General features: G+C 45.0%; 8 protein-coding genes and 1 long non-coding RNA gene across 10 annotated transcripts; 3 read left to right on the top strand and 6 right to left on the bottom strand.

Annotated features, from left to right (window-relative positions):
* Window positions 1–4,798: 4,798 nt before the first annotated feature.
* LOC114043067 (integrin alpha-10-like) lies at window positions 4,799–26,520 on the bottom strand. 2 transcript variants are annotated; one of them, XM_027861966.1, is made up of 30 exons: window positions 26,469–26,520; window positions 24,947–25,058; window positions 24,483–24,592; window positions 24,214–24,305; window positions 23,845–23,959; window positions 23,448–23,575; window positions 23,207–23,355; window positions 17,354–17,504; window positions 16,993–17,158; window positions 16,580–16,653; window positions 16,176–16,320; window positions 15,598–15,746; window positions 15,269–15,412; window positions 14,933–15,133; window positions 14,304–14,434; window positions 13,911–14,077; window positions 13,668–13,810; window positions 13,399–13,512; window positions 13,002–13,087; window positions 12,129–12,270; window positions 11,741–11,833; window positions 10,850–10,926; window positions 10,615–10,704; window positions 10,037–10,121; window positions 9,753–9,866; window positions 9,109–9,189; window positions 8,855–8,968; window positions 7,368–7,463; window positions 6,978–7,091; window positions 4,799–6,534 (listed from the first exon to the last, which is right to left on the bottom strand). In XM_027861966.1, the coding sequence occupies exons 1-30, from the start codon at window positions 26,518–26,520 to the stop codon at window positions 6,472–6,474; spliced, it is 3,498 nt and encodes a 1,165-aa protein (XP_027717767.1). In that variant the 3' UTR covers window positions 4,799–6,471. The 2 variants fall into 2 exon arrangements, with proteins under 2 accessions (XP_027717767.1, XP_027717766.1); XM_027861965.1 differs by lacking the exons at window positions 23,845–23,959; window positions 24,214–24,305; window positions 24,483–24,592; window positions 24,947–25,058; window positions 26,469–26,520 and having other exon boundaries at window positions 11,741–11,830; window positions 23,448–23,710.
* On the top strand, window positions 17,096–24,932 carry LOC114043069. The gene is made up of 4 exons (XR_003569058.1): window positions 17,096–17,188; window positions 17,356–17,532; window positions 23,263–23,561; window positions 24,849–24,932. It is a non-coding gene; the product is annotated as an uncharacterized LOC114043069 (long non-coding RNA).
* Window positions 26,521–27,256: 736 nt separating the features above from the next.
* LOC114042738 (peroxisomal membrane protein 11B) lies at window positions 27,257–32,760 on the bottom strand. Its single transcript, XM_027861433.1, has 4 exons — window positions 32,683–32,760; window positions 31,724–31,839; window positions 29,952–30,153; window positions 27,257–28,525 (listed from the first exon to the last, which is right to left on the bottom strand). The coding sequence occupies exons 1-4, from the start codon at window positions 32,736–32,738 to the stop codon at window positions 28,120–28,122; spliced, it is 780 nt and encodes a 259-aa protein (XP_027717234.1). The 5' UTR covers window positions 32,739–32,760; the 3' UTR covers window positions 27,257–28,119.
* Window positions 32,761–33,249: 489 nt separating this feature from the next.
* On the top strand, window positions 33,250–38,788 carry LOC114043139 (gonadotropin-releasing hormone II receptor-like). The gene is made up of 3 exons (XM_027862106.1): window positions 33,250–33,996; window positions 37,303–37,513; window positions 38,083–38,788. The coding sequence occupies exons 1-3, from the start codon at window positions 33,487–33,489 to the stop codon at window positions 38,493–38,495; spliced, it is 1,134 nt and encodes a 377-aa protein (XP_027717907.1). The 5' UTR covers window positions 33,250–33,486; the 3' UTR covers window positions 38,496–38,788.
* Window positions 38,789–38,879: 91 nt separating this feature from the next.
* LOC114043138 (RNA-binding protein 8A) lies at window positions 38,880–40,707 on the bottom strand. Its single transcript, XM_027862104.1, has 6 exons — window positions 40,413–40,707; window positions 40,159–40,218; window positions 39,987–40,064; window positions 39,666–39,802; window positions 39,193–39,329; window positions 38,880–39,074 (listed from the first exon to the last, which is right to left on the bottom strand). Exons 1-6 carry the CDS (start codon window positions 40,477–40,479, stop codon window positions 39,029–39,031), a joined length of 525 nt encoding a protein of 174 aa, XP_027717905.1. The 5' UTR covers window positions 40,480–40,707; the 3' UTR covers window positions 38,880–39,028.
* Window positions 40,708–49,789: 9,082 nt separating this feature from the next.
* On the bottom strand, window positions 49,790–66,078 carry LOC114043325 (LIX1-like protein). The gene is made up of 6 exons (XM_027862401.1): window positions 65,671–66,078; window positions 58,483–58,646; window positions 55,454–55,594; window positions 53,197–53,292; window positions 52,527–52,604; window positions 49,790–52,180 (listed from the first exon to the last, which is right to left on the bottom strand). Exons 1-6 carry the CDS (start codon window positions 65,978–65,980, stop codon window positions 51,938–51,940), a joined length of 1,032 nt encoding a protein of 343 aa, XP_027718202.1. The 5' UTR covers window positions 65,981–66,078; the 3' UTR covers window positions 49,790–51,937.
* An 800-nt stretch (window positions 66,079–66,878) lies between these two features.
* LOC114042825 (ankyrin repeat domain-containing protein 34A) lies at window positions 66,879–70,607 on the bottom strand. Its single transcript, XM_027861554.1, has 2 exons — window positions 70,529–70,607; window positions 66,879–70,001 (listed from the first exon to the last, which is right to left on the bottom strand). Exon 2 carries the CDS (start codon window positions 69,871–69,873, stop codon window positions 68,386–68,388), a length of 1,488 nt encoding a protein of 495 aa, XP_027717355.1. The 5' UTR covers window positions 69,874–70,001; window positions 70,529–70,607; the 3' UTR covers window positions 66,879–68,385.
* A 1,727-nt stretch (window positions 70,608–72,334) lies between these two features.
* Window positions 72,335–78,634, top strand: LOC114042790 (DNA-directed RNA polymerase III subunit RPC7-like). Its single transcript, XM_027861508.1, has 8 exons — window positions 72,335–72,640; window positions 74,845–75,018; window positions 75,503–75,632; window positions 76,873–76,941; window positions 77,202–77,258; window positions 77,532–77,605; window positions 77,734–77,841; window positions 78,132–78,634. The coding sequence occupies exons 2-8, from the start codon at window positions 74,887–74,889 to the stop codon at window positions 78,216–78,218; spliced, it is 657 nt and encodes a 218-aa protein (XP_027717309.1). The 5' UTR covers window positions 72,335–72,640; window positions 74,845–74,886; the 3' UTR covers window positions 78,219–78,634.
* Window positions 78,635–96,732: 18,098 nt separating this feature from the next.
* LOC114042852 (thioredoxin-interacting protein) lies at window positions 96,733–101,010 on the bottom strand. The gene is made up of 8 exons (XM_027861598.1): window positions 100,395–101,010; window positions 99,885–99,957; window positions 99,631–99,778; window positions 99,133–99,235; window positions 98,763–99,019; window positions 98,494–98,650; window positions 98,232–98,377; window positions 96,733–98,105 (listed from the first exon to the last, which is right to left on the bottom strand). Exons 1-8 carry the CDS (start codon window positions 100,642–100,644, stop codon window positions 98,070–98,072), a joined length of 1,170 nt encoding a protein of 389 aa, XP_027717399.1. The 5' UTR covers window positions 100,645–101,010; the 3' UTR covers window positions 96,733–98,069.
* Between the last annotated feature and the right edge of the window lie 8,990 nt (window positions 101,011–110,000).

Raw genomic sequence — 110,000 nt, 5'->3', positions numbered from 1 at the left:
ACTTAACTTAGAGACAATGAGTAATTTTCAGGAAAGCTGAATTTCTAAACTTAACTCAGAGACAATAAAATATGTCTTAGGCAGTTATAAAAATGTCAGTGGTAATACAGAATAAAAATACTAGCTATAAAATATGAAGTAGAATCAGTTTGATTTTTTTTCAGGTGCTTGGCTGAGATGCCTTCTCTTCTGTAATGTCAGACAAGACACTCAATCCCAAACTAGCTTTGTTGGGTTCATGTCAGGTTCACAAGGTATGATTAAGTCTCCTTAACCAATTCAAATAGACTTCCTGAGCACTTTCAATCCACTTTATCCAACGGCTTTCAAGACCTCCCAAATGACAAAAGACTTTGAGCCTAGTCTAAAGTCTTTGACGATTGATCTGGGTCTTGTTAATACCTAGTTCATACCTCTGATTCGACTGAGTTAGGTTCTTATAGAAGTATCAAGGTTTAGAGCTTATTAATTATTTCAGTTGGGTGGAGGGTTGATGGTTCATTTATTCAATAGAACTCCCCCCCACACACATGCACACACTGTTATACAAAGCTAATATACTAGAGTTTGGATGCTCTAATCTATTTTTTCTCAGTTTTGAAAATGGAGATATTTGCACTTTTTCCAATCCTGAACTACTTTTCTTCTTCCCCCATGATCTTTCAAAGATCGATTAGTAGCTCAGCCATGACATCTGCCAAGTTCTTCAGTACCATGGGCTGTAATTCCTCTGAGCCTGGTGACTTGAGCTCATTAAAGGCAGCTGACTGTTCTCATTATTTTCTTACTTGCCTTGGGTTCCAGCTACCTATCTGCCATTTTTGTTTCTTCTTTTCTAGTCCAAAGCTCATTCTCTTTGGCAGAGAAAACAAAAACAAAATAGCAAGAGAGTGTGACAATGTAGAAGGAGGTCTGGTTTTGGAATCAAGGACCTGGGTTAGAATTCCACCTCTGCCACTGCCACAGATGTGAACTTGGGCCTCGGTTTCCTCCTCTATAAAACAAAAAGGTTCAATTAAGTAACTTTTAAGGTCAGTTCTGATTTTATGATTTCCAAGAATCAAGCAATTGCCTTCTTTCCTTCCTCTGTTAACACTGTCTCATCCACCCAGAATAGTGTTTCCTTAGGTTTGCTTATTTTCTGAATGCCCAAATATTCAACTAGATCGATGATCTCATTGACGTCACTTGAACAATGCAGACTGAAACTCACTTGTTCCTGATCATCCTGTGGGATTCCTGTCCATGTCCACCCATAAGCACAATATAAGGAGTCAGCTCAAAGTAGCTCCAATTATAGCTTAAAACAAAAAACACAATATTGTAGGGTAAGCATTTCATACCAGTCTCTAGCCTTCTTGACATAATTCTTACATGAACACACCACTTTTTGGTATCTATCTGTCATCACCAACTTTACTTGAGTCTTTTTACACTCCTTAAAAAAAAGTTGGCCAACAAAAGATATCGATAATTTTTTTTAATGCACAACACACCCAAAACAAATTAAGAAAAAAATTATAAGCTGGTTATTGAGGTCCCTGTATGTCTACATTTATCTCTTTAAACAATTCCCCAGTCAAAATGGGTACATGATTTAGACATAAAGGATGATACCATAAGCAAATGAGGAGAGCAAGGAATAGTTTACTTGTCAGATCTATGGAGAAGGGAAGAATTTATGACCAAACAAGAGATAGAAAACATTATGAAATACAAAATGGATAATTTTGATTACTTAAATTAAAATGGCTTTGCACAAACAAAACCAATGCAACCAAGGTTAGAAGGGAAGCAGAAAGCTGGGAAATAATTTTTACAGCCAGTGTCTCTGATAAAGGCCTCATTTCTAAAATACATAGAAAACTGAGTCAAATTTATCAAAATACAAATCATTCTTCAATTGATAAATGGTCAAAGCATATGAACATGCAGTTTTCAAATGAAGAAATTAAAGCTTTCCATAGTCATATAAAAAATGCTCTAAATCACTATTGATTAGAGAAATGCAAATTAAAACAACTGAGGTACCACCTCACACCTGTGAGTTGGCTAATATGACAGAAAATGAAAACTATAAATGTTAGAGGGGATGTGGAAAACTGGGACACTAATGTACTGTTGGTGGAGTTGTGAACTGATCCAACCATTCTGGAGAACAATTTGGAATTATGCCTAGAGGGCTATAAAATTGTGCATTCCCTTTGATCCAGCAATATCACTACTAGGTCTGTATGTCTTATTATATTGAGAGATTTTTAAAAAAAGAGATATTAAAGAGATTTTAAAAGGCGGGGAGGGGAACCTATTTGTACAAAAATATTTATAACAGCTCTTTTTATAGTAGCTAAGAATTGGACATTGAGGGGATACCCATCATTTGAGGAATAGCTAAATAAGTTGTGGTATACTAATGTAATAGAATGCTATTGTGCTGTAAGAAATGACGAGCAGGGGGATTTCAGAAAAACCTGGACTTACATGAACTGATGCTGAATGAAGTGAGCAGAACCAGGAGAGCATTCAGTGACAGCAACATTGTGTGATGATCAACTATGATAGATTTAGCTCTTTTCAGCAATGCAATGATCTGAGACAATTCCAAAAGACTATCCACATCCAGAGAAAAAACTATGGAGTCTGAATGCAGATCGAAGCCTACTATTTTCACTTTTGTTTGTTTTTTGGTTTTTTCTTTCTTGTGGTTTTTCCTGTTTGTTTTGATTCTTCTTTCACAACATGACTAATGTAGAAATTTGTGTAGTATAATTGTATATGTATAACCTATATCAGGTTGCTTTCGATCTTGTGGAAGGGAGTTGTTGTTTCTCCTTCATTCTCGAAGAGGACCATGACATCAGGAAGGTGATGCCATGACTCGTAAATGAATTGGATTTAAGTGAGGGAAGGCTGTGCAAGGTTACCAGCCTCCCTTTCTCCTCCAGAGCCATCTGGATCCAGTGGCAAGATATAGATCAGAACAACTGGAGATGATTCCCAGGGAGGGGGGAGAGGATAGGAGGGAGGGAGAGAAAAAAAAATTGGAACTCAAAATCTTATAAAAAATGAATGTTGAAAATTATCTTTATGTAATTGGAAAATATAAAATACTATTAAGTGGGAAAAAACAATTCCCCATCATCAGAATTTTTTTCTATTTAGGTCTTCACAATGTTATTTTTAAGAGGTACTCCTATTTCTGGGGCTGATTTCCCATATAGACTTCCCATTAGGCCATGAATTACAAGCTCAACAGTGTGCCATAGCACCCGTCTCCCCCCCCCGCCCAAAAAAAGCTAATATGATCCTGGGCTGCTAAATTAATAAATGTAAAGTGTCTAGAGCAAAGGAAGTGATAATGTTTTTACACTCTTTCTTGGTCAAATCATAGTCAGAGTTGCATTCTGGTTGACCTGGTCAGGGTGTTGTATTTACTTTTGGATACCACATTTTGGGAAGGTCATTGACAAAATGGAACACATCCAGAAAAAGAGGCAAAAGACAGTCCCTGCCCTCAAGGAGTTTACAATCTAATGGAGGAGACAACAAGCAAACAAATATATACAAAGAAAGCTTATATACAGGATAAATAGGAAATGATTAACAGAAAAGGCCCTAGAGTCAAGTGGAAGGGGCGAGAATGACTTCTTGTGAAAGATAGGATTTTAGTTAGGACTAAAAGCCAGGAAATGTCCTTTCACAGACACTGCTACAGCTGAGTTTGGCCTTTTTCCTGTTTCTTAAAAGTAACACCCATTCTCTTTGCTGCATTGGCTGTACCCCCATGCCTGGAATACATGCTCTGCCTGCCCATCTCCGCCTCTTATATCCTGTTTCCTTTAAGGCTCAGCTCACAAAGCTGCTCCCCACTAATTATCTTCTATTTATTTTGTATCTGTTCACACAGGGTGTTGCAAAAGTCTTAGTGTAGGTTTAAGCTTACTAAAGCTTAAATAAGAGTTTTAGGACACCCTATAGGTGTAACAAGTCTCTCTAGATAGACTGTAAGCTCTTGAGGGCAGGGACAATCTCACTTTTGCCCTTTTATCCCCAGCTCCTAGCTCAGTGACTGGTACATGTCATGTGCTTGACAAACGTTAGTTGATTATTTGGCACCAAAGGGAAGAACTAGTATTAATGGGCATAAACTGCAAAAGGAAAGAGGACAAAATTCCTAACAATTACAAATTCCTAACCCTAATTCCTTCTCATCTGATCTTAAAGTCTCATTTTTAGAGTCACTTCTTTTGGGTAGAAAGTAGGTGCTTATTAATTAAACCATAATTAGAAAAGGCAGCAAAAGTAATGGTTTGTCTCTGGAAGGCTGCTATAAAAATGCTTATCTATTACATGGGAGAGGAAGAAGTGGAAGGGGTTATTGGGAGAGAGATCTCTTCTAGTCTTCTGCTATTATCATGAATTAATTTATCAGATGAGCTGTGACCTTGGAACAAGTGGAAAGGTTTTACAGAATGTCAGTGGATAGTGGGCAGAGAAATGTGACAAGCCTATCTCACGTCAGCTAGGCAAGGGTAGGATAAGGATACAGGACAGGAAGGTGAACTCTGGATGGTGCAATCTGTCTATGTGGAGAAGGTTACAGGGTGGCCCCTATAGCAAACCTTCTACTTCCCGAATACATTTTTCGAGGGCTTGCCCTGCCTGCCAGAGTCCATTTGCTATAGTTCCAGTCTGGGACCACCACCCAGTCCAAAAATCTCCACATCTTCTAATCCCTCCATACACACTGATTCAACCCACCAATAGCTTGTTCCAGAGAATGTGGACTGAACTGGTATTCTTTTAAACACAACTTTATTTGTTTCAATCAAATGATGCCCAGACACTGAGATGGATTGTTGGCCCAGATCAGTTGGAGAAGCAGAAGTATTAACCAAGATGATGGTCCTCTCCAGTACTACTATGGATGGTCAGAGGAAGCAGGAAGGAGGTGGCAGTGAGGGCAAGAGGTGTAGATAAAGATATTTCAAGATGTCTTAGACACCCAGGAGCCCCACTGCCCTCAAGGAAAGACTTTGGGATAAGTGCTATGGCTACTGACCATCTTATATTTTTCCCTTTAAATCTCTGACTGGTGTGGGAGTGTTCAAATGAGGTGGGACCTGCACTAATAGCTGATTTAGCTGGTCTCTGGAGTCCTGGCTCCGCAGCAAATGGTTACTCATTTATTAAGAGGAAGCCCACCCCCATGGCTGGCTAAGAGGAAACAATCTGAGGGGAATAGAGGGAATGAAAGATAAGCTTAGGAATCCCTCGTGGAGATCAGGAAATGGCCAGCAGACTACTTCTAACAAAGGAGCCCTCTGAGGTGCGGCTGGGGGACTAGGGGGAGGGTAGCCTGGTGCCCTGGAAACATTTCCCAAGGAGAAAACTAGGCTGCACAAACAACACTCCCAGAGCAAGTGAGGGCTTGCTTCCTAGTGACTTCACTCCACCCACTTCTACTTCTCCCTGGGGGGCGGACCCCACTCAGTCCAGTCCAGTGGTGCTCCCTGCCCTCTAGGGCTGAATGGCTGACCAGCACCAAGACCCTATCACCACCCTGGATTTCGGGAGAGGACCCCCCATAAGTGGCCAGGCAGGAATGTGACATTTGTGGTCTGCCTCCCACATTGCATCCTGGCCGGTAGGGAGCTTGGCGATCCCAGAAACAGCCACATGGAGGCTCCTGGCCCCCAGAAACAACGGAGGCAAGCCAGGCTTCACTCAGGGAAAGGGGGAAGTGGGCAAAGCAGGGGGCAGCCCGGCCCCCCCCCAGCACCTGAGGACTGGCGGCTCAAGGCTGGCTCGGGTTTCAGGGGGGTGCCAATCTGCCCATCTAAAGGCTCCTCTGTTCCTCGGCCTCGCACAGAACGTCTCTTGTGGCTTTTTCCCCTCCCTCCTTTCTTCCTGTTGACTCTCCATCGGGCTCTCTGAATCACCAGACTCCACAGGAAAGCAGCAGATGTTGACTTTACTTCGGTGAAGCCCACGTCAGCTCCTCCGCTGGGGTGTCAGGGAGGAAGGCATGAAGGTGAGGGGGTGGGGACGGGGACAACGCTAAGCCCTACCATTTCCAAATGGGCTGGGGATGAGGGGAGAAAAAGAAAAGAGAGAGAAGTCTCTCCCAGTCCGGAGGTCTGCGCACAAGTCTTTTGACTCCAGGGAACCCAGGCCCCTGGGAACGGTGGAGAAGAGGCTGCCAAGCAAAGGCCGAGGAGGGGGCCTCAGGAGCAGGATCACCAGGGAGAGACAGGGCACAGACGGGCTGGGAAGGACTGTGGTGCCAATTTTTCTTGGCTGAGGCCGGGCCTCACTTCTTGACAGAAGTATTCCCTAGGACATAGAAGTCAGACTAGGGTGCGCAGTCTGGAGGGGAGGGCCATGGGGCTCCTCTTGTCCCACCTGGGCTCTCATTCAAGTCTCTAGGGAGCACTGCAGAAGAGGCATTCATGGGGTCTTCTTCCAGCTTCACTGGTCCACTTTCTCATTTCCATCTTCTTCAGGTGCTTTCTTTCGGGCAAAGAATCCAAGCTACAAGGCAGAGGTGATGAGGAGCAGTTATATTTCCCAAAGTCTTCTTTTACTCACAGCCTTGGGGCATGACCACAGGCTACATTCTTATTTGAGGGAATGCTGCAAAATGCACAAGTCTACCCACCAGCTAACCCTCCCTTTCCCTCCGCTCCTACCCTATTCATTAAGCCTTAGACCCCTAGAGAGGCAGCAAGGTACGCAGGAAAGAAGGCTGGACTTAAGAGTATGAGAACTTGAATTGAAATCCTATTTCTGCCACCTGTGTGACCCTGGGCTAATCACTTAACTTTTAGGGGCCTCAGTTTCCTCACCTGTAAGGTGAAGGAGTTGGACTATTTGGCCTCAAAGGGCCCTGGCAGCTCTAAATGCGATTTTGTGATCCCCTACATACCCAGGAACAATCCTCCCACCCCTCCAATCTCCCACAGAACAGGACTCACCTTCCAAAGGCAGAAAACAATGAGGGCCAATAATAAGAGCCCTCCTAGGACACTGCCAATCAGAATCCACAATGAGACAGGAACATGGCGGGCCTGGATGACCTCCAGGAGGCTCTGGGGGAAAAGGACATCCTTCTTTTCTGAATCCCCCAGGTAGTCCTTCCTCCCCACCCACTATTCCTCATGAGCCACCCCAGGCAGACCCAACAGCAGGGGGATAAGAAGCCTCTCCAGAGAGGGATCCCTAAGGGACCAGCAAAAGAATCCCAGAGATCTGGTTCCTATGACTCATTTACTCACTAGATCACCAGGGTAATACACCGCGATGAAAAACCTCAGCCATGCCCTGCACTGTATTCAGAGCGCCAGGCACACAGACCCCTGACTCACCTCACTCCGCTGGGTGGCCTCTGTCAGCTGCAGGACACTGCCCTCCTCAACCTCCAGTTTAAAGGTGCTGACCACAGTCACAGATTTGAACTTGGCCTATGGGGACAGGAGGTGTGAAAAATATTAGAGGGAGGGGGTTATGGTCTGCAGGTGAGGCAGGGATGGTATGTGGCTCCCTGAGCAGCAAGAATTGGCTGAGAGGCCCCAGATCTACTGGATCCGTCAACGTCATAATGAAAGGAAGAAGAGGAGGGAGGAGAAGAGAAATGACATCATGGAGGGAAGGAGGAAGGGGGATGGGACAGCCAGCCTAATTCTCCTAAAACACTGCTTTTCATCATCTCATTCCTTTGCCTACTCAAGACCAATAATGACTTTCTCTGTTTCCTGTTATGAGGATCAAATAAGAAAATGTAAAGCATTTTTAAATCTTAAGGTACTATGTCAATGTCCACCATTATTATCATTAGAACAGTAAGTACTCAAAATGACAGAAGATGGAAATAGTCAACGTTGAAAGAGCTGTAAAAAGGCAGGCCCATTAATATACTGCAAATTGGTCAAACAATTCCAGAAAGCAATTTAAAGCTATGATCCATACGCAGAGGTCAATGATAAAAGTAAAGGTCACAGAGGTACCAACATGTTTATAATGGCACTTTTTGTAGTAGCAAAGAATTGGAAACAAAGTAGAGGCCCGCTGATTTTTAAATGGCTAAGCAAATTGTGATATATGAACACAATGTAATGTTAATTTGCTATGAGAATAAGTGACCATGAAGAGTACAGAGAAGCACAGGAAGACATATAAGTGATGCAAAATGAAGTAAGCAGAACCAGTTAAAAAAATACACACAATGACTACTGCAATGTAAGTGAAAAGGACAACAAAAAAATTGAAACTGAAGGTTGTGAAATGGTAATGACCAAGCTTGACCCCCAAAGAAGAGAGATGAGAAAGCATCTCCCTCCTTCTTTTCGGAGGTAGGGGATATGGTACACAAGGTAAAGTCAGACTCGGTCAATATGTTGGCTAGTTTTATTCAATTGGGTTTTTTCTTTCTTTTTTATTCTTTGTTAAAAGGGTTGGCTCCCTTGATAGGTGGGGAAGGGATATATTGAGAAATGAAGGCATTTAGAAGCAAGAGATGTGGGATAAGAACTGGATAGGGATTGGACTGGTGATCTCATTGGTGTGGGGAACTCCCAGGGAGGAACCTCCTTTTATCAATGCAGGTTGACATCTTCTCTGTAGCTAAGTTGTCTGGGGCACTGAGATGTTAACCGACCAAGGCCCAAAGTCAATAGCCACGTAGGTTAAAGGTGAAGTTCAATGCTTGGCTTCAAGGCCAGCTCTCTACTGACATCACTAAAAATGTAAACTAGAGAAACAGTAGGTACTCAAGATGAGCCAAGGAAATGGTTGCTGGGGAAAAGGAGCATCTCAAGAAGGATGGTGCAGTGGTGAAAGGCTGGCATTGGCTCACCCTTCGGAAGAATTCATCGTGGATGAGCCTCAGGAACTGCACAGAATGCTGGGACCCCCGCGGCAGGCGTCTGAGGTGGCACCGCACCACCTGGCACCAGGTGTTACTGCCATTCTACCAGGAGAAAGAGGTCAGCCCCCAGAAGATGAAGGATTTCCTCCCCCCTCCCTCCAGTCCCAATCCGAGGCTCCCCATCGCCTTCCCAGGATTTCTGTTTCTGGGGTCTCCCCTCCCCACTCGCCAGGGGCTCATACCAGGCGGCTGATGTATCGCAGGTCCTCGGAATGCACAGGAGCTATGGAGGGCTCGGTCAGGTTCTGCACCATACAGCTGGCCTGGGAGAGGCGGGGGTGTGGAAGGGGAGGCCTCACTCAGACCACACACCAATGCCACACTGTCTACCCCCAGATGACCCTTTCATTATCTCCCAATCACAGGATGAAGGGACAAGAGGAATCATCTAATCAAACTCCTTCATTTTACAAATGTGGAAACTGAGGCCCACAGAGGTGAAGGGATTAGTGGAAGGCCATACGGCAGGATATAAACTCCAAAGCCAGAGTCTTTTCCAGTGTTCATGCTGCCTCCTTTGCCTAGAAAGGGCCTGTGCTAAGCCCTAGGTCTGATATGAGCTACCTAAGATACCCTCATGAAAGTCACCCATTTCCTTCAAAATTCACTCCTTATTCTACCACGTTTAAGTGTCAACTTCAGCAGACACATGGGTGAGGGCAGCAGACACATGGGTGAGGGCAGCACCTGAGGTTTGTGACCTGGATAGAGAAAGTCTGGAGAGCAGGAGTGCCCTGGAACTAAGGACCAAGAGCAGGTCATACAGGCAAGAAGGGACCAGGGCTTCAAAGAGGAGGCCATCCAGATGCATACATCCCACACTTACATTGTCAGTGATAATCTGGGACAGGGACAGGAAGTAATTGCCCCCATGGGCCACAGCTGGAAAGAAGGCAGAAATCAAGAGGCCACTGATGGGATAGCAACCAAGGTTCTGTACCTGATGGGGTAAGTGAGAAGGAGTGAGATTGTGGAAAGGAAGAAAAGATGGACCACTCTACCCCTACCCACAACATATTTGTAGATGCCCAGAGAGAGAACCCCCTCTACCAACCCTCCTACCCTGTCCAGGGCTCCACCCCCTTTGCCCTGCACCCTCCTCTCTCTCACCCTGAGAGTGGTTTTGAACTCAGGGCCAGGACCCTCGGGGAGGGCCCCGTATGGGTGAACCTCATATCGGTGCAGAGTGGACTCACTGCAGGGTCACAGACACGGATACCAAATCAGGAAGCACGAGGTGTTGACCATGCCACAGACACAGGGAGCAGATGGTCAGCACAGAGACACTGGATCACGGGAGGAAGGGCCGGGAGGAAGGGACACAGAGATGGGGAGCGACCAAATACTACACAGAGAAACCAGCAGCACATGAAGCACGGATGGACACGTGTGATATGACATGGATACACTGCTAACTTCATAGCTGTGGCTGCAGGCCTCCTCCTCCTCCCACCCCCACCCCAACCATCTCTACTGTTTCTGACTGGAGCCTTACTCCTGAGAGAGCAAAAAGGATGGGAGAGAAGAGGGGACACAGAATGGGTTCAGTTCAGAGTCAAAGTTCTTGGGCGTAGGAGATTTTGGAAAAAGTAGACCATGGTAGAGGGAGTGACACGAAAGTCTGGAGGTCTGGGAGTCAGGGCTGCCTAGCCAGGGGACCAGAGGGTGGGCAGGGTATTGGGCCATACCTGGAGACCAGGAGCTCGGGCTCATACTGAATGTAGGCAGAGGCCTGGGCCATGTTGTCATGCAGGGTTTCATTGGACTCCAAGCTGTTGCTGCAGAGGTAAGGGGAGAGTCACAACATCTAGCTCCTGTCTGGAGACTTCTTCCTGAAGACTCCTCCAGTACTGACCCCCTCTTCCCCCCGCAGTGAAGGCTCCCCCAAGACAGCGCAGAGAAAAGAAGGGCCCAGGGTCTTACCTGGTCGTAGTCAGCCTCACAAGGGCTTGACTCAAGATCGAAGAGCAGCTGAATTCAAACTCCAAGAGGAAAATCACCTGAGTTGGGGGCAAAGTGATCAAAGGCCATGAGGTCCAGGGCCACACTGTCATCCTATTTCCAATTCTCAACTTTCAGAGTGCTAACTTCTGGGCTGTAAAGTCCAGAGTGTGGCCCAAAGATCCCCCGAGAGTCACAGGGGTCCCTCGAGACTAGGAGGCCTTAACTTTTTTCATGTCATCAATCTCTCAGGCAGGGTGGTGAGGCCTGTGGATCCCTTCTCACAATCATCTTTTCAAATGCATAAAATAAAGTGCACAGGATAACAAAGGAGGTTAGAGGTTAATTCAAGATGTATTTTTTTCCCCATACAAGTTCAAGGACCCCCAACCTCTATTCAGGGACCCCCTGTGGGATCTGTTTAAGAACCTGTGCTTTAGGTCCACCCCAGGTGTTCTTCCCTGGGTCCCCGGGGCCTACCTTCACCCCCTGTCCACTCCAAAGGACTTCATACCATGAACTCTCCCACCTTACACTCACCCAGGTCCCAACAAACATCCCCCATGTCCCCTCTTCCCAACAATTTCCTCATCCAAAATGGATAGCCATGCGGCAGCTGGAGGCCCAGAGCTCTATGCTCTGGGCCTGGAATTACATATATGTACACACACACACGTATATGTATATATACATACACACATGTATATACACATGCCATGTATATGTATATACATACATACACACATGTGTATACACATATATGTGTATGTAAAAGCTCTCAGTATGGTACCGAGCACATAGTGGGTGCTACAAATGTGTATCCCCTTCCCTTCCTCCAGAGTCCGTCAGCCTGCTCTCAGCACTCTGACTCACCTTGGCCCCGGTCTGGAAAACAGGGTGCCCTACACTACAGAGCCGGGCATGTGCGGAAGTGGCTGCACACTCCACTTTGACTGTGGTGTCCTTCTGGGGACAGAGAGTCGGTGTGTCAAGGAGACGGGTGTCAGGAAGGCCTCAACTCTAAATCATTCTCTCTTCCTCATATCTTTTATTTCCTCCTCCACCTCCGTAAATCCTCAGAGATCCAGGGGCCCAGAAGGGTGAGGCTGACCAGGCAGAGGCTGTTTCCTCCATTCTCCCCACCTCCACCCCAAGGGGCACCTGAAGGGCAGTGAGACTGGCCAAGTGGAATTTCTAGCTCCCCACTCTTCTCCCCTTCCTTTCAGGGCTCTGCTCCTACTTCTATCTCCACCCAGAGCACCTGAGGAGTGAGGCTGGCCAGGTGGAGGCTTTTGGAGAAACTGAGGCTCAGGTTAGTATTGTAGGCATTCTCCTTTCTGTTCTCAAGAGCTGCTGACACAAGCACCTTCTGCCGCCCACCTCGAACCACAAACGGCTTTTTCCTAAAAGTAGAGTAAGGGAACTAGTCAAGGAGCTGACAGGGGAGCTCCAGGAGTCCCAGAAATCCCACTAGATCATTTAATTCAATCTCACTTTAGAGAAATTGAGGCCCAGAGAAATGTAAAAGGCTTGGAAAGTTCATGAAATGATTTGGTACTGGAGTCATCCCTAGGACCGTCACCTCCTGATTTCTAATCCAGCCATTATCTAAAACCATCATATCCTTGAGAAGAGCAAGGGCTGCTCTGTGTCTTTGAATCTCCAAATCCTAGAGCAGCGTCTGGTGCATAGTACTTATTTGACAAAGAGGCATCCAGGTGGCCGCATGGGTGAGATGCTGCTCCTGGAGTCAGGAAGCCCTACATCCCAAGCACCTGAATGCTGCGTGACCTTGGGCAAGTCCCTTTACCTTGCCCAGTCTCAGTTTCCTCATCTGTAAAAGGAGGATAATAACAGCACCTACCTCCTCAGATATTTGCGAGGATAAAATGTTATATGTCTGTGTACGTACATACACCGACACAAACATATACATACATATATATATATACACACACACATATTTAAAGCACATTGGAAATCTTAAAGTGCCCCATAAATGCTGGCTATTATTATAATTGTTTGTTGATTGATTGACACGCCACCCCTCACCTTCTTTCCCCTGCCCCACTCTACCCTGTCCATCCATTTCCCTTCCATTTGGTCCCAGTGTCCCAGTTTGCTTCTATCACACCTGGAGCCCCGGATGTCCATGTCTACCCGGAGTACCAGGTCTGTATTGCATTCATTATCAGGCCCACAGTCCTTTGAGAAAGGTACCTAGGGAGAGGGAAAAGGGTATACAGAGGTTCAAGGGAGTATAAAAAGGGCTGGAAAACTAGGAGAAGCCAGGAATAGAGGAGCCAGGAGAGAGCAGGGGGGCAGGGATGACCAGGAAGGACTGGACACATTGTCCCAAGGTCAGATGTCACGTCACTCCGACGGCTCCCATCTCCTCTCTCTCTCCCCTGCCCCACGATGGGATGGATGGCATTGGGGCACAGGGGTGTGAACAAAGTCTGAACGGAAGACTGCGGCAGGCAGAGGAGTGTTAGAAGCCAAGGTCAGGGTGGGGATTAGCAGTGACTAACCAGCTTTCGAAGAGAAGTGGGTGAGTCTTCATCTAGCACCGGCCTTGGCTTTGTGGTGTTATCTAGCACAAATGTTACAGCTAGGGCCACTGGCCGGAGGTAGTCAGATGCATCCTGAAGGGAGTAAGACCGAGGGTCATAGCAAAACAGGGTCAAGGAACACATACGTAGTCCTGACTCCTTTCAGACCTCCAACCTTATTCTATCCCATTGGCCTCCTGGGCCTCCTTCCATTGCCTGTCATCTCTGAGCCTCAACCCCTTCCTCACCAGCACATGGAAATGCAGCTGCTGACAGCTGACATTCCCTACGCTGACCCTCAGCCGCCGGGTGGGCAGCCTCTGGCCAAAGCCATCAAATGCCGCACGGGCCCCAGCTGTCCACTCATCCAGGGAGGCAGTGAACCGGACGTCTAGAGAAGAGAGTTGGAAAGAAAAGGGTCGAGGGTTAGAAGAAGGCATTTGGGACACAGAAGGGATTGTGGGTTACTCATATGCCTAAAGGTTGCTTACATAAGTGGCGATTCCAGCGGCCTGGAGTTCGGGAGGTTACTTGGAAGCAGAGGTCGGCGGTCAAGCATGCAGCATCCTGGCCGTGTCGCTGACAATCCCGCCGGACTACACTGACTGCTGGCGGGGTCACAGTTAGTGATGGGGCCAGGTGGACGATGGGGCGGGAGCTGATAAAGTTGAGGGAAAGATCCCAGGGGTATGGGATAAGAAGTGTATGGGAGGAGAACCTACCAAGACTGCCTCCCCAAGATCTCCAAGACATTTGACCTCCAAAAACTGAGATTCTGTGATTCTATGTCCCATTGCTCCTCCTCAATTTGAATATTAAGGGAAGGACATCCAGGAGCCCCCTCTCCCCAAGAGAAACCTGGCACTTGACCTCTGGCCCCACACCTGAGCAGTACAGCTGCCCCCTGGGCCCCCACGGCAACATCCACTAGCTCATCCCCGTCAAGGTCCAGTCGTCCATCCACACTTCGGCCAAAGTAGCTGAGTGGCTGAGGCATGGAGGCAGCTGAGATGCGCTGGGAGGAGACAGGAGACAAGAGACTGGGGCAAGGTCTCTCAGACAATGAATGCCTCACCCCTTGCCTAGCATTCTTCCTTCTGGCTCTCCTCCAATCCTCTCAAGGACCACTACCAGGAATAGGGCAGGGGGGAGGGGGCCACAAAAACATCCCCCGTACTTCTCAAGGCACTGCTCTCCCTGGACCTCACCAACATATCCGTGCCATCTCCACCCAGGTTTGAAGAGGGTGTAGAGCCAGATAATCTCAGGGAAATGATAGAGATTCAGTGCTTTCAGGCATCTGAATGTAGGTTCTGGAAGAGTAGAGTTCTAGGCCTCAATCTGACCTTAGCTAGCTGTGTAACCTTGGTCAAGTCACTATCCTCTCAGTTTCTTCAACTGTAAAATGGCAGGGTTTGACTCAAGAATCCCCAGATTTTCTGAGCAGTACAAGTATGAGTACTACCAAAACACACCCCTCCTCCCGATATAGTGTTCCTCCGGCTCCTCTAACCTGTGCAGGATGGGGTCGGATGCCACCCTTGGTCCCATGATAGAGGTAGAGAGCTCCTCTGTGTCCATCTTCGAGGGGTGCTCCCACAGCCACATCTGCAAAGCCGTCCTGGTTGAGGTCAGGCAGGGCACCCATTGCAAAGCCAAAGCGGGAATCCTGGGGCGGGTCTGGCTGCAGCATTCTCCGGAGGATCAGCAAGGGCTGTAGGAAAGGATGACAGTCTAAATGTCCCAACCCCACAGACCAGCCTCATTGGTGTCTCTTCTCTCCTCCCTCCGACCTTTCCCAGGTATTAATGTCTCTACATTGTCTCCAATGCACGCTAACCCTACTCACTTGGCCCACGATGTAGACATACACTCGTCCTGTCTCCCGGTACTGGGGTCCCAGGTACATAGGGGCAGCCACAAGTAGAACGTCAGTCACCCCATCACCATCTGTGTCCAGGGGGCAGAGTTCACTGCCAAAGTAGGAGCCAATCTGGGACATGGGGAAGGAAAAAGAGTGACCCTGAAAAACTTCCAAGAGTGGGAGGGAATCTGAAACCCAACGGCTGAGGACCTCCCCACAATGGATGGATCTCAACCCTTGTAGACGCCATCACAGAGTTCTCCATTGGATGGCGACTCTCATCACCCCACACATGCCTCCTGCCATGTCCACACCTGTTCCCCCTGGAGGCTCTGGGCAATATTCATAGTCCCATCTTTCCTGAGCTGGAAAGCTATGACCTTTCCACGATGCTTAAACCGAGGGGCTCCAGAGAGAAGCAGCCGTCGTCCGCCCGGGAGGATCAAGGAGGAAACTGAGTAACCTAGAAGTGGGGTGACAGGGGTGAAGAGAAGGGAAGGAAGGCAGGGAGAGATCATGAAGTCAGGGTAGCCGGACATATTGGGGAATCAATAGAGGGGCAGAAAATCTTAATAATTTAGGAAGAGGATTCAAAAGGCAAATGGAGGGATCTTCAAGTGATATATTCCATGAGGTAATCAACCTAACACTCTTTTTAAAAACTCTATTTTATTTTCAGTTCTGAATTCTTTTCCTCTCTCCCTCTTCCTTTCATCTCACATTGAGAAGGAAAGAAAAACAAAACCCATTACAAATATGTATAATCATGCAAAATAAATTCCTACATTAGCCATGTCAGAGAGAGGGACAGAGACAGAGACAGAGAAAGAGACAGAGAAACAGAGAAACATACTTCAATCTGCTCCCTACCTGAGATGCACCTAACACTCACCCAGGTAGGCGGCATGATTCTGTAGAGCAGAAGGGAACTCATCCTCCAGCGCTGACCGGGGGGGAAAGAGGCGGTGGCCTTCCTTTAGCCATAGCACTGAGCCCCCCCAGTCATAGGCTCCCACCATTCCAAACAGGATCCCATCCTGTGGGAATGGGGAAATACTGAGGAGTCATCGGGATTACTGAGGAGGCAAAGGGAAACATAGGGAAAGGGTAGCTGAGGGGGCCTGGGAAATTCACCTAGAACCTTCACCCTTCAAAGAAGGATTCGTCTAGGAGGGATGAGGTCACTGAGGGCGGAGTCAGCAGGAAAGAGATTCACTGTGCAGGTGAGGTTAGTGGGGCTGAGGTCACCTGGACCAGAGGCTGGTGGGGGGATGCAGCAGCAACAGAATATCTGACCTTTAGCTGGTGAGTAGAGAAGCCGATCTGAGACATCTCTAGTCCAAAGGAGCTTTCATTCTCCCCATGGGAACCTGGGGTAAGAAAGAAAATCAGGAGAATAAAATGAGACAGAGGACCCGGGCCAGCATGCTGATGCATCCAATCTCTTAATTCTCTCAATCCCAGTTTCCCTGACCCAAATGTCCATTCCCATTAAGCTCATCTTTTTCCACGCTTTAAAGTTAAGGAAGTCAGCTCGGCATCGGGAACTTCCTAATTAGAGCTGTCCAAAAATGGGATGCTGCTCCTCACCAGGCACCCCCTTCATGGTAGAGGTTTCCACATCGGGGTTGTACAGGGATGCGGGGGAGAGGCTCGGGCTCGAGAGGAGGGGCCGAGCGGGAGGCAGACGCCCAGATTCCACGCCCTACCCTCCAGTCCAAAGATGCGGTCCCCGAGGGCGTCCACAATGTCAGTCAGCGCAGCCTCGTCTGTGACGTTGAAGAAGTATCTGTCGCCCTGATCGCTGGCAATGGCCCTGATTTCCTGAAGGAAGGAGCTAGGGTCGCGCCGCCTTCGGATGTAGTGACCCAGGACCTAGGCGGGATCGCAGATCTAGCTGGAGTGGTAAGGGGCAGCGGGGGCTTTGGGGGCCAGTGCAGGCGACGCAAAGCCAGTGTCTGCAGGCGCGGGAGGCGGTGTTAACGGTCAGTGTCCCCCTTTTTTTGGTAAGGAAGTCCCCCCTCCCTGACATCTCCGCCTTCCCAACCCCGCCTCCCCGCTGCTTCTTACAGCAATGCCATATCGGGTCACGCTGCCAGCTTCACAGGCCTTGAGTGCTGCTGGAAGCTCCTCCCCATCATGTGATTCCCCATCTGTGACAACAACCAGCAACCGGGCAGCCTCTGGCCGGCCCCCCCGGGAGGGACTGAATCCTTCTGTGCTGGGGCAGCAGGGAAGGAAAGAAAGAGGTGAGATACTGGAGTCTTCTGCCTCACACCTTCGACACACATACACACATGCCAACCTAGCGTTAACGGGGAAAAACAGACAGAAATGAAGAAGACAGGGGCCAAAGGAGTAGATGAGTCAGTGCCATTGACTTAACCCCTACTGTATGCGTAACTGTGCAGCAGGTACCATGGAGGGAGCCAAAGAAAGGAAGACACAATCCCTACCTTCAAGGGAGCCACAATCTAACTGAGGACACAGGAGTCATACCTGGGTACGGGTCTTCCTTCTGCCACATACAACTGCTTACCAAGCCCTGGAGACTTTCCCTCACCTACATCTCTCCAATCCACTCTCTACTTCTCATTCCCATTGTCCTATCCTACAACAGGCCTCGTGATCAACCTCTTGATGTCATCTCCTAATAGGCCTTCCCACCTCTGCTCTTTCCCCTCCATATCCATCCTTCATACCTCATCAGATTAATTTTCTTTATGCACAAGACTGGCCAAGTCAATGCACCCAAAGATTTTGGTGGCACCCTAATGGCTACTATAGAAGGCCTATTTTGTGGTTGTTGCTGCTGTGTGTTGAGCTAGATGGCAAAGTGGACAGAGCACCGGCTTGAAGTGAGGAAGACCTGAGTTCAAATCTGACCTCAGAAACTTACTAGCTGTGTGACCCATGGCAAGTCACTTAACCCTGGTTGCCTCAGTTTCATCTGTAGAATGAGTTGGAGAAGGAAATGGTTAACTACTCCAGTATCTTTGCCCCAAATGGGGTCATGAAGAGTCAGACACAACTGAAACAACTAATAACAACAACATGCACAAGACCGGCCATGTGGAACCCTAATGTCTACTGCAGAAGGCCCATTCTAGCCCCCAGTAATTGTCTGCTGGCCCATTGCAAAGATTCGGGATAGTCCAGTACAAGAAGTGATGATCAATTAGTGCAAAAAGTTATCCTGTTTACTCTGTCTACAGGCTGCTTTAGATTCTGGTGACTGGCTGAAGAATTAAATTGGGAATTCTGAGGATGAACAAACTTAAGAGCAGGTTTGGTCTTTGTTTATCCATGGAGTCCCACTTATGTGGAGACAGGAGCCCATGGGCTCAGAGAAAGCTACAAAGAAATGTTTTAGCATCCAGCCAAGGCCATGAGAATGGACTCCTGTCTCTATGAGCACAGGCCCCACATACTTACAAAGGAGCTGGAATGAGTCAAACTGTCTCCCTCTTCCTTCACACCCTCAACCAATTACAATGCTAAAAGATTTCAAAGTAAGATCTAGGAGCAAAGATAACACCTTGCTTCTCCACCAATCACTGCCCTAGAATGCCTGGGAAGTAAGGGAAATTGATGAGATGTTACAGATGCAAGTCAGAGATGAGACATCTATTTTTTATAAAGAAAATGCAAAGCCATCTTCATTGCTGCCCACCCATAAATTGACCTGACACTGTAGGCACTCTCTCTCTCTTTTTTTTAATAGACAATTGGGGTTAAGTGACTTGCCCAGGGTCACACAACTATTAAGTGTCAAGTGTTTGGTCTGAGGCCGGATTTGAACTCAGGTCCTCCTGACTTCAGGGCTGGTGCTCAATCCACTGGGCCACCTCACTGCCCCCAGGCACTCTCTCAGATAGCTAAGTGGGGGCCCATCTCAAGACAAAGACCTGAGAATTTACAGTACTTCCTGTCTTTAGCCTTCCTTGGTTGGCTGTAAAGAATATTTTTGAGTAATTTTATTTAGAGATGGAAGTTTTATGCACAGGTTCTCTTTTTATCCTTTCCTAGGAAGTATGCTGATTTACTAACAAAAATCTTCCATTTACAGTGGGTAGGAGAGGAGCTGAAGGAAGAGAATTTGGAACTCAAAATTTTAAAAAATTAATGTTAAAAGTAAATAAAATTTTAAAAAAACCAGCCATTTAGAGAGACATTTGCTGCTAAATGTAGGAAGCAAAGTGGTTAGAACTTGATCAATTTTCATTTTTGTTTCAATGAAAATCTTATGGACCTAGAAAATATCGATAATTATCCAACCTAGTTAGCTTCCAGCTGCTTTGCCTAGAGTTACCAGCCCTCCATGATGTGGGGTCACCCTATCTGCCCAGCCCAATCATACAGTACTCCCCTCTACATGTTCTCTGTGTCAGTCAAGGTGTGTCCCTAGAACATGCCTGGTACCATCCTATCTCAATGTTTTTGCTCGGGTTCTTTCCTACTTCTGGAATGTCTCCTCTCCCTACTCTGTTTTCCCTGTTCTGGGTTCTCTTCTCTTTCAATACTCTTTCTCATACCACTTAATAAATGCTTGTTAAGACTGACTGGTTGGTGATTTTATCATCTCCGTTGGGTTCAATAACCATCTTAATCAGATGATTCCCAAATGCACATATGGTATCACAGACTGAAAGCTGCAAAGGGTCACAGAGGTTGAGTCCAACTCTCTCCTTTTACAGATGAGAAAACTGAGGCTCAGAGAAGTGAAGCAATTTATCCAGATTAATGGTAGTTAAGGGCTCAAGGTGAGATTCAAACCCTGGTCTTCTTGACTGCAAATCAGAAGCTCTCTCCACTATGCCATATGAAGTCCTCCTCCTAATTTCTCTATTTTCATCTATGGCACCACCATCCTTCCAGTCACCTAGATACAAAACCTCAGATTCATCTTAACTCCTCACTCTCCCTCATCCACACGTCCAACAAATTGACAAATCCAGTCAATTAAACCTCCACAACATTTCTCCAATTCATCCCCGTGTCTTCATTCGAACAGCCTCGGGGGTCTCTGGGATAAAATATAACTCCTCTTTTTTTTTGTCCTTAAAGCCCTTCATAATCTGGCACCAACAGATCATTCCAACCTGAGATAGGCACTAGGTGTTCCTGGTAAATTGGCCTACTTGTTCCCCACACATGGCATCCCATCTTTTGTCTCCATGCCTCCACAGGGGCTGATTCCCATGACTGGAATGCTGTCTCCTCAATGAAACCTTTCCTGATCTCCCAAATTAGTAATGGCCTTTTACTTGAAGACTTCACATAGTATATTGTTGTATACCTCTCTAGTCCACTGGTCATCTATTAGATGGATTTATTTGTCTATGTATTTCATCTCCTTCCCAGATTGTGAGCTTTATCAGAACAGGGACCCACTGATTAAAGCTTTGCATTTCCCCTACCCCTGGAAGAGTGCTTTGCATACAGTAGATACTAAACATATGTTTGTTGAATCAAACGTTAGACAACTTACTAAAGAAACTTACACAATGTATTAAGAAGTAGAAATGCTATAGTATATTAGTACTGAAAGGATAACAAAGGGATGGGCTCAGGAGGTGATCAAGGAAGATTTTCTGGAAGAAATTAGTTTTGAGCCAAATTTTGAAGGAGAGAACCGAGAACACAGATTTTGGGAGAAATAAGGGTGTGGGATGAACATCTGTCTGACCAGTCTCTAGTTTATTAAATCCATCTTTTGTCCCCTTTAAAAACATAAGAACACTGACACATCTCCAGCCCTACAGCTCCTCTCCTGTTTGCCACTGATGACTTTTCAGCCACTTAGCAAACAGTTCAGCATCTCTCACCTCTCCTCCCAAAGTCTCACTTCTGTTGAGAGCATTGCCTTAGATCCTGGCACTCAGGTTTGTGGCCTCTGCTGCATCTCTGACTCTTCCTTCACCAATCCAATGTGAACTGACACATCGTGCCAGTACTTTGCTTTACACCTTCCCAGCTTCTTTCATATTAAGGCACCTCCTCTCAAATCACCCTCACCACATGAGTTCAGCATGTCATTGACACTCACCTGCACTAATTATTATTATTACAGCTTCCAAACTAGCCTACCCAATTCCCCCTTCAAATAACTTCCAGAACACTCATTCTAAGACACATACCTGACCATGCATGTCATCCCCTTGCTCAGAAACCTACTGTTTCAATGATCCCATAAAACTTCTTGGCCTGGCATTCAAGGCCCTCAGCAATCTGGTTCTGACCTACCTTTCCAGACTCATTTCACATTATTCCCCTTCAAGTTCTCTACCTTCCAGTCAAACTGGACTAATAGTTCTTGAACTCAGCATGACATTTCCAAGCTTTGTGCAGTCCCAAGAGCTAGAATGTTGTCTGGAATGTGCCATTCCCTCTTCCTTTTCCTTTTTCAGATTTTTTTGGGGGGCTAGGCAATGGGGTTAAGTGACTTGCCCAGGGTCACACTGCTATTGTTATGTGTCTGAGGCCAGATCTGAACTCAGATCCTCCTGAATCTGGGGCCGGTGCTCTATCCACTGCACCGCCTAGCTGTCCTTTCTCTTTCAGATTCTTTATCTCCCTCCGAGGCTCAGCTTCAGGTGTCATCTTTCCTGTGGAGTCTTCCTTGAAGCCACCAGCTACTAAAGCTAGGCCTTTGTCTGATTTCTCCTTTGTCCGATTCGCTGCCTAGCATATAGCATTCTTTTTACTTTTATCTGTGCACATGAATGGAAGCTCTTTAGAAACAGGGCTATTTCACTGTTGTCTTTGTATCTTTAGTACCTAGGACAGGGCCTGGCACACAGTTGGCTTAACCTGTATTTGTTGAATTGAATGTTCCTTGACAAAGGAAACAGAAATAAAATAAGATTTAGGAAGTTCTGCATTTTTTCTGTCACCCATTAACATCTTCTCATCCTCCCCAAACAATACATCTATCCCCTTCTGGTTGTTCTTGCCTCTAACCCACATATATATATTTTAAAGCCCTTCTTGTTTTTAGCATTTATCATGAGTTTCAGTTGAAATGGGAGGACAAGACCACCAGCCATATTCAACTATTCAAAGGGGCAGTAATATGGAGAATGTGGTGTCAATTTTGGAGAAGGAAGGGGCTTAGAAGTGATCTTGGTGAAGCTCTTGTTTTTTAGAGTCCAGACAACTGAGGTGACTTTCCCAAGGTCATACAAGTAGTAAGTCGCTAAGCCAGAATCTGAAACCAGGTCCTTTGCCTCCACATCCTATGCTCTTTCCTTTTTTTTTTTTTTTTCTTGGTGAGGCTGGGGTTAAGTGACTTGCCCAGGGTCACACAGTTAGTGCCAATGTCCTATGCTCTTTCCACCAGGTGGCCTTAGACTTGTTCTGCTTGGCCTGGGCAGGGAAAATGAAATTAAATGGGCAAAAGTTTGCAGAAGGTGAATTGCATCTCAATACACGGAAGAACTACCGAATACTTAGGAGTTTTTAAAAAATGGGATGGACTGCCTGGTTTGGTACAGAGTCCTCCATCACTGGAAACAGTCAATCAGAGACTGGAAACCACTTGTCAGTGAGATAACAGCAGGATTTACATTTTAGGAAGAATTTGGAGTAAATGATCTCTAAGGTGCCTTTCAAATCTATGACTATTGTGGAGGGATCAAACAGATTAAATTTGTCTAGGAGACAGAAACAGAAAAAACAGACACGAAATGGAAACCTAGAAAGGGGAAGCGTAGGGAAAAACTTATTATGATTCCCAATTTACCTTCAAATTGCTTCCATTTCCTTCCCACCCCCACCCCCCCCAACAAAACTCATGAGCAAAAGTGTGAGGACGTATACAGTCCATCTTATTCTCTCCCCGAATCCTTCCCAACACCCTACTCTTCCTCACAGCCCTAGGACCTCCCATACCCTCCCTCCACAACCCCTCCCCCACCTCACCAAGCCACCATTATTGCCTGCGCTGTATGGGTTTCTCGCCCTTCTCTTCGGCTCAGGTTTCTCGCAGCTCTCACGACCTCTTCCTTGGTCCGGAAATCTCCGAGTGACCATTCGTGTACGGCAGTCTCCCCATACTGAACCAGCCCGACCTGCGAGGGACAGACAGGTCTGATGATGCCTCTCGTGTCTACACTGGTCCTGCCACAGACTGACTCCCCCACATTCAGCCTCCTCTCCTCACCTGTATCTGTTCGGGGTCAATGAACAGCCTCCCCACCAGTCTACGCAGGAAAGTCTGAACCTCAGCCCAGGGGTAGATGCTGTTGGAGCCATCCAGGACAATGACCACATCCATGTAGGTGGGGCAGCCTAGATTTTTGAGGCAGGGGAAGGGTGAGGCTAAAGGACATCAGGGCAAGAGGGCTGGGGCAGTAGAAAGGGCTTGGGAATAATAGGATGTGGGCAAAAATCCTCACTTTTCCTCATCTGTAAAATGCAAGTAATAAAAACACCGACTTCACAGCGTTTTAGTGAGGATCAAATAGTATTTGCAAAGTGCTTAGCACAGTGCTGCACGCATCAGGGGCTTAATAAATGCTTGCTCTCTTCCCTTCCCCCATCCCCTCCCCCTGGCTCACGCTGTGCAGTAGGTGCTAAGCTCCCCCAGGGCCGGAATGAGGCATCCACTTGGGCACAGATCCCGGAGCTGTATACTGAGGTACCACAGACACGAGACCAGAGAGGGGCACAAGCCTGAGGAAGGGGAAACGGGGTAGAAATGTCATTCCTAGATCCCAGGGCAGCATCCCATCCCCCATTCTCAAGGCCCTCCTAGAAGGTACAAATGCCCCTTGCTCCCCATAGTGTCTAACACTGCTAAAACCCCATGCATTTGGTCCTTCCCTAGTCTCCATAATATTAACTTCCTGACCCCCTTCCCCGATGGTTCCCTCACCTTAGACTCCCCTGATCATTAACTCCCATGATCCCTCTCACTCCCACCTCACCATGAACCCCCCATCCACATCAGTTTTCAGCAATGACATCCCAAGGTGCATGTTCACAGCCGGACTCGATGAGTTTCCTAGTGGGTAGTCACCTGGAGGTGATAGTGAAGTTGGGGAACACAGGTTTGTGGGTCACGAGTTCAGAGGGAAGGAGTATTTAGGAAGTCATGGGAAGGGAGGCTTATTAGGGGGTGAAGAGGTTGAGGAATAGGAGGTCAGGAAAACTAGGGTCAGGGTCAGAGGGTAGAAAGGGAGGGGCATCTCCTTACCCAGGTGGCCCTTGGCACATGAGGCATTAGGCCGCTCCTCCACAGGGCAGAGATACACATCCCCCCTCCTGTCCCCAGAAGGTCCATCCCAAGGGGCACCCACCAACATCCTGTGGGACAGAGGTGGTGCATATGAATAGGAGCATGAAGAAAGGGCATAAGCCTAAAGCAAACTGAAGACGGGCCCCAAAGCCAGAACCCCTAGTTCGTGACCACCCCTTTTTAGTCCTCACTTTAAACAGGAACCCTGAGAAGCATCCCATTCCTTCTGCAAATAATTGGATGGAAATGACCCTCTTATTATCATTGGCTCGTGTGGGATAATCCTGGCCTAACCCAAGGTCTACCCTTCTGTTTCCCCACCAGCTCAATCAGCACCAACATAATCCCAGTCTCTTCTCCTTCCTTATTGCTGTGTTCCTTTCACCATCACAACACCCCATGTCCTCCCAGGCTTCCCTCACCATCGACGTCCTCCCCCCACATGCTGCAAGATACTGTATCCAAACTCGGACTCCGGTGGCCCTTGAAATAGTCGAGGATGATTATCGTCCAAGTTGAAGGAAGAGCAGAGACCTGGGAGAAGGAGGGAGCATCAGTCACAAGGTCAAGGGCTGGCAGGGAACCACAGAAGTGTCTGGCTAAGAGAAGAGACCGTGAGACATATACAACTTGGCCCTGTCCTCGTCTGTCTGATGAACATGGGTCTCTGTAACAACGCTTCCATCTGTGTGTCTGGTGGCCCAAGGGTATATCTTCTGCCTTGTGTTTATATCCAGATGTCCTGTTCATCCTGTCTGTGGCCCTTAGCCACAATAACATATGCAGCTGTGGATTCATTCCCGCCCCCGAAATCTCTTTCACAGAATCAATCAAAAGGGTCAGATTACTCCCCCCCCCCCCCACTTCTCCCTCCCCTCACATAACCTGTGAGGCTTAAACAATGGTAGGGGAATGGCAGCTTTCTGTAGCACCAGAAAAGTCCCCAGCCCCCATGGGGTCCAGGTTTTAGTTCTGAGCCTAAAGGGAAGAAGAAAGGACACTGAGGGACATCTGTCTCTCAAGAGTTCTCCATCTGTTTTTACATCTCTCCATCCACCAGCGTCAGTATGTCTTATACATGCACACACAGAGATTCCTATGTCTTAGGGCTCAGCCCCGGAAACCTCAGTAGCAATTACTCGGGTGGGGCAGCCTGCCCACACACAAATTTCTCTCTACCCCCACCACAGGGGTCCCAGATCATCACCACCCTTCTGCCTTCCCAACGCTTGAAGATCCCACCCCCTAACTAAATCCCTGTCCACCCTCTGAATAATTTAGTCCCCTCCCAGGCACCCTACATCATGTCCTAGCTGGTTTCCTCCTCCCTACCCCAACCTCTCTCCAGGTTCAGAGTGGGTATTTTGGGAAACATAGATTATAGGGGAAAGCCAAAATCCCCTTAAACCAAGGCTGAACCGACCTCCGCCTTTTAGGGTTCCCTCCCTACTTCCCAGACCATCGCTCCCCCCTACACCCCAACAGATGCCTATTCAGAACAAAGGAGGGTGTCTTCAATTCATTCTAGACACTAGGAAGTCAATAGATTGTGTGGAAACTGCATGTGGTCCATTGGTCAAGTATTCTTAGCCACTCTGGCCAGGGACCGTCAACTCCCTAAAAGTGCCTGGAGGGCAAGGGGCCACATGGAAGCACTCTGGGTGTATTCACTGCCCTACTTTCCAGGAGTATGGGCACCTATTCCAAATAACTAAGCAAAAGCTTTCACCAGCATCACAGGAAGTCTCTCCTAGGAGAAGGAATAATTGGAGTCCACAGATAACATGGATTCAAAGTCACTCTTTTCAAAGCCCTGTCCCTAGGGCTCTTACCACTAGGGTGTCACCTCCCCCGAAAAGGACATTTTTACCTTTAAGGTCCCAGTCCTAAGCCATCCCACAGACCTCCCTCCCCACCAAGTCCCAAATAGTTAACCTCCCTCACCTGCCAGGAGCAAGAGTGGTAGAGTGAGGTGAGGGGTGAGGGAGAGCTCCATTCCTGGCTGTTCCTCTGTCTCTCTGAGGAGTCCTCTGTGCTCCTGTCCCGTTTTGTTTTCTTTACTTACCCTCCCGTCCCGCCCCCTCCCATTGGCAGCTAAAAATAAAGTCAGACTGGCCAGGAGGAGGGATGCTGGGGAAGTTGGAGGGAGCCCCATGCCAAAGCAAGGGGCTGTCTCACTGAGCTTCTCACCCTCCCCTTCTGCCCCCTGGTGGCCTCACTGAGAAGGCCAGGCAGAGACATCTTTTGAAGTTCCCCATCTATCACCCCTCTCCCATTCTTTGTCATTCAGTTTGTCTCTCTCAGTGGCCGGGGTATTTAGGATTCCCTAGGCTGATTTTATTCATCTGGGATAAGGAAGGTACAAGTACTGACAGAGGCCGAGGTCCCTCCCTGCACCACAAAGCAGGATTCATTCCGTCACAAGTTGGGGTGTAGACCTCAAGCTTCTTCTATTCCTGATTCTGTAGATTAATAAGCTTGGAGTGTTTTAAGAGCAAGGCATGACTCTCACACGTGGCTTGTGGAAGCAGTCTCATCATTTTATAGTTATGCCAGCTGAGACCCCCGATGACAGGGGTCATGGCCTCCCGATGTCCCTTCTTTATCTCTAGTACTGAGCTTGGCACCCTGAGCCCATCAATAGTTGAGGATGATGACCAACACCACAGACAGCCTGCAAGGCTCGAGCAGAGGCCAAAAACGGCCAGACTATCCAAGTGACCAAACCGAAGGCCAATGAGCAAGACTCTTCTTTAATTCGCTGCCCTTCTGAGTCGGCAAGCCAGCGGGGGCTTTGGCCAAAGCTATTTACAGTTTCATTGTACAGTATTTACAACAGGATGCTGAACACAGACAGCATCACGGGGAGGGAGTGGACCTGGGGAGAAGGTACAAAGGGCTGAGAAACAGAAGCCATTACCAGAAATACAGGAGTGAAGACAGGAAGGGCCAATCAAGGGGAAGGTGGGAGATGAGATGAGAGGAGAAAACCCAAATGGCTCTGGAAAGGAAAACATGGCACCCAGGGAAAAGGAGCTGGGAGGAGACATTGCTGAGCCATTCTCCCACATAAGCCCCAAGACTCTCCATCTGCCCAATCATCCTCTGCACTGAACGGGAAACAGCTAAGGCATGATGGATCAAAATCTGGGGTCTCTCTTCTTCCATCAAGGGAAATGTGGCTAATAACTAAATAACTATGATGGAGAATGAGGAGGAATTTAAAGAGTCTCAGAAACAAATGTGAGAGAGACTAGGAAAAAAGTAAAATAACCATACATGTTCGGACTGGGGGTGTGTTTTTCTTTCTCAGTGGGAGGGAGAGAAGGAGGATTTTTGTTGACTGAAAAAAAATAAATTTTAATTTAAAAATAGCAAGAGGAGACTCAAGAGACAAAGAACCATTGCAGTAAGAGAGGAAGAGAATTCTCCCATTGAATCCAAGGGCTGCCCTTTACCCCCTAGTCACTCTTCATCTGTAATTCTTCAAGCTTGAGTTTTAACTAAAAGGAAGTCAGGGGGATGATGGAACAACAGAACCTGCCACCTCTCCCCATTCCCAGCTCAGACTCTCTTCCACCCTAGAATTTTGGTTTCAGGGCTTGAGTCGGAGCCAGGGACAGAGTAGGGTAAGGATAGACAGGATGGATGACACCAGACCACAGAACCCCACAACTCCAGGGCCACAACGCCATAGGCCCAGCTTGTCCAGTGGGATGAAGAGATCACAAGTATTTTTGACCACATCCAGCAGGAGGGGGGGATGGCCTTGGAGGACCCGGGTGAGGAGAAGAACTCGAAGCCGAAGCTGCAGGGCCAGATGGGGCAGACTCCCTCCTGGGGCACTGACCCACGCTGTACCCCCAGCTTCACCGCCTCCCAGGGTCCCTCCTGCTGACCCCTTTGGCCGGCGGCCACAAGCTGAAGACTCCTGTTCCATCAGCAGTCGTATCTCGTAGGCATCACGGCTCAAATTCATGATGAGAGAAAATAAGTAATACCTGGGACAGAGGCACAGGGTAAAAAGGATCAATAAGATGGAGGGAAATCTGAGCTCAGTGCCCCAGGGATCAGTCAGTAATCTTCTCTTTTAATTTGCTAAGAAAATCACATCAGATCACCCCCAAGCACATGCCTTTTCCCCATTCTGGAATGTCTTCCTACTTTTCCATTAATAATTCAACTTTCTCTCTACCTTCAAAACCTTGCTCGAAATTTAGGGAACTTTCCAGGCTAACTTCACCTAACTTGGCTCACTGCTATACTTAGAACTTAGACATTCAGTTTATACTGCATTAACATGCACCTTTTCCCTACAAAAATGAGCCTCACTTATTTCTGGTGTATGTTTAGTCTCCTTACCTATGGGAGATTCTAAGTTACTGTCTAATGTAAGCTCTCTAATGGAAAAGACTCTTTCCCGAAATCCTCAGGGCCTACAAAAGTGCTTGGCACACAGTAGACGCTTAATACTTATGTGACTGAATTTAAATCCTTGAGGCCAAGCACTTCACCTTTTTTGTATCTATTCAACAGCACCTGGTACAGAGCTCTAGGTACAGTGGACACTCAAAAATAAGGAAGTTTACTGGTACTTCCAGAGAACAGCCACGATCATGTCTACACTGGCAAATGACTAGGAGAGAAGGTTGAGATGAGAGGAGGAATAAGGAGAAAGGCAGACATATGGAAACAATAGAGACCAGAGATTGGGGACAGGGACAGTAAGGAATGAAAGGAAAGGCAAAGGAGGGTACCACAACCAGGCTACGGCTGCTCCCAATTTCCGATTTGATCTGGGATTTCATCAGGTTAGAAAGCTTCCAGTGAAGACCAATGCAGATCTGCACCTTCTCTACACCTTCTAGTCTTAGAGAGATGAGCACTGAGTGGTTATCTTTGGGGCCCAAGGTCACACTGCCAATGTGTCAGAGGCAACACTTGTACCCAGGTTTTCCTGACTCAAAGGTCACCTCAAAGTGCCACAAAACCTAATGTCTCATGTTCCATAAATTCTTGGCATCTTTTAATAATAACAATAGATATTTTATATAGTGCCTTAAAGACTGAAAAAGACTTTATACACACTATCATATTTCAACCTCATAAAAAACCCTTTAAAGTGGACAACAGTACTATTGTCCCTGTTTTTATAAACGGGGAAGCTGTGGTCCAAAGCGATCAGATGACTGTAGTCAAGAGCAGTCAGAGCAGGATTTGAATCCAAGTCTTCAGACTGAGAATCCAATGCTCTATCCATTACACATCCCCTCACCCCCATTTAGCACACAATGGCAGATTAGAATCCAGGGGAATCAAGATGTGCTGGTTTGGGGTGGCCAGCTCTCACCAAAGGCTCATTTCCCAAGGTCTTACTTAAAGGGTTCCCAAAGTGGGATGAAGTCCAACGGCAGAGAGGTCTCTAACCTGAATGAACGCTGGGCCCACTTCTCCTGGTCCACAAGGGGTGCCAACCCAGCCTTTCCAGCCCACAAGACATTGTCACAGGCAAAGTACAAGGCTCGATTGAGATGGCTGACAGTGATGCAGAATCGAAGGACGACATCTGACAGATGCACAGCCCGTTTGGCGGACTCGAGGGCATCTGCTGAGTTACCCAGGCGAAGAACTGGATGGGAAAAAGGGCAAGGGGACAGGTGAGACAGGAGAGGCACACGCAGCAAGTACGGAGAGAGATGAACAAGACAGCCACAGGCAGACAAAACAAGGCTGAGGACAGAGCGTGCCAGTGAATAAGCAACAGGACAAAAGCAAGAAGTAAGCTGAGGGTTGAGACAGACAAGTTTCATTTCTTCATCTTTGAAAACTTCAAACTCTATAATCACATTTTCTCCATTTCCCTTCGGTCCACAGTTTTAATCATCCCACCCCTTTCCAATCCCCTACTTGTACTCTGCCTTCCTGCCACCTCAACTGTGAAATAAGAGTGAGGGGTAAAGCTATGGCTGGAAGAGCATTTCATTCTTAATCAAACCAGGAAAAATGGTGATCATAAAAGATAAAATAGGTCATTTCAATTACATAAAACTGAAAAGCTTTTGCATGAATAATACTGCTAGAAGTGGAAGAGAAGCTGTTGACTGGAACAAAAAAATCTTTGCAGCAAAGATCTCTGATAAAAGTAACATACAGAAGATAAACAGGGAATTGATATAAATATATAAGAACAAGAGCTATTACCCAACAGATAAGTGACAAAAGGAAATGAACAGACAGTTATCAAAAGAAATTCAAGTTATCAACAAGAATATAAGTATTCCAAATCTCTAATAAGACAAAGACTAATTAAAAATACAAGGTTACCTCACAATCATCAAACCGGCAAAGATAACAAAAGACAAAAATGGTAAATGTTTCAGGGTTTGTGGAAAGAGAGGCACAAAAATCTTCTGTTGGTGGAGCTCCAATCTGGTCTGAGCATGTTAGAAAACAATTTGGTATTACAGTAGAAAAGTCACTAAATTGTATGTACCCTTTAATCCAGTGATACTATGACTAGGCACACACTCCAAAGAGGTCAAAGACAGTGGGAAAAGACTCCATATATACGAAAATATTTATAACAGCACTTTTTTGTAGCAGCAAAGAAATGGAAAGAAACACAACCCTGCTGATGGGAGAACAGCTGAACAAATTGTGGTATGTGAATGTAATAAAATATTACTGTATCATAAGAAACATCAAATATGAAGAATTTAGGGAAAGTTGGGAAGATCCCCATAAATTGAGACAGTGTGAAGTAAACAGCTTGGTGAACAACTGAAATGATGACCACAATATTGCAGATAAACAACAACTAATAACTTTAAAACTCTAATCAATGCTGTGACCAATCTTGACTGACAGGAGGCATGCCTGCTCCCTTATCCTGAGGGAGATGGAGCCTAGAAGTGTGCAATAAAGCCTGCATGGTCAGACACGGATAATGTGTGGATCTGCTTTGCTTAACTGTACTTACTTACAAGGAAAGATTGAGGAGGTAATGCAACAATCAGTGAGAAACGATAGAGACGTTTAAAAAAATAAAAGAGTATCCATAAAACATTTATTTAAAAAGAGATTTTTGGTACAATACAGGAAGGGAGAGAAAAGGTGGAGGGAGGGACTAAGAAAGGAAGTCAGAGGTAATTACAGAATGCCTTACCCTCATCTATTCAGAGGAGAAAAGAGTCACTTACGCTTTCGTCCAAGGCTCAGATGGCCCTCCAGCTGTCGTATTTGCTTCTGAAGTTCAGGACTTGCCCCATGTTTCTGCAGCGCGTGACCAAGGAGAGAGCAGGCATACTGGGCAGCCCTATGAGAAGGAGGAGAGGGGGTAGGGGCTGGAAGAGGGTGGTGTGGAAGTCAGACTGAAACACCTCCTCCCCCAGCAGACACCTTCCTTAAGACTCGCACACCCCCGATCCAAGGCAGCTTCCTTCCCGCACAAACCCACTCCCCAGGTTCCCCGTTCTGCCCTTCTGAGCAGCGGAGAAGAGCGGGGAGGGGGCAGCGGAACCAGTGAAGGTCATAGGGGAGGGAGGGTGAGGAAGGTGAGAGAGAAGAGAAGCTATGGGCTGGTCGGGGAGAAGGGAAGCATGGATTAAAGCAAAGAAAGAAGAAGGAAATGGACACTGGGAAGAAGAAGGGCTGTGCATCCAGGCGGCCTCGGAGAGATGGAGGGGTGAGCTGGAGCTCCTCGGAGGGCCTGGGGGCTCCCGGCCTTGGGGGCGGGGTCTGGGCACGTCCCGCTCCAAGGCAGAGTTCACAGACTCCACCCAGCGCCGCGGCCCAGCCGGCTCCCTCCCCGCCCCCAACACCGCCTGGGTCACTTGGACATGAGACCCTCGGAGGCCCCGCAGCGAGCAGCGGGGACCGGTGGCGGTCGGGCGGCTCCAAGTCCGTCTCCGCGGGAGCCTGGTCGTCGGGATCTCCACCCCTCCCCGTCCTGCCCCCAACCCATGCCTCAGTTTCCCCATCTGTCCTGCGGGCGGAAACGAGTCATTCCCTCACAACTCGCCCTGCGCATTCCCGCACACTCGCCCAGGGGTCGGTCTCTCCGGGCCTCCGTACCCGGGGCTGACCCTTTCCCACCGCGTAGCCCGACCTGACCGCAAAGGTGTGCGTCCCCGCTCGCGCCCCCCGGCCCCGGCCGCACCTGCACAGGCGCTCCCGGGCCTGGCTCTGGGCGCTGAAGCGGACCCAGGCATCCATGCCTGCGGCACCGAGGTCCACTAACCGGCTCTGCGGCCCAGTTCTGCCCAGTTGGGCCCGTCTCCTTTCCCCTTCCCACGCCCACCGCCGCAGAACCCGACGGCACCGCGCGAGGGACAAACTCGGGCGCCAAGCAAAGCGCGCGGAGGCCCCGCCCCTCGTAGCCGAGGCCGGGCGGGGGCCCGCCGGGGCCCGCCATCTCCGCCGGCGCTTCGGCTTCCTCTAGAGGCTCGGGCGCGCCGGGAGTCTCCGTCATCTCCACCGACTTCCCCGCGCCCCAGAGACCGGAGCGACTTCCAGCGCGGTGCTTGGGGACACTCGGCAGCCGCCGCCTTTAAATGCACTTGCCCGCGGAGGAAGGGGGAGGTGGGACCAGCGAGAGGCGGGGCCTGGGGAGGCGGGGGCGGGGCCGGCGGGAGGTTGGAGTGCTGAGCCGCAGCCGCAGTGACCTCCAGCTGCGGAGCGGGCGCCGGACCGCGGCGCACCCGGGACGCAGCACCGGAGAACTCGGCCAGCCGGGTCTGGGCACGGAGCAGGAGGGCCAGGGAAGCCCCCCGCGGGCTGGACAAGTGCATGGGACCTTGAGTTCCGGTCAACGGGGCGGAGCTGGACACGCAGCAGCCAAAGATGGGGAGGGTTCCTGAGGCTGGCGACCGATGCGGTCGGAGACCACGATGACCGGCACCAGCCCCTGGCCCGGCGGGGGAAGGGATGGGCTGCCCGAGCCGGCCGCTTCCCCCCTGCAGCTATGTCCATGGGCAATGACACAGTCTGGGGCTCTTCAGCCGGAGAGGAAGCTTGGGCGGGAGCGGGGGTCGAGGTGGAGGAGTCAGCGCTTCCCACCTTCTCAACCGCCGCCAAGGTCCGAGTAGGAGTGACCGCTGCCCTGTTCCTGTCGTCGGCTGCAGGGAATCTGGCTGTGCTGTGGTCAGTGACGCGGCCAAGATCCAGTAGACTCCGTCCCTCCCCTGTCCGCCGACTTTTTGGCCACTTGGCCGCTGCAGACTTACTGGTCACTTTCGTAGTCATGCCGCTGGATGCTGCGTGGAATGCCACAGTGCAGTGGCTCGCTGGAGATGTTGCTTGCCGGACACTCATGTTCCTGAAACTGCTGGCCATGTACGCGGCTGCTTTTCTGCCTGTGGTCATTGGACTTGACCGCCAGGCTGCCGTGCTCCATCCTCTTGGACCCCGAGGGGGTGGGCGAAAGCTGCTGGGAACGGCCTGGGGGCTTAGTTTTCTGCTTGCCCTGCCCCAGGTGAGTGACCGAAAGAGTGTAAGCCGGAGGAGTCAAGGTATTACCTACCTACCTACCCTACCCAGGGAACTCAAGGAAAAGATCTCTTTTACCTCTTCTTTGTCCTTCAACGTTTATTTACATACAATTTACGTAAAATTGAAATGCAGAGAGATAGCCCACCCACCCCTGGAAGGGCTATCTGCTCCGTCCCGCTTTCCGTTTTTCTGTAAGGCTTCTCTCTCACTTTCCAGTGGGTCCCCCAAACTTCAGTTTCTCTCTTCTCACTTTTCCTCCAACTCTACCGTAAACGAGGAGAGGCTATTGTAGCAGGAAATAAGAAAGGTTTGAAGTGAAGGAGTGAAGTAAATTGAAATCATAGTATGCAAATTTATGGTGCATGACAGAACTTGAATGCTTCAGGCAGTTCTGACGATCAAATCTTAAATCAATCAACCGGGAAGCTTCAAAAGGTTAGAGGAAAAAAAGCAACGAAAACAAACGTTTTTTTTTTTCTTTTACCAAAACAAACAAAACCCTAGCTACCTCGGTGACAGAGCAGCTGGGATTTTTCATTTTGGAAGGATCTAAGAAAAAAATGCTCATTTACAAGTACTGCACTTTAAGTACAGGTACAAAATGCTTAATGTACTTCTCCTTTGAGCTCACAACAGCACTATGAGTTAGGTAGTGCATGTAATGTTTAAAAATAAATGTTTATTGATTGAATATTCCCATTCTACAAGAGGGGAAACCAAGGCTCAGAAATATTAAGTGATTTCCCCTAGTTCACACAGCCAATGAACTGAAAAGCCTGAACTAGAATCCAAGTTTTCTGACTCTAAGCTAGTGCTGTTTTTACTGCAATAAGGGGATCTAAATCTACAAAATTATTAAAAATCACTAATTTCCACAAGACAGAAACTAGGTGGTACCGAGAGCTACAGCTAGAGAAGATATATGAGAATACTGAAAGCAATCCTAATTATGGTTTTAAGACAAACAAGTATTTTATCCAATGAGTAGTCAACGTTCCAAGTAACTCATCCTTAACTGTAAAGAAACCTATGGCTACAAGGGAAGGAGGAATTACCCTAATGATTTTCTTCTTTTATATAAAGCCAAAATTAGTTACGAACCCTGTATCAATACCAACAAACTAATAATGGTGGTTTGGAGGTAGGAGAAATATTTTGCAAAAGGGGATGTTTTGTCAGTTCCAAGATAACTGAGATGAATGTTAGTTTTTTGCTATCACTTTAATAGATGCAATTTTTTTCTTAATAAAATTTGACAATTTTAAAAATGTGTTGGTGTTTTAGAGTTCAATATATGTATAAGATGTTTAAAGTTATTAAATTGATTAGACTGCCTGCTTACATTTATTAAGTTTCCAGGTGCCAGAGACATTTAGAAGGGGAAGTTTCAGCAAAAGAAATTATGAACGTATTGAAAGATTTCTCCTAACTTGCTGTGACTTTGGATAAGTCACTTTACCTCTGGGCCTGAATTGCCTCCTCTATAAAGTGAAGGGGTTGGGGCACATAGTCTCTAAAGTCCCTTCTTGCTCTAAGGTTGTATTAATCTTTTATTGATCAAAGGAAAGAATAGGAAGACTGAGACTATTGTGGTAAATGTAAGTGCTATGGATTGCTTGGAGCCTTAATCTACTTTTAGAACATGGAGAAGGGTTAGACATCTGGTTATTTGAGTCCATTTAGATTTGCACCAAACACTGACTTTTCCACATACCCACCAGCAGCTACCGAAGGAGCTAATATAGTTTGTAAAACCCGTGGGCTTTCATTTTCAGTTTAGATAGAAGGATTAGATCCCTGGTCATTTATTTTTATCCATTGCCTTCTCCCTTCCCAAAATGGCAAGGTTGTTTCTGAGCATTAGAAGGCAAAATAAGAAAACAGTGAATACCCAGGGGAAAAAAAAAAATTATCCCTTTTATTTACAAGGAGGGTGGTTTAAAAAAAAATATTTTTTGCATTGATTATATCATTTGATCCCTAGAACTGTACTGTAAACAGCCCAGGTATTGCTTGATCACTTACTGGTCTGAGTCAGCGCTTGGTTTTCTTCTCAGCTCTGCCATTGAGACTATGGGCAAGTCAACTGTTATTAACTTGTGCTACTTACTGCACAGAGTTGTTTTGAGGGAAGTGATTTGGTGGTAAAAAGAGCTTACATATATCAATTAGCAATTTACTTAAAACCGTATGAGCTAGATAGTATAGGTCATTATTGTCATTTTATATTCAACAATCTGAGAGGTTCTGACCTGTCCAAAGGTTGATTTGGTCAACAAAGGAAAAAGGAAGGAAATAAGCATTTATATAGGGTCTGCTATGTGCCAGGCACTGTGCCAAGCACTTTACAAATATTATTTCATACTCTCACATCAACCATGCAAGGTAGATGCTATTATCCCTATTTTACATCTGAGGAAACTAAGGCAAAGGTTAAGTGACTTGGCCAGGGTCACGCACCCAATTATATCTGAAGCTGGTTTAGTATTTGATTACATTTGGTTACTAACTTGTAGAAATAGACTGGAACTCCTATCTTCAGATTCCTGGTCCAGTGTCCCCTCCTGACTACTTTACATCTTGCCACTTCCCTATCCCCAGTCAGCTCAGAGCAGATCAAAGTTCCAAGCAACTGGTTAACCCTTCAGCTATTGTCCTCCCATTTCTGTAACATTTCCTCCCCTTTCTGCTGAAACTCTAGAGGCCTCCAAGCATGATTTACCTATTCATTTAGATGCCAGGGTATTTCTGCTTCCATTGCTGGAATGAAAGCCAACAGCCCTGCAGTCTCCAAGCAAAAACAATATGCAAATGACCAACACATTTTTTTTAAAAATGTCAATTTTTATTAATACTTTCAATAGTTACAATACACGTTCTTACTCAAAGAACATTTTGTTAAATAGATTGACTGCTTAAGTAGGTTTCTGAACAGCATCCTTTATACAGTATTTTTTGTTTAAATAGAACTTATCTTGTCCACACACAGGCAAACTAGCACCATGAGTTATTGGCTAGGTGGCTAAAATGAAAAAAAAAACAAAACACCCTCCTCATACGGGTCAAGTTTTGCTAAAACAGAATACAGCTAAATTTGGGGACACACAAGCCTTTAAGTGGATGTTTATACTCAGTTTTGTTTTTTTTTTGTGGTTGGCATCATGGATATACTGTTGCCCTAACCAATACTGCCCTATTAACTTGCCTGTATGGTAGGGGTGAGGGGATGGTAGTGGGAATATTATGACATAAGGTGGAAGTCTTTGTTTTATACTGCACCCCACTCCAGCTGTTCCTGTTTCATACTGTCCGCCGTGCTGGCCCAGTCCCCTTCATTCAGTGTGTCACCAAAGGAAGCTTCAAGGCCCGATGGCAAGAAATCGCTTATAACCTCTTCACCTTCTGTGGGCTCTTCCTGATACCTCTGACAGCCATGGCAATCTGCTATGGTCGAATTGTATTCAGTGTGTCCAGACACCGAACTGGGAAGGGGGAGCATGGTGAGCCTCCAATCCCTAGATCCTGATGCTCATTGCCCAATCCATAGCTTCAGTTCCAATTTCCACCATGAAAATCTTCTAGTCTTTAGCCCATAGTGAGAGCCTAATCACAACAGTACTCCTTAACTCCAGCCCATTGATATGGGGGAAATCAGTAAGAATCCAAACAGTCCTAATGGTATCTGGTCATTCTTTAAAACCCAGGTTCACAGGGTGGTGGTACATGTCACCGACCACCATCTCCCTTGGCCATGGGTAAAGGTTAGAAAGGGTGATAGGGGGAAAGGAGCGGGGCTAGTCAATTTTATATTCTACAGCAGTACCCCATACGCTGGCCTGAAGTCCTTTCCCTAGCATGTCTCTCCTCCCTAAACCCTGTTTGGAAAGGTGATTTGTACCCTCAGTGAGGTGTGTTTGTGCATGTGTACAAGAATAATATAGTATTCATATGTGAGCTTCAAAAAGAACTGCAATCTACATCTATCCATCTCCCTCCTTCCATCAGCTTGCCTCATGCCCACCTAGTGCCTAGTAAGGGAATTGACAATTATTCATCTCTGACTCCCCAGCCCCTGCTGGTCAGTTCGCTCTTCGTCGTTCCTTTGACAATCGCCCCCGTGTGCGGCTTCGGGCCCTTCGACTATCCCTACTTGTCCTGCTGACCTTCGTTATCTGTTGGACACCCTACTACCTGCTGGGTCTGTGGTACTGGTTTTCTCCCAGCATGCTAAGCAATGTCCCCCCTAGTCTCAGCCACATTCTGTTCCTCTTTGGCCTCCTCAATGCTCCCCTGGACCCCTTACTCTACGGGGCCTTCACCCTTGGCTGTAGAAAAGGACACCAGGAACTTGGCTCAGATTCTTCCCGGGGGGCAAGGAGCTCTTGGAGAGTCCCTCAGCAAGTGGTTCAGGCACCTAGGCAGCTGGAAGCCAGCACAGATGATAGTGGAAAGACAGGAAAAATGGAGGAAACATCTCTGTAACTCTTGCTGAGATCCTTTTCTTAAATTCTAGCCCCAGCCTCTAACCACAAAGTAATAAAGAGTAACTATTTTTTTTAGAATCCCTACCTTGTCCCTGTAGCCACTCCTACTCCTTACCACCTACCCCGGTCAAACAGAAAATATGGATGGCACATGAGTCTCCTGGTGGAGAAGATTCTTCTTCCACCCCTAGTAAGGGAAAGAATAAGAACATTCTAGACTTCAGTAATTCAATACTTGGAAGAACATCCTTGATATTTCCCTTAATGTTATAGTACATTTCACTCTCTTAGCTGGAAGAGGAATGGGTTTTCACTACTTAGTCAGAAAAAGCCTGGGTTGCCTCTCTGGCTTTTTACCTGATATGTTTGATTCTCTCATGTGTAGAAAAGAAAACTAAACTGTTTATTCACAATGCAAAAGAAACACTTAAGGAGGCGGGAGATTAAGTCAAAGTCCCATCCCAGCCCCTTTCCTCCAAGGCTGGATGGAGGCACACTGATTCTCTGGAGAATGACATCTGAGCAATGCTGTCAGCGACGTCTCCGGTCCGGACTCCTACTCCGTCTTCGGCCACCTCTGAAAAGAGAAGGAAGAAGGATAGTCTGTCAGGGTGACTAGATGGTGAACCAAGTATTATTCTGTTTGTTTCATCTGTATACATCCAATTCACAACCACTTGCTCTTTCCTCCTCACCTCCTTTTGCCTTTGGGTGGCCCCCGAACAAAACACCAGTCCACACTTATGGGTTGCCCCATCATATCCTGGCCATTGAGTCCCTCCATGGCAGCCTGAGCCTCCTTGTATGTTTCATATTCAACTAGCGTATACCCCTTGGGGAAAGGACAAAAAAAGACATCAGACATTCCCTATCCATACAAAGCATGGTAACAAATCCATCTTGGTTATCAAACCTAAACTTACATTATTAAACAAACATCCAGCCCTGTAAGTTTTTGTTGAATGAATGTGCAGCATGAACTTACCACTTCTACTGTGTTCCTGTTGTCTGTTACAATGTTTGTCTTTGCCATGTATAACTAAATTAACTTTCAGTGTTACTTTAATCCAAATTTGCTCATCATTCCCCATTCTGTAAATACTCAAGCTCTGACTGCCCCCCTCCATCCTGTATTTAGAGAGCTGTAGGGCCCAAACTTCAAATTTACTTTGAGGTATCCCGTTCGCCGGTCCAGGTTGAGGTGAATATTCTTGATTTCCCCGTACTCTGCAAACTTGTCATGTATGTCTTCTTCGGTGGCCTCCTCATGGACCCCAGTCACAAAGAGAATCCAGCCCTCAACAGCTAGGGAGTCAGGGCACAGGAGGGGAAAGCGTCAGAACTTACACCTGTGGCTCCTAGAGACCCCAGGATTCAGCACGCAGGGGGTCTGGGGAAGACGACCAACAAGGAAGACCACCCGGGCTCCCTCCCACTATTTCCCCTCGGGACGAGGACCCCACTCGTCTCCCTGCCTCTGGGCACTCACATCGCTGCGGCCCGGGTTCATCTCCATCCTGCTCCACACTGTCATAATCCTCCCGCATTCGCGCCCGGGACCCTTCCTCTGTAAAGCACATGCAGCAAGTCTCAGAAAATAACGGCGGCCCACCCAGCGGCCCGAGGGCGGCCCCCCTCGCCCTCCTTTCCCCTGGTCTCACCTGAGCCGAAGCCGCGACCCTTGCGTTTCTTGGCCTTCTCCTTCAGTTTGTGAATACTCTCTGGAGGGAAGGGGAGAGCTGGGTCAGGGAGGGCGGCCCGGGGTCCCGCTGGGCCTCCCACCCCTAAGGCCGGCGGCGCGGCGCGGCCCGGCCCGGCCCGGTCTCCCCGGGTCTGCCAGGGGAAGAGGACCCGCCCCCCGCCCCTCCCCTTTCCGAGGTCCGGCCCCTCTGGCCCCAGCACACCCGCTCCGCACCGTCCCCATCCTCGTCCATGGCGAAGTCCTCGCCTCCGGCCTCATGAAGGTCCAGCACGTCTGCCATCTTGCCAGTTCACGGGCTCCTCGGAGCGGTTCTGCAGCAAGGCACGATGGGACAAATGGCGGGGGAAAGAAACGCCCCACGAGGTGTTGTTGACTGCTTGGGTAGCCAATCGGGCGACTCGACTCTAAGACTCTCTCTTCTCTTTGGCGGAGACGCTGCACGCTCGCGCACTCTGGCGGCTTCTGGGCTGGAGGAGTGTGCGAGGAGGAATCTTGAAGGCAGGGCTTCCTGGGAAGGCCCGGAAAGCAGATCACGTGATTGGGGGCGGGGATAGGTCTGGGCCGCGCCTGCGCCTCGCTTGCGTCCTGATCCCTGCGCGTTCCTCCCTCCCCCTCTCACGCCTGGCGGCTGCTTCCGGTCAGCGAAGCACAGCAACCCTCCGCCGCTTCTGGAGCCCGCGGCTTTCTTAGTCTTTCTAGCGATTCTTCGCTCGGTGGGCTTTTCTTTCTTCTCTCCTGAAAGGAAAGACCGAAGAAGGGGCGGGAGAGGGCGCCATCTTCATTTCGGAACCCACTTTCCCTGCCGAGCCGGGCGCCCGGTGGCCGGGCCAGAAACCTCAGGGCTGCGTCTCCTCCAGAAAAGAATTCTTGTAAATAAACAAAACCTGGGTCCAAGGAACTTCGTTGCGCCAGAGATTCCTTAGCCTCGCCTGGTCTAGATTACATGAGAATTGCCTCCGATAGCGTCTTCGGAAAGGGTTAGGTGGTGTTCCTAAACCAGTGGCCTGGAAGGGAGTCCAAGACTTCAGTTTCTTCCGCATTTACGCCGTAGGGATTCCTCCCAAGTCAGTCTCCCAAGCCCCGAACTTCATCCCCTTCGGTATGATCTCACCTCCACAGCTGCTGTGCACTCACACCTTCGCTCTAGTTTGGTTCGCACCTATTCTCTCCTTTCTTTCAGGATCACTCCGCGCAGTCGCATCTCATATCCCCAGCCTCTCTTAATCATCTTTGTCAACAAACTTACTCAAATCTCCTTTATCTGAAAACCCTTTCGTGTAACGACCACATTCAGGTTAAGTCTCTCCTCCCTCTAACTGAGAAAAACACCAATCTACAGGCTGCCTCAACTCTCTCTTCCTGGCTATCAAGACTGGGAGATACTTAGCACCCTCGTTTTGCAGATAAAGAAACTCAAGCTTGACTTTGTGCCATAATTGGCCCCCATCATACTACTGAAATAGCTCTCTCCACGATCACTGATGAGTTCCTTATGGATTTCTGTTCTCGACTTTGACACTGATTCAGCATTTGATACTTAATACTCTTCCTGCCTCTTCTCTTTCTTCATGTTCCTACCTCTTTGACATTCTCTCTTCCTGGGTCCTCATCCTTCACCGTGAATACCGTCGGCGTTCATTCTCTTCTGAATCTAGTATAGGTCGCCTTTTTACATTCTCTCCTTCAGAAATTTCATCTATGCCCACGACTTCAATGATCATATCCATGCAAATGACTCCCAGACTATTTCCAGCCTTTCTGCTATCTCCAGTCTTGTTTTCCCAAGTTCTTAGTTGATGTCTCCATTCGATTGACTCACTGTAGATCAAATTTAGTTATTTCCAAAGTTGAACTTCTCTTCGCTCCCCAAATCTAACTCTTCTCTTATTTCTTTTTAAAAAATATTTTCCCCAATTACATGTAAAGACAATTCTTAACGTTCATTTTTAAAAATTTTGAGTTCCAAATTCTCCCCCCACTCCCCGACTGTAAGCAGTTTGATATAGGTTATACGTGTGCAATCATGTAAAACATTCCCATATTAGTTATGCTGTGAAAGACAAGGACCAAAACAAAAAGCAAAACAAAACAAACAAACCGACACACAAAAAAAGTGAAAAATAGTATACTTGGATCTGCAGACTCCATTAGTTCTTTGTCTGGAGGTAGATGGCATTTTTCATCGTAAGTCCTTTGTAATTGTCTTGGGTTATTGTATTGCTGAATATAACTAAGTCATTTACAATTGACCATTGCTCAATATTGCTGTTACTGTGTACAATGTTCTCCTGTTTTTGTTTTCACTTCACTTATCACTTCATGTAAATATTTCCAGGTTTTTCTGAAATCAGCCTGCTCTTCATTTCTTATATCACAAACGTATTTCATTACAATCAAATACCACAATTTGTTCAGCCATTTTTCAATTGATAGGAATCCCCTGAATTTACAATTCTTTGCCACCACAAAAAAGATCTGCTATAAATATTTTTGCACAACTAGATCCTTCTCCCACCAACATCCCCCCTTTAAAAATTTCTTTGGGATACAGACCTAGTAATGGTATTGATGGATCAACGGGTAGGCACAGATTTATAGCCCTTTGGGCATAGTTCCAAATTGCTCTCTAGAAGGTTAGATTAGTTCACAACTCCACCAACAGTGTGTTAGTGTCCCAGTTTTTCCACATCCCCTCCAACATTGATCATTTTACTTTTCTGTCATATTAATCAATCTGCCAAATGTGAGGTGGTACCACAGTTGTTTTAATTTGCAGTTCACTAAATCAATAATGATTTAAGGCTTTTTTTTGCATATGACTGTATAAACAGCTTTGATTTCTTGGCCTAAAAACTGCTGTTCATATCCTTTGACCATTTATTAATTGGGTAATGACTTCTATTCTTATAAATTTGTATCAGTTCTCCATTTTGAGAAATGAGGCCTTTTTCAGAGACACTTGCTATAAAAATTGTTTCCCAGCTTTCTGCTTTCCTTCTATGTTGGTTGCATTGGTTTTAGGTAAAAACCAATTTAATTTAAAGTTTTTAAATTTAAATTTAATTTTTAAGTTTAATTTAATTATATATTTTAATTTAATTTGAATTAATCAAAATTATCTATTTTACATGTTGTAATGCTTTCTCTTTGTTTATTCATAAATTCTTCCCTTCTCTGTAGATCTGACAGGTAAACTATTCCTTGCTCTCCTAATTTGTTTATGGTATCACCCTTTATTTTGTATCTTGAAACTTTGCTGAAGTTGTTATTTCAACTAGTTTTTTAGCTGATTCTCTAGGATTCTACAAGTATACCATTACATATAATTATATATATATATATATATGCGCTGCAAAGAATGATAGTTTTGTTTCCTCGTTGACTTCCAATTCCTTCCACTTTTTTCTTCTTTTATTGCTATAGCTAACATTTCTAGTGCAATATTGAATAATAGTGGTTACAAATGACATCCTTGCTTCACCCCTAATCTTATTGGGAAATAAAGCTTACTGATGGTTTTAGATGCTACTTATTAGTTTTAAGGAAAGTTCCATTTATTCCTATGCTCTCTAGCACTTTTATTGGGATGTTGCATTTTGTCAAAAGCTTTTTCTGCATCTATTAAGATAACCATATGATTTCTGTTGGTTTTGTTATTGGTATGGTCAATTATGCTGATAGTTTTCCTAATATTGATTCAGCCTCCCATTTTTGGTATAAATCCTGCCTGGTCATGGTGTATGATTCTTGTGATATATTGCTATAATTTCCTTGCTAGTATTTAAAATTTTTGCATCAATATTCATTAGGAAAATTGGTCTATAGTTTTGTGTTTTTGCAATTCCTGGTTTTGGTATCAGCATCATATTTGTGTCATAAAAGGAATTTTGTAGAGCTCCTTCTTTGCTTATGTTTCCAAATAGTTTATATAATATTGGAATTGTTCTTTAAACATTTGGCAGAATTGACTTGTAAACTTATCTGACCCTAGGTATTTTTTCTTAGGAAATTAATTGATAGCTTGTGCAATTTCTTTTTCTCGGATGGAATTACATATTCTATTTCATCTTCTGTTAATCTGAGCAGATTATATTTTTGTAAATACACATTTCCATTAGATTGTCAGATTGGCAAATAATTGGGCAAAATAGCTCCTAAATAATTGCTACCTAGCTCCTTTGCCTTCCCATCTTTGGCACTAGTAATTTGGTTTTTGTTTTTGTTTTTTGTTTTTTTAAATAAAATCAGCTCCTAGTTTTATTTATTAGTTTAATGATTTTCTTTCAATTTTATTCACTTCACCCTTGATTTTCAGGAATTCCATTTTGGTGTTTAATTGAGGATTTTTAATTTGTTCCATTTCTAGTTTAATTGCATGCTCAATTCATTGATTTGCTCTTTATTTTATTGATGTAAGCATCGAGATATAAATTTTCCCCTAGGTACTGCTTTGGCTGCATCCCATAAATTTTAGTATGTTGTCTCATTGTTTTCATTTGTTTTTAATGAAATTGACTATTTCTATGATTTGGTTTTTGACCCACTTATTCTTTAGGATTAAATTATTAGTTTCCAATTAATTTTAAATCTTTCCATGGCCCTTTATTGAATGTAATTTTTATTGTGTTATGATCTGAAAAGGATGCATTTAATATTTTTGCCTTTCTGCATTTGTGAGGTTTTTATGCTCGAATACATGGTCAGCTTTTGTGTAGCTGCCATGTACCACTGAGGAAAAGGTATATTCCTTCCTATCTCTATTTTTCTTCAAAGGGCTATCATATCTAAGTTTTCTAAAATTCTATTCACCTCCTTAATGTTTTTCTTATTTTGTTAGATTTATCTAGTTGTGAGAGGTGAAAGTTGAGTACCCGACCAGTATAGTTTTACTATTCCCCCCTATAACTCATTTAACACCTTTAAAAATTTGGATGCTATATAATTTGGTGCATATATGTTTAAGTACTGATAGTACTTTATTATACCTTTTAGCAAGATATAGTTTCCTTTCTTATTTCTTTTAATTAGATCTATTTTTGCTTTTGCTTTGTCCGAGATCATGATTGCTATTCCTGTTTTATTTTAACTTCAGCTGAAGCATAATAGATTCTGCTCCAGCCCCTTATCTTTACTCTGTGTGTCTCTCTGCTTCATGTGTGTTTCTTGTAAACAATATATTGTAGGATTCTGGTTTTTAATCCACTCTGCTATCTGCTTCTGTTTTACGGGTGAGCTCATCCCATTCACATTCACAGTTATGATTACTATGTATTTCCCTCCATCTTTTTTTCCCATTTGTTCTTCTTTCTCTCTTGATTTTCACCCTGTCCTTCCTCACCAGTGTTTTGCTTCTGACCACCTCCCCCAATCTGCCCTGCCTTTTATCAGTCCCCCCATTCTCTGCTCTCCCTTCTCTCCTACTTCCTATAGGGTAAGATAGATTTCTGTATTTGATTCTGTATGTTATTCCCTCTTTGAGCCAATTCTGATGAAAGTAAAGTTCAAGTGTTACCCACTCTACCCCCACCCCCCAATCTTTCCCTCCATTATTAACAGGTCTTTTGCTTCTCTTCATGTGAGATAATTTACCCCATTCTACCTCTCCCTTCCCTGTTCTCCCAGTACAATCCTCTTTCTCACCTCTTAATTATATTTGTTATTTGGATATCATCCCAAGTCAATGTATATGCACACCCTCTGTCTATGTATACTCCTAACTGCCTTAATAGTGATAAAGTTCTTAAGAGTTATAAGTATCATCTCCCTGTATAGGGATGTTTACAGTTTACAGTTTATAGTTTAACTTTATTGAATCCCTTGTTTTTTCTCTTTCCTGTTTACCTTTTTATGCCTCTCTTGAGTCTTGTATTTGAAAATCATAGTTTCTGTTCAGCTGTGGTCTTTTTATCAGGAATGCTTGAAAAGTCCTCTATTTCATTGAATATTCATTTTTTTCCCCTGAAAAATTATGCTGTTTTGTTGTGTAGGTGATTCTTGGTTGTAAGCCTAATTCCTTTGCCTTCTGGCATATATTCTAAGCCCTATGATCCTTTAATGTAGAAGCTGCTAAAACCTGTGTAATTCTGACTGTGGCTCCATGATATTTGAACTGATTCTTTCTGGCTACCTGCAGTATTTTCTCCTTCACCTGGAATTCTGGAATTTGGCTATAATACTCCTGGGAGTTTTTATTTTGGGACCACTTTCAGGAGGTGATCAGTGGATTCTTTCAGTTTCTGTTTTACCCTCTGATTCTAGGATTATCAGGGCAGTTTTCCTTGATAATTTCTTGAAATATGATATCCATGTTCTTTTTTTGATCATGGCCTTCAGGAAGTCCAATAATTCTTAAATTATCTCTCTTGGATCTGTTTTCCAGGTTAGTTGTTTTTCCAATGAGATATTTCACATTTTCTTCTTTTTTTTTCATTCTTTTGATTTTGTTTGATTCTTGATGTCTCGTGGAATCATTAGCTTCCACTTGCCCAATTCTAATTTTTAAGGAATTATTTTCTTCAGTTAACTTTTGTACCTCCTTTTCCATTTGGCCAATTCTAGTATTTATGAGTTGTTTTCTTCAGTATATCCTTTTCCATTTTTTGTGCTTCCTTTACCAAGCTATTGACTGTTTTTTCGCGACTCTCTTGCATCACTCTCATTTCTTTTTCCAATTTTTATTCTGCCTCTCATTTGATTTTTTTTGGGGGGGCTAGGCAGTGGGGTTAAGTGACTTGCCCAGGGTCACACAGCTAGTAAGTGTTATGTGTCTGAGGCTGGATTTGAACTCAGGTCCTCCTGAGTCCTCTAGGGTCATTTAATTTTTCAAATCCATTTTGAACTATTCCAGGAGTTTTTTGGGGAGCCCAAGACCAATTCGCATTTTCTTTGAGGCCTCACATGTAGGCATTTTGACATTGTTGTCCTCTTCTGAATTTGTGTTTTGATCTTCCTAATCACCATGGTAACATTCTATAGTCGGGTTTTCTGGGGTTTTTTTGGTTGTTGTTGTTGTTTCTTGCTCATTTTTCCAGGCTATTTCATGACTATTAAAATTGGGCTGTGTCCCAAGCTTCTGTGCTAGGGGCCTGGAGTTTGGTCTGGCTTGCTGCACCGGGCCTCAAAGTTGACCTGCACTGGGGCTCAGGGCCAGCTGGCTTGCGTAAACTCCACTGCCTACACTGAACTGTGCTCCCCTTTGACCTAAGTGAGACAGACCTTTTCTGCTGACCTTTTAGGTTGTCTGGAGCTGGAAAATTGCTTTAACCTGTCTTTCTGTTGGTTCTGCTACTCCAGAATTTGTTTTGAGGAGCTATTTTATACTTGTTTGGAGGTGAATTTGGGAGAGTTCGGGTAAATTCCTGTTTTATTCTGCCATCTTGGCTCCGTCCTCTTTTCTCTTGAAGTCACTACCATACTCTCACAGTTACTGAAGCTGGTAACCTTGGAGTCATCTGAATTTTCCCTTTTCATCATCCTACACATCCAATAAAGTTTAAAAGTCTTGTCATGTTAACTCTGCAATAGCTCTTACAAAACCCGCTGCCCTTCAGTTCCTACAACAACTTCTCTCATTTGGGCCCTCATTTTGCCCCCCTTAGACTCCTATAATAGCTCCTATCTGGTCTTTCTTGTTTCCAGCCTATTCAGCTCTCTAGTCTAACCTTCACATAACTACCAGAGTTTCTAGTGCACTGTTATCATGACTCTAATAAAAAATCTTCAATGTCCCTTCATTGCCTACTGGATAAATACAAAACTACTACTCCTGGCATTGGTCTTTCCATAATTTGGCTCTAACACACCTTTCTACTCTTTTTTTTTGTGACGCAATTGTGGCTAAGTGACTTGCCCAGGGTCACACAGCTATATGTCTGAGGCTAGATTTGAACTCAGTTCCTCCTGACTCCATGGCCAGTGCTTTATACACTGCGTCACCTAGCTGCCCCTACACCTTTCTACTCATGTACTATTCTCCTCTAGGGACTCTGTGTACCAAAACAGAGTAGTCTTCATTGACTTTTCACATACTGTCCTCCATACCTGGAATGGTCTTTGTTCATCTAAGACACTGAAGTCCCTTACTTTGCTTTAATGTCCAACTCAAATGTTATTTCCTCTATGAATTCTTTCTTCCACAACGTGATTTAAATCTTGATTAGCACTTTGCCTGAACCTTTATATTTCTCATATTCTCTCCAATCACAGAGGTTCTTGTCTTTAACTTAATTAGATGATAAGCTCCTAGAGAGTCATCTTTGTATCTCCAGTGTCCAGGATGACAGTACTCACTAAATATTTTAAATTAATCAACTCAATTGTAATGCAGAGGTGGAAAGGGGTATGTATGGTCTCCATCTCTGTAATACAAAAGGAATAAAGTGCTAAACTAATCAATATTTACTAGACAATAGTGAACATCTACTACAACACTGACCTTTTCCTTTTGAGAAGCTAGCCTGCCTTTAGATTGCTAAAATCTGATTAGTTGGGACAGAAAAAAGTTGCTTCCACCAGGGATTAGAAGGTGAAAGACAGATAAGTTAGGTGATACCCTACAAATAAGGGTACTTTTTCTTTTTGTTAGTTTTAGAGCCATAGAATTTTAGGGTAAGAAGAAATCTTAGGGGTCATCGAAGTAATACTGATGTTTTACAATGAATAAAATACCAGCTGAGGGTTTAAGGAGCTAAAGTGACTTCTCCAGGATTACATATTTATGAAAACACATTTTTAATCATATCTTCCCTTCCTTCTTGCCTTCCCTTTCTGCTCATTCCCCCCCCCCCCCCCCCCCAAAAAAAAAAAAAACCAAAACCTTCAAAAGCTCTTCATTCCTTACTGAATAAAATTCAGACTCCTTGATTTGGCAATCAGGAGTGTTAATGATTTGACTGCAGTCTCCTTTTTCTAGTCCAGTCTCCCATTATTCCCCTTCAAATGCCTTATGTTACACCAAAATGGACCATTACATTTTTTGTTTGCCAAAGAGACCAATAAAGAGTTGAGGCATTGGGGCAGCTAGATGGCACAGAGGATAGAGCATGGTCCTGGAGTCAGGAGGACCTGAGTTCAGATTTGGTCTCAGACCAGACACTTGACACTTACTAGCTGTGTGGCCCTGGGCAAGTCACTTAACCCCAATTGCCTCTCCAAAAAAAAAAAAAAATCTGAAGCATCACTACATTACTTAAAATTCTGTAAGATAATTGCTTGTGTGAAACAACCCTAAGGATTAAAGATTCACTTGAGATCGTCCCCAAAGGGTGGGAGGCAAATATGGGGCTCCTTCTATTTCACTGATGAAACTTATTGCCACTCTCCAACCCATACCTACAAGAAAAAATAATTGAAAATTTTCATTTCATCCTGTCTACAGGGCAGTAGGTTACTTGGAAGGACCACTTGGTGGAGGGCTATAGGTGTGTTTTTTTTTTTTTTCTCTTATTTGTTCTAAGGGATGTGTATCTGTCTGGAATGGAGAAGGATATAGCTAGCAATATAAGTGATGAAAAAATAGAAGTTATCACTAAACATTTTTATAAGATATGTTAAGCTCCTCTGAAATGATTTCAATAAAGAATCAATCTGGCTGACTACAGAAAATGGATTTTTAATTGTATAAAAGTGTGCATACAAAATACATAGAAAGTAGTAAAAGTTATGACACATAAAACTGAAGATGGGCAGTATAAGCACTGTCTCAACCTCACTGGGATCTAACTAGTCAATGAAACAAAAACCACCAGTTTGTGGCAGATCCAGGGACCAGCTCCCTATTCTTTCCCAGGGAGAGAGGAACAAGGAGAAAAGAGGGACCCAGATAAGGGGACAAGTGATTTAGGGTTTCAAATACCAAATGAAACAACTAGAAGCAATCACACCTCTGCTTTAACCTGGAGTAGGAACTCTTTACATCTGTCTATATTGGGGGGGGTAGGACCTCAAGAGTGAGGGAGAGCCCATTCTAGGTGCTAGTGAAGATGTGACTATCACCTGTACCTCTGAGCCCATATGTAGCGGTTACCTAGACAGCTCCCAAATAAAAAGAGTTGCTTATCCCACCTGCAGGAGGAAGTTGGGTCACACTGCCTAATTTTCCTAGAAGTGAAGATTACGACTGAGCAAAGATTAAATGAGTATCAATCAATGACAGAAAACGGCTGCAAAACAAGATGATTCCCCAAGCCCAATTTAGAAAGTGCATTCAAAGTAATATATATTAGTGTAAAGGAGGCGGTAGAAGCAAATCAGAAATAGATCTTAGAGAAACCTCCAGGCCACAAGGATAATTCTTTAGTGCTGTTTCAGAAAATCTCTCTTATACTTCTTCAAGGGAGAATGAGGTAGGGGAACTCACTCCCTAGTGAAAAGAAACAAAATTAGAATTTTAGAGACAGGCAGCTGGCCCTGGATCTCTTCCCTAAACATTCCAGAAAGGAAATCCAACCAGATCAGTGTCCAGTCCAATTTACTGAACAACTCATTCATGGGCTAACTGAAAGGAGGAGAAAGAAATCTGAGTCCTAGTAAGAGACAATGTGATGTAGGCAACCGCCTTGGACTTCAGACATGGGTTCCATCCAGCCCCAACTCTGAGCCTCGGTTTTCTTCATTCAAAAAAATGGGGATAATACTACTTATACTACCTACCTTAAAGGGTTGTAAGGAAAATGCTTTATAAACTTTAAAGCATTATATAATGTGTGCAACTACTACTACTATAATAACTGGTCAGTAGCTTCTGTCAGTAGGTAAAACAGCAGCTATTTAGGGGAAGAAGAAAAATCCTCCACAGGTAAAAACATATCCTTTCTAAGGAGTAAAGTGATGGGAGGAATAGATATCATAGGTATGTGTTTCATTCAACATACAAGTCGTATTGTCTCCAGGGAGCAAAAAGGCCCTAAGCCAGCACTGGTTGTAAATCAAAAGGGAAGGGGGAGAGAGAGAAAGAGAAACAGAAATTTCAGAACCTACCACCCAGCTCTGTAGTGTGAACTGTATCAGAAAATCGGAGTTGTTGGAATAGTACAGATACATCCTGGTAGCATCTTGGATTGGTGAAGACCCCTAAGTTATACTTAGGATCATTCTTCATCTCCCTTGGCCTTTTTTCTCATCAGCTTCTCAGGGGCAGCTAAGTGTAAGATGTTAGGCATCCACGTCTTGGGCTAGAATATGAGGGGACCTTAGAATAAAGTGGCATGGCAAGCTGTAATAGGAATGACTTGGTCTTGAAGAGGTCCTAGTCAAGGCAATCCAAAGCCTACAGCTTCATATTTCATGTACCCTGTTTTATTCAAAAGGGAAGTAGGAATTGGAGCTGGGATAGGAGGACAGGAAGCTTGGGCTCAAAGCTCTTACTCAAGTTGGCTATGTTTTTCAAAGGCAGACAAAGGTCTCCGTACCAAACAAGCCAACCAGAAGCTCCAGAAACACTTTGTGCTCTTAGAGAACTTTTCAGTAAACTTGAGAATTTGGTAATATGAGAGTCCATAGATGTCCATAGGCAATCCCTAGATGCCTCCATGTAGAGTGGGAATATGTTTCAAATGAAACAATTGCAGAAAAGATCAGGAAGGAAGAAAACGGTTTTCCTAGACAGATAGGAAACCAGACCTAGATTTAGTGTTTTTTAAAGTGTAAAAAATGAGTAAGTCTGTACAGAAAACTTTCCAAGTCTTAGAAAACAGATGTGCAAACAGAGGCTTGGAGAGGTGTGGTAGGGATGGGAGTGTCTAGCAATTAGAAGAGTGCATGGTGCCCAGTTGCCCAGCAGCCAGCATGAGAATGTCCTTCTTCTCCTTATGGAAGCGTAGCTCTTTGCCAGCCAGCCGGGCCTCATCCAGCTCCCTCTCAGTGGATGCCAGCTCTCTGGAAAGTGCTCCTGGTACACCCTGTTCCCGGCTTACCCAGTCCAGTGCCATCTGGTGGCGAATATCATCATCCAGGGCTCTGTGTGAGTAGTGAGCCAACACCTCCTGGCGGAAAAGGGAATGGGAAGGTCATTTGGCCAAGACAGAAGTTCATGACACCTTGATTCAACTAGAACTTACGAATGTTTTTGTCATGGAGTCTTTGCTAGGATTAGAACAGACTTGAAATGTTAAATGGACCACAGAGAGAACTCCCCAAAGGGAGAAGCTGGGGAGAAAAAAGTCCAAGGTCAAGACTGAAGAAGGAGAGGTTAGGGGAGTAAGCAAAAAAGCTAGTATAGGCTTGGACATTCCTAGCCTGGCAAAGATAGACCCGCTCAGCTTCAGATCTACCACAACAATCTTAATAACAGCTCTGCTAGCCTTTTCTTTTCTTGTGATCTCTCCTTACCTGTCGAGAACACTGTCTCTCCCTCATGGCCTTCAGGCTACCATTCCAATGCAATAGTTGGAAAACTGTCATCAGCTCCTGGGGAAAAGAATGGGACGTAGTAGGGAAAAGCACTGGCTGTACTTTTTGAAATCCCTGGGAACACAGAGCCTAAAATCAAGGACACATGTAAGATCGAATAGAGCTACAATGCCCTTTAAGACCTAAACAAATTGTCATTAAGTAAAGACAACTTGTTCAGGTAGAACAATTTTTATGTGTGGAAAGTTTTAAAAGGGAAAAATAAAATCAACTCAAAAGTGTGATTGACGGAGAAGTGCGAGAAGAAGCCAAAATTTTTGCACAGCTCATTGTTCCAAGATGACCCATCCCTAGGATAGAACTGTGATCCCACCCTGTAAGGAGGAGAAAACAGGGCTGCAAAAGGAATTTTCCAGGAGACCATCTATAAGTATTCATGGCATGGGGCGCTGGGGGTGGGATAATAAGGGTACTCTAGCTCTGAGTTACAAGTGCCCCGCTATGAGCTGCGAAGCAGAAAGGAAACCAGAGGAGCAGGGACCCTCTACTAAAGAAAAGGAACAGACTAGTTGGATAAGCAGAACCCTTCAAATCACAGAGCAGAAGTATTCCAGCTGGAGAAAAGGAGGGTATCTGACAAAGATGGTACCTGGAATTCCAGCATAGACTTGCCCTTGTTGGACTCTAGCATGAATCGGAAGGCACCGATCCCTGTGCTAGGGTTGTCTGCCTCCTCTCGGTTGCCCTGATGAAAGAGACATGAAAAGAAGCTTGAGTTTCCAATTTACAGCAGGCCAAGGTACAGTACTTTGCCAAAGGGCTCAAACCTGTGTCTGATCTTGATTGAAGGTAAGGAAGGACTTTTTTTTTTTTTAAAACAAGCATTTATGAAGCGCTACTGTGTGCCAGGCACTGTGCTAAGTGCTTTACAAATGCTCTCATTTGATCCTTGTAACAACCCTGGGAAGTAGGTGATACTATTAGATTAAGGTTAAATGAGTTGCCCAGGGTCAAACAGCTAGTGAGTAGGTTGGATCTGAACTCAAGTCTTCCTGACTCCAGGCCTGATACTTTATCTACTGTGCCACCTAGCTGCCTCTGCCCCATAGGGTAGTTCTCTCTATCCAAGGGGGTAAACACAAATTTAGAGGTGCAGATTTAGGCTACCCCAAAGGCTAACAGCTTCTGAGCAGTGGTCTGTGAGGCGGCTAGCTCTTGATAGGGGAACAGCAATGACCTGAGCTCTGGAAGCTATCTACAGTGGACTGATATCAAGGGCATTTGCCTGGTACATTTTCTGGAGGTTACCCGAATCAAGACTCAATTACAGGAGTCTTAACTTTCAGCCTGATATGCTCTCCTTCTTTGGAGCTGGGGCCAGGTAAAGGGTCAAGGCTATATAAGGAGCAGCTGAGACACACTGTTCTATGAACTAGGAGAAACAATAACCCTGCTAGTGTTCAGTTTCTGGGAACAGCAAGGATGCTAAAATCCTAGAAATGTGGGAGAGTTCGAGCCCTTTCCATGGTCTTTGAAGTGGCAGGGATAAATACCACCATTTTTTCCAATTCCTCTCTACCTCTTCTAAGTAGGTGAAAAAATCTCCAGCACACCTCAGCTTTTCTTTCCCCTCACATCCAGACTAAAAAGCAGCTGGGAAGGGTAAAGGGATGGGTGATGAGTAGCTTGGTCAGGGCTGATGTGGGAGAAGAAGCAACCATTCCCACTGCTTCCCCCTGCCATTAGTCAGCCTACATTGCACCTCAACCTTTACTGTTGCAGTCACCCCAAAGTAATCAAATTACGCGTTTTTTAACCTGCAAGAGATTTTTAAGTTTATCAAGTTCACTGGCTTGACAGATAGGAGGAGAAGCACATAGAGTGACTTATCAAGGTCACACAGCTTCTTGTACTTATGGCAGAACCAGTGCCAAAGAGCAAAGGTAATATTATACCGGCATCTGAGGCAAGACTAAATTTTGGTTTTGCCTCTAGATTAAAAACAAATGGGGACTGTAGCATGAAGAGTGTAGTTGCTAACAAAGATAGTAATCTATCCAATTATTAGTTATTTGTGCTTATTGAAGGGAGTGGTAGGGATGAATAAATCCAAAGTGATTTCATCTTGACCTAAGATTTCCTATATAACTTATTTTCAGTGGGCTTCCTAATTATTTTTTCATTTCCTAAGTACACTGGGATTGAGGGAAAGATGCCACACTAGGTCACAGGGGAAAACATCCAGGAATTAAAAATGTGCCACAATTGATCCTTATCATATATAACAGCCATTACTAGAATCAATTTGGTGTATTTTTCTTCACCTTGATCACAAAACAGGGATGGGGACAAAAAAATGGATGTGCAGCTACTCAATCTTTGGGAGGGGGTGTAGGATGAGAAACAGCAGTATTTATAAAGGAGATATCTCTTGGACCAAAAAAGCTCATCTGAAGGATGGATCTTGTTCCTTTTAAAGGATAAAAATAGATTTTTGTCCCACCCCCATCCCCTAAAAAGGTCAGAGTCAACTCCTTGCTGGAGTTGGCAGCAAATTAAACAGGAAAGGTAGAGAGATGAGAGGGAGCAGGTATGTACAGAAGAGAAGGGAATGTTGCAAACAAAAAAAAAAAGAAGCAAACAGAAGTTAGACATGTTTTTATTTTGGAATTTCATGATTTGATAGTAAACTTCAGGGGTTCCAGATGCCAGACAATCAAAATAAAAGAAAAAAGAGCACACACACACAGAGCAAAAAAACAAAAAACCTAACAAACCAAAAACAGACGTAGATAATGAAAAACAAAAGAAACAGAATGAATGAGCAGGCAGGCAAAGAAAAGAAAGTTTCTGGACTCTCCCACACCCCAGCCTCACTCTCTTTCACTCCAATTCCAAGTGCTTACATTGAAAGATGCCAGGGCCTCCGACACACTCTTCTCAATGAAGTCATCTGTGATTCTTCGGGAGGGATGCTCGTTAAACACAGAGTTCATTAGTGCAATCTTTGCAGCACTCCGACGGGCCTCAGCTTTTGTTGGGCAAAACTAGGCAAGAAGAGAGACGGAGACAGGAAGGGAACTCATGAGTGTGTGTGTGTGTGTTTGAGAAGGGGAAAACAGGGAGAGAGAAAGGAAAAGAAAGCAAATGGATGGAATTAGTTGTGCTCAACACACTCAAGTTTTCCTTGCAAAATGGCTCCTGAGCTTGGAACCACACACAATTCTGCCTCAACATCCTGAAGTCATTAAGAGGGAGCTGGAGACTGCTGTAATCCACTCCATCCTGAATGCAAAATAAAGGAGGCAGCCGAAGTCAGCGTATAATCACTGCACATGGAAAATGCCCCTGTTCAAACTGTCAACAAAATTAATTACTCAAGACCAAACTCTGGCCCGCCTGTTAGGAATCTGTCTATTCCCTGGCTCTGAGGATGGAGATGGGGGTTGGGGGTTGAAAAATGTTTTTTCCCCCTCCTTTTTTTGGACCTATCTAAAGAACTGAAAACAAGGATAAAATCCTACCTTGGGCTAAGGCTATTATGCACTCACTACCCTCTGAGCTCCTTTCACCCCAATAACTTCAGGAAGCCCAAGGCTAAGTAAGGACTTCCAAACTAGAGTGCATGGCCCAAAATTAAACATAAGATGAGGTAAAGAGAAAAGAAGTGGTTTTTGTGTAGTCTACCCATGCACCTAACACCCAATCTGATTTTTAAAATCCAAACAAACCCCTCTACTTTTGTAGATGGCCCCTCTACTTCAGCTCCCAAAACTGATCACAATGACTATCCAAATACCCACTTAAAGAATCCAGATGCCATTTTTAAAAAAGCTCAAGATTAAGCCACAAGAAGAGGTAGTAAAGGGAAGAAGAAGGTACATTGCATTCTTGGACAGAGCCTGTAACCGGTTTGCACCAACATTAGAATACTTCATACTTTTTTTTTAACCAGTATTTTTATAAATGATTTGGATGAAGGCATGGATTATATGAACACAAAATTTGTGAATGACATGAATCATTTGAGTAAATAACAAACATTTGAGTAAAGAATTTGTATACAAATACATCTTTATAGACAGCAATAAGCAATATATATATTATATATTTATATATATATATATATCTCAAATGGAATTTAATAGGTATAAGTTTAGAGTCTTCCATTCAAACACCTAACTAGATGATTACAGATTGAGAGTCATGGAACCATAGACTTAAAATATTTCATACTTTTCTAAAGCTTCCTTCAACTGACAGCTCTGAGAGATCTGGCTCTACTCGGCTGACACTGCTTCCCTCTTTCTAATTCTCATAGATCTACCTTCTTTACCACTCACTCACTAGCCTGACGTCTGCTGGTCTGCCAGTCGACGGCATGTGGAAACGACCTTCAGCAACAAGTGACTGGTGTGGAAGCCACATTAGATTCTATGTATCAAAATGTAGGCATAAGAGGCGCAACTCAGTGGGGAGTCTGAGGAAGCTAATCACACCCTGCCCCTGAAAGGGCCTTTACTTCGGCTGAATGTCATCACAAAATGTTCAAATCCTCATGAAACTATGGGACGGGGTATGGGTGGGGAAGAGTTAACACCTTGTTTTCTGAAAGAGAATGCATAAAAGTTAAGTCTGCTACTTAGCACTCTAGAGTGTGTATGTTTGCTTCTCTGAAATAATGTAGGACTCAGAGGGGGAAAAAAGTACATTTAATAATCTAATATGAACTGACCTATTCCTCTGTGGTTGTTTATATTTGAAGCTGGAATTGAGCTTCTAATGGGGTTATGAAAATTGTGAAACATAGAACAAAGATGTCTATTTTCCTTTTTTTTTTTTCCTTTTTTGGTGAGGCAATTGGGATTAAGTGACTTGCCCAGGACCACACAGCTAGTAAGCCAAGTGTCTGAGGAGAGATTTGAACTCAGGTCCTCCTGACCCCTAGGCTGAAGCTCTATCCGCTGTACCACCTAGCTGGCCCAAGATGTCTGTTTTCTGAAACTTCTCCTCCAAACTCCTAATCTACAACAAAGGGCCACTTAGAGGACTCCTTCTTTGAAAGGGATAAGCGAGAGAATCTTAGAAAATCACTCCATTAGCAATATTTTCCCATTTTAAGCTTTAGCCAAATGCCACAGTATATAAATGAATGAATTTTTGAAAAATCATGTATTATGTGCTTGCCATGTGCCATGCACTTTGTAAACTGGGTGAAAGGATGGGGCTCATTACCTTTCTCACAGAGCAGTAACTGCCCTCATTTAATATTTTCCCCTAGAACTATGGAATTTTAGAATTGGCTCTAATCTAGTACAACCCCCTTTTTTGTTCCAGAGACAGTGATTTGCCTAAAGTCACAGCGCTAGTTAATGATCAAGCCAGGTCTCATAACTCTTAGACCAGTGTTTTTTCCATCATACCTCACTGCCTTCCTTTCATCCCTTAGGGTCCTCAACAAAGCCAAATTTAGCTGACTAACTTTCTCCAGCAGCTGCACAATAAGACCAGGCCAAGAAATGAAGAAAAATCCTGCGATTCTCCAGAAGTAGAGATGGCAAGGAGTTAGGATGTATTGATACACAACAGACTTGGCTGTGTGCTCGAGGACCAACAACCTAAGGCAAGGGACAAGCTAGCCACGATGGCCCAGGTTCAGGGGTGGGAACGTCATCTCCTTCGGACACAAGGAAAGTTCAGAGCCTCAGAAAATTCAGACAAAGCTTAGCGTGCCCCTTAGATTCTTTAGTGGTAAAAATAAGAAGAACCACAAAACCTCAAATGTTTGCCATAATAACTATTGGTATTAATCCCCAAATGTGTGTTTTTAGGCAGGAATTTAAGACAGCTTTCAAGTAGCTGAAGGACAGCAGGAGAGAAAGCTAAAAGTGTCTGAGCTTTCATTTTGGCTACTGCCAAATCTGTGAGCTCTTACCTGGAAACTACCAAAGCAACTTCCTCCAGGCAGAGTGACATAACAGACGTATGGGGGGCTATTGGAGGGCACCATCTCATAAACCACTAGAGCCCCATTCTTCAGGTCAGCTCCACGGGACTGCTTCATCTGCCAAAATTCCTGCAGAGCCTCCACCACATTCACTGCGGAAAAAGAGGAAGCCAGCTTCAGAAACATCTCCAAACGCTGAACATGTGCTATGATTCTGCTCCTTAGTTCACCACCCCACCTCTTAATTAGCTTAACCCGGTACACCTAACCTATGGCAAAGTCCATGCTTGCCACTGGCAATTCCATAACTTCATTCCAAGAAATCCAGGGAATAGCCATCATATCCCTTTGTCCTCGGCCACAAAGTATGGCAATCTAAACTCAACAGATCACATGCCAGGCAAAGCTTTCAAGAATAGTCAGCCCCTGCTATTCCCATCCTATCTGGCAGAGAAGAAAGACTGCATTACCCCACAAATAGACCACTGACTTTGGGGGAAATCTGAACCCTATTTGACCATACTCATCATGTTTCTGGAGAGCAGCTTGGTAACCTAATTGGACTCTTCCTTCACTCTGTCTGCCATCAATGTCTATATTATATGAATGAATATTTCTTAGGAACCTAGGATTTAGAAGTGGAAGACACGTTAGAGATCTAGCAGATCAGTCAATCAACAAGCATTTATTAAACATCAAACCCCTTACTTTAGAGATGAAGAACCAGAGGGTCAGAAAGATAGAGTACTTTGCCTAATGTCACACAAGGAGCAGAGCTAGAATCCAAACCGAAGTTCTCAGTCTCCAAATTCTCCACACTGACACTCCCACTATACTACTCTACCTTCTAATTCTTTCTCTAAATGTTTGCGAATCCACAGCAGAACTATATTCCTGAGCCAATCCTGCTGGCACTTAGCTCCCTTACCAATACCCTTGTTACCTAATTTACTTTCTCCTCTACTCAGAAGGATTCCTTACTTCTACTCCCTCTATTTTATTTCAAATGATGACCTGGAGATTTAGAATAAACAATCTCATACTTTAAGATCCCTGCATGCCCTGAACAGCACCCATCCCCTGATCCCCACCACGACATGCACATACAAATCCTATGGTCATAGCCATTAACCACTTTGCAAGGGTATATATTTTTTAATGACAAACATGTTTTCAAAACAGTTTATTTCAAAACTTGTTTCACAAACAAGTTAAAAAGCTTTGGTTTTAATTATAAATATGACTTAGAGAAGTTTTGTTCACCTACATTTTTCACAGCAACAATCTTCAGGAGTAAGTTAGAAATCATGAAACAATACTAACTGTATACTGGCTTGATTTTGATTCCTGGTGGCTTTCATTCTTACATAGAGGAACCTTGCAAAGGGGTGGGGGGAGGATTTGCTCATTTACCCGCCCCAGTTCCTGGCCATCAGATCTTTCATTCTGTCTCTTTCCCACCCTTAGTATTAGGAAGGGCTCTTCTAAGGTCACTCCGGCCCAAACTGCTTAGCCATCATTGTTGTTTCCTTCTGGTCTTTTCAGCCCCAGTTCCCTCTTTGAGAAGACCTGCACAATAGGCTGGGTGGCAGCTCTCCTGACAAGCAAACAACAGGGAGAAAGGGAAGGGGAAGGGACTATGGTGAGAACACAGTAAGAAAGACGGTCCCATTAAAAAGTTCACATCGAGGCTCAGCTTCCAACTATGTCCCCCTTGGCACAAAACTCACATCTACCCTACAAATATAGCTTTGTCTCTCTTGCCTGTAACGAACTACCTGCTAACTTCTGCTTTTGGAGAGATCACTCAAAACTGAGGGAAAGAAAAAGGCTTATTTAGGGATAGCTGATAAATGCTGACAAAATGCTAATAGGAAGGGGCAGTTAATGTTACTTTTTATTTTTAAATGCAACAGGGTTGAAAGAATGGATTAATTTTCAAAAAGGCACACACTTCTACCCATCAACAACTAACCTATTATAAGTTGGTGCAGGCCTCAGAAATAAGAGAAATGAGAACAACAGGACTAAGCATAAACATTCATCAAAAATGATTTGTTAAACAAATAATTGTGTGTGACACACCGTGATAAACAAAGAGAAATACACCAGTATAGTTTTGTCCTTTAGAAGTTTACAATCCAAGATAGACATTACTAATAGAGAAAGACGTGTGTAAGACTTACATACATAAATACAATAAAATAAAAACATGAAAAAGGCAGCGAATATATGTGTCAAATACAGGTATATAAATGGGGGGGCTAGAATGAGTGAGTAGATAATGTAATTGGGGAAAAGTGAAAGAAGGCAGAGATGGGAGTACCCTAGCTGTTGTTGCTCATCCTTCATTTTCAAAAAGTACCAATGATATCATGGAGTGACTTGGATTTAGGTGAGACAGAGCTGCACAAAGCCATCAGCCTCACTCTCTCTTCCAGATTCATCAAAGTCCAGTGGGAAGACGAAAGTCAAGACTGGCACTAAGAGACTGGTAAGAGAAGAGGAAGCTGGACCAAATCAAGTTTCATACAGGTTGCAGAAAGTTTTGGGGAGGGTGAGTGAGACCCCATTTCTTAATTCACCTTTCTAGGGTATAGATCTTATTCAATTAGCATGATGCAGAGGCAAAGAACACTCCAACTCTTTCCTACCAGCTGATGCCACTTAAAAGGGAAAGAGAATATGATTTCCGTAAAAGTCTCTCTCCTTGACCCACAAAGGCCACTTTTCAACCTTCAGAGACTTGTTGATTATAATAATGATCTACTGAGTTGGATAATATTTTGGTTGAGCATGGCACCACAAGGCAAGATTTTAGAGAGGAACCATAATACACATTAGATTCCTGGAAGCATAGACAAGAGCTTTAATACAAACACAAAGATTTACTCGTGGCACATGAATTTAAGTTAAGAATATTTCCTAGTGAACAAAGGGATAACAATTCACTCAGTAAAAAATGGCGTGGAGGATTTAGAGAGGCTCTTAGGAAGGGAAATACTGTAAAGAAACTGTGACTTTGGGGGGAGTGACAACTCCATAGAAAACTAATTCAGAATACAATTTCTAAACTATGGAAACCCCTGGATCAGCAAGTTTAATTCCATAGTATTTAATAAACCAGGAATCTGGCTGTAAGTCAGACAAGACAGAGAAACTGTATTAAAAAGGGGTAGATGGAAAAGAGATAAATTTATGTTGGTTTAGGGATTTTTAGATCAGGATGATGGGATATTTTGTTCATTCTAATTATGCAAAAGCTCCAAGCAGATTAGTACTACCATAATCTCAAGGGAGAAGAATCAGAGGAGGTAACTATGCAAAGTTATATAGCAAAGTAAAGAATTTGGCTAATAGACTCCCATACATCCAATTATACTTATTTTGAAGAGTCAGCCAAACAGAAACATAAATGGATGATATGCTTTGGTAAATTAGGGAACAAGGGGGGAATACTAAAACACTGTTTAATCCCTCATATTGTGCAGAGCTCACTTCTGAGTGTGAATCGTATGGGAGAAGACAGGAGGGAGAAAAAAGCTTAATGAGGGATTCAGGACACAAAGTAATTGAAGAGTACTTAATTTAAGTGTTCAAGTCAAAGACAGATAATGTTATAAGGTAGCATCTCCTAAAAGAGATGAAAGACTAGGAATAAGGTAAGGAACCTAGGTGAAGAATGACAAAGGCCAGGGGCAGCTAGGTGGCGCAGTGGATAGAGCACCCGCCCTGAAGTCAGGAGGATTCAGTTCAAATCTGACCTCAGACCAAACATTTAACACTTAATAGCTGTGTGATCTTGCACAAGTCACTTAACCCCGATTGCCTCACTTAAAAAAAAAACAAAACAAAGAATGGGAAAGGTCAACCATTGAAGAAATATGGGCAAATTATGTTCCAGGGACATCTATTCCAGAATCAATCAGGCCAGCTGCTAAAGGCCAAACCACCAGTCACTGGAAACAAGAGTACAAAGCAATTGGCAGCTTCAAGTATGAAACTAGTAGGAAGAATAAGTATTTCCATGTGGTCTGAAAGGACTTCCCACTTTAAAAAAGTAGACTTTTCTTGCTCGAGATAAAACTACCTGCCAAATCCTACAAAATCTACAAAATTCTACAAAATCTAGCAGATATTTGCTGGATAGCCAGCCAAAACTAGTTGGGGAATCCAGTTAGAAAGTCTTAAGACAGGACAGTGGGATGGGGTGGAAGGGGGATAATGAGTGGAAGAGGAATTGTAGAGAGTTCAAGAAGAGAAAACTGCATAATCTGAGGCCTGATTGATAATCTATCATCAGCCTCCTTTGATTCTTCCTGCCCTTTTTTTGCACGTTAAAATTAATATTTATTTTTTCCAATTAACAAACATTTATTTTCTCCACCTCCTACCTTCCCCCCCTCTCCCCAGGAAGAGCAAAACTCTTGCAATGAAAAAAAGAAAAAATAAAACTTAGTTTTGCTTAGTTAAGCAAAACAAACTGTCATATTGTCCTAATTGGAAAATGTGTCCCATTTACACCCAGAGTCTTTCATCACTCTGTTGGGAAGTGGGTAGCATTCCTTAGCATCAAAACTCTGGAATCATGCTTGGCCATTGCATTGATCTGAGTTGCCAAGTCTTTCAAAGTTGTTAATTTTTAAAATACTGTTAAAATTTAAATTTTTCTCCTGGTTCTGTTCACTTCCCTTGCATCAGTTCATATAAATCTTCATAGGTTTCTCTGAAACTGTCTCCATTTCTTATGGAACAACCATTACATCCACATACTCTCATTTGTTCATTTTCCAGTTCAGGGGAACTCCTTTAGTTTTCAGACATCTAGGTGGTGCAGTGGATCAAGTGCTGGGCCTGGAGTCAGGAAAACTCATCTATGTGAGTTCAAATCCTGCCTCAGGCACTTACTAGTTGTGTGATAAGCCATTTAACCCTGTTTGCCTCAGTTTCCTTATCTGTAAAAAGGGGGGGAGAAGGGAAATGGCAAACTACTCCAGTATCTCTGCCATGAAAACCCCAAATGGGGTCATAAACAGTAGAATAAGACTGAACCACTCTTGGTTTTCAGTTCTTTGCTACCACAAAAAGAGCTGTCATAAATATTTTTGTACCTGTGGATCCTTTCCCTCTATTTTTTAAAAAAAAATCATTATAATCATTTTATCATGTTGTTTTTTTTTTTGTCATTTAGTAGTTGTATTACCCCCCATGTTCTTCCTAGGAACACCAGAAAATTCATATAAGGGTCTTGGATTAGAGCTCAGGTAGGAGCTGTTGGAGCTCTATCATAGAATAGACTCCATTTTTCACAAACCACATGGAAATCCTGAAGAGAAAGCCTTCAGGTTTGGAAACTCGTAGAAAATCATTCTCAGTCATTAATGATCTTCCTCCCATTCCATCCTTAACTCTCTGCAACGTGGTTTCTGACCTCATCACTCCTCTAACACTGCTCTTTCAAATTTACCAATTGCCTCTTAATTGCCAAAGCTGACAGTCTTTTTTCTGTCTGTGCTGTGTCTGACATTATTGGCTTCTGTTTCTTCTCTGGGCTTTTGTGACACTTCTCTCTCCTGGTTCTCTACTGTCTGACTGGTCCTCTTCAGTCTCCTCTGCCAGTTCATCATTCATAACATGCCCTGTAACTGTGGGTGTTCCCTAAGGCTCAGTCCTAGGCCCATCATTCACCCTACATACCCTCCCGGTTAATTTATCAGCTCCATCGGCTTCCTTGTCATTTCTATACCCATAACTCTTAAACTTACGTGAACTGCTCCAGTCTTTCTTCTGAGGTTCAATCACTATTTTGTTGAAGGAACCTCATTCTTCCCATCTCTTGGATTCCTCACTCTCCCTAATCCTACATATCCAATTAGTTATCAAATCGTGACATTTCTACCTCTGCAACATTTCTTACATCTGAGCTTTTTTCTCTGGGGAGGCTTGGAGTTGCTAAATGCCCTACCCAACTGAGGTCAAACAGCTAATTAATGTTAAAGCTGGAGCTTTAACCCAAGTCTCCCAGGTCAAACTTCTTTCTACAACACCACAGAGCCTTTATGTTTGTTGAATGAATAAAGCAAAATCTGCTGGCTGCTTCTTTAACTGGTGGAAGTATACCTCTTCAAGGTGGAATGGTCAGTAACCTATAATGGTGTATATCAAGAAAACAGTAAGTAATGGCAGTTTCATCAGTTTACAATCCTTGCTCAATCAATAAATGAAGGTGGGTTAATTTCCACATTTCCAAACTAATAAAAAAAATGATCACTGGCTACATACAGCAAAAGGGGAAGACCAGTCCTGGACTTGAACAACTCTGCTGTGTTTATCTGAGAATTAAACTTTACACTGTTGTGATTTATGAAGACCAGAGGAAAATGAGACATGTTTCTTTAAGGGATTACAAAAATCACAGTTTAAACTAGTGAATTCTCTGGCCTCTCAAAAATGGTCTTTAAGTCTGAGAAAAGCCTGGCATCACTTTCCACTGTCTTTAAAAGAGAAAGTTAAAGAAACAGTCCCCTCCCCAGCAAAGAAAAGACTATCCCAATGTACAGAAGCAACCTTCCTGTCTTCAGAGCTGGGATTTCTTTTTCACAAATCACTAGACAAAGTCTGGAAATTGAGCATCCATTCAATTCAACGAGTGTTTCTTAAATGCCCATGACGTTGAGTACAAAATACCCCTACTTGAGGGTGTTGCCCAAGGCTCAGTCCTAGGCACACAACTCCCCCTCCACACTAGGCTAACTTATCAGCTCCCATGGGCTCAATTGTCATTTCTACACCGATAATTCTTAAGCCCCAGGCTTTTCTCGGAGAGTCTGCGCGGGTGACAAAGACAAAAAGGAAACGGCCCCTGCCCTCACGAAGCTTAGGATCCACAGGCCTTGGATAAGAATCTACCGTGGAAATGCGGCTCGGTCAGAACCCAATACCTGGGCCTCAAGGGGGAGGATTTAGCTGGGCCAGGCGACCAGGGCCGGACGGAGGGGAAGGCCCCGCCATGTCTCGAGGTTCCCCGCCGGGAAGGCCACGAAGGTCAGGAACTCGAGTGGCAGGCGGCTGGACGGGGCCTCAGAGGGTCCTAGGTAAGGGGCCACGACCTCTCCGCGGGTCTCGCGTGGGAGGCCAGAGTGCCCCGCGGGGACCCCGCTGGGCCCCCAGACTCACCTCGGCCGTAGCCCTGCGTGTGCTTGGCGAAGCTCCTCACTACGGCCTCCACGGCCTCGCGCAGCACGGCGGGGCTGCCCGCGGCGCCGGGGGGCAGGGGGAGCCCCGCGGCCCCGGACAGCAGCAGAGGCGGCGGCGGGGGGGCCGGCGGCGGTGGCGCCGGCTGGGGGCCCCCCGGGGGGCTGGCGGCGGCGGCGGCGGCGGCGGCGGCGGCCCCGGTCACTCCGGGCCGCAGAGCTCGCAGAGTGCCCATCCCGCCGCCGCCGCCGCCCACTCCGGGCTGCAGTCGCTGCGCTCGCATCGTCTCCATCCAGGCTGACTCCCACAGTGCCCAGCCGCAGCCCAGAAAACTCCTGAGCCGTCCTCTGGGCTCGAGCTAACGGTCTACGAGGTCTGGGACAGCTTGGGCCGCGCGCCTCGGGGCGGGGGCAGCCGTAAGGGCTCTACTGGCTGTCAGTCATGAAGGGGCGGGGACGAGCCGGCTCTGTGCCAATCACAGCCAGGGGGCGGGAGGAAAAAGCCTGCCTCCCCACGGCAGGCAGACTACCACAGTGGGTGGAGCTAGTGCGGTAGCCATTCGAAGAGAAGAAAAGCGGATTCTCACCAATAGGAATCCAGGCGTCTTCGAGGAAGGCGGGTCAAAATCTGGACGCCTCCAAAGAGGATCTGTGTTAGTGGGCGAAGGGAGGCGGGATCAGGCGGAAGCGAGCAGCTGTGAGACCGCTAGATTCTAAAGCATCCGCCCATTTTGACCCTTCTTGGGGGCTGGCGGCTGCTGACGGTCTTTGCTTCGCCGTCTCTTCCTTTGGTGGAGGTGGGGACAACATCTGGATGGATTTACAGTTAGGCCCCGAGATCCCAAGACTTGGCCCCTAGCGTCCGCTGGGCGTCCGGCCAGAAAGCGGGATTCTTCTGGGTGCCCGGACTCTAGCACCTCCCGGTTAATTGATGCAGTCTTACCCGGCTGGGTGACATCAAGTCCTGCTGGCCCCTCGGGGAGCCTTCTGGAGGCAGAGAGGCTCTCGGGAGCCGAGGGAAGCGCGGAGGTTGCAAGCAGGGACCACACAAGGACCAGGATGACCGTTTAAACTCCAGGCGGAACCCCCTGAGTACCTCGGGGGAGGGGGCGGGGGAGAGGGCGGGGGAGAGATGTAGGGGAGGGGGAATAGAACAGGTATCTCTGGAGGTTACCCGGTCGGACTTGCCTGCCTGGGTTTGTGTAGGAAGTGAAGTCCAGGCGGAGAGGCTGAGGACCCTTGCTGGGTGGGGAGGGGCGGTGTCCGTGAAAGTGGTTTGATATCCTCAGATCAGTGGATCATTAAGCGTGTTAAACAAAGTGGTGAAGTAGAAAGAGCCCGGGAGGCAACTAGATCTTGGACGAATTCATTCCTGTTTATTTACTGATGGAATCATAGGCCAGTTCTTCAGTCTCTCCAACTCAGTTTCCTCATCTATAAAATGGGTATAACAGTTGCCCTACGTTTCTCATTGCGTTGTTTTGATGTAAAAAGCACTTTGTTTACCTCTGAGCACTAAATCCATATGTTCTATCCTTATCTTTAGGTGAATCTGAGATAGCTAGATCCTAGGGATCCAAAGGAAAATAAGAGGAAAGAACTGAAATTTCAAGATGAGGAAATGAAAGTTGTTAGCGTTTCCTCTACCACCATTGCAGGGCTTTCACTAATCTTTATGTTATGATCTTTAAGTTATGATCAAGATTAGATTCAGTATTGCCCAGCCCTTTCCCTCCTCCCAAGTGAGTGGAAAGACGTGGTTGAAACTTCTGAACACCTTTATTTTGATATGTCCAGAGGGGGATTCAGATCACTGCCCTCCTCTGCCTTAGAGAGGACAGAAGCTCACATGAAAGAGCAGTCTGGACTGCATGCCCCACTCCTCCTGGGAAGACAAGACAACCTGATATAATGAATTGATTTGGGGTAAGGGAGTATCTGGTCTATTGGAGGCAAAGAGGGAAGAGTTGAGGGAACAATGAGGGGAGTGGCAGAGCTGGGTGCCTCAAGAGGTTCCCTCCCAGACGGAGAACTCAGGGGTGAGAAAGCAACATTTTCCCGAGTTGTGTGGGGTGTGGAAGTCGGGAAGGGAGAGCAGAGGATCAGAGAACCCAGAGAACCTAGTAAGTAGGTTAAAGGGGATCCCAAAAGAGTCAAGACATTTCCACTGGGATTGGGTGTGTAAATAATGCATTATAGGGCATGTGCCACTGTACTTAATAAATAGAAATAAATAATTGCAAGCACAAGAAGGTAAAGGATCGTGGAGGGTTTTCTTTTGGGGGGAGGGGTGTTAGGTTAGGCACTAGTCATTAGCAGGTAACGTCACTGCCAGTGAACAAGTGCAAATATGTTTGGGGGCCCTTGTGCCAATGAGCACCTTTGACCTTATGGTGCATGCAAGTGCATAGTGCCTGTGAGTTCCTGCTGATCCCACATGCAAGTGCATGGTTGCATCAGCCACACACACAACCCCTATATATGCGTGACTACCCAGTACATGTGAGAAGCCTGGTGACCTTTCAGGTAAAGTGCTCTGTGCCCGTGAACATGTGCATCTCTGCAAAGAGTGCACTATGCAGTGCCTAGGAGCAACATACAAGTGGCCTCTAGTGTGTGTGCATGGTGCATTTGAGCTGGTGGCCTCACCTGCCCTGCCATAGCCTTGTCCACACCATTCCAAGCTCCTCTTAACCCCTCAACGCCCTTGTTCTCCTGGTCCCCCTAGACTCTGGAACCCCCCTAGCTGTCTGATCTGCTCTGTCTGCATGGAGTGGCGTCTCACTAATTTCCGCTTGGCTCTGGGAGACCCAAGGCCCCCGGAATAATGGGGAGCAGGGAGGGATGGAGCCCGACACCCTGGCAGAGGTCGAATGTCTGGGATGGGAGGGTGGGGACTGACATTGAGTGGTGGCAGGAAGCCTGGCCGGGTATGGGAGATGTGGTCCAGGAGCAACGTCCCAGAGCCCCTCCGTTCCAGCAGCCCAGGACTCCGTCTCCGCCCACTCAGAGGAGACACCGCCCCCGGAAGGCTCTCTTGAGACTGCCCAGGTGAAGGAACTGAGCTGGCCTGAGGGAGGGTGAGTGGGGAAGCGCTGTACCGGCGGCGCTCATGAGACAAGCGACTAGAGTCCACAGAGTCAGTGCATAGGTGACTGGGGCCGTCTACCTCCACCGGCTCCATGCGGCTCAGCTTCTGCTTCAGCCCGGGCAGGGGAACCGATTCCTGGGCCTCTGGCGCCGTGTTGCGCCGGGAAAGGGCCCCTCCACCTATCACTTTTTCAGCCCACGGGGGTGTTTCCTCAGGCCCCTCGGTGCTGTGGCGCCGAGAGAGCCGAGGTCGACTAGTCAGCGCCAGGCCGTTAAATTCGGCAATCAATCGGTCAGTCGCTGGTCGCCCCTCGGCTGGCGGGAGCGGTTGAGGGGCGACTAGTCCCCAAGGCTCGGAGTTGAGCCTCTTGAGTGGTTTAGGTGGAGGGTGGCGGGGCGGTTTGGGGAGGGGTTCGGAAGAAGCGGGGTCGTCTGGGGGCTTAGGGAGGGGGAATTCGAACACGTCTCGCTTCTCCTCCTCCTCTTGCGCCCGGGGAGACAGCACTGCTTTTCCTCCCCCTCCAGTCTGCAGTTGGATTTCCGAAGGCGACATGCAAACCCCTGGGCTTGGGACTGGGGTGGGCGGGTCTTCGACCCCCGGCGAGGGAGGAGAATTGAGATACTGCCGGGTCTTCTTAGTGCCCGATGGCGAAGTGTCCGTAGTAATGATGATGACTTCTGTGCCCTTGGCTTTGCAGGCTTCCAGCAAGGCTGAGAGGGTCTCGCGATCACCGCGGTCCAACGCGTGGACTAGAGCTGAGGCGCCAGCGTGGTCGCGGGCCGACGGGTCCGCGCCGTGGGCTAGAAGAAGGGTGGCTACTGCAGCTCCTCCACCGCCGGCGCAGGCGTGCATGAGAGCCGTGCGCCCCAGCCGGTCGGCTATGTTGGGGTCAGCGCCCTGCTCCAGTAGGTAGCGTACCATGCGGGCCCGGTTCTCGGGGTCGTCGTAGCGGGCCCGACAGGCAGCCATCAGTGCAGTCTCCCCCTGCGCGTCGCCCTCATTCACGTAAGCACCTCCCTCTAAGAGCAACCGAGTCAAGCGCAGCTTCCCCTGCCCCACTGCCCGCAGGAGAGCGTGCCCCTCGGCGTGCAGCATGGCCAAGGTGGTGGATGGGAGAAAGGCAGCGGCTGAAACTACCAGAAGAAGAGGTGGAGAGGGAGATGCGGGACAAGGATGGGGACAGTGCCTAGAGGAGGACTGAGGCTCAGCAGCTACGGTGCTCCCTGTCAGAGAGATAGACCAACATTGACAGACACAAGCATAGAGACAAGACAAGGAATCATAGAGATACAGAGATTTGGAGTGGGTCACCGTGGCACACAGTTCCGTCCTCTGCCCCATGCCACTATGCCCCCCTAAATGCTTGTCTGAAAAAAGAGCTCGCGTGCACCCGCCTGCGATGAATGCTCGTGCAAGTGCGTGTGTGCACGCGCGGGAATGTCCGCACCCCAACCTTCACCCTCAGCCCCCGAGCCATTTCCAGCCACCGATTTTCCCCATCCTCTCTCCAAAATAGCTCTTGCCAGAGCGCAGACCTCCCCTCAGTAGCACCACTTCCCCCTTCCCACGCGCACACCCATACATTCCCAGTGCCTTCCCCCTTTCCTCGGAGCCACAGCTCTGGGAGGGGTCGCGGCTCGGGTCCAAGGGTCTTAAACTGGAAGAGGGAAGAGTCCAGAGTTCCCCTTTCTCCAGTTGTGTTCCCTATCTCCCGCTCCTTGTTCCCCTCCCAGGCGGTGTGCCCAGATACCTGTATGTCCGCAGAATCTCCTCCCGGCCAGGGCCTGGGTTGGGACCCGGACCAGGGTGCAGTCTGGGTGAAGAAGCCGGGTCCTTAAGCACCCACATGGTGAGGGTGGGCTTCTGTGGCCCCCACTGTATCTGTGCTCGAGCCTAGGTTCCACTGCTCCAGATCCCTCCTCCCGTGCGCCCCGGGCGCAGCGCCGGCTGGGGGGGGGGAGGCGGAGCTCGACAGAGCTATTTATAGACGTGTCTCTGCGGGTGGGGGTGGCAGGCACCAAATCTGCTCCTTTCCCAATCCCCCATAAAAACCCCAGAAAACAAAACCCACTGCCCCAGGTTTTCTAAGCCTGACTAACATATCTTAGCCATTTAAACCTAGCTATTTGTAGAATCCAGTCCTAAGTTGGGTATCTCTTCTCTCCCTAGCCCCATCAGGGCTGCCTGCACAAATTCTAGCTAGGCTTCCCCAGCTACCAATTTCCAGGACTTGACGTGTTGTGGCTGTGGGCTATACCTGACAAGTCACACGTGACACAATCACACTCTCAAAGGTTGTTGGACCCAGACATCGTAAATCCAAGTTCTATGAAAAAAGGAGACCAAGAGCTCTGCTTAATGTGTCCATATTTGGTCTATAAAAGACCCCAGCACAGAGCTCTGGTGTCTGGTGTATGCCCTTCCTTCCTAAAGGGAGCACAAAGTTACAGACATGTGGAACTCAGCCCTTCCGGGTTGGTCTCTTAGCCAGAACTAGGGAAGGTAGGTGTGGACGATGGTTGTTTTTTGGACACAATAGAGTAAATCTTTCATTCCTTTCCTCTTTTTCTATCTCGGGGTGGGGGGCGGGAAGGAGGAGACAATGAGGCAAACGGAGAGGCCGAAAGCAGTCTATGTATTAAAAGGTTTTTATCTCCCTTTGATTCTGTACTTCTTCCTCCTTTGTACTTTGTCAATCTTCCTGGCCATCTCCCTTTGCCTTTTTTTCTCCTATCTCTCCCTCTGTCTCTGTCTCTCTGTGTCAGTCTCTGTCACTGTCTGTCTCTTTCTCTCTGCCACCTGCCCTGTCTCCATGGTTACCATGACTCCCATCTGTGCTGTTTGGGAGTAAGTATGTGTCCAGCTGGGAGGTAGCATGGAAAGTGGGGGATTTGGGGAGGATCTATGGGACTTGGAGAGATTCACATGGTCCCTAGAGCAACTGGGGGAGGGGGCTGGTAGTGATATTAAAAAAAAAAAAAAAAAAACAACACCAGGACTGAATGTTAGAGAAGAGGAGTCATTCCCCAGCTCAATTTCACCCTTAGGAGTCCACTACTATTCTCACTCCCCAGACAAGTATTCTTGTGTCTAACTTCCAGTTTCAGTCTAAGCTCTCTATTCATCATTCATAGAGAAGGAGAATAGTAGGAACCCCCTTGGCCTTAGAATAGTCCTTTATGCATGTCCAGAAAAAGCAAGAGAGCAGTGGGAAACAGACTGGGAACCCGGGAGTCCTGGTTCCCTAATCTTCAATCCCTCTGTTCCCCCTCTCTGTTCCCAGCTCTCACCGACTCTGCAGCAACCCACAGAATGGTATTTTTAGTAAGGAAGTGAGGGGGGAGGATTCAGTACGTGCAGAATTTAGAGAAAGAAGGGTGGTATATAGGAAAGGAGTAGGGCGGGAGGCGGGACATTCTGCAGCAGCCCGCACAGCAAGACTTATCTCTGAAGGGCTGATTTCTAGGAGACTCCTTGGGGGAGGCCCACCCTGAGGGAGCTCTTTTAATTTTGTGATATTAGGGCAACTCTTGGAGCTCTTCGCTTTTTTCAGAGCTCTCACATTCTGGAGCTCCTCCACCACGGTCTCATACCGAAATAACTTGACCCCACTGTCTCAGTCCCCCAGTCTTTTCACCGTTCTCAGTATGCCTGGATTCCCAAAGCCCACACATATCTATTACTACTCACGGCCCTGCCTCCTTATCTGCATGTGTGCGGACGCCCCGCCCGGCTCCTCTTCCATTGGTTCTGAGAACTCACCAATAGGGATGGCAGAGAGGTGGGCCTAGAACCCAGCGGACTGGCTGACCGGACGCAGGCTTGGCGGCTGCGTGGGTACCGCGTGGGGGAGGGGTTCCAGGTAAGAACTGAACCGAGGCTCCACGGTACCTGGCCCGCTGCTCGGTCTGTTTCACCCCTGGCCGGCTCGCAGGCTCTGGGACAGAGGGAGGGCCGAAGCAACCACGGGTCAGCTTTCTCCAGCCGCCCGACTGCCCCCCCTCAACTTCCCCCCCCCCCCAGCTCCCTACCTCCCAATATGTGTGTGTGCGCGTATGCGCGCGCGGGTGGTCCGGGTGTTGGGGGTGGAGAAAGAATGTGTGCCGCCGTGTGCGTGTGTGTGCATGCGTGTGCGCGTTTTGTGAGAGGCACCCAGCAAAGACCTACTTCGTGTTGGGAGGTTTACCCTCTTTCCTTTGCCCAATAGAAGATTCACATAATATCATGAATTTAGAGTTGGAAGGGACATCAGACTTCAGTTAGTTTAACCACGTTTTACAGATGAGTAAACTGAGGCAGAGGTTAAATGACTTTACCAAGCCACCAGGGGAGGAGGTAGTAGAGTTATGATTTGAACTCCTGCTCCGTGACACCAAATCCAGCACTCTTCCCCTCCGACCAGAAGCTCTCCCTGGTTGCCCGAGCAACCTGGACCTCTCTTATCTTCTTCTTTTGAAAGACAATCGTCCTCGCCCTGGACCAATCCAATATCAGACCATGGAATAACAAGATCTAAAACTATCAGGATTTCACAGATGAGGACACTGAAAAGCAAGTTTGAATTCGAACTCAAGTCCTCTGACTCAAAGGCTCTTGCCATCTACATGCCTTACACTAAGCCAGTTGCAGGGATTCAGAAGAATCGTAAAATACAGCCTCCGACCTCTGGGACATTACAGTCTAATTGGAGGGACTCGATTGAAATGAATGAAACAATTAAAAGCCATTAGAGACATAAAATCTTTAGAAACAGCATATAATCAAGAACCATCTTTTGTGATTCAGACTAAATGCAGTAATGGGGCTGGAGGCAACAGTAAAGATTATTAGTATTAGGGAATAATGACAGACTAGTTTGGATAGGTAAAGTGGGTTGGGATTGTGGAGGTCCTTACCTGAATTAAGAATTAAACCTTTAGGGCAAAGGTGTCAAATGTGAGACCCAAGAGAACACTGCCTGGTGCTGCCTGAACTGAATTAAAATGTAATTAGGAAATATTTAACAAAAAATAAAAATGCAATAGAACATAGATAATGTTAATATATGGTTTCCTAAGTCAATTTGTGGCCTGTAAGGATCCTTATGTATATATGGTTTAGTGCCCCCATGTTTATTTGAGTTTACACTAAGATACTCTAAGACTATAAATTATGGAACAGTTACTGGTCTGCATAGGTAAAGGGAATTTCCTACCCTGCTGAAACTGAAAGAAGCCCTCTCCCCAAAACCAAGCAGCAGCACAATCATAATCACCAACGATAGCCGATATTTCTGTAGCCCTTGAAGGCTGTTTTGCAAAGGACTGTGATATACATTATCTCATTTGATTCTCACAGCCCTGTGAGAATATGTTCCAAAAACAGAGGCCTAGAGAGGAGGCATTGCTCCTTGGAAGGAGTACTCAATCTGAAGTCAGAAGACCTGGGTTCAAATTCTGACTCTGATACTATTTGTGTGGCCTTGAGCAAGTCACTTCATGAGACTCAGTTTCCTCATCTATAAAATGAAGGGAGGGAGGGTGAACTTGTTAGCTTCTCCAGTCACTTCCTGCTCTAAAGCATTTATTCTATGAAGGAAACTGTCTGGCTAGTAAATATAGTAAATAGTAAATATCAAAGCTAGAATCTTGAATACAGTGCTTTTTCCACCATTCGTGAATTGAAGATTGGAAGCAAAGAGGCCTAGTTAGAGGGCTATTGCAGTAATCCAGGCCTAAGTTGGTAAGGGCTTCAACTGAGGGGGCAGGAGGAGCAAGAGAGGTAGATGTGAGATATTACAAATAAAAATGTCAAGGACTTGGTAATAAACTGGATATAGAAGGCAAGGGGAAAGGGCGGGATTAAAGAGCGCAGGTAGCGATGTGATATGGAAATATAATTTTTTGCTGATTCTGGGATAAAGAAAAAAAAATTCAACATTCAGGAGGCAGGCAGATTTTAGATGAGTGGGTGGTAGGTCGAGGAAAAAGCCAATGGAGTACTTGGAACCAAAGGCCATTGGCTGTCAGCATAGTGGGGGACCTCATCAGTCTCACATTGTGTCTTCATTTTTCTCTTTTTTATCAGGCTTCGCCCATCTGATCTCTAAACGGCCAGGCCCCGCCTACGATGGCCAGCCGGGGTGGGGGCCGGGGCCGAGGCCGGGGTCGAGGTCAACTGACCTTCAACATGGAGGCTGTGGGCATTGGGAAGGGGGATGCTCTGCCCCCTCCCACCCTCAAGCCCTCCCCACTCTTCCCTGTGAGTGCTCATACTTCACTAAGACTAGTCATTCTATCCTGGCAGTAATCAGCTCTTCTCTCTCATGACTGCCCATAGAAAATCACAGAATCCTAGAAGTTGTCTGGGCCCTCCTGAAATCCTTTTCATCCTCCTTTCTCTATATATATATTCTCCAAGGAAGGAAATAACCATGTTTTATCTTGCTATGTCCCTAGACTCCCCATACTTTTTAGGGTATCCTTGTAGAGAACCAATCTCTCTCCTGCTGTAATCTTACCCCCATATCTTCCAACACTACAGACACATATAAACATACATACATGCCCACATTCCCCTCATCCTTTGTTTTACACTCTGTGGTGGTGAGGAAAGAAGATCCTCCTTTCTCCAGATAGTTCCTGCCATACCCCTCAAATCCAGCACCACCTTCCCACTCCAAAGAGCTATCCTGTCATCTCCAGCCCTAACCACGCTGACCCCTGCCCTTCCTGCTCTCACCTAGCCCCTGGAATTCCGTCCAGTGCCACTGCCCTCTGGAGAAGAAGGTGAGTATGTTCTTGCACTGAAACAGGAGCTACGGGGGGCCATGAGGCAGCTTCCCTACTTCATTCGTCCAGCCGCACCTAAGAGAGGTAAGTTGGAATTCCACTCTTTTGTCTTAAGTAGGTCCAGTGTATATAGCAGCCCTCCATCAGGCCATAGGTAGAGAGACAAAGGAAAGAGACAAATATAACAAAGAAAAGAAACAAATACATATAGCTATAGGTGTAAATATAGATATACACACATATGTGAAACAAATACATAGATCTATATATACATACACACATATGGACGTATTGTGTCTCCAGTGCCTATAGTTGTATGTGTATATATGTATATTTTTACATACACACTTTAATGAGAATGATACAATCCATAGCCTTGAAGACCTCATGATCCAAAGGAGAATAACACAGAGTCTTTGTCTTTGGAGTGCCCTCAGCCTAGTAAAGGAAAAGTCACATATACATAGGAAACAAGTTTAAGACTACAAAACGCCCTAGTTCAATACTTGGTTATCCATAGGCATGGAGGAGAGAAGAGGCATGTCTGAATCAAAATGGCAGCTAATCCCTAGTGTTCCCTTGGGCATTGGCACACATTATATTTTATAGAGTAGATTTCTTTCCTTAATTAAGCTGTAGACTGATAATAAATGTAGTTAGTGTTCTCTGAGCACACATGGAACGATAATGTAGAGAGGCGTCCCAGGCATGTGCTAGGTGGGGCAGGCTGAATCCTTCCTGAGTACCGAAATTGACTGTTCACATAAATCAGGAGTTGGTTATGTAGACTAGAAATTGAGATACAGTTCTTCTGAGTGAATGGGGGGAAAAGGGGCCACCAAAGAGTAGACAAAGAGTACTTAGAACTGAGTAGATTTGATTATTCTTGGAAGACTTGTGTTTTAAGCCAGGTTCCCTAAACAAGGAGGGAGGAATTTTGGCAAGCTTGAGTAGGACATTCCAGGAGATATTTAGGAATGAGTCAAGACATTAGGAGCATGTTAACCTAGTGGGAGTACAGACATACCCCTTCGTTTCCCCCCATAGTGCCTTGTACAATGTTCTGTAGAGTGTAGCTGATCAATAAATATTTAATGAATAAATGAATGAGCAGAATCTTTGTTGGGGGAGTAATGAAAAATGATACTGGTGACTTTGGAGAATTAGTAGAAGAGCCTTTAAGTCTATTTCTGAAGCTCTGAGTGTGATCAGGATAGAGGACAGAGTGCCTAGGTGCTATGGAAACGTTGTCCCCAGGCACCACCACTCTGTTCGGGGGCCTCGAAGGGAAGAAGCCTCTGATGCCTGCTATTTGATTCTTCAGATGTGGAGCGTTATTCAGACAAGTATCAGATGTCAGGGCCGATTGACAGTGCGATCGATTGGAACCCTGGTATGTGATGGACCCCCTCAAAAGTCCCCAGAAATCGCCCCCATTCTTCCAAACACTCTTTAGCTCTCCTCAAACCCTCCCAGATATTCAGACACTTCCCCACAAACTCATTAGCCAACTGAGTGCCTTATAAACCTATCCCCCTCATATTCCCAAATCCTTGTGGAACATACCTCCCCGTGCCCCCTGTCAGCCATTTAACAATAGAAGACCCAAGTCTGGGGCCTACTGACCTCTGTCTCCTTCCCACTTTCCCCTAGATTGGAGGCGTCTTCCCAGAGAGCTCAAGATACGTGTTCGAAAACTACAGAAGGAACGTGAGTGCTGCTACATGACACAGGATGGGGGTGGGGGAACAAATGTTCCCCCCTCCAGCCTCCTGCAGGCTTCTGGAGAGCACCGAAATAGCTGACTGCCCGGCCCTTTCCCTCCCTCTGCCCCCATACAGTCTGTTCTATCGGCCACTCAGGGGCAGCAGAGTTCCATTGTTGAAGTGGCTTCCTAGTCATGAGCTGGGAGGAGGGAGCGAAGGCAGAGCAGAAATCTCAACCTGATGTTCCATTTTCTCCTTCCTCCCCTTCCCCCACCAGGGACAACCATCCTGATCCCCAAGAGGGCCCCTAAGACCCCAGTAGAGAAGGAAGAAACCATTCAAAAACTGGAGGTGAAGAGTGTGTGTGTTTTTGTGTGTGATCTGTAGGGGTCTGTCCATACTCTGATTTTGCCCTCTGGGGGCTGGGGCTAAATCTTTCTCTTGTTCACTCCTTTTCTTCTTTTCTCTTCCCCCGAAAGACCTTAGAGAAGAAGGAAGAGGAAGTGACTTCAGAAGAGGAAGAGGAGAAAGAAGAGGAGGAGAAGGAAGATGAGGAGGAGGAGGAGTATGATGAAGAGCATGAGGAGGTGAGAGAACGTCCCTCTTCACCAGATCCCCTTTTCTTTCCCTGCCAAAGGGTCCCAGGGTGCCTCAGACGGTTGGGGAGACCGGGTTCTAGAGAAATTCAGTCACCTGGAAGGACTGAAGCTGAAATAATGCAAGCATTTCTAAAAATTACTGTTCTTCTATTCAGTTATCTCATGCTTTTTTTCTAAGAGGTAGCTGTGGGTGGCCTCAGTGAAGCCTGGAATGACAGATGAAAGTGGGGAGAGTACCCCCTCACTCTTCCCTTTCACCTTTTCTCTGCCCCTTTCAGGAGACAGATTACATCATGTCGTATTTTGACAATGGAGAAGACTTTGGGGGTGACAGTGATGATAACATGGATGAAGCAATTTACTGAGGAAAAGCATTGGGTATCTCCCACTGCCCCAGCCTTCTCAGCTCTAGGGATTGGGAGACTGTTCTAGCCATCTGTGGTCATGGGCACACCATCCTTCTAAACCCGGCCAGAGACAGGACATTGCCTCCTTGAGGGGAGGAGCAGGAGGGCCTAGTGGCTACGGATAGCTCTCTTCCCCCAATTATGGTGGCTGGACCTTACCTCTGTTGCTTTGGAGCAGAGGTAAAGGACTGAATTTTTTTTTATTAGTTTCTGCCTTGAGGGGAAGAATCTGTAGAAGTTACAACTGCCCCCCTTTCCCCTGCCTACCTGTTCCCACCCTGTATAATTTTCTCTTTTTTGGAGAAAATTGGGGGTTGGGAAAAAGTAGGGATGAGGCCAGTTTTATGGTTTTTAAATAAAGTTTTTGTTCTCTATATTTGCCTTTTGTATTCTAGAAAAAGGAGGTGGGAGGGAGGAGGCATATAACTGGAACCTTGTCCTAGCTGGGATGATCATTACTAAGGGTCCCCATTACTGTGTAACTATATTTTATGGTGAGATGGTTCATCTTATTAATCCTCCCTGTCCCTACTTCCTCCCTTCCACCAGAGTCAGATACATATCTCTACCCTATCCACCCACCCGTTGGAACATTATTTTGAACATACATGAAAAAACATGTGCAGTGGAAGAAAACTAGGCAATGATACTGACCCTTGGATCCTCCTTTCCCCAGGAGAATTGAGAATCGGCTTGTTGACTGTTTACAGGAAGAGGCAAAGCCAGCCTTCCCTTTCCCATGCTTGCCTTTGGTTGCGTTCTTGTTTAGAAGAAATAGCTGTTGTTCTTTGGGGGGAGGAGGGAAGGAAAGTGCAGGTGCTAATAATAGAGACCTTCGACCGTCTCATATCCCTGAGGAACCTCGATTCAAGGTTTTCCCCTGGCTTAAGTGTTTTTCTGTGTGTGTTGCTGTCTCGATGATGGAGGTGAGAGCTGAAGGAGAACAGCTTAGTTACTTCCTATCTTTCCATCCCTGCACCCCTTCCTTTTTCACCTGTCCCCTGTAAGTGCCTTTTGTGATGGGGGAGGGGGGTGCCTAGGGTTACTCAGAGAGACGGCAGATAGAGATGTTCTCGCCCACGCGGCTCTCTCCTCCACCCCACCCTGGGGTGAGTCATTTCCTCAAAGTCTTGATTGGCTAATGAGGGAGTCCCAGGTTATTTTATTGGTTGGGACAGCTGGACATGCAGCAGCCACGGGCTCGTAGCGTGACCAGCCTGGGAACTGCTACTGAAACAGATACGGAAATAGAGATAAAATAGACAGAAATCCCACTGAGCCTACAAATCCTGAAAAGGGAGTTTGGGGGAGAGTGACAGAGAGGAGGGAGACCCTTAGAGATTCCACCAGTCTTATTAGGACTGAGTCCTAACTCTGCTCTGGGCAACAGAGACAGGCAGATTTGTGCATTAAATAGTACACAATGATAATACACTTAAATGATAAGTAAAAATAAGCAAATAAATAAAACACAATAATAAATTTGGGGCTAGTAGGTGGGGTAGAGGAGGTGATTCTATGACTCGGGATCAGGAGGGTTGAGACTGGATGTGAGGGGTCCTTCTTGTGGGGTTCCCAAAAATCCCACAGGTCAGGCGAAAAGTGGGTGTGGAGTGGGAAGAGAGGGGAACCGAAGAACAAAACAGGAACCAAAACTGTACACTCAGGAGTCAGTGGGCAGTTGGGATTAGGACTCAGTTTTTGTGATTACCACATTTCTCTGGGTCTCTTTTGCACTTATTTCTCTTTCCTATAGGGGAAGGGAAGGGAATAGGCATTTATATAGCATCTACTGTGTGCCTAGCACAGTGCTAAGTGCTTTTGCAAATATGATTCATTTGATCCTCACAACCCCGTGAGGTAGGTGCTGTGGGATGGGGCAGGGGGCAAGTGAACAGGGATGTAGGGTGGGAGAGCAGCATCTCACTCGGATTTCCCACAGCTGTCCTCAGTGTATGACCTCATTCTTCCAGGCAACAAAGATTTTTTTGAGCTCCTGCTCTGGGCAAGGTGCTCAAGGAGAAATCAAGGAGCAGACAAAGGCTGTGAGTCTACTCTGGGCAACCTGGACTCTTTCCCTTTTCCCATCAACTGCAATATATCTAGATCTGCATTGGAGACATTCCCTTCCTACTCCTGTCTGATATGTAATTGGGCAACATAGAAGAGCCTGGGCTCCTCCCAGGGCTTTCTTGGGTTCCCCCTGAAGGTGTCCATCCTGGAAAAGAGAAGACTAAGGAGGTAGGAAGAGAGAACATGGTGTGAAGATAGGGGTCAGCTAGGTAATATTCCATTCTTTGGCTGTGATTCCGCAGGTCCTCCACCCCTACAGGCCTGAGGAAAGGAGAATAAAAGTAAGAGTGGTAGTTCTGGTCATATGTCCTGCCTTGCAGTCTGCTTCAGCAGCCTCCTAAATGGTCTCTGGGGTTCAAATCTCTTCCCTTTCCCATTGATCCCTCACAAAATACCAAAATGATATTTCTTGAGCACAGGTCTGATCAGATCCTCCTGCCCAGTAAACTGTTGGCTCACCATTCTCTCTAGAATCAAATGCAGACACTCCTCTATGGCAGGTCACTAATTGGCTCCAGCTGACCTTTCCAGGCTCATTACTCTCCTTTAAGCACCCTATGGTACAGTCACACACATTCATCTCCCATCTCCAAGCATTTGCATCAGCTGCTCCCCTTGCCGCCTTACCACTGTCACCTACAATTCTTTGTTTCTTTCAAAGCTTAGCTCTAATGCCACCTCCTCCATGAGGTCTTCCCTGATCCTGGAAGCTGCTCGTGCATCCTCCAGAAAATTACTTTGAATGAAGTTTTTTTGTTTGTTTGTTTGTTTTGGTGAAGCAATTGGGGTTAAGTGACTTGCCCAGAGTCACACAGCTAGTGAGTGTTATGTGTCTGAGGCCAGATTTGAACTCAGGTCCTCCTAACTTTGAATGAATTTTAAATACATTTGTGCATAGAGATAGCATGGGGTGTGGTAGACAAAAGAGACCTCTTTAGTCAAGAAGACTTGGGTTCAGGTCCTTCCTCTGGCTGTATGACTGTGGTCCCAGGCACCTCTCTAAGACTCTAAATTGTGGAGTATAAGCCAATCTTCATCTGTACAGGGGGTTTCCTCATTGGGGATTTCCAATGCCAATGTAATCACAGGTCTGGTTAAACAACAACTTTCTTGTATACTCTACTTTGCTTCACTTGTCCAGTCTGATCTCAACTCCCCTCCCAGTATAAATTCATCATCTCTAATCTCACCATCATGTGACTAATTTAAGCCTTAATTGCCACCACCTCCCACAGCCTCTTCCCCACTTCTGATTGGAGAGTAGAGTACCATACTCCTCCCAATGCCTTCCTCTAGAGAGGGGAGAAACTGAGCTCTCAGATAACTCCACTTTGCATCTGCTGCCCTTTCTAGTTTCAACTCAGTGAAACAAGTTACCTCCTGGTCTTCCCTGCCCCCACTCTCATTTCCTGCCTCCTTTTGTAATGTCTCTTTTTTTGGATTGTAAGTTTGTTGAGGGTAGAGATTTTCTTTTTATTAATTTGTATCCCTGTGCTTGGCAGAGTACCTGGCACATAGTAGGTGCTTAATAAATGTTTATTGGATTGGATTGGATTAGATGCATGTTGTCTCCGGATAGAATGTAAGCTTCTTGAGGGCAGGTAAGCCTTTATTCCCAGTGCCTAGCTTAGTGCGTACACTTGTATGTATGGTGGTGATGTAGTGTAATGGATAGATAGCTGGCCTTGAAGACAAAAGACCTAGATTTATGTTCAGCTTCTGACATTGTCAGTATGACTCTGTGCCAGTCACTTAGTCTCTCAATGTCCTAGGCAGTTCTAAGACCATAAATTGCTGAGAAAATGCCAACCTGCAGGGATAGAGGGAGTTCCATATGCTAGTGAAATCACAGGTCCAATTCCTGGCAGGTACTTACCAAATGTTGATGATCTCAATAACTAAGGGACAAATAATTATGCCATATAACTGCCCCAATGCCAACTGGCAGGTAATCCGGTTCGTCAGAGTCATACAAAACGCTGGCCAGCCTCCTAAAGTTTTCTAAGAAACTATAATCACTGACGTTAATCTGGTTGAAAATACTTTCAATGACATTTTCATCCATTTTCCTTCAGTTTCTGCAGAAAGAATCTAGAGTTGAGACAAAAGATCCAGTGATATGAGACCTTAGGATAATAAACACCTCACGAGTTGGAGGGGACTGCAGACCATCAAGCCCAGCCTTATGCCTGAACAGGAATCTCTGTGACTTCTCCAGCATCATCACTTGAGGTTCATAGGATCATGGATCCAGAGCTAGGAGGGACCTTACTGCCCCTCTAGTCCAGTCCCCTCACTCGACAAATGAGGAAGCTGATGCCCTGTGCGGTTAAGTGACTTCCCCAAGGTCACCCAGCCAGTAAGTGGCATAGTCAGGATTCAAACTCAGGTCTCATGACTCCAGCTTCAGTGATCTTCCACTGCAATCACCCTATCTCACAAGTAGCCTGCCATTTTTGGACAGCTCTTATTGTTAGGAAAGCTGTCCTTATGTGGAGCCAATGTTGGCCTCTCGGCAGCTTTTACCCACTGCTCCTGGTTCTGTTCTCTTCTGTTCAGCAAAGCAAATCTAATTTACCTTTTAAATCAATGGTGTCAAACTCAAATAGACAATCCCCATGGAAAGATCCCTGCAAGCTGCATATTGACTTAGTTTTAAAATGCAACATTATCTGTGTTTTATTGTATTTTTATTTATTTTGTTAAATATTTCCCACTTACGTTCTAATCTGGCACAACAGTGCAGATGCTGTCTTTGACACCTCTGTTCTCCATGACAACCATTCAAATGTTTGATAGCTTGACCTTCTCCCTGTACCTCACCTCCAGTATTCTTCAGGCTAAATATCCTTTTCTCCTTCCATGATTCTTCATGGTAAAATTTTTGAGTGGCCTTACCATGCTGCCTTTTTCTGGATGCTTCCTGGCTTGTCAATATCCTTCCTCAAATGTGACACCCCCAAATGGACCTAGTATTCCACATGTGGTATGACCAGGGCTGAGCACAATAGAACTATTACCTCTCATTCGGTATACTATACTTCTATTAATTAATGTTATTATATTATTACTCTATATAATAACTGTCTATTAGATAATGATATTATTAAGTATAGTATCACAATATTATTATATATACTGTTATTAATATTAGCCTGGGATCAAATAAGATGTGTTTTTGTTGGTTGCAGTATTGTTGTAGCCAAATCACCCACATTAAGTTTTCAATTCCCTGGTAACCCCCAGTTTGTTTATTTGTTTTTAAATGAATTGTTGCCTAACCATTTGGTGCTTGCACATTTGATATTTTGAAAATAGTTCACTTATTTTTATTAATTTATTAGTTATTATTTTTGTTAAGTTATTGTCAGTCCAACCTTCTAACCTCTCAAGATCTTTTTAGATCTTTGATGGACCTGCTATGTAGCGGGCACTATGCTAGGCACAGAGGAACACAAAGACAAATTATGCAGGGACAACATATACATGTACAACCACATATATGTACATGCACATACCTGCACATTCATATATGTGTACATGTACATATATGTATATGTATATGTACATAAGCAAGATAATTTGGGTGAGGAAGACCTTTGTCACTGGAGGGAATCATAAAAGGCTTCGTGTACCAGGTAGCACTTAAGCTGAGTTTGGAAGGAAATCAGTGATTCTTCGAGAGGAGGGAGTGGATTCCATTCATGGGGTTTAGCCAGTCAGTGCCAAAGCACAGACAGTGACATTCAGTGCCCTGAGTGAGGATCAGTAAGAAGGGCAATTTGGCTGGACAATAGTGTATGAAAGGAAGTAATTTATCATGAGATTAGAAAAAGAGTTTGGGGGCCATTTGAGAAGAGTTCTAAATGCCAACTTTTGGGGGCTGTTCAGTTGTGTCTAACTCTTTATGATCCCATTTGGGGGTTTTCTTGGCAAAAATGCTACAGTAGTTTGCCATTTCCTTCTCCAGCTCAATTTACAGATGAAGAAACTGAGGTAAACAAAGTTAAGTGACTTGCCTGGGTCCCCACAGCTGAGGCCGAATTTGAACTCTGATCTTCCTGACTCCAGGCCCAGCACTCTATCCATTTAGCCACCTAACAGCCTCATTTTAAGGCTTAGAAGGTACTTTACATATATTATCTCATTTGCTCCTCACAACAATTTTGTGAGGTAGATACTGAACGGATTATTTTTATAATACTCATTTTGTAGTTATTTGAGGCTATAGTTATTTATAGTTATATGAGGTTGGGAGAAATAAAGTGGTCACCCATTTAGTAAGAGTCAGAATTTGAACCCAAGTCTCTCCTCACTGCAAGACCAGCATTTTTCCCACTATGCTACACTGAATTTAGATGACTGGGGTGAGACAAGAGTTCAGGGATCAGGAAAATGAGGAATCAAGAGGTCTAGGACCTGGAGGGTCAGAGGCCAAATGGGAGGGGTTATTTGGTCACTCTCATGGAGTCATCAGAAGACATTTTAGGATATGGGTTCGGAATCTTTGGCCTCGAGCCCACATGTGGCCCTCTAGGTCCTCAAGTGAGGCTTTGTTCGTGAACAAATCCTTTTATTAAGGGGATTTGTTCTATGACGTTTGGATTCAGTCCAAGGGCCAGACTTGAGGACCTTGAGGGCCACATGTGGGCTTGAGGCCGAAGGTTCCCCACCCCTGTTTTAGGCAGTCTCTCCCCCTCTAAAGATCCATGACAGCTAAAGATAACCAGAGTCAGGCATCTTCTCCAAGAACTTGTAAGTTGACCATCTGAGGAAAGAGCAGGTATAGGTGGTTAGTAATTCTTTGCTCCTGAAAAGAGCAAAGGTATCCTTGGGAAGAGGCCATGTACCCCAAACTCCCTAGGACTTAGGGGTCAAGCAATTTATTCCCCAATTACTGAGAAATAGGTCAATGAGTGACCAGGATTTGATGCTATGGTTGGGAAGCAGTTGTTGGGGGTGGAGGGTAGGGGGAGAGGATGGAGAGGATGATGGAGTATTTTCCATTTCTCCTTACGTAACTTACTTGGCTAGAGGAAGGGGGGGATTGTGGAATATTTATAAATGAATTAGACAAGAATAGCCTAGCCAGTTAAATCTGGCCAGACTGGGCCTTACCTTTCCTCCACTAACCTCTTCCCTGCTAAGTGCTCTTCCTTCAGTACGTCTCTGAGACCCCAGAACTGGGAGTAGATCCCAAGCTTTCCAATAACACCCTCAAGGTGTCTCCCTTTAATTTCTGCTGTATCTGAGTTTACCTCTCTACATGGGAGAAAGAGTTTTTTTTTTTCTCCCGGGAGTGGGCATTAAATGGAGAGATATTGAAATGATCATTTTATCCTTCTCTTCAACCAACTGGATATCCAGAATCTGAAAAACTTAATTCAGAATCTTTTGAGGAACCTAGGCTTTGGGTGGGCATCTAGGCATTGTTAACATCACACCTAAAATTCGCTGCCCCTAGGAAGGTGATGAGTGAACAGAGGTCTTGGTCATGAACTTCTTTAGAGCAAGGACTGACTTTTGTCTTTCTTTATATCTCTAGCACTTAGCAGAGTGCCTGGTACAAAGGAAGAGTTTAATAAATATTTTTTTGACTGACTCAGTTGGTAGTGCCATGATTACTGCCTCTTCTTTGACCCAGAGGATGTTCCCTATTCTTAAACTTCATTCTCTCCTAATGGGGACCATACCTTCTCATGACTCTCTTTCCCCACCAAGAACCTACCCTTATGACTTGATTTCCCTTTCTGAATAATGGAGTTGGGGAAGAAAAAATATCTGGCTCTTCCTTCCATCACTTCCCCTTCCTACCTAGGGTACAATTGAATTGAAACAGAAAGCAAGGAGATTGGACTTTAGAGAAATTTTCCCAAAAGTGAGGGGAAACTCCTACCATAGAAAATACAGGAGAAAACATGTCTGGGTAGTGATAGTAAACAGAAGGGCCCAGATGACTCCACCTCTTTGTTCCTCACCCTCCTATTATGCTCTGAACATTGCTAGAGATTTAGTCACCTCTGGGAAAGAAGGTACTGCCCCAGGGTAGAGGGAGTCTTAAAATAATAGCATCATAAAAAACTAGAGCTAGAAGGGATTCTAACCACCATCTGATGCGGTTTTCTTATTTCGTCGAAGAGGAAATAGAAGGCAGAGAGGTGGGGAGTTGCCCTAGTAATTAAATGCTTCTTTTTCTCTGATTATCTCTGCCAGAGAGCACTGACTGATGGGTGGTTAAAGTGACAGAAACTTAATGGGAAAGATATAGGTGATGAATTAATTACCTTCCACGATGTCAAGAGGCAGCTTAGTTTAGTAGCTAGTGTAATAAGCTTGGAGTCAAGAAGCTTTGGGTTTAGTTGTACCTCTGCACAGATGATAAAAAATGAGGGAACACTGCCAGTTATTGGCCCAACCATTAATTTGGAATTATGTGAGAAAAGTGATTGAATTGTTTATATCCCAAGATGGCAGATTAACAAAAAATAAACGATACATACCAAAAATACTAGTAGCAACTCTTGTTATTGTGGCTAATAGCTGGAAACAGAGGAGGTACAGATCAATTTTGTAGAAACAAATTGTGGTATATGAATGTGATGGAATGTTATTAAGGAAGCATGAAGAATTCAGAGAAACATGAGATTCAGATGAATTTATGCAGAGAGAGGAAAGAGTCAGAATGGTATATGTACAATGGCTAAAATGTCATTGAAGAGTACATTAAAGCACAAAAGAAATTGAATCAAATGCAAAGATTAATATTCATGTCTGATGATGCTGGAATACGCTTCTTTCTTCTCAACAGTGATGATAGATTAATGGTTAAGAAATAGTGTGTGCTTTGTCAGTCTCTCTGGCTAAATTGGAAGGTTTCGCTGAATGGTGTATTATCATTGTTGTAGGTGAAGGTACCATTCAGGGAAACTATTCGTGCCTGACCTGTGGTAGAGCCTTCTGAGCTTCTATTGCTCTGATCAAGCCATAGTGGGACACACTGTACCTTGACTCCAACATAGTGCTGTCACTTTGGTCTTCTTCAGGAACGGAAGTACAACAAACACCATGAGAGGTGTTGGTTTATTAGGAATTAATATAAAATACTAGATATAGTAATAAAACATTGTGCTGGCAAATATTTAACAACAGGCTTTCCCCCCCAAAATGTAGATCCAACAAACTTTTTAAGTGTAATTTCTTAAGTTTAGACTCTAATAGACAATTAGGAAAACAATAAATTCAGCTCTGATTTGTAGCATTTGCCAATTTGCAAGGTATAAATACTTACATTGAAAATTTAATGATTGACTCTCTCTAACTAACCCTCCTTTCAAATGTTAAAAAAAAGTGGAATAATGTACATGAAAGTCATTATTAACTTTTGCTATATAAATTTCAACCTGCAGCCCTAGCCAATTGAAGTCCTAGTCTTAGCCCCCAAATGACCTGTACTTCCTGTGAAACTTGGCTAATTATAGACTCCTCACCTCTTCCCTACTTGGCTATGGACCCTAGTCTGGGTCTTCTCAATCTCATACTACTTGCCCAACACTTGTTCAAACTTATCAGGGAGGGTTTGACAGAGACTGAACTGAACTAGATTAGGAGAGAGGTAAATCCATCTCTGCCATAGTCTTGTTCTTTCTCAGTCTCTCTTTTCCATCTCTCTTCCTCTGGTTCTGTGGCACTCAGTCCTATTTCTTCGGGGGGATTTTTGGATCCACACTCTAGCCCACCAGCTAAAGTCAGAATACAGGAGGGAATTGTAGTGAAAATTTTCCTCTTTACTTCCTTTCCCCACTACTTAAAGAAATGGGGTGATAGGGGGAGACTAGAGTGGAAGAGGGTTCTTAGAGAATTGATGGGGGAGGACCTGGGAAATAAAGAAGAAGTAGGAAGTGGGGGAACTGGACTGTCAGAGGTCAGATGGACTCAGTCAACCATCAATCAGCAAATGTTTATCGATTACTACATGCCAGGCACTGTGCTAACTACAAAGATTATGGAGAGTTTTAGATGATAAATGAGTTTATGTTTGATTCTGGATGTAGTAGGGAGTCACTGGAGGTCATTGAGCAAAGGACTGCCATGGTCAGACCTATACTTTAGAAAAATCACCCTAGGCAACTGAGTTGAGGATGGATTGGAGGTGGGTAGAGATGTAACATACAGAGACCAGTTAGAAGGAAATTGTAATAGTCCAGGGGACAGTTGATGACGGCCTAAATTTGGGTAACCTGAATGAAAGTAGAAAAAAGAGGACATATATGAGAGATGCTATGAAGATAGAAACTGTGGCATTTGGTGTTGGGATGGACATTCAGGGGTAAGGGTAAGAAATTGAGGATGACACCGAACTTGGGAGCCTGGGTGACTGAGAATGATGGTGTCCTTTTCAGTAACAGGGGAGTTTCGTGGAGGGGAAATAAAATGAGGTCTGTATTGGATGTTTTGAATTTGAGATGTCTATAGGATATCCAGCTGGAGGTATCCAAAATGCAATTGGTGGTGACTTCAGTTGTTTGGTGAGGACAGTTGTTCTCGATATGCCTTTCCTTCATCCAGTGAAGCTAAATACACCCTGGCCAGATATCCAATTAGCTACTCCCAAGAACTTGTTTGTTTCCTGACCAATATCACTGAAAGGGAGATGATCTGGGAGAGGCAGAAGAAACAGGGGCTCCATCACCAAACAAGGAGTGGAAAATGTCATGTATCACACTTCAGGAGAGCAAAATGGAAAGACAGCTAGGTTGGAACTCAGGGGACTAAACCTAGGACAACTCATGTCTTCTCTCGTAGCTTTGGTTTCCTCATCTGGGCAGCTGAGTGGTACAGTGTAGCCTGGAATCAAGAAGACCTGAGTTCAAATCTGGCTTCAGACACTTACTAGCTAGCTGTGTTACTCTGGGCAAATTCTGTCTGTCTCAGTTTCTTCATCTGTAAAATGAGGATAATAACAGCACCTACCTCTCAGGGTTGTTGTGTGGATAAAATGAGATCATATTTGTAAAGCGTTCAGCATAATGTCTGGTACCTAGTAGTTTGTTTTTAAAAATCTGAAAGATGTAGGATCAAAATAGGTGATTTAGAGTTAGAAGTGGTTTGTAATCGTAAAACCAGCGATTGTATCTCTGGCTCCTTTCCTCCACTTGAAACCCTAGCAATCAATAGAGACAAAGTGTAGAAAAAGGACACAAATGAGAAGCCACAATGCTTGGTTTGGTGGGGGAAAGAGAATAAAACCCCAACTTGGAAATCAGTATAATCATATAGCTTCCATGCCCAGATTTTCTTCAAAGACAAAAGGACAAGTGATACTGGGAACCGCCTGCAATCCACTCCCACCACTTAGCAGGTGATCTTGTTTTTCTGAAAGCGAGGTCCCAGGCTTCGTCATTATTTCCAACCTTTTGTCCCTCCAGTGACCTTTCCTCTACTTCCACAGCTCAATGAAGAGCAGTGCATAGTGTCCACAACCTCTGCCCCAAGTATCCCCTCTCTCTTGCTCCATGCATACACTGGGATTTAGGGAGGCAGTGGGGTTCAGGAGAGGCTAGAGCCACTTGTCCAGAGCAGAGCAGGGAACAGAAACTGAAGAGACAAAGGCTCTCATCACCACTGATTAGGGATGTACTGACTCTAGAAGGACCAGATGGGGCTGTGGTCAGATTTATTCTCAACTCTTTCCCCTTAAGCTCACTGTATCTTCCCCTCACAATTGAGGGGTTGGATGTGGCCTAGAAAGCATGGATTGTGGGAACTGAGGATCAAGGGGCTAAAGAGTGATAGGATATTAAAGATCAGTGTGAATGGAATCAGATATAAGGAGAGGAGGACCAGGAGAAGGGAACATGGCTGTGTGAGTGATCAGAATTTAGATGGAATAGGGACATCAGAGTAGCTTTTTGGCTTCAACAACCAGGTGAGAGGAGCACAGTTCTCATGACCCCTAGGTCTCTCCCCCTCCCCCTGGAATCTTCCTTCCCTCCAGCTATCTAGGGGACTAAAGATATCATAGCTGGGCAGTCAGCCATACATTTCCAAGAACTTGCTTACTGGCCATTTGACTCATTGAGGGAGAGAATGATCAGTTGCAAAATCACCTAACAAGGAATTTGAGGACCAGTAGGAGGCGAAAGTGGTCATGACTTAACCAGAGGTGCGGGACCTGTGGCCTCAAGGCCACATGTAACCCTCTAGGTCCTCAAGTGCGGCCCTTTGACTGAATCCAAACTTCACAGAACAAATAAATGATTTGTTCTGTAAAACTTGGACTCAGTCAAATGGCCAAACCAGGGGACCTAGAAGGCCACATGTGGCCTGGAGGAGGCAGGGTCCCCACCCTGAAGGCTTAGAGATTAAACAACTTTCCCTGCAACTCTTCCCCCCCCACCCACCCTTACTTGGAGATGCTCAGGTAATAAGTTGGTCTGTGGAGTCCAAGTTGACAACAAGTTTCTATCTATTCCCTTCTCCTTACATAAAACGCCTAGCAAAGGACTGGACAGGAATAGCTCGGTAAGCTAAGGCCTCTTAGCTCTGGCTTCCAAGGCCTCTCCTTCACTCAGTCTAGTCTCTCCTGAGATGGAGTTCTGGAGTAATGCCATTGAGTAGATAGCTTTCCTTTTTGGTGTTACATTTTATTTCTTTAAATAGTGTGGATGACTTTGCCCTGGGATTTGGAATAGTAAGGGAATTTATCATCCCAGCTCCATTTCCAGGAGTGTATAGCATGCATTTATATTCTTGTGGGGTCCCCAGAAGTCTGAGGAGTGGGGCTAAGCCATGCTAGAGTCCAGCCCCAAATAACACCACTACTAGGGAAGTGGATTGTGGTGAGAGGTCCTAGTGAGACCACAAGTACTCCCTCTCTTTGGTTTCAGGAGAGTTCCCTATTCTTGATCCCCCTCCCCAGTACATACTCCTTCTTCTGGGGTCAGTGATCTGGGAAGCTGGGAGGTCTTGGTCCCTTTCCACACCATAATTCTGCCTCCTTGATTCTTGTTTTCTTCTTAAGTAAACGAAAAGAAGTACAAGTAATTTTGAGAGGAATTTAATCTATGTTGCCCCTTGAGAGCAAGGTAGATTAACCTTCGACAAGTAGGAGAAAGATTAAACTTTAGGAAAATCTCCCAGTACAGTGAGGGAGATTAAAGGGAAAGGTAGCACCTACAGGAGCTGACGTCTCCTGTTTGGAGGGCAAAAGTAAAACTTTTCCTGTGGGTGGTCCAGAATAAACCAATCAACAAGCATTTATTAAGCACCCACCACGAGCCAGGCCCTGTGCCTGCCTGGACACCTATCCTTCCCATGCCCCAGCCCTACCTCTCACCCTCTTTAGGGAGAAACTTTTCAGCTGGGGAAGCCAGGATGGAAGGACACAACTGAAGCCACAAGGAAATCAATTCAATACTTAATAATAACAGCATCTCACATTTCTACACCATTTACAATAAACAACCCTGTGAGGAGGTAGTGAAAACATTATTCTTCCTATTCTCCTTTTACAGATGAGGAAACTGGGAATTTAAGTCACTTGCCCGTGATCACAAGCAGGTTACTGGCAGAGCCAACATTTTACCCAGTCTTCTCTACCCCACCATAATGCTTCCCTTCCCTCCCTTCCCTTAGCCAGAGGTTGTTGGAGGAAATGACCATGACCTTCCACTCTCTGCTCCCTTTGCTGACAATATATTGGTCAACTCCATTCTCCTTTCTCTGCCATAGATTTTCCTTAGCCCAAGTTCTTAACCTCTTGCTACTCCCCTTCTTTTCTCTCTTCAATTTAGTTCAAGTCAGACCAAGTCAATTAAATTAATTTCAATTCAAAACATGTATTAAACCTACTCTATGCCAACAATTATCCAGGTGCTGTTAGGGATCCAAAGATGAATAATGTGGTCTCTGTGGTCAAGGGATTTACTAATTTAATCTAGTAAATATCTGAAGAAATATAATAGAAAGGAGAAGGTGAAAGGGGCAAGGCAGTGTTGGGGTAGTGAAAACCTGAGGTTTAGAGTCAGGGGATTTGGGTTGGAATCCTTGCTTGGCTTCAATAGATTTCCAGTTTACAATCCTATTATCCCAGAATAGGTACAAGCCAAGTTCCCTAGTGAGTAGGGGTTGTTTAATTCTTTTGTGCATCTCCTGCACCTCACACAGGGCCTGGCACAGAGTATGAGTTGAATAATGTTGTGTGATGTTAGTTAATTCATAGGAAGGAGAGATCACTTTTGGCTAGGGTAACAGAGATCTGCATGGAGGAGGTGGCTCCCCTATCACCTTCTGGATCACACTGGTCCAGAGTTATCCAGGAATTCAAGAAACCTAATAGAATCATCTGTTTCTCTTTCCTTCCAATTCAGAATTTCTCAGTCAGGTCTTTCTCCTCTTTCCTCACCCACTTCACCAAGACTATCTAGAAGTGATGAAAAGATATATTCTTTCAACTGAGTCTTCTTAACAGGCAGTGAACATTTTGCCAATGCCTTAAAATTGAAAAGGCTTGAGAAAATTTCAGGAGGACTTTAGGAAGGGGGAAAGGGATTCTCTTTCTTGAGTAACTTCTTGGGGAAAAAATGAAAGAGCAGCTGGAGTTAGTTTGTAATTGGAGTGAAGAGGTGGGAGAAACTTGTGCAAGGGGAAATCTTTTGGATTGTGGAGAGGAAGGGCTGTGAGTAGGAAAGGGAAGTTTATTTGAAAGTCTTTTATGATTTATGGGAAGGCTGAGCTTCCCCTGTGGAAACAGCTGAGTCTTCCCTTTTCCTTCCTCAGATAAGAGTCTTGGTTGAGAAGGGACCTGGCCATTCTAGTTCTTCCTCCTCAGGGTCTCATACATAACAGATCCATAGAGTTACATCATTCTCCCCTTTCTAGATCTGCACCATGGGACACCCCAGGAGTCTGTGAATACACACAGTCTCTGAGCTCACCTTCTAGGGCTATCATGGAGAAGGTGGTTCTCCCTTAAGTCCCTTTTCAGAGTTTCATAATCCTATCCCCAATCCCTTTGCAGAGACATCAGGGAATATGAGGCACTTCACTAAACTAAGTTTAAGAGATTAAAGTACTACAAATCTAGATCTGAAAGTGATCTTGGAGGTCATCCAAGCCCTTCATCTCAGGGAACATGAGGAGAAAGAAGGGGGAAACGATCTGATCTGGTTCTCTCCTCATTCCCCACCCACTTCACCAAGTTGGGTTTGAGAGATTAAAAATATTATAAATCTCGATCTGGAAGTTATCTTGGAGGTCATGTAAACCCTTCATTCTAAAGATGAGGTAACTAAGATGCAGAGAGGTTCATGGACTTTTCCAAGCTCACACAGGTGAGAGCCAGATTCAAACTTCAATCCTATGACTCTAAGCACAGTGCTCTTTGCACAGGATGAATCATTTCTCAGTGGAGTCCTCTCATAGGACCATGTTACTGGTGCTTTACAGTTCAAAATTCGTGGGAAGTGGCAAGAGGCAGTACTGGGAGGGAAAGAGGACCTCTCTTCTTTGAATACCTTCAACTTGAACTTGAACTTGAAATGAACTATCCCCATCAAGTGAAGGCAGCTGTAGTAGTATTGGGTAGCAGCAAAGTAGAGGAGTCTTCGAGGGAAAACACTTCTTTTTGAGGAGTAGGGGAAATGACCTCTGTGCAGGAGGGAAAAGGAAACGTCTTTGAAGGCCTTTGATATTTTTTGGGAGGGACCATCCTCCAGTGAAACAGCTGAATTTCTCTATTTCCTTCCACAGATAACAGGCATTGGCTGGGAGGGAATCCATAAATCATGGCTTTTCCTTCTCTCCATCTCCCATTTCCAATGGACAGAATCACAGAAGCATAGGCTCTCAGATTTGGAAAAGGACCTCAGAACCCATACAATCCAAGCTGTAACTTTACAGGAATCCCTGCTTATAGCATACCTGACAGGTGATGACTGAGCTTTCTGAAGACCGAGAGCAAGGGAAGAGCCCGTCATCTCCTGAGGCAGCCTGTCCTATTTTTGGATAGCCCTGTCTGGAGGTATCTTCTTGCACCCAATCTGAAATTTCCTCTTTGCAACTTCTGCTCATCATTTATAATTCTGACCTCTGGGGCTAAGCAGAGTGAGTCTGACACATGACAACCCTTTAAATTTTCTCAAAAAAACCCACTCTTGGAAGAGCAGCTATTGTCAGGGCCTAGGTTCTCTTATCCATAAAAACAAACTAGGGTACTTCTTAAGTATCACAGTGCTATTGAAAAATCACTGCACCAGAAGTCAGAGGCCCTTCAGATCCTCCATCTGCTACCTGTGAGACCTTGGACAAATCTTATTACCTCCCTAGGCCTTGGTTTCCTCATCTGTAAAATGAGTTGGTTGAACTAGGTGATTTCTAAGGTTTCTTGAGGCTGTTAATGAATGCTTCTGTGGCCTGTGTCTCTCGTAAGTCTTTTCTTTTCCAAGCTGATAATTGTTAGTTCCTTCAAGATGTCCTTCTCTTTGGCATTTTATCCATGTCCTTAACCTATTCAGGTTTCCCTTTTCTGGATGCTCTTTGGTTTATCGATGTCCTTCTTAAAATCGGGTGCCCAGAACTGGGAAAAAATGCTCTGGACATGATCCAGACCACCTCAGAACAGTGGAACACTTTGGTCTGGATTGGTGATTTTAACAATATAAGACACTCACCAAGTGGATCTCCTTCAAATGATGTAATAGCATTTATATAGCCTTTTAATGTTTGCAAATCTCTTTGCAAATACTTTATTCTATCCTGCAACCTATTGATTATTTACAGTCTTAGAGTTGGCTGGTGTAGAGAGATTATTTAACTTGTCCAGGGTCACACAGTCCTTGACAGAGGTGTTTTGAGCCCAGGTGCTCCTGACTCTAAGACCCTATGACCATCTCAGTGAACTCATTGGTCTGAATTTTTTCCATTCTCTAGCTATGCAAGGAGTCTGTATACGTAACACTTGGGCTCACATATTACATGTACTTCTTGTCCCAGGTCAGGTGCACACCCTATGTCCTGCTCTTGTCCTTGCCCCTCCCCTCTAGTCCCTGGAAAACAAATTACAGAAAAGATTTTTCCATCAACTCTCACCTAGTTCTATGGTCACAAATGAACGGGGAGGAGCCACTGGCTACCTGAGGGTGGAGATATGGAGGGACACTCTCAGGTAGCTCTGTGGTGACAGGAATCAATGGATACACAAGGAGAAAGGTTGAGACAGAGACAGAGAAGGAAATTGACCTATGAAGCTATCTATCTCCCCAGCTCATTTCTATTGTTATTTGCAGTTTATAGTTTTTAGATGGGATTAAGAAGGGTTAGCCTTAGAATAGGGGGTCCTTGACCAGGATTATCATGTGAAAATATAATTGGTCAAAACCAAAGTCTGGCAGAATCTAGTCTCCATTGACCTCAGCACATCCCCTCAGTTCCCACATCCTAAATCTTTCTTCCAGAAATAAGAGAAACAGTATACTAACACCCTGATGGGAAAAGATCAAAGGTAGCACAGGTGAAGAGGAAGAACACACCAAGGGGCTTGGGGTTGCAATCCACTCAAGACTTGTCTTCTGGTTCTTTAAAAGACCCAGCCCCCAAGTCCCCCTAATTTCTGAGGGAAGAAGCTTACTAAAGAATCAAAAAAGAAAAATCCAGACCTAATGACTCCTTTCTACCAGTCTGACAGAAGACCCACAATTCAGGTCTATTTTAAACCATTAAAATACATTTCATTTCACAAAATTGAGACCCAGGAATGGTCAAAGTTGTTACTATGGTGTAGAATCATGGTTCTAAGTTATTGTAAGAGGCCCATCTTATTATGAGCAAATGTTCGATACTGAATTGTCTTGCACACATTTGCATTAATGTCCTTATTGTGAACGCAAAAAGATTCAGTTTTTTTGTCATTATCTCAACCACCATAATTACATAAATATTATGTAGTGGTCTAAAATTGGAAACCTCATTCTGATTTCTCAGAAATCATTCTCATATTTAAAATGGTTCAGAACCATTGGCAAAGAGAATGGTTCAAAGTAGTACTAACAAAAACACTTGGCCCTTCCTTTTCGCAAACAATTATAAGGGTATTTGTTGATTTGTAGCTGAACAACATAGCTTTTAATTTTTAAAAAAGTTAGTACTGTATATAGATAGGGTCACCCATACTTTCAAACCCGCTACTCAATTATTCCAGTCAATAGCTGGGACAATCTCCAGAACAGTGTTTAAAGATTGGAGTATAGAAACCAAATACTCCAAATACTTTTTTTTTTAATTCCTCCAAAAAACTTCGACCCAAGGAAAACGGAAAACTTCTATGTTGAAAAATTTTTATTTTTATTTAAAAAAAAAAAGACCTCCTCCAAGGAGTAGAAAATATCTGATAAAAAGTACAAAATATAAATTTTAACATACAAAAAGATACATATTTTAAAAAACCAAACCAAAACCACTTTCAGTCCATTTTCTAGTTGTACAGTTCACAGATAAGAATGAGACTCAGTGCTTTGACACAAGACAGTAGAGAAAGTGCCGATTGCTTAGGTTGATTCATTAAGTGCCGAGGGCTAAGGGGAGAAAGAAGTTGTTCAAAACTCCTCAACACTGGGAGTGTGTTCAGAGGTGGGAAACCCGCCCGATTCTGATTTGCTTCCTAAGAGGTTATTTGGCAGTATGATCCCAGCTTTGGAGTGTTTTTGGTAGTCTCTTTTTTCAGTTTGCTGTGCTGGAACTGGAAGGACCCTCCCTAATAACTACCATTATCAGTATTATTCAGTCTGCCCTCAGGAAGCTACTGGTAATAACAAGAATCATCATTTTATTGTTATCATTAATTTTCCCTTACACACCCCAGCAGACCATTTTAGTTGAATGCTTAGGGACTAGGAGGAAAATTCCCAACAGAAAACAAGATAATAAAAGTGCTAAGAACAATACTTCAGAATGAACTCGAAGGGAGTTTTGAAGATATTTTGTGCTCTCCCCCTCTTACCAACACTGAATCCAAATTCTTAAGAAAACCTCATAAGAGGAAGAACAAAGTGCTTAGCCACAGGCTTTCACCAGCCTCCCTCCTCAAGGGGTCTGTTTGCCTTTGCATTGAAACAAGGATAATGTGTCATCTGAGAAGTATAGTGTAGATCACTTCCCTTTCTCATCAGGAAATATTTCTACCAGAACAGGGAGCACCTTTAAACATACATTACAGTGGATACGTGGGAAGGGCTACACTGATTTCAGGAAGACTCTTCCCACCAAAATTTTGGCCATTATTTCTATAAAATCTTTCCCAGATTATTCAATCGCTTTTGCCTGGCATGGCACAAAAGCAGGTTCCCAGAAGCCAACTTTTTGTGATTGTAATCAATACCCCACCCTCCCCAGAGTTCCTGGGAAGACCAATCTAGAGGCCATCCCAACCCTGATCCAAACTACTGAAAACCCCTCATAGTACAGGAGAATTCTGAGGAAACAGGTCACAACAGAGTCCAAACCTCCCACAAACCAGCAAACACCTTCTAGGACACAACAGCAAGACTGGCTGAGAGAGTGGATGCACTTTGGCATCCGTTTTAGGAGATGACTGCCTGCTGATCTCCTAACATAAGGGAGACAGAGGTTAAAGTGAACCCATCCCCAATGGTGGGCGGAGACTGGTCATGCCGCTGAAAAAGCAGTCCAGGAGAGACAGAAAGAAACAGGTAGATAAACAGCTGCTTCTCTTCTTTGGTACATTCATTGCACGTTGTTGTTGACAATACAGGGATCCACCTGGAAGGGGCAAAAGGAAAGGTGGTTTTAGATTTAGAAGGTGGGAGGGAAGTGGGGGAGTCAGAAGAATATTTAAGTTAGGAGCATCCCTCCCCACCCTCATTCAATAAGGGTAATAATTCTCACCTCAGTGTAAGTGGGTGGAGGCATAAACTTGAACTCGGATGCATACATAAAGATGGGGCTGTCCAGAGAGCTATCATCAAGGAGAGGAGTGGTAGGGCTCTCTAGCCTGTGATCTTCAGGAATAATATCCATGTAGCAAGGAGGTGCTGCAGAGAGAAAATGGACACAATCAACAACCCAGCCAACCTACTTCTGATTTCCAGGGAATCTTTAATGGGAAAAGGACAGGGTGGGGGTGAAGGGGAAGACTACTTTGGCTCACCTTCTGGGGTGTCAGGGATATTTAGATCCACCCAACTCATTTCAGAGCTGGTTCGGCTAGCCATGCTGGATGTCCGACTACTGAGTCCTGACTTGCTGCCAATGACTAGAGGCAGGTCAAGGATGACTTTCTTAGATCCAGGGACACTGACATAGATCTACAGGGAAAAGAAAAATTGTTTCTGTTATACCAGAGAGCCATGACAATGCAATACTGCTTGCTTCAAAGACTGATTCACCCTAATCCCAGAGAGAGCCTCACTCACTCACCAATAATGAGTATTCAACACGAAGGATGTTGCAGCCGAGGATGGAGGGTTTAATCTTCTGTACACGAAGGCTTTTGCCACGCCATGATTCGCAGGTGCCAGAAATGATATGGTTGCCTCGAACAGAAGACAGCTTTTGGGTCAACACCTTGGTCTGGCCATTGGCAAGGTAAGTGTGGCGGGCAACAATAGCAGCCTTGGGCACAACAATTCGGGAACACGTGTTCTCAAAGTCAGCATTGATGGAGATTTCATCACCTGACAAAATAAATGATTTTTGTTATTAAAGATTGTATAGTTGATGATTTATAGTCCACAACCCTTCTCCAACTCTATGATACCTGCCTCTCCCAAGCCCAGATTTCTCTTACCTTCGCAAAATCCTTTGCGGTCAATCCGGGCAGAGACAGATACCTTCCCATCAGGAATAAACAGGCAAGAAACTTTTTCCTCCTTCTTAGCAGACACAGGTGCCTGAATAGGATAAAATAAAAGAAATCTTTGTTAAAGTTCCTGAGAAGTGCCAAGTAAAGATGGCTCCTGCTTTTGATTATGAGGACCTCTATCTCCTGCAGGACTCTAGTCCAATATTATGTAATATAAGATAAGACTCGTCTTATCATTCCCTACTATAATTATATTCTCCTCTAAGCTCTGCTTGAACATTTCTTTGACAATGGTCATGATAACAAGGTTTTGTAGGATGTAGTGAGACTATTGCTCCCTGCTTTCCTTTAAGAGTTAACTTTTTATCCCCTTTCATTTTAAGGTAAAGACCAGATTCTTATTTTCAGTATAAACCTTGAGGTAGGGTCCTGCCTCTTAAGATCTCCCACAACCCAGAACTTAAGCCTATGGGGTAAGCTTACCATCAAATCAGGAGTGTTGACATCTACTAGGTCCATCACCTCAAAGTGCTTCTTGGTTTCTTGAGTTGGCTGTCTGGGGCGGTCTAGGAAAGCCTTTACCCAATAGTCTACGGAGCCATACTTCCCCTTGAATGAGGTTCCCAGAGGCCTATCGTGGAATAAAGGGAACAATTCCTTTTAGATTACTCATCAAGAAACAGGATGCTTAAGGGAAGGGAGGTTTTAAAGAAGAGAACGGTGTAGCTAACACCTACCCTTGAGGAAGTTCAAAGCCAAACTTGTACACATACTTGTTTCCAGGTCTCAGAATCACAGACTCATCATTAGCTTCAGGGAGAGAAGGAAAAAAAAAATCCACCATTAGAATTACTAAATCTTATTTTAAATGCAGAAATGACTAAACAGTGGCTACATTTTCTGAAACTAACCATGGCACTTCAATCTCCCAAAGGGAAAGAAGGTTAATAATTTTGGTCTGGGTCAAGAAGCCCAAAGCCTTGAGCTCCGACCCTCAAACCAAAGGGAACTATGACTATTTTCATCTCTAATATTTAAGTTTTAGTTAAGCACCCTCCCCCGTTCAAAGTATCACAGCACACAGCAGGCTGGGGATAATACCCATTTTGCCTGATGCAAGGACAAAGATTCAGCCCTCTCCCACCAAGCTAATGAATGGTCTCCCCCAAGGCTCCCTTTCTTAACAGCTGGGGCTCGGCTGCTTCCCCCGCCGCGCCCCAGCTCTGGAGGAGGGCGAGTCCCCTTACCTGGGGGCTGGTCTTCCAGGAGGAGCGTGTCCTCGTAACGCAGGTACTCCAACACCTGCTTGCACTGCTGGGAGCCCTGCAGCCACAGGACTTTGGCCACTCCGAAAGCCAGGATCCTCACGGCCTTGACCCGGGTCACCTCGCACACCTCCACCTCCACCCGGCCGGCCACCTTCTCCCCACTGCAGTAGACCTTGTCGGGGTCGCTGAAGACCACCTCGAAAGACTTGGTTTTCTTGAACATCACCATAGCTGGGGCTTGGTTTTCTCGGACAAGGGAGACAACGAATGGGTCTCTCTCGAGTGTCAAACCTTTTTGGTTAAGTGGAGAATATTTCGTTCTCCCTGGTCTGCGCGAGTTTGTTGGCTTACGGGCTTGCCAATTTTGTTCTAAGAAGTCTAAGAGCCCCTTCTCCAAAATCAGCCTTTACTAACTTTTAAAAAGTAGAAAAGATAGAAAATGTAAGGCTTCTCGCTAAAGCAAAGAGACTTCCCAAGAGAAAGAAAGCCTTTCTGTCTCGGGCCAAAAGTAGCTTTGAGGAAACCCCCTCCCCAAAATCTCGGAGACCGAGAAAACACAGGGCAGCCCGCAGAACTCTAAGAACTGACTCAACGAACAGGCGGAAACAGCCCTATATAGGGCTCTGGCTGTCTGGGCCACGCGAGGGCCTACGAGGTGGCTCGTGCTGTCCTCGTGCACAATCTTCCCATTGGCTGCCTTTCCCTTGTTTACCGGGGATACCGCCAATCAGAATGCGGCCTGGAGCGCGTGGACACAGTGTGCCTCTGGCGGGGAAACGGTTGTTGTGCTCGATTTCCTCCGAGGAAGGAGGGGGCGGAGGGGGTTCTTGAACGACGTCCCTTGAGACAAATGAAAGGAGGGCTAGGTTTTTGCCCTAAGCCTATCAGCGTTCTGATGGAAGTCGGAGGGCGGGTGTTGATGTCAGAGATTGGCGTTTTGGGGTGAAAGGGGAAAAGTGTCTCAGGGGGCATTGTATGCCTGACTTCAGTACTTGAGAATGATTTTGGGATAGCCAAACCTTTCTCAGGCTCCTCAAGTCCCAAGTTATTTGCTATTGTCTCCTGTCTCGAAATTTAAGTGACTTTCATGAAAGGCATTCCCATAGAAACTCTAGAAAGTTCTCAATTAAATAGAGAATTGAAGGTTGGGGATTAGGGATGGGAGGGGGGGAGAATTAATTTTTCAGTCAAACCCTCCCAAGAAAATTGCCTTTTTTTCTTAGAGGAAAAAAAAGAGGGGGTGTCACTGGTGTTTGTCAACCTTCTCTTCAATCTGGATCCCCAAATTGGAAGTTGTAGGAGTGAGTTTTCTCACTCCACTTTCCCTCACTGCCTTATTCACTCCTGGCTTCCAAGGAGTCTGAATTTCTGCCTCATACTGATCATTTCCCTTTCTCACCTTTTCTCTTTTCTTCCTGCCCACCTCCCCCTCCCCTCTTCAACCACCCTGTTCTTTTTGGAACGGAAATAAGAAGGGTGTGTTTACATCCTGCTCTGCTTATCCCCTTCATCTCTTCATCTTCTTTCCCTGTAGAGCAGGGGACACATTGTTTATGCACCCCATGTACCTCATCACCCCTTTGAGGAATACAGTGATTATATTGTGCATATCTTAAAGCATCTGCTTAACCAGTCCTTCATTTCCTGCTTTACACCTTACAAAACCATAGGATACTCCACCCTTCTTAGTGCTCCCCATCTATAATTCCTGACTGAGCTCTCTCTGAGCCAGCTGGCACTCTCTGTTCTCCACACCCTCTCCCGCAGCCCTAAAAAATACCCCTCAAAATCATGGAGAAAAGCTTGTTTTTGACCAGGTCAATGTCTCAGCTCATGGTCGGAAGATAAGCACAACAGAGTATTTTGTTTTTAAATATGTTTGAGTATTATTACTTTTTCCAAAAGTCTTTAGAAAATGAAGAAATGAAGAGAGGAGGAAGCAGGGTTTCGAAGTCTCCAGAAGGTCTAGCTAATATCCTATTGTGTACTATGCTTTCAGGAGCCTTAATTTGGATCCCTGTCAGATGGGTTTTTCCCTTTCCCTCCCTGAGTGAGTTGGCCATAAAATCTTAGGAGATGACTATTAAAAATTAGTCCTACTAAGGCCAAAAATCCTGTTATAATTAGAACTTTTATTTTTAGATGCTGTGCATCTTACCTTTCTTTCTTTGGCTCCCTGTCTTATCTATTTGTGGATATTTAAAAATTTGCTTCAGTCCTCCTAGTGAAAAAAGGATGGTGATATCCAAAAGCTTGAGAACATATACATGGGCAGTAGAATGAATGGAACCCCACTCCCTCCACTATTTTTTTCGGTGACATTAAGGACTTTCTTCCTCTCGCACCCCAACAATGATAACACCCTCAGGCTAGCAAATTACAATCCAACATGAGAAAGTTCCAGGATGAGGTTTGATGACTCAATTGGTAAGAAAGAACAGAATTAGCCCTGGGTACATCTCGATCTCAGTGGGTGTGTGGGTTAGAAGTAGCACTGTGTTGTACAGTTACCTAACAAAGTATGGGGTGTTTGTGTCAGTGAAGAGCATTGATTGAGCTCCCAGGCCATGTAGAATCTTAGAATGATGTTTCACAGTCCTTAACTCTGAGAGATTTGCTCTTTGATAGTAGAGAATGGACAAAAAGGGAGGGGGGAACAACATAAAAACTCATAAAATACACCAGATTTATGTTTAATTATTGTGCACACGAGTATTGAAGGTAAAGAAGGGATACAGAGTAATTGAAGCTGTGGTATTAATTATAGACTTCTTGGAGAAGGTTAAACACTGGTATTTACCTGGCCATAACCATGAAATGCCAAATCCAACTCTTTTTCCATGTCTTACAGTAAATCTCTCTTGTCCTGGGTATCTTTCTTACTGTGTTTTTCTCTTACTGCCTCTGTTTGCAGAACTGAGTGCTATGGACATGCTCCCTGTTATGCCAAGCTTCCCTAGAATGTTAAAAAACTATTTAGCTTTGGCAGTAATAGCTTGCCAGGGCCTTCGGCCAAGATATTTTCTGAAATGGTACCCTCAACAACAGGGTTGTTTACGACCTTTCTCCCGATAACCTGCTAAAAAAATAAAATCAGCCTCCAGAATCCCCCCCCCCCTTAGTTCCTGGGTTGGGGAAAGAGGAAGTTCTGTGAATTCCTTTTCCCCAAAAAGTGCATTAAGGGTACAGGGAAGGGGTAAAGTTGGGAGGGGCTGTACAGTAGCGGTAGGTACAAGAACTTTGCATATTAGGTCACTTTTCTCTTTTCACCCCTCCTCCTCCCTTTTATTTCTTCACTTGAGTCAGTGGGAAACTAAAAAGTGATTTTTGATTGTTTGCTTTTCTTTAGGTGAGGTGTTGAATACAAGCCAAATATTTTAAGGAATAAGGAATAAGGTGTCCTCACTGACTAGTCTGTTGTCAGACACAGACAATTTATAAGCTGCCCTGTTCAACCTAAGGCCTTGACCTTAAGGGTTTGAGAAATCTGGTATCCTCATCCTAAGAGCTCATTGCTCCAATTTGCACCCCACCACTCTAACCGTAACTGTGACTCCCAATGTCCATAACTTCCCTCTGTTGTTCCTCATTTAATTCCCCCTCCCTTTTATAGGGAATTTCAATGTAGGAGAAAATTGGAGGTCTGGATAAAAGAGAGGGCATCTCATAATCATGAAGATTGCCCTTGGTGGTAGTAGTAGAATTAAGGATACTTGTGAAACAGGATTGAATTTGGAAGAATTTTTTTTCTAGTTTAGACTTAATAAAAAAGTCCTCTATCAGTGCTTAGTGAGAGCAGTGAGTATATGACCATAGGATCGTACATTTAGAACAGGGAAATAATTCAAAAGACAGCATTCTTTTTGTTCACTATTCCGTACAGAGGGATATGCCACAAGTAGTTCAGGTCCTCATTATTTCTTAACTAGAATATTGTCATAGTCTCCTACTTGCTTGCCCCTTCTCTAATTTATCTTTGAAACTACTGTCAAAATAATCTCCCTTGTGTATAGATGCTATTCTTTTGCTCAAAAACCTTTAGATGATCCCATTGTTTATTGGATAAAATACAAGCTTCTCATCCTGGCATTGAAGACCCCAACAGCATCATCACATACTACACCCCCATGCACTTTATATTCTAGCCAAAGTGGATTACGCAGCGATTCTCAGCCTTGTCATGTCCTACCTTCCCCGCCTTTGTATATGATAGTCCTCCAAAAAAACCTCCCTTTTTTTTTTGAACCTAGCCTCTCTGAAGAGTGTCTCTATTATTAACACGTCCTTTGCTTGGTCTTGGCAACCCTGTGCTTTTCTGGAAATATATATGTGCTATGTTTATATAACCAACATCCTCTAGCCATTTTGTAACACCAGAGATGAGAAAACCACTTCGCCCAATAAAACTCATAACTTTCACCTGCACCGTTAAGGGGCCCTGGGTGTATTCCTTCCCCAGTTCTGGTTTGTCAGTGTCCTAGAGCTGCGCTGGTTGTATCCATCCCCTGTTGCTCTTGGCTGCCTCTAAGTGTCTCTTTACCCCTTTCTTTGTATGAGTCAAAATGTAGTGTAATAAAGTTCTATTGCTAAGTATTTACTGTCTTATTCTTTTGTGAAATCTTGAAGATCTCAAGCTACTATAGCACTAGGACAGTATATGCACCTGAGGCAGTGAAAAGAACATTGGATTTGACATTCAAAATCCTTCACAAGCTGGCCCCACCTATCTTTTCCAACCTCTTACACTTTATACCCCCACACCCTTCCATTCAGTGGTTTCTTTGCTGTTTCTCCTACAAGACACTCTATCTCTCCAGTTGAGCATTTTCACTGGCGATATCCCCCATGCCTGGAAATCTTTCCTTCCTCATCTCTGCCTCCTGGTTTCCTTCAAGTGTTAGTTGAAATCTTACCTTTTACAAGAAGCCGTTCCTCATTCTCTTTAGTCCAAATTTCCAAATTGTCTAGCCCAGTAGACTGCCAACTTGTTGAAAGCAGAGACTGTTTTTTTGCTTTTCTTTTTATCCCCAGAACTTAACTCAGTGCCTGGCACATAGTAAACACTTAATAAATGCTTGTTGACTGACTGACTGATTCTTCAAGCACTAAATAAAAGATCTTATAAAAAGGAAATCGGATCTGACTGGTTTCCTCACACCTGCAATGGTTTCCCCTCACAACTTTGTTTATTGAAATCCTTTCCTTCTTTCAAGGTGCTTAATAAATGATTGGTGATAGATTAGTTTCCGGTCAATTACCAAAGCCTGCTGACTCCATCTCTAAAATTCACAAACAGCTCTCTATTTTCACTGTCAAATGTTCTAGTTTTCAAAAAAGGAAAGAAAATGGTGCCTGCAAACTATAAGGGAGTAACCTCGACTTAATTTTGGGCAAAACTTCAGAGCAAAGTGAAGGGTTGGTCTGTGAACATCTAGAAAAAGAAGCATTGATCTCTAAGAGCATCAAAGACAAATCATACTGATGGGGTTGGGATCTGGGCCCCAGAAAGGAAAAACCCTGGACTTGCCCACTTGGCCAAATCTCTGGCGTTCCCCTGAGGCTATAATCCCATCAACTGGCCTTTCATTGTGGCGACACCCAATCTTCCCTCCATTGTCTTACCTCCCTATGTGTGGCCCTTGGCCATTTCCCACCCTTAATCCTAGCTAGGCTCCATTCTGCCTTGGCCACCTGGTCCAGGTCCCTGGAGTTCTATTACCTCATAGACTACTTGGCCATTCCTAGATCCCTCCATAGACTTTCTGTATATAAGGTCCATCTTGTCTCCATTAAGATGCTCTGATTCTTGTGATCTAGCCACTGTTTAGATTCTTAAAATCTAGTCATGGGCTCAGATTCTTATAATCTAGCCACTGCTTACCGATGTTAAGAGTCTGCCCAATATGACGGATGTTCTAATAAACCTTATCTTTGACTGAAAGAAGGCTTGGGTCGAATTCTTTCGGGCAGGACCCTCATGTTGTGATTTTGGGGTCCCAGGACCCCTGAGCCCCTGAGTATCATTACCTGTGTCTTAGAGTCCCTCTCTTCCTTTAAGTCTCAGCTCTATCACTATCTTCTGCATGAACACATACACACACTTATTAACTTTACATTTGTGCTGTATATATTTTTACATATACTTATCTTCTTCATTGGAATGTAATATCCTTGTGAGTAGGGATTGTTTGATTCTCTTTACTTATGTTCCCCAGTGATTATTAGTGTTTGATACATAGAAGATGCTTAATAAATACTTGTTGATTGATTGGTCTTTGTGGACAAATAGATATAGGTTGGCTGATAGCACAGTTGGATAGATTCAATGATGACCTAAATAATGGTCATTGCTGATACAATGTCAATTTGGAGAAGATTTCTATTTGTGTATTCAAAGGATCTAGACCTGGCTCTATAACGGTGAACATTTTTTAAAGTATTTTAAGGTTTGTGAAGTACTTTATAAATATTAACTCATTTTATCCTTACAACAATCCTGGGAAGCAGGATTATTATTCCCATGACAAGGGAATAGGGGATATAGAGGTTTTAAGTGACTTGTCCATATTCAAGAAGCTAGAAGGTGTCTGAGTCCAAATTTGAACTCAAGTGTTCTTAACTCCAAGTTTAGCATTCTGTTCACTGGGCCACCTCACTGCCTATAATGACCCCAATATTTAAATACCAAATAGCAGAGGCTATTTTTTTTTTAACCTGAGGGTAATAGAGAGTCACAGGAGGTCATTGGGGAATGGAGTAACATAGTTAGACTTGTGCTTTAGAAAAATCATCAGGGATAGAGCACTGCCTGAAGTCAGGAGGACCTGAGTTCAAATCTGGCCTCAGGCCAAACACTTGATACTTACTAGCTGTGTGACCCTGGGCAAGTTACTTAACCCCAATTGCCTAAAAAAAAAAAAAAAGAGAAAGAGAAAGAAAAAAGAAAAGTCATCTTGGCAGCTGAGTAGAAGATGAGATAAGGTAGAAAGACCAATCAGAAGGCTATTACAATAGTTTAGGTAAGTAGTCATGAGGACCTGAACTAGAATGGTAGCAGTGTTAGTAGAAAGAAGGGAAATATATGAGAGATGTTGTGTAGAAACAATGATTTGGCAATGAATTGGATATATGGGGTGAATGAGAGTTAGGAATTGAGGATAACATTGAAATTGCAAGCATGTATGACTGGAGACATGGTAGTACTCAACTAGAACAGGGATTTCCAGCCCAGATGGCTGCCTAAACTGAGGCAAACTACCCAACTCCCATATACTTATTCCAGCAAAAAACTGACATTCAAACCAGATTATTGATCAAGAAGTGCTATAAGAAAATACATCAAATTTACTTCTGTCTCAGAACTGCACAGAAAATCAGTCCAAAGCCTACAGGCAATAGGAAAAGGAGTTGCCAGCAAATCCACAATCAGTCCAAGTAAACAAGCCTGATCTTTCATTATAACCAATGACAGTTCTGATGTTCCTAGGACCGTGTTCTGAGATTCCATAGTAGACCCTGAAGATGCAGCTCTCTGAACTTGAAAGATTCAGGGGAATCTAACACTGGGTGGTGGAGGTCAGTGCAGAAGCTCAGGGCAAGATCAAGCAGGACCTACTACTCCAACCAAAAGTTCATCAAAAAACAGAACCTAATACAGTGCCTCAATTTAGGAACTAGAGCTGGAAAGATGAGTAATACAGTGACAGAGAAATTCAGGAAAGGGGAGGATGGGGGGCAGGGTGTGGGACAGAGCAAGTTCTGTTTGGGATCTGTTGAATTTGATATAGCTATGGGACAATCTAGTTTGAGATGTCCAAAAGTTGGTGATGAGGAACTCTAGCTCAGGAGACAGGATAGAGTTGGGTATGTAGATCTGGGAATCGTCTGTATAAAGATTATAACCAAGAGAGATAGATGATATACAGAATAAAAAAATTAAAATATTGCCTTTGTACTCCCAATGCCTAGCAGTGCTTTGTATATTGTTCTTGTTCTATCATGTAGAATTCTTTGTGACACACTTTGGGGTTTTCTTGGCAGAGATCCTGGAGTGGTTTGCTATTTCCTTCTCCTGCTCATTTTACAGATGAGGAAACTGAGGCAAAGAGGGTGAAGTGACTTACCCAGGCTCACACAGCTAGTAAGTGTCTGAGGTCAAATTTGAACTCAGGTTGTTCTGACTCCAGGCCTGGTGTTCTATCCATTGTGCTACGTAGCTTTGTATATAGGAACACAGATTTAAATCTGGAATCGATCTTAAAAATTATCTAATGCAACTTTTTTTTTTTTTAACAGATGAAGACTCAGAAAAGTTAATTAGGAGAGTCAGCATTTGAATCTATGTCTTCTAACTCCAAATCCAGTGTGCTTTTCAATACGCCAATTTGCCTCTGGTCAGGTTAGGAGTGTTTTAGCATCTGAGGAATAAAAAAGTTCACTCCATTCCTTAGACAACTTAATTTTAATGAATAAATTAAAGTGTGGCATATTAGAAATTGAATTTGCCTCCATATAGCAAACCAGCACACATCACTCTAGGGACTAGCATACTGATAGAGTACCTCTGACAGTGTCTCCTCCCATAGAAGAAATTGGGAACCTGCCTTGGAAAAAATTGTAATGACGTGTAATGGAAATAAATGCCTTGATTTCGGTCAACTAGTCACATGGAAAATAAGAAGCTCTTTGGCTACAGAAGCTTTCAAAAAGGACTAGGGACCTCTGCTTTGACCATTTTTCTTTTGGACTGTGTTCTTGGGGGATCTCTTGGACTCCTCTGATGGCAGTGTCTATTGAGAGGCAATGCTGCAGGGGGAGAGGCCTTGGGGTCTTCTCACTGAGGCCCTGACACATAGCTTGTAGTTTCAGGTCTGGGTCCTTTACCTGCCTCAGCATTTGTTTGTTTGTTTTTACTTTAGGTGAAAGATTTGGACACCTTGACTTTGTGAGTATTAAAAAGGCAGGAGAGCAATAGCTCACTGTTCCAGCATTCATGTCCAAGGGGCAAGGAGTGACCTTCTGGATCCAGCCCAGGAGTAGTAGTTCAGACAAGGATCCATCCGGCAGACACCTCGTATGTGGACATGAACAACTTGGTAGGACAAATACTACACAGTAACTGTGCTAATAGTTTGCCCACTTTCCCTGGAGCTTGAGGTGGGATAGGGGAGAAGGGACCTTGGAGGGTTTTTTTGGGGGGGGAGTCGTTTGGTGTCAATACTTTACCATATCCTTGGAGTAAATTCCCTTTGTAAAAGGTAATTGACGTCAATTGGCTAAATGGCACTGGAGTGCTATTCACTGACACCTAACCCTGGGGGTTAGACATAACAGGGCTTGGATCAATGGCAGTAGAGGAGACACCTCCAAGCCCTCAGGGTATCCCTAGAACTCAATGGGGCAAATATAGCCAGCATGGTTCTGGGAGAGTAAGCCAGAACATAGTTAACATAGCTGTATCTCTCACAGTAAGGAACATGATGATTTACATACATTGGACTCTTATCGTTTGTAAGGGACCACAGGCCCAGTATGACCTCTGGAAAATTACTAGGTTGCAGTTGTCAAGGCCTCCTTGTGATAAGA

The sequence above is a fragment of the Vombatus ursinus genome, unplaced genomic scaffold (assembly GCF_900497805.2).
Source record: "Vombatus ursinus unplaced genomic scaffold, bare-nosed wombat genome assembly UNPS02014768.1, whole genome shotgun sequence".
Lineage (NCBI taxonomy): Eukaryota > Metazoa > Chordata > Mammalia > Diprotodontia > Vombatidae > Vombatus > Vombatus ursinus.
Note: the sequence above shows the minus strand (reverse complement) of the source record. Positions and strands in the feature narration are given on the sequence as shown.

Coding starts and splice junctions, on each gene's coding strand:
- LOC114043139 (XM_027862106.1), top strand. CDS start 33,487: ATGTCCATGGGCAATGACACAGTCTGGGGCTCTTCAGCCGGAGAGGAA. Junction 33,997..37,302: donor TTCTGCTTGCCCTGCCCCAG/GTGAGTGACCGA, acceptor ACCCCACTCCAG/CTGTTCCTGTTTCATACTGT. Junction 37,514..38,082: donor AACTGGGAAGGGGGAGCATG/GTGAGCCTCCAA, acceptor CTGACTCCCCAG/CCCCTGCTGGTCAGTTCGCT.
- LOC114043067 (XM_027861966.1), bottom strand. CDS start 26,520: ATGGAGCTCTCCCTCACCCCTCACCTCACTCTACCACTCTTGCTCCTG. Junction 17,159..17,353: donor TGACCCGATATGGCATTGCT/GTAAGAAGCAGC, acceptor GATCCCGCCTAG/GTCCTGGGTCACTACATCCG. Junction 16,321..16,579: donor TCTCTACTCACCAGCTAAAG/GTCAGATATTCT, acceptor CCATTCCCACAG/GATGGGATCCTGTTTGGAAT.
- LOC114043138 (XM_027862104.1), bottom strand. CDS start 40,479: ATGGCAGACGTGCTGGACCTTCATGAGGCCGGAGGCGAGGACTTCGCC. Junction 40,219..40,412: donor CATGGACGAGGATGGGGACG/GTGCGGAGCGGG, acceptor CCTTCCCTCCAG/AGAGTATTCACAAACTGAAG. Junction 39,330..39,665: donor GGCGAACGGGATACCTCAAA/GTAAATTTGAAG, acceptor CCTTTCCCCAAG/GGGTATACGCTAGTTGAATA.
- LOC114042825 (XM_027861554.1), bottom strand. CDS start 69,873: ATGCTGCACGCCGAGGGGCACGCTCTCCTGCGGGCAGTGGGGCAGGGG.
- LOC114042852 (XM_027861598.1), bottom strand. CDS start 100,644: ATGGTGATGTTCAAGAAAACCAAGTCTTTCGAGGTGGTCTTCAGCGAC. Junction 99,779..99,884: donor GGCTTTGAACTTCCTCAAGG/GTAGGTGTTAGC, acceptor ATTCCACGATAG/GCCTCTGGGAACCTCATTCA. Junction 98,378..98,493: donor TATCCCTGACACCCCAGAAG/GTGAGCCAAAGT, acceptor TTCTCTCTGCAG/CACCTCCTTGCTACATGGAT.
- LOC114042790 (XM_027861508.1), top strand. CDS start 74,887: ATGGCCAGCCGGGGTGGGGGCCGGGGCCGAGGCCGGGGTCGAGGTCAA. Junction 75,019..75,502: donor AGCCCTCCCCACTCTTCCCT/GTGAGTGCTCAT, acceptor GCTCTCACCTAG/CCCCTGGAATTCCGTCCAGT. Junction 77,842..78,131: donor ATGATGAAGAGCATGAGGAG/GTGAGAGAACGT, acceptor TGCCCCTTTCAG/GAGACAGATTACATCATGTC.
- LOC114042738 (XM_027861433.1), bottom strand. CDS start 32,738: ATGGATGCCTGGGTCCGCTTCAGCGCCCAGAGCCAGGCCCGGGAGCGC. Junction 31,840..32,682: donor GCCCGGGAGCGCCTGTGCAG/GTGCGGCCGGGG, acceptor TCCTTCTCATAG/GGCTGCCCAGTATGCCTGCT. Junction 28,526..29,951: donor TGGGCCCAGCGTTCATTCAG/GTTAGAGACCTC, acceptor CCTCTGTCCCAG/GTATTACTTATTTTCTCTCA.
- LOC114043325 (XM_027862401.1), bottom strand. CDS start 65,980: ATGGAGACGATGCGAGCGCAGCGACTGCAGCCCGGAGTGGGCGGCGGC. Junction 53,293..55,453: donor AGGCCCTGGCATCTTTCAAT/GTAAGCACTTGG, acceptor CTCTTTCATCAG/GGCAACCGAGAGGAGGCAGA. Junction 52,181..52,526: donor AGAGACAGTGTTCTCGACAG/GTAAGGAGAGAT, acceptor CTTTTCCGCCAG/GAGGTGTTGGCTCACTACTC.